At 34.3% G+C, this 121896-nt stretch overlaps 3 protein-coding genes across 3 annotated transcripts; 1 reads left to right on the top strand and 2 right to left on the bottom strand.

Annotated features, from left to right (window-relative positions):
• Window positions 1-7346: 7346 nt before the first annotated feature.
• LOC131145543 (uncharacterized) lies at window positions 7347-8447 on the top strand. The gene is made up of 2 exons (XM_058094727.1): window positions 7347-7562; window positions 7710-8447. The coding sequence occupies exons 1-2, from the start codon at window positions 7347-7349 to the stop codon at window positions 8445-8447; spliced, it is 954 nt and encodes a 317-aa protein (XP_057950710.1).
• A 3163-nt stretch (window positions 8448-11610) lies between these two features.
• Window positions 11611-55349, bottom strand: LOC131145471 (zinc finger BED domain-containing protein RICESLEEPER 2-like). The gene is made up of 7 exons (XM_058094599.1): window positions 55222-55349; window positions 14721-14941; window positions 13736-13852; window positions 13250-13460; window positions 12512-13084; window positions 11745-12322; window positions 11611-11651 (listed from the first exon to the last, which is right to left on the bottom strand). The coding sequence occupies exons 1-7, from the start codon at window positions 55347-55349 to the stop codon at window positions 11611-11613; spliced, it is 1869 nt and encodes a 622-aa protein (XP_057950582.1).
• A 17118-nt stretch (window positions 55350-72467) lies between these two features.
• Window positions 72468-91414, bottom strand: LOC131145040 (probable small nuclear ribonucleoprotein G). Its single transcript, XM_058094084.1, has 4 exons — window positions 91139-91414; window positions 91000-91022; window positions 72815-72936; window positions 72468-72676 (listed from the first exon to the last, which is right to left on the bottom strand). Exons 1-4 carry the CDS (start codon window positions 91327-91329, stop codon window positions 72617-72619), a joined length of 396 nt encoding a protein of 131 aa, XP_057950067.1. The 5' UTR covers window positions 91330-91414; the 3' UTR covers window positions 72468-72616.
• Between the last annotated feature and the right edge of the window lie 30482 nt (window positions 91415-121896).

The following is a 121896-nucleotide window of genomic DNA, read 5'->3' as shown; positions in this document are numbered from 1 at the left end:
ATGCCAACAGGAACCTCAATATGGTTGGTATTGAGATAATGGATGTAATCAAGGATAGAAAAACCACTGTAAAAAGGAGTGCAATTTCTCCTCCCTTCTCTCTTTAAATTTCTTTTATATTTTTCATATGTAATTAGCTTTAATTTGTGTATCAAATACTTCTAATTTTACTAAACCCAACTCACCCCTCCCTTTTGTGTTATCTTTGGACCAATAATTGGTATCAGAGTTAGCCCTCTTCTCCTAATTTTTTTTTTACTTAATCATCGTTAAGTGATCCATGACAATTGCTAACATTGGCTTAAGAGATTCTTCCCCATTAAACCTCCATTCTTTAATGGAGAAAATCTTTCCTACTAGAAAAATATGATGGCCATTTTCCTTAACTCCCTTAATTTTGAAATTTGGCATGTGATCCAAGATGGAAATAATCCACCATCCATTGTGGAAAATGGTGAGACTAAACCTAAGCATAGACATATGGGGAATTAAAAAAAAATGCATGCATCCAATATTTTGAAGTTATGAATATTTTGCATTGTGCATTAGATTGCGGAGAATTTAATTTCACTTGCTTCAATAGAAGAAAAGGGGGAAAATAATAAGATAGTGATGAAGAATTAGTTCTCATCACCAAAAAGTTCAAGTGATTCCTCAAAAAGTAAAAGGATGAAAGGAATGAAGAAATAATTAAACAAGAGAAGGTGACTTGTTACGAATGCAAGAATTTGAGGCACCTTCGAACCAAATACTGACATTTCGAGAAAGAAAAGAGGATGTTGACTTTTTGAGTATGATCCCTATTTGGATGCTGACAAAGCACCAATATCTTATGTGTGTTTTAAGTGATTGAACATGTTTCTATTTTGACACACACATAAGAGACAGGAAGTGGAAGCCGAGTCAAGACTTAAAGCGCATACAACTTGGCGTATTCCATGAGGTCTGAAGAGCAAAAGACAAGAAGACATATTTGATTTTATTGTATTGCATTTTGTTTTTATAATTCGGTTTGTAATAATGCATGACATGCATGATATGGATGATAAGCTCAGGATGATGGTAAATTGACCTTAGGAACCTAACCACTCACATAAAACCTTTTTCAAAATTGCCTAAATAGCATAAAGGTTTTCAAAATAAATTGAGGTCAAAAATTAGGGCTTACATAGACTTCGGTTGACTGACGTTGGATTTTTGGGGCAAAATTGAAATTTTAACGCACTCGATCGACCGACCATTCGTATACTATAAACTAATGGTCGACCGAAACACTGTTTGCCCGGGGTCAACTTGTTGACCAAGGCTTGGTCGACTGAACAAAGAAGTTGACCAAAGTTAAAGCATTGGTCAACCAAACCCAGCATGCACAAGTTGCCTCGGTTGACCGAATCGGTCATAAGTCAACATATTGACTTCGCTCAGTCGATCATTTTGAAATGAATGTGTTGTCCACGATTGACCAAATTGATATATGTCTGATCCCCAACTACTTGGTTAACTAAACTAATAGTTCAAATTGGCCACGGTCGACCGAACCACATGAACGGTCAACCAAACCTCAGCCATGGTCGACCGAACCTACGAATAGTTCAAAATCGCCTTGAGATGGTCAACCATATCTGCAATTCAAAAGTTCACGGTCGACCGAATTTAGCAATATGGTCGACCGAACCTTTAATATGGTCGACTAAACCTCTCCGGTTCGCACATTTTTAACTATGATAATTGGGGTTAAATTTTAATTAAATATTTTCAAAATTACATCTATGTCCTTAATGGTCATATTTTTTCCCAACTCTATATATACCCCCTTCATAACTCTTGATTAGCAAGTTGATTAGCCCAAAAACTCTCTCAAATTTTATACTCAATTTTTACTCTCTTTTTCATTATTTCTTTGATAAATCATTCAAAGAGAGCATAGTTTTAAACATCCTTTGGGCATTTGTTTTTTACAAATCTAAATCGTTTTTACTTTCATCTTGCATATATTTTCATATCTTATTTTGAGAGTATTACTTTGGTTTCTCCTACATATTTCATTTGATAAATATTCTTGAGAGTTAATATTATTTGCTTTTGAATCTTGCACATTTATTGAAAGATTCAAAGGCCCATTTGCTTGTGCTTGCGAAAAATTTTTTGAGCCATAAACCCTAAATTTTTTAGCACCTTATTGAGAAAAATATTTTTGGAGAAATTCTTATTTGGGCATAAAATCTTTGAGCACTCATTGTACACATCTTTATTCAAAGACTATTTTTGTAAAAAACGCATTCTCACATTGAGCTTATTTTCATATCATACGTGAGTGTATTGAGCTTATCATTGTACACGTCATCTTGTATTACAAGCATTTGTTTGTATAAAATAATTTAATTATCTGTTGTATTCCCGATGTGTGGTCTGAAGAGGGAGACTTGCCCTATGAAAAGTCTCAGATTTGCTCAGACCTGATTAAAAGAGCACCGGATTAGTTCAGATCCGGTTAGGAGAACTAGGTGCACCAGTATGGAAGGTGTTGTAAATGGTGTCACTCCACCCGCAAGTTAGCAACGTAGTGAATCCTCTTGTTTGTGAGCTTGAGGCGGGGATGTAGGCAGTATTGGCTGAACCCCGATAACATATCGTGTGTTTGTTCTTAATTTCCTGCACTTTATATTCCTACACATGCATGTTATATTTGACATATAGTGAATGTTGTGCATAATTTAATTTCTACATATTATATTTATCTGCTCAATTGGTATATGCTTAGAAAGACCTAGGTTGTATATTACTGCTACTGATTTAGTTGAACCTAGGAAGAAATTTTTAAATCCCAATTCACCCCCTCCCCCTCTTGGGAATACATCAATTCCAACAGAGGAGGTTCAATAAGAAGACTTTCAATGCCATTTAGAAAGATAGTGACTTCGACTCGGATTTTGGCGCAGAGATGACAAATATTTGCCTTATGACCATTGAAGATAATGATAAGGTAAGCTCGTTCTCCTTGAATGAAAATTTCCAAGATCAATTTATTAATACTCTTAAATTTGGTACTTAATTGGAAATGTTTTTCTTTGAAAAATGAAACTTGAGATTTTTCAAAATTTTTAAGTTTTTTTCCAAATAAATTGTTTTTGTCTAATGATTCATCTTAAATAAGGGATCAAAATTTTCTTTTAAACTTAAGTTTTTGTGTTTCCCTTAAAATGTTATATTTTGTGCATATATTTAGCTATATTTTTAAACTTGATGAAAAAACATTGAATTATAATTATTTGTGATGTTTTGATGATAAATGAATATTTTGTAAGTTTGAGCATATTGATAAATCTTTGAAATTCTCTTACGTTAAAATGCTCATTATGAAAACCTTGCTAGAATTTTTTAATATATTGATTTAAGGGGAGCATGCTTAAACTAAATATCATATCTTTTAATTTTAAAGTATGAATATCCTATCGATCATTTTGAAAATTTGAGCTTAATGAGTTGTGATGTTGTAAAAAATGGGTTTAAATGAGTACTGTGGTTGAAGTCAAATTAAGCACATTGAATATTCTTGTTGTTGATATTCATTTTCAAAATACTGAATATGTCTTGCTATGGAAATTGAACTTATAATTGAATTCAAATTGAATATCTTGTAATGATTGAAATTATTGAAATATGAAAATTTTTTGAATGATGATTTCTTGAGCACATTGAATATTTTGTTATGGATTTTGAGCTTATATGAATTTGAGCATAATGTTGAAATTATTGAACTTTTGGAATATTGAATATCTTGGTATGAATATTTAAGCATATTGAAATGTCCTTGTGAATGGTTTTATGAATTTAAAACATTTTCCTCCCTTTTAAAAATCTTTTGATATTTACCAAGGGGGAACAAGCATAACTAAAATAATTTGATTTTGTAAACTCTTGAAAGATATATATATATATATATTGAAAACAAGAGCATGGTTGGGAATATATTTGAAAAATGATTGCAAATTTTGAATGATATGACCATTATGAAAATTTTAAACTTTGGAAAATTATGGTCTTTGTTGTATAATGAAAATATGATAGAATTTATGAGTATCATGAAAATAAGAACTTATTGAAACTAGAACACCTTGGTTTAAACTTGATTTTCAAATTATGGACTAACAAAATTCATACCCCCCCCCCCTACCTAATTTTCCTTTTGATAATGACAAAAGGGGATAAATTTTCAAGCATGAAAAGTTTGTTTTTAAATTAATTGGCTCAAGTATTGTATCCAAAAATTTGAAGGTCTATGGAATAGTTTGCACTTGACAACTGCCAATACCAGACTTCGTGGATTTCTATCGAATGCCCTAAATTTCTTCGAAGAAGTTACCAATATGTATAAGTCCTAGAAGGCTAGGGAGTTGACAAGCAATGAAGATTGAGTGATGACTCTAGGAATATTTTAAGGGATATGTAATTCCTTTTGATTTCATGATAATAGAGTAATATGACCCTCGTAAGATGAAAACATCGCAAAGGCTACAAAATTGTTACAATGGACTAAGAAACATGGTTAATCATAATAAGTGTAACTGTTGTCTTGTATGTGTGTTATGTGAATCATTTATTTGCTTAATTTTTTCTTATTCATTGTGCTATTTTTCTTTTGAAAAAATGTTTAGGAAAAATTCCTTGTTTGAAGAAAAATCTACCCATTGCTCAAGATCCTTTACTCACCCAATGAAGAGTCAAAGATATGAACACACAAGAGCATTTGAATGGAGAAGGATCGATGGATAGAAGGTTTGAGGCACTATAGAAGTCTTTAGCGAACATAATAGCTTTAAAAAAAATGAAAGAGAACAATCTCCCAGCCTAGTTGGAAAATCAGTCAGAGATTTCTTCTTTATGTTTCTAGCATCACAAGAACTAGCCCCTAAGGCACCTATGGTGGATGAGTTCTCAATGAATAACTAGATGGCTACCTGCAAGAGTATTTGAGAACAATCCAAAGGATACATGACTATGGAGGGAGTAAGTTCAAGGAGTTATGTTTATTCACCGATATAACATGGCCACTAAGTTCAAGACCCTAGAATTTGAAATTTACAACATGATAGAATGTCCAAAGACCTATTACAATTGTACACAAAGAAAATGGTGATTCATGTGAAGAATCATAAACTATTAATGCATTTGTTTCATGAGAGTCTATCTAGACCGGCATTTCGGTGGTATAGTATGCTAGAAAAGAGCAAGATACAAAGATGGAAAGACCTGGCCGATGCCTTCATGTTACAGTATCAACACTGACATAGCCCCCACTCAGTCACAACTATATGGTATGGAAAATAAGAATACTAAGACATTCTGAGAAAAGGTAGTGCAAGTACAACCACCCCTTGATAAAAAAGACATGGTTGAACAATTTTTTGGCACCTTCCTTGGCATAAATATATATTATAAGTTATTAAGCCCCTGTTTGATAGATTTTGCAGAAGTAGTGGCCATGGGCGAGAAGGTGGAAGCAAGGTTGAAGACAGGAAAGCTAGTCAACTATGTCACACTGCATGCAAGAGAGTCACACTCGAAGAGAGTCCCCTAAAAAAATAAGGATGCGAAAATGAAGAAGTCAGCATGGTAGAAAGTAAGAATACGAAAGAATTACCTTATCAAGCATAGCCACCCCTTGATAACAAAGACATAGTTAAACTATATTTTGGCACCTTCCAAGGATACACTATGATAAGTTATTAAGCCTCACTTTAATCTATTTTGTAGAAGTAGTGGTTATAGGCGAGAAGATGGAAGTAGGGTTGAAGACGGGGAAGCTAGTGGGCTACATCACACTACATATAGGAGAGTCCCACTCAAAGAAAGTCCCCCATAAAAAAGACACAAAAGACAAAGAAGTTAGCATGGTAAGCAAGAGTGACAGCTATGGTGTATTCCCAAGAGGGGAGGGGGTGAATTGGGTATTAAAAATTCTTCCTAGGTTAAGTGTTTTCAATTTTAAATCGCAGCCAATATTACAGAACCTAGGGTCTTTCTGTGCAAACGCCCATACACGAGAGAGAAAGAGTAGACACAATATTTGTTATCAAGGTTTGGCCAATCCTGCCTACGTCCTCGCCTCAAGCCAACCCGCTTTAGGATTCCACTACCTTACTCACTTAACCAAGAGGAGCAACATCATCTAAAAATATCTTTATAGGTCAAAATCTCCCCAGCTCACTTACCAAGTGGAGCCAAACCGGTTCTCCTTACAAGGCGGAGTCTCCCTAACTCACTTACCGAGTGGAGCCAACTCAGCTCTCCTTATAGGGTAGAGTCCCCCTAACTTACTTATCGGATGAAGTCAAATTGTTTCTCCTTACAGGGCGGAGTCTCCTTAGCTTACTTATCGGGCAGAGCCAAATCGGTTCTACTGATATGAAAATTTTGCATACAAATAAAGTGCTTCTCAAATAAGTTGATGTACAAATTAAAGCTTTATATGCACTCTCTAATCAAATGAAGTTAAGCTCAGTAGAGTAGATATATTGCAAACTAGGGTTTTGGGTTGATATTTATAAGTATTCTCGGCATCTAAAAGATTTTTGGCCGTTAGATCATTGAAAATATTTTTAATAAAAAGGATATGTCTATTTCAACGCTGGAGCGTCATTCTACCTGACAAACTCGTCGATGAGTGGACACATTTGTCGACGAATGTCCTTTACTCGATTGTCGATGAGACCAGGGGATTCATCAACGAGTGGCCTATCTGAGATTTATATGGTCTCGGTATTTACTCGTCGACGAGGCCAAGGGACTAGTTGATGAGCACCCTATTTTTCAGCTCTATTAACCTTCTAAAATGCATATCCAACCTATAACAAATGCATATGAATATTTCATGAAAAACATGCATCCTAGGGTCAATCTATATGTCATTTTGAGCTTCGCATTATATCTTATGAGAAATGCAAATACAATCAAGACAAAATACCAATTACAACTGAAAATCTGGTTTGTCTTTCCTTTTACTCTTCTACTACCATGGATTAAGCCAAGTCGTATATGCTTCAAGTTTCTCGTGGCTTTCATAGCGTACTTACCATCTATGCATGCTAAGTCATGATTCTATTCAAAATCTCAATGCACAGGTAAAATACCACGTGATTTGTCATTATCAAAATGGGATTGAACACTAGAGTCAACATCTAGTGCCACCACCACACAAAGCTCCTAAAAAAAATAGGAAGACAACTTATAAGCCCTTCACCTCATTTGCTACACCATCAGATATGGTGCACCCTCCGCTAGCATCCCCTACTGTGCCTTAGGCAATGGATATCCTAAGCCGTCTGTGCCAAGAATTTTAGGACTTAATGTCAGAGGTGCGACATGAGTTGGCAGAGACAAGGACTGCAATCACCCTCGATTTGGGGGTCATATTTGAGGCACTCAGAGTCTGCATCCCATGTTCTTTAGAGACATTTGTCTTTCCAATATTTGGACCTCCAGCTACAACCCCTGGACCCTTAGTTTCTCTAGCTCCTCCATATTTGCCTACCCATCAGTTGCCATCTCTACATCCTTCACCAGTTGCGTAGTCTCCCGATCCTCGGTCTCCGATGCCACAACCTTCACATCCATCTCTAGCTCCATGAAATGCCCCACCGGCGAGCCCAATAGTGATGATCAATATAGACACTTCCAGTGAGAGGGAGATATAGATTCATACTGAGAAGGTTTCTGCACCAGCAACTGCATCCGAGGGCGAGGCACAGTCCCTCGCGAGTCCTCAGGATGCCCCTACTCCCGCGAGTCCTCTAGCTGCCCTTGCTAAACCACCTACCACACCAGTTGATATACCATCATCTCCAGTTACAACCACTAAGATTCTGGAGGTGGTTGCACCTATGGATGTGCCACTCACTGCTGTGCATTCTACCAAGCTAGCCGCTATTCTGTCGTCCCTGGTTGCAGCCTCAGCACCTCCAGCAGAGGAGGGTGTCCTTCCAGACCTTCCTCCAATATTTCTTATGAGAACCGCCCTCATCTTGCCTGTAGATGTCTCATTTCCTTTAGTGCCTCTTTCCATTGTTACACCTCCTATTCCTGGCCTGCGATGTGTGATGTCAAATCTGTCAATGGCCATAGTCATCAGCATGATAACCAAATCATCTGCCCCCACCACTAGGACATCCTCCATTGCTGCACCTGCAGCTCCAATCTCTCACGCACAACCTCCTGCACCCACTCCACCACCACCTGCTCCTACTGCTAGCATACCACTTGCCACTCCAGCATCACTCGAGTCACCGGCTTTGTCTAGTAGTTTTTCAGAGGATGATGTGACTGCTTTAAGCCTGCCTTCTGATGCGGCTCCCAGGTCTAATGTGAGCACCCCTTCTGATGATTCTGGGGATCTGGGGGTCAATGACTCCGATGATGACGCAGGTGGATCTACTGAGGAGGAGTACTAATTGCTCCATTGTGTCTTATGTTCTCTTCTGTTCTGAGCACTTCTTTGTATTTGTGTTGTGCTTGAGCACATTGCAGATTTTCTTCTTTTCTTTGTATTTTCTATTCATTTTGAATCACCATGACTATTATTTGGTTGTACCATTGCACATATTATATCCATTTGTCATATGTACTACCTGGTTGATTAATGCATATATGGTGATTTGCTTTTTGTCACTTGTGCTTGGTGTACTGATGTTTTAATTTCTAGTATTCAGGTTCTCTACTAGATGCATGCTTGTGCAAGTACACTTGTTTGACCTTTTTTCTCCGTGAGATGCATCCTCTTCCCTACTTCCAGGTGTTTTCTATTAATATGGGGGTTCTAGGGGCTAGGAGAGCACTACATGTCGCATTTAGGGGCACAAATGACATGATTTTTAATTTTTCAGTGAACATTGTATGTCGTATGCCATGATAACACCCTTTATGCCCTTTTCATTCTTTTATATAGCATTTGTGTTACAATTTCATGTCGTATCTTGTAAATGACTTTACTATGCTCACTAATGATGAAGTGAGTTGCTTGTCAATAGTTTCATGCGGTATAGTTAGTTTTATTGTTTAACAACTCGATGAGAGTTGATTAGGAGTTCATTCATTTTAATGTTGTTGTATAAGTGTTGGCATTCACATGGTATATTACAAGGTTAGGGCGCACTTACACATGATTTGTTTCACTTAGGTTCCGTTGTAAACACTGAGAGAACAACCATGATGACTATGACACCTTGTGAGGTTTTATTGAACTTTTCATTTTTTGTGAAAGTCATTTACATGAACTCTGAGTTCACGAAACTCAATTTTTCTCCTTCGAATATTCTTTGCATGCTAATCTCCTTATTAAGACATGAACTCTGATGTCTAGTGGGGAGATACAAATCTAGGTCTTGTACCCTACTTAAGACATGAGTATTAAGCCACCCCTAGAGATTAGTATAATTTATGAACTTCCTTTTTAAGCTCAGTTCCCTATCGGTAGCACAAAGACGACATAAGTTGTGATGATTGTCCTAGCTGACCATGAAATAAAATTATATAAAGACAAGAATAAGAAGAAAATAAAGAAAAATAGAAAATGAGAAAAGTACATAGATGTCCACTCCAAATACAAAATGGCCAAGATAGGGGCACAACACACCACATTCATGCATGTATAAAGCTTCTTTGGGTGCTCTGGTGCATATGATAGATTCACGCATTGGTTTATGAATTATCAATCCAGGGCGTTCTTGGTAGGATGTGGCCAGTAGGTGAGAAGACGCTAGGGTCAAGTACTTGACACCTCGGTAATAGGCTGGATTCCATTCTTATGAGACTAGTCCACTCCATATTCATTGTTGTTTCTTAAATGTATGTGAGATGCTTTGACCATGTGTAGAGACCTGAAGAATTATATAAATTAAATAATAAAAGAAATGAGAGAAAAGGATTTTTCAAAGAGGGTTTCAGCAAGGTCTCGTCAACGAGTGTAGAGTGCAAGTCGAAGGATAGGCTTCTTGGGCTCATCAACTTGGACTTGTGTCTTGTCAACAAGAACTTACCGAGAGGGGGTTTGATGAAGCCAAAAGTTTGTCGACAAGGATTACTAGTTCGTCGACGAATTCCCTTCACGGACTTGTTGACGAGGTGACGTGTCTCATCGACGAATCTGCCTTTTATAAATAAGCCAACCTCGAGATTTCAGTGACATTTTCATGCAAAAAATCTCTCTCTCTCTCTCTCTCTCTCTCTCTCTCTCTCTCTCTCTCTCTCTCTCTCTCTCTCTCTCTAAAATCATCTTCCCCTCCTTCTCTCTTCATTTTTGGCTTCAATTCTCGTCCATTCGAAAATCGGAAGCTGCCACATTTAGGGGTGAACAAACGGTCAATTTGGCCAAATTCAGGTAATTAACCGAATTAACCGAAAAATTCGGTTAAATAAAATCATTAACCGAACCGACCGAATTGGAGGAGGAAATCGAACTGAACCTGACCGAATTACCCGAAAGGGTAATTCGGTTAACCGACTTTAACCGAAATTATTTTAAATTGATTATTATACAAAAAATTTAAAAAACCAAATCCAACTTAATTAAATACCTTATTTATTAATTTTATTAATAAGAATGATATTTTACCATAGAACAAAGAACCCAAAACAAGAAAAACAACGACAAAATATAATAATAATAATAATAATAATAATAATAATAATAATAATAATAATAATAATAATAATAATAATAATAATAATAATAATAATGATGATGATGATAATGACGAGTATAAGCAAACTTGATTAAACTCCTTAACTTACATAAGCAAAATAGGGTTGTTCACAAGAAGCATAACCATTAACCAGTGTTCATAAAATTGCCAAACCAAATGACGAGTATAAGCACAAGTTTAGTTTCTACTAAAGGCAAATTAAGCAAGACAATCCCAGAATTCAATAGAAAAAAAAAAAAAAAGTGGGGTGGAGTGAATTGGGGGTAGGGTTACCCACCGTCAGCTGAATTAAGAAACTCTAAATTTTGAAGAATAAAAAATCTATAATGACACCATCAAAGGCTCACAACTAGTCAACTAGGTGTCTTATCCCTGCTTAGATAAAATCTAATCAATGTAAAAATAGAAGTATACATAAAATCTAATAAATGTAAAAATAAAATCATCTGCATACCAAAACAATCTAGAAAATCTTCCTAAAAAAATATAATCACAGACCAAACATGAAATTTAAAGGTCTGCAGTGTCTACTTGGATTTGAGTTCAAGAGTACAAAGTTCATAATATTATATTACAGACCAATGTAAACAGTTTGTGCAAAATAAAAATAAAAAACAAACATAAAATATAAATTGTTTCTAAAAAATTAAAATAAAAAACTAGGACTTCAATGCTTCATACATCAGCTGACAAGTGACAGCTACAATTTCATGGCTTCTTGTATTAGAAACTCCCACTTTTCAGCTTCTTACATTACAAAATACAAAATACAGTTTCTCTACTTATTTCACCTGTAAGTCTGCAACAAACCAAAATAATGATAATTGATAGCATGTTATTTATATGACAAAACACTAAAGCATAATCTCAATATGAAAGTATGAAACCAACCTTTTGTCTTTCTTTTTTTGTCTTATTCCCCAATTGTGGACTCCAATGCAACCTTTGACAACTCTAAAAAATTGTATAGAAGCAATCGTAAGTTATAATAATTTATCATTCAATGAAAAAATGAAAATTTTTGACAATATATAAATATAATATTACCTTTTTCTAGATTTTCAAGGTCATATATGTCTTCTTCAACCTTAATTGGAGTGTGTGAACCCCGCATCCAATCTTGTGTACAAATAAGATCTTGAACAATTTTAGGAGTCAAAGAACTCCTAAAGGCATCGAGAACACGCCCCCCTATGCTAAAAGCAGACTCTGAAACAACTGTAGAGATGGATACTACTAAAACATCATGAACCATATGTGAAAGGACGGGAAACCTTTGACTATTTAACCTCCACCACTCCAAAATATCAAAGCCCTCCACGTCCTTTTCACAATCCTCCCCCAAATACCTATCCAACTCTGATTTATTATCTTCACCTCCAATTTGAGTCTTGTACTTTTGATACAAAACTTTGAACTTTCGTTCTACTGCTTCACCTTGACCAGTGGAGCAAGTCGAGCTTGAAGTTTCACTTCTATTTGATTCTTCATTTTTAGATTGTGACAACTTTTTATACTCAGCAAACAATTCAAATGTTGTATCCTGAACCTTTTTCCCCACCAATAAACCTTTGTCACCTTCATACATAATAGAAAGAGCATATTGCACAAATCCCAACTTACATCTAGGGTCAAGAACAGATGCAACAAAAATCAACATATTCATTTTGTCAATGTTTCCCCAGTACTTGTTGTATTTATCCTTCATTTTCATGCTCATTAAACTAAACTCCAGGTCATCACTATTTTCCCACTCTTTTAGAAGACAATCAATCCCGCTAATTTCTTCAAAAAATGTATTACTTGTAACATACAAAGAACTTGAAACTCGTATAGTGAGTTCATAGAAGTGTTCCAAAAACATCACAAATTTTCTAACTTGTTCCCAATCAAAACTACTTGGTATGCCATCCCTAGTCTCAAGCTCAATTCTAAATGAAGGATCTTCATCCCTAAACCTTTCAAAAGCCATTTCATATCTTTGAGCTGTGTCTAGCATTAGATAAGTAGAATTCCATCGAGTGTTAACATCTAGGCATAACATCTTTTTGCATTCTACTTTTTCTACTTTTGCGCAACGCTTGAAATTTTTCAACCTAGCAGGTGAATGCCTAACATATCTGACTACGTCTCTAACACGAGCAACTGAATCCCCCATTTCTTTCAAACCATCTTGCACAACTAGGTTAATTATATGTGCAATGCACCTCATGTGCAAGAATTTGCCTCCACAAATGTCTTTTCTCCAATTTGAAACTTTTCTTTTTATGTAGGCAATTGCAACGTCATTTGAACTTGCATTATCTACAGTCATTGTAAACACATTATCAACTCCCCAGTCAAACAAACACCTCTCAATGGCCATACCTATCTCTTCACCTTTATGACTATAAATTGGACAAAAGTTAAGGATCTTTTTGTTCAATTTCCAATCATTATCTATAAAGTGTGCAGTCAAACACATATAATTGACCTTTTGCAAAGAAGTCCATGTATCAATTGTGAAACTAACCCTTTGAGAGGAGGTTTTAAAAAAAAATTTCAACTTTAACCTCTCTTCCATGTAAAGGTCATAACAATCCCTAGAAATTGTCCATCTTGATGGAATTCGAAAACGAGGGCATGCAACTTTCATAAGATGTTTGAATCCCACATTCTCTACAAATTTAAAAGGCAATTCATCAACAGTAAGCATGTAAGATAATGCCTTTCGAATTGCCTCTTGGTCAAATTTCCAATTTGTAAGAGTTGCCTTTGAGCCCTCTGCATTTTTTAAGCTGGTTGATAATTTAATTGTGTCTGTTTTGTTTCTTCAACATATGGATTTTGTCCACATCTAACCATATGATATCTAAGTGTGCTCATACCATTCTTTTTAAGATTAGCACAGTAATCAATATGACAATAATGACACTTATCCTTAATTTCACCAGACTCCGTCACAAATTTAGTGAAGTGATCCCACACTTCATATCTTAGTCTCATTCTCTTCCTAACTTTTTAATTAGATTGAGTAGGAGGATTAGTAGCACTCTCACTTGTCATACTGGGATTTGAAGGCTGATGTTGGGAATTAGCTTGCGTCATTATTGCATCCTCCAAGTTTGGCACCTCCACCTCTATAGGCAAGTCATTGCTCATTTTCCCTTTAATATCTGAAAAAAATAAAAAAGAAGGGTAAAGTCCATCATAGAAGAGTACTAATCCAAATTTTTAAAAAAAAATACTCTGATCACAACATAAAGCATTCTTACCTTAAAAACTTTTACATAAAACAATATGCTTACCTATTACATTCATATTCATAACTTAGCAAGTGGCAATCATATGCAGAAAGCTCAAAAAATGTGGTTTTGGGTTTCAATTATTAAAAATGCATGCAATGAGCATGCGTTGATCATCCCACTGAAATTTAATCGATGCATTTGTTGTGAATAGAATTTTAATGAATAAATTTGCATCACTTATTTCTAGCTAAAAGAAAATAAAATTACAATACAGCATTTTTCCACAAAATAAAATAGAAGCAGACACTTGATAATGCTTCAATGGAATATGTTCTCATTGAACTTTCAAGATTTAAAATTTTCAAGCACTAAATAATGCATTCCAATAAAACTAACCAAGAACTAGGATAAATTTTCTCCAGATTTCACCTAATTTTCATGGCTCTAAGGCGGTGTTTGGGAGCATCCATTAAATATTTTGAAGCTGAATTCATTAATACACACAAAACCAAATTTGTTGAATAATCTGAAGGTCATAACTATTTACACTGAAACTGAAATACTCATCCTAAATGCAAAATCAACTTCAAAGACAAATCATATTTTCCATTCTTAACCTTCTAATAATTTCTACCAGAAATTAAAAATGAAGCAGCAAAAATGTTGATAAATGCAAACCCAAAAAATGCACATAAATATAATAACAAAAGTGCAAGAAGAAGAAGAAGAAGAAGAAGAAGAAGAAGAAGAAGAAGAAGAGGAGGAGGAGGAGGAGGAGGAGAACAGGAAGAGTTACAGGGGTTCGAGTTTGCACGGCGAGCTGGTGGCTGAGAGTCTGAGACGCTGAGGACCGAGACGAGAGGCTGGACTCTGGAGAGCCGAGCTGCCGAAGACTCGAAGAGGCCAGAGGGGATTTGCCGACTCCGAGAGGTGGTCCAATGACTCTGATGGAGAGGCAGGAGAGCTACGGCATGCGGGCATGCGTCGTGCGGGGCAGATCGGCAGAGCGCATAAAAACTGAGAAAGTAAGAAACCCTAACTCTAATCCCCAATCCCCACTGTGAGTGTGAAGTGTGAACGAAGCCTTTTTTCCCCCCAGGCCTAGGTCCCAAGCCCCAAGCGGCCAAGCCCAAGTCGCCCGACTGCTGTTCAGTGTTCACACATCACTGCTCTGCCCAACCACCCTATTATAAATTATATTAAAAATGTAAACTATTAGTAATTCGGTTAATCGGCTAATCGATATTTTTTTAACCGTTAACCAAACCGAAATTGATTAACCAAAAGTTTGTAGAATTTTAACCGAACGGACCGAACCAATTTTTTTACTCGAACTGAACCAGCCAATTTCGGCCGGTTAATTCGGTTTTCACCGAATTATGCTCACCCCTAGCCACATTACTTCTAGGAAGATTCTCTTTAAATCTGCTGGAGTAGTTTGTTGGTTAGTCCAACTTGGGCACCATCCCAAAATCTAGTTAAGTTGGTTATTTTAGGCTTTATAAGTTATTAGGTGTTTCTGGACTAAGGAAAATGCTTTAGATAGTACAATACTGAAGTTTTGTCGGGGAAAATGCAATTTCAGGGTGTTGAGCTAAGGAACACACAAGAATAAGTTTGGAATATTTTGTGGGTTTCTCAATAAGTCAGGTAATGGGATAAATTAAGTCAGTATTTTTCATGAAATTATTTATTATTATACAACATTTATTTTTAGGAAAATATATATGATTTAGAACTATGTTTGAGAATACTACTATTGAATAGGGAAACTATTTTAACATATTTTATATGGAAATACGATTTTAGAGTAAATTATGAGTTTATAAGGCTATGCACATTTGTGTGGCATAAGTAGTACATTTTCATGAAACTATGTTATATTAAAATATTATGACTTTTCCATGATAAGTATGTTATGACAGTTTCAGGAAGACCCTAAAAATAGTACTAAAACTATAGTTTTAAAAATTATGATAAACAGTGCAAGAATTCATGATTTTTACGTTATGAATTATACCGGCATAAATTTTGTAATTTTTACGTTATGAATTATACCGGCGTAAATGTCGTGATTTGTACGTCATGAATTATACCAGCATAAATGCCGTGATTTTTACATTATGAATTATGTCAGCATTGACGCTGTGATTATGTATGATATGTAAGAAATTATGAAATATGTTTATGTTATGTTCACCCTTGTTAGATTTGGTGCAACCCCAAAAGGCGGGGGGGTGAATTGGAAATTTAAAAATTATCACCTAAGTCAATCGGTTTAACAGTAGTATTACACAAACTAGGATCAATCTAGTGCATGTAAAATAAATCAATGTAAATATACAACAGAATTTAAACTACAATAAAAATTTAACCAAGCATGCACAATAAAGCAGTAAAAGAGACGACACCCAGAAATGTTATCGAGGTTCGACAAACTGCCTACGTCCTCGCCTTGGCTAACAAGCACAAGGATTGCCACTATAGGCTCACTTAACAGGTGGAGCGGCACCTAAACAACCAGGTCAATTAGCAAAGGGCTGACCTCAACCTTTACAACCAGGTCAATTAACACAGCGCTGACCTCAACCTACACAATCCTTCCAGGCTGGATTACCGCGTCCTCAGGCCACGCCTGGAATACAACAGATTTCTCAATAAAATTTGTATACAACAAATGTGCTTCTTAACTAAGCAGATATGTATTACAATATGCACGGTATAATCAATGCACTACCAAAAGATAGGATTTGATAAGCTCAGTGTAGTCTAAGTGTCTACTATCAAATATTTATACAAATATTGCAATCAGTGTGTGAGAGTGTAAATAATATGATTTTTGTGTCAAAAAATGATTTCAATCACAATGCACAAACAAAGATCACAAGCACACCTCAAATATCTCAACAATTCTCAATATAAACCACAAGAGATATTCAAACAATGGTTTGTAAAGTATTTATTTGATCTTTGTAATAAAATGATAATCTCAATCAAAAGGTATAGCAACTAAGATTTTTTAACACTCAAGAAAATATCTCAAAATAAATTTCTCAAAGATAAGCACAAGAGATATTTTTGAAAATGATGTATAAAATATTTTAGCAATCAAAATACAATATGAACTCTTGAATATTGCAATGAAAATACAAAACTCGGAAGCTCTAAGAAGTTTTTCTATGGAAGGCTTATTTACGAAGCCCCCTACAAAAACTAGAAGCTTACATTCTATGAAAAATAAATCTTAATCAGAACAAGCAAGAGAGAGTTTAAGCTTGATGAGATAAAACACATGAATACTCTTACAAAGAAGTATTTGCAATATGAAAGAGTAAGAGGAGTAGTATATGGCTTGAATATGAGATTTTGGCTTTTTGAAAGTTAGAAGATATTTGATAATTATTATTGCTAATCTCATGCTAATTTTTGCAAATAAAGGGCTATATATAGAGTTCCCCAAAAATATAACCATTCAGGACATGTAGGGTTTTATTATGATTGTTTAAAAACATTTTAACATAATTAATCCTATTTAAAAATTTAACTGTAGTAAAAAATATTGTCCAACCCGAGAGCACCAGTCAACCGGATGCGAGGTTTGGTTGACCAAGTGACTGAGTTCGGTCGACCGGGCGAAATTTGAACTGAAAGTTTGGTTGACCAGACTAGGGGTTCCAAGGCGATTTTTCCATTCTAACACGATTCAGTCGATCAGGTGATTTTGAACTATGAAGTTCGGTCGACCAGGGCGTTGGATTTTCCCATGTGTGGGTTTGGTTGACTAGGGCGTTGCCCATTTAAATTTGGTTGGTTGACCGAGGAGTCAAATGTTGACTCGGTGGGAGTTCGGTCGACCAAGTCATATAAACTCGGTACAGTACGATCGATTGAGCTATGGTCAAAATGTTGACCGCTTGACCAATTTGATCGACCGAATAATTTACACAGTGAAAGTTCGGTCGACCGAACATGCATTTTTAATGCATTTTGGTTCCAACTCCCTTATACATTCACCCTATTCATATAAGCATATATGTTTATGCATGCATGTAGGTCCTAGGGTCATTCTAGGTCTTTTTTAGGACACCGAAAAATTCTAGCGTCGGTCGACCGATCCCTGAGATCTATCTATGGTCTTGAGCTTATCAATCCTACCATGCAGGTAAGACATTAATTATTACAAACCATTTTCATATGTTACTATTACATACCCAAAATGATAAATATAAATTACAATGAATAAACATTTCGAGTCTTCATCTTCTTTAAGCCCATGTGCGTGCAACATACGATACTTCCGATTGGTTCTGCACACAAACTCATTAACCATTAAATATCAGAGTATTTGTCATAATCAAAATGGAATATGACCAATAAGGTCAACAACCTTGAAATATGAAACTTCTATATTCAATATCATGAAATGTATTATATTTTATCACAACTTGGATAACTTAGTTTAGTTTTATGAAGAACGGTACCATAGCTATATGTTTACGTTTACGTTTATGTTAGTGCTACCACACATCTTATATAAAGTGTGGGAGATGGAAGTCGATGTGGCTTTATGAGAGTTTCGTAGTTCCCCTGGTAGTCCGGCACAGGTGGAACAGGCCCATCGTACTTACACTATAACCGATATTGACTTAGCATGGTTGGCAAGCCATTGCTAGGTCCAGCCTTCAGACCGCACAACCCTGTCATGTGGGGGGTAAGACATGACGATAGTTAACTATCTATCTATCCTGGTTAATATTTCAAGTATGATATGGTTATATAAGATGATTTTGCAGTACAGAAATTTAGTATGTTAAGCTATGTTATGATAAATCATGTTTTATTCAGATATGATACAGCTTTTTATACCAGTTATGAATTATGTACTGTTTATATGTATATCACGAAAAATACTCGTATTGCCATACACTGATATTAATTTGTCTCCTTTACTGAGAGGTGTCTCACCCTAGCATTATAAACATTTCAAGAAATCCAGGTAGGAGGGCGGATAAAGCCCCACAGCAGTAGAAGTGAACTAAGTTATCCTGTCTGTAGGGTAAGTGGATGAGCTAGGGTTAGATGGATTTTGGGGTTACGACCCTAGGATACTTTTTGGTCTATTGGGATGTATGTATATGTATGTGACGAATTATTAGAACTCCAGTATGGTTTCTAGTATTTATGGTATGTATATGATTTTATGTTTTCCACTGCTTAAGTATCAGAGTTATATGACATATATATTCCTGATACCCATGGGTCCAGGTTGATCACAATTATGACAGCTTGGCAGGATTATTATGTATGTTAATATGTGGAAAAGGAATATATATAGGGAAAAATAAGCAGGCCGTTACACCATGTATGTTTTTCCTCACATACGAGAGTGATCCCATCTACATGAGTGTTTTTTAGAGTATACGAGTGAGGCTGAGTCAAGACAATCGCTCTGTAGGTGTCTAAGGATGACCCGAGTGAGATAAATCATTCACTTTACACATGCCTTGTGGCTATGCTTGTTTATACTAAAATTTATATGATGATATTAACTCTGAATTGGAATTACTGATTGAATCTCTAAGGGTTATGATGTTTTTTATGACTATATCCTGTTGAGACATGTATGAGTGATTTGCTTCAAAGTTGTCTTTATAACGGAGTTGTTTGTAGACAAGCATGATTGCAATAATGTTATATATCTGTATGTGAAATGGCATGATTGTGTTACTTGTTGCTTCTAATTGATGTTCATTAGGATAAGTGTTTGTGGGTATCACCCTGGAAACCCGCACAAGACTATAACTTGTCCACTAGAGCCACCTAGGGGTTTAAAGTCTTGTTGCATATGGTAAATGCAATCATGTTTCCCAACAAAAAAGAGGTAGATAAGAGTTTGTTATCTTTTGTGGGTTTCTTAGTTTTGCTTTTCTCAAGGACTAGCAAAGTGTAAGTTGGGGTTGTGATTTGTTCCTAAAATGTACAAAATTAGGCCCCTATTTACCTATGTTTTGTCCTCATTTACATTGTAATTATTCCTTTTTGTCCTAATTCGAAGTTACACATGGTTTCTTCATGCTTCAGGAAATTGAAGTTTAAATTAAGGAGTTAAGCAATGCAAGAAGCCAAGGAAGAAATTTGGAAGCATAAGGCTCAACTAAGTGCTCAACCTAAGTCTCCAAGGCCTCATTCCATTTGAAGCAACACAACCTTGTTTGACTATATGGTGCAACCTTGCCATCCCAAGGGGTGATCAGGTCATAAAATAAAGACTCCAAAGTGCTAACTGAAGCAGAAATAATGAAGGCTTAGACCAAGGGCGCAACCAAGAGATCCTGAAGTTGCGACTAGGTCGAGGAAGACATCATTTAAACCCTATAAATTCCATAGCATCTCGATTAGGGCGCAGCCAGGGGAAATCAGGGGCACGTCCGGATTGACAACCTTCGAGCCCAGTAATCTGCTTCGCGAGATTTCTCCCGAAACTTTCTTGATTTGAATTTAATCCCTTGGAAACCCTTTTGGGTATAAAATCAAACTTCAAATAGGTGATTAGAGTTCCCTTTTGGCCCCTTTTTGGTTAGTGACAAACCTTATATGTCGTTGGGTGCCATTTAGATTAGGTTTACATTCATTCTTTACTTTCATGTCTAGTTCCCAATCAGTATCTTAAGAAGTTAGTGACAAGTTTTTGAGTTATGATTGGTGTCGTAGAGTAGATTTACTGCTTTCTTTCAAGTTCATGTTTGGTTTGTATTCGGATTCTTCGAAGGCCTATGACAACCTTCAAGTTATGATTGTTGCCGCATAGAGTAGTTGGTTTTCAATTGTATTCCCAAAAAGCTAGTGACATGCCTTTAAGCTTCAATTGATGCCATTTACATTGCTTTGATTTAAATTCTGAAATTTAAATACCATGTCTTTAATTTCTTGCACATTTAGTTCTCTGATTGTGATGAAACCCTAGGGGATAGGATAGCATAGCTAGGGATTCATTCACTTATACGTAATAGGGTATGGTTTCTATAGAGAGTTTCATGATCACTAGATAGGGTATACCCTGGTTCCCGATCATGCTCTGGACGATTGGTGCACCTTAGCTACCCTATGCCACTCGAGCGATTCACTTGGCCATTGAACCTAGTACAGATAGCTAACCAGAAATAGTTATCATAAATGACAGCCTTAGCTGGATTCATGACCAGAGACTCGCTTTCTAGAAGTAAATTCAATACAATTTACTTGCTTTTGTAGTTGATAGAAACACCATCAAATCCATCTTTCCATTCTTGTTTCAGCGTGGTAAACTATAATAAAATTGGTACACCGCTGCACTAGAGTCCCTGAGATCGACACCCAACTCACTCCCTGTTCTACTAAACTTGGGATTAGTTGAGTTATAAATATTATTTTTGGTAGTTAAAGACCCAAGACTTGGCGAGCCTACCAAGCTTATTCAAATTTTCCATAATGTTGTGGTCACTTATCTTGAGTCATTGTATGAATTTTACCACCTTTTCATCGTAAACCTCCTTACTTTTTTCTTTGTTGGATTCTTTCTCATCACTAATTTTATCTTCACCCTTCCTTCTTCTTTTAGCTCTTCTGGAGTATAGCATCATCCATTCTTTTTCATTCCTCCACACCAGACAAATTAGCTACATTTGCCTCATCATTTGAGTTCATTACTTCTACTTCATACTTCCACGACACATCTTGATTGAAAGAGTATGTGAATGGTGTAGGTGATTTAATGGAAATGGATTTTGTATTGGTCGAAGATGGTACATGGTATTAGATTCAAACGAGTGTATAAGTGATAGTAACAGATGATGTGGGATAGTTTAGGCCATGGACTTCAAAAACTACAAGAGCATTAATTAAAGTGTTTCGATGCTATGGTAATGGGTTGGTTTCTTATGTCTGGATTTGAAGCATCTCCAATGGGTCAAAATTTCAGAATGTTTGAATCAATTAGGTCTTGAACTTTGTGCTTGAGAGTATTCATATGATATTCACATGAAGCATTATGATTATGAAACCTCATATTCTGTCTCTACTTCAGAGGTATTGGGACAATCGTCCCTTGAGATACCAATTAATGGTATAGGTCAACCAAAGGAATTGGCTATGTAGTGAACTCTTTTTTAAGCTTTGTGGTGTAATCCCAAGAAGGGGGGGGGGGATGAATTGGAAATTTAAAAATTTTTCCTAGGTTTAGTTAAGCCAGCAGCAGTAATACACAACCTAGGCTCTACCTAAGCTCTTCCCAATATCATGGAAAAAATATTGAGCAAATATTTAAACAAATAAACCAATCTCAATAGATATTTATGAATGAAAATACAATGGGAGAAACTTTAGCTAACTCTCAAAAAGCAATATCAACCAATACAAGTATAAGAGAGTTTAAGCTTCAAAGAAATGTATACATGCCCACAAGATATGAGTGTTCACTTAATCCTCAAGTTGCAATAACTTTGCAAATGAAGATGAAGAACACAATGCACTCTTACTAAAATATGTAATCAATAGAGTATGAGAAAGATTTTTAACAATGAGCTTATGAAAATGTGGGAGTATGAAGGATTTTAGCACAATAAAAATTTCAGAGGATTTTTGCTAATGATTTTTGCTAATCTCTTCCTAATTAAGCCAAATGAGGGAGTATATATAGTCACTCCTCAAAATATGACCGTTGGGGACTCATTTGGTATTTTTGAAATTGTTTAATTATGTTTAAAGAAATTTAACCTTATTTAACTGTGATAAAAAAATTCGCCAACTCGAGAGGTTCAGTCGACCATATTCAAGGTTCATTCAACCACTTTAACAAGTTCAGTCAACCGTCTCAAGGCGATTTTGAACCCTTTGTAGGTTCAATCAACCAAGACAAAGGACGGTCACCTACTCATCTAGGTTCGGTCAACTGTGGCCAAAAAGAACTATACATTTGGTCAATCGAACAGTTGGGGTGTCAAACACTTTATGGTTCGGTCGACCAAAGTCTATCTATGGTCTTTTTATTTCCCCTATGGTCAGACTATGGCCTCTTGAGCTTATACATCTCATCATGCATGCAATACACTTATTACAAACCAAAATATAAAACCAAAATGCAGTACAATGAAACACAACATGTCTTCTTCTTCTGCTCTTCATTTTCCCATGGAGTATGCTAGGAGTATGTGCTCTTTAAGGTCTTTCTGGTATCCACTTCACTTTCATGTACGTGTTTTGAATGATTAACTTGTTCAAGTAGTTAGGCACACACATTAGTAACTTGTGGTTTGTCATTATCAAAACCAAGGATCGGACTCAAAAAGTCAACAATCTCCCCCTTTTTGATGATGAAAAACGCACTAGAGCAAAATGGGGTTTAGCCTAAAAAGGTTCCCCAAAAGAATATGCATAACTCAAAAATAAGTAATGTAGATTAAGCATATTGCAAAAGAAGACATTTCAAATAAATGCATTTAGTTTAGACATGAAAGCACAAAAGCATGATGCTTGCAGCTCAAATATTTTCCCATTAAAAAATGTTTTACCCTTTTAAATAAAATTTTCAAAGTATTTTCATTTTGCTTAGAAATTCTCCCCCTTTTGTCATCAGCAAAAGGGCTAAGTTACAAAATTATTTGAACATTAAAAAATTTTCCCTCTTTTAAGAAAAATATTTTAGAGATATAGCTTTAAAAAAATAATAATAACTCCCCCCATTTGACATTTAACCACATAAAAATTCTCCCCTTTTTCAAATAGCATTTGGCATATAACAACAATATGACTATTTTTAATAATTGAGCACACAAAACAAATAGTATAACTGGTCAATAAAAATTAGAATAACATGACAAACATGATTAGACTAGAACTATTTTCAAAACATTTTAATTCATATATATCATAAGACCCATGAAAAATTTGAGTTCAAGACACACAACATATGATCCAAAGGAAGGTTTGAGCATGATTTTAGTCAAATAAGTTTGTATGCATTTTCATGTGAAACCACTAAACCAGTTATGCAATTCAAAAATATATATGTATATAATAATAATAATAATAATAATAATAATAATAATAATAATAATAATAATAATAATAATAATAATAATAAGGCAAGAGATAAATAGTTTTAGTTTTGAAATTAGTTCTTGCCATAAAGTATTAAAATAAATTTTCCCTTTGGATATTATCAATGAAGTACTAGGGATGTGCTTGTTGAAAAAGAAACTTTAAAAATATGCAAGCAATATTTTTTCTGATATTTCATTTAAGCCCACAAAATATAACCAGAAAAACACAACCACAATGATCCTAAAAATATCAAACAATTTAAAAACAAGGATTATATGGCAAAGAAGAACCACTGTGGCTAAGTAATATATTTATGATTATGATTTTCAATAAAAACATCACTTTTACACACAAACCACAATGAATTCAAGAACTGATCTAAACAAGAATTTGTGAGCATAATATGATAGTCATTTTAATTTTTGGATGCTCCCGCTATCGATTTGAATTCCAACTTAGATACAGTGAACTGCTTATACTAGCCAAAGATTAAATTTATTTAACATGCCAAAAAGTATAAGCCTTCATTTTTAAGTCTTTTAAAATGAGTATACTTTATTAAAATTTATTCATTTTACCATGCGACCAGTATAATCATCCCTATAGGTCACAGATGCATCAGAAAATAAATATTAAGTCATACAATAATGTCCACAACCAAGAACAATCCATATCTGTTCATAAGGCTTTAAGCGTTGGATATGATATTCAAGGTTCTCAGAAGAGCCTCAGTATTCAAAGAGTGTAGTGATGCATGTTGGTCCTTTAAGTTCTTTCGATAGAGAAGGTGTTTAGCTCTCTAAATACCTAATGATTATGTAAGGATGAAATTCAAAATTTTCAGTTTTCACTCATCCTTTCAAAAAGATTTTGACATTAATTTTATCATAATCATCTATGTACAAGGTTTTATTTTGGGAAAATTTTTCAAAATTTCGGCAGCATGTCATCTATAAATTGGACACTTTTTCATAAAATCTATACATGATAAATGGTTGTTCATAAAAGATAGATCATATATAGCATGGAGCAACCTAAAATTTCTACTAGCATGCAATTCTCATCACTACATCCGTCACACAGGAGGCATTCTAGATAACGCATGCAATCAGGTAGCAAACAAAAATTTATAAAATATTATCTATCCATCAAAGAATATAAAAAGCAAAGAACAGAGGATAGTGTGAATTACGATGTTATCCAAAGAGGGGGGTGAATTGGGTATTTTCAAAAATTAAGTCCTTTAAGTTCTAATTTTGAAAACTATCAATTACAAACTTGCAATCTACTTAATACAGATCTTAATGTTTCACAATTAATCAATTTAATGTGTGTCTTTATCAAGCATATGATTTTATCCAATTACACATAAACTTATCGAATGCTCAACTCATACAAAAGAAACATATAATTTAAATGTAAGCGGAAATTAAAAGGAGTTCAGGGAAGAGAGAAGACAAACACGATTTTTACGAGGTTTGACTTACCCCAGCCTACGTCCTCGCCTTGAGCAACCCACTTAAGGATTCCACTAAAAATCCGCTCCTTTAACTAGGACGGAGCTTCCCTTACAATCTGTTGCTTACAAGAGGCGTAGCTTCCTCCTCAACCCCGGTTCACAGCTTGAACCGTGAATACAAAATAAAATTACAATTTCTACAAAAACTCAAATGCTTCTACACAAAGCTAGTGAGTACAATAGAAACTTAATACACACTCATATAATAAAATTTTAAGCTCAATGTGTGAGTATGATATTCAATGATATTTCTTGAAATAAGTGATGAATGATCGTTATTTAATATATATAGGACAAAGATGCTCCAACGATCTAATCAACTATACGATTTTCATAAAATTATTTGGATATAGTTCATAAATCTAAATCAAATTTATGATCTTCACCAAAATTTCTCGGACAATTGATTTTCAGTAAAGATAAAAAATATAGTCTTTATCAAAATACTTAGTTAATAAGGTTACTCCAGAATATTAAATCAGATATATTTTTTTTAACAATAATTATGCTAAGATGAATCTTTGAATAAATAATAAACTTGATAGTTTTTCAAAGATTTGAAACTTTAACGAAAACTTCTCTCAAATAATGATCTTTCACAAAATATATACATAATTAATAACTCAAGATCAATCTTTCAAAAAAATATTCAAGAATAAATTTGTGAGAGGAAAAATTCTTTGAGAATCAGTAAACAATTAATTTGATCACCAAACCTCAATACCCAAGTTGTTTGCACAATATTCGCTGGAACGCCTTTTGAAAATCAAAGTAACCCAAGCTCAGATTTGATGTGAATGCTTTGAAATTACAGGCAAGAGCTTAGCAGTGTGTTCAATGCTCTCAAGAAATGTGCAAAAGTTCAAGGCACCCAATAGATGTGTAAAAAGTGGTGCTCTAGGGTTTTGAGTTTAGGTTTATAAGCAATCTCGACATCTAAACAATTTCTAGCTGTTAGATTATTTAAAATATCATATTTATGTCCGTGTCTGCTCTGGAATGTTGTTCTGTGCGCGACCTTCGTTGACGAATGGGTACGTTCATCGATGAGTGTAAAACACTTGTTCGTCGACAAGGCCATGAGTTCGTGGACAAGAGCAATGTCTGAACTTTTTGGGCTCTTGGTATTTTTTTCATCGATGAGACAACACTGTTCATCACCAAGTGGCCTTCATACATTCATAGACAAGGCCGTGGGGTTCATCGACGAGGCCTCTAAAATTTGCCTCTAAAAATTTCTTCAACCTAGAACTAATGTAAATGAATCTTTCATGAAATGCATGAGTCCTAAGTTTTTACTAGGGTATATTTGAGCTTCGAATTAAATCATATGAAATATGTAAATACATTCAATTCTTAATACCCATTCCCATTGAAGATCTTGAACTTGAAGCTTGCTTCTTCTTCCTTTTATTCTTCTTGTTCCATGGATTGAACCAAATGATATGTACTTTAGGTTCCTCATGGCTTCCATATTGTTAACTCTATGGGTCACACCCTTGTTTTGATAATGACAAATACTATGGTATTTAATGGTTGCCAAGTTTGTGTGCAAGTTCTTATTGGCAAGTTTATATGATGGCATGCGGCAACCTAAAGAGAAGCAAAGACCCAACAAATTTATTGTTGTATTTTTTATCATTGGGTCTGTAATAATTTCAATTCAAATAGGTCCGTAATAATCTTTGTATGTCATGCATGTAGGAAATAAACTCAACAAATGATCATACACAAACCACAGAAAGACCTTAGGGATCACCCTTCAGTCGACTGAAGGCTGACCGACGCCAGGTTTTCGGGACTAACTCAAAGACCTTAGAAAGACCCTAGGTCCCAACACTTACACGTAAAATAGTCCCCAAGATCACATATAATATCAGGGGAATAAATTGAATAAAATCAGGACTTAAAGGTAAAAAATCAGAAGGCATTCAGGCGACTGAACTTGCCAGTTCAAATTGCCTCGATCGACCGAACCGTGGACCAGTCAACATGTTGACCTGTGTTTGGAAAACTGAACCAAATTGCACACTTCTTCCATGGTCGACCGAACATGTGTCAAGTCACTTTTTCACCAACCCGGGCACTCGAACATTACGTTCATTTTACTCCCAGGCGACCGAACTCATAAGTTCAGTTAACCGAACTTCAGATCGGGCACCCGAAATGCAGTCTTTTGGAAAATCACCTCGGTTCAGCAAACTGAGCTTATTTTCAAGAACCCGAACCATTAAAATGACTTTTTTGTGCTGTGTATGTTCGGGCACCCGAACTTAGGCTCAGGCACCCAAAACTCTCGGGGTTGTTTTATTTTTTACCACGATTAAAAGGGGTTAAATGGGATTAATTTTCTTAAACAGTTTTAAAATATTTTTAATAATTCCTATTGAGTCCCCAACAATCATAATTTTGCCTATGCCCATATATACAAGCTCATTTTCAAAATTAAGAGGTGATTAACAAATAGGATTAACTAAAAATCCTCTCAAATTTTCTAAGCCCTATTTGTTCATTCCAACCCTATACACTCATATACTTCCATTTTCTTGAGAAATCCAAACTTTGTGAGTGTTTATATATTGTTCTACAGTGCTAGAAACTCTCATTACATTTGATTGATATTTTTTCATATTGAGAGTTAAGCAAAGATTTTTCCACCGATTTAATTTGATAAATCTTGTGTGGGAAAAATCTTATAGCTAAGTGGGTCTTTGCATTGTTATTGTAAGATTCATTTGGGCTTGTATTTTTGGTGTGCAAAATATTTTTACAAGCTCTTATTTGAGTATTTCTTTGTGCTTTGTTATTTGAGAAAATAATTGTTTGAGATATTCTAAATTTCTATTGGTACAAATCTTTGAAACCCTAAACTAAGATTGTGATTTTATCATTGCTTAGTTTCAAAGATTAGCTTGTAGAACCACTCTTGTGCTTGATTGACTATAGACATAACTTTGAGTGTTGATTGCACACATAGAGCACTGAGCTTATAAATTCTTATATTATTGATGTACATTGATTGATTTGTATTGGTACATATCTACTTATCGGAGAACCATTATATTGTATACGGCTTGTATTGTAATTCGGTTATATTCCAGGCATGGCCTGAGGGGCCGGTAATCCAACCCATAAGGATTGTTAGGGCTTTCTCCGCCCCGCAAGGAGAATTTGTAAAGGTTGAGGTTAGCCCTGTGCTAATTGACCTGGTTGTATTAGGTACCGCTCCACCCGTTAAGTGGGCCTTAGTGGAATCCTTGTGCTTGTGAGCCAAGGCAAAGACATAGGTAGTATTGGCCGAACCCCAATAACATATCGTGTGTGCACTGTTTACATTTTTTGCAATTTACATTCCTGCACATGTATGTTATTCTGTGAATGCCGCGCATGATTTAATTTCCGCACATTTTATTTATCTGCTCATTTGGAATTGCATAGAAAGACCCTAGGTTGTGAAATACTGCTAACATCTGGTTTAACCTAGAAATAAGTTTTAAAATTCCAATTCACTCCCCCACTTGGGAATACATCAAAGCTAACACATATCAAGTTTACCATTCGTGCATTCTAAATCATGATCCTGTTAACAAACTCAATTGCACAGGTTAAATACCAAATTATTTGTCATTATCAAAATAAGATTGAACTCATAAAGTCAACAATCTCTCAACACACGAGCAAAAATAGGTTACGCCTAACAAGGTTCCCCCTAAGACAATGCATAATTTAGAATTCAGCAATATGGCAATATGGTTTACACACAATGAAGTTCATATACATTGTAGATTATGTAATATTTTTTCTAGTATATAGTTTTATATAGGAAACAAAATTTTGCTTTCTACTTCTCCCCCTTTTTGACAAAAGAAAAATCATTTTTTCTTACTAACTTCTCCCCCTTTTGACATCAACAAAAAGGTATAAAAAAATGTGCTGACATAATTATATCTCATATTTGCAATCAAAATACATTTCAACCTCTATGTTTCAAGATTGTACTATGGAATATATCTCCCTATGTTACTCAGTTTACTTCTCCCCCTTTCTAATGTATATTTGTGTTGTTGAATCAAATTTCAATGTGAACCTACACAGTATTGCAATATACATGGACATAGATAAGCAAATCAGTCCATTAAAGTCCAAAAGTTTATGTGAGCATCAACATGTGTCATGTACCCATAAAAATTTAACATGTAGTAACCATTTGTTAAGTTTCATACCAAATGTAAAACAAATTAGTCAAATGTGACAAAAAAAATTTTAACCAAATGTGAATTTTAATTTAAATTGCTCCCCCTTAATTATGTAGTCTAATGTAACTCTCGGCAACTTCTCAACTTTGTATCAGGCGTAATTCACGTCTAATTTGGATAAACCTATCCTCTGAAAGTCATTTCATGAATATGTTTGCCCATTGTTCATCTGTGCATACAAACTCAAATGTTATATCTCCTTTTTGCACATGGTCATGAAGAAAATGATGTCTAATTTCTATGTGCTTAGTTCATGAATGTGATATAGGATTCTTTAAGATGTTTATTGCATTCGTATTATCGCATCTTATAGGAACTGTGTCGTAGAGTAACCCAAAATCCATAAGTTATTATTTCATGTAAAGCATTTGAGCACAACAACTTCCAGCCTCTATATATTTTGCCTCGACTGTGGAAAGAGCAACTGAATTTTGCTTCTTTGAAAACCAAGATATGAAAGAATGTCCCAAGAAATGACATGTGTCGCTCATACTTTTTCTATCTACTCTGCTATCGGCAAAATCTGCATCCAAATAGCTGATAATCTCAAAGGAGGTATGCTTAGGATACCATAATCCAAGTTCAATGGTTCCAATTAGGTATCTACGTATTCTTTTGACAGCTAATAAATGGGACTCTTTAGGTGTAGTCTGAAATCTTGCACACAAGCATACGCTAAACTTTATGTCAGGCTTGCTGGCAGTCAGATATAGTAAGCTGTCAATCATCCCACGATAGAGCTTAACACCTACTAGTATGCCTTGTTCGTCTTTGTCTAATTTTAAAGAAGAGCTCATTGGTGTTCCTAGAGTTTTACCATCTTCCATATTAAACCTTTTGAGCAAGTCTCTAATATACTTCGATTGATTTATAAATATTCCATGTTTTACTTGTTTGATTTGAAGTCCTATGAAGAACTCGAGTTCTCCCATCATGCTTATCTCAAATTCATTTTGCATACAACTTGCAAACTCATTGCACAACTTTTCATTTGTTGCTCCAAAGATGATATCATCTACGTATACTTGTACTAGGAGCATGTTGTCATTCTTAGATTTGATGAAGAGTGTTGTATCTATCTTTCCTCTAATAAATTCATTATCCAGTAGAAAACCACTTATTGTTTCAAACCAAGCCCTAGGAGCTTGCTTTAAACCATACAAGGCTTTAGTTAGTCTATAAATGTGATTTGGATGCTTATGGTTTTCAAAACCTAGGGGTTGTTCTACATATACTTCTTCACTTATGTAGCCATTTAAAAATGCACTTTTAACATCCATTTGATACAACTTGAAATCCTTAAAAGCTACATAAGCTAATAGCATTCGAATAGCTTCCATTTTAGCTACAGGTACGAAGGTTTCCTTAAAATCTATTCCTTCTTCCTAGTTATATCCTTGAGCTACTAGTTTTGCCTTATTTCTAACAACTATTCCATGTTCATCTTTCTTGTTCTTATATATCCATTTTGTTGCAATAATTATCTTATCCTCAGGTCTAGGAACTAATGTCCAGACTTTATTTCTCTCAAACTGATTTAGTTCTTCTTGCGTAGATATTTCCCATGATTCATCCTCAATTGCTTCACTCACATTCTTAGGTTTTTCTTGTGATAAGAAAGCAAAATGACTAATCATATTTCTAAGTGAGGAGTGTGTAGTTACTCGATGTGATGGTTCTCCTATAATTTGATCTATAGGATGATTCTTTATGTACTTCCATTCTCTAGGTGGTTCATTAATCTCTTTTTCCACTTGATTATCTTCAGAAGATGTTTCTTTAACTTTAGTGTTCTTATCTGAATTATTTTCAATAGACAGTATTTCAAATTCCTTATTAATCTCAATTTCATCCTCATCAGTTTTTTGAGCAAATGGATTGGATTCATCAAATACAACATGAATGGATTCTACAATAGTTAATGTTTGTTTATTATATATCCTGTAGGCTTTACTATCTAAGGCATATCCTAGAAAAATGCCTTCATCAAATTTCACATCAAACTTTCCTAAATGTTCATTGTCTCTAAGTACAAAGCACTTGCAGCCAAAGACATGGAAATATGAGATGTTTGGTCTATGGCCATTCCATAATTCATATGGAGTCTTATTTAGAGATGGTATAATCAAGACTCTATTTAGAACATAACAGGCAGTATTTACTACCTCAGCCCAAAAGTACTTAGGTAGTTTATGTTCATTGAGCATAGTTTTGGCCATTTCTAGTATAGACCTATTCTTTCTCTCAACTACACCATTCTGTTGTATTGTTCTAGGAGCTAAAAAATTATGAGATATTCCTAATCAATCACTGTATTCTTCCATACCTTGATTTTTAAATTCTCTACCCCTATCACTTCTGATTTTAGTGATAGTGTATCCCTTTTCATTTTGAATTTTTTTGCACAGTTTAATAGATTGTTCACATGCTTCATCTTAGTGACCTAAAAAAAGTACCCACGTAAATCTAGAATAATCATCAACGATAACAAATGCGTATGATTTTCCTCCTAAACTCTGAATTGGGTTTGAACCAAATAAATCTAAGTGTAGCATTTGGAGTGGCCTAGTAGTGGAGATTACTTTCTTCTTCTTAAAACTAGATCTTGCTTGTTTTCCTAATTGACATGCATCATAGATTTTGTCATTCACGAATTTTGTCTTAGGCAATCCCTTAACTAAGTCTCCCTTAACTAGTTTAGTTATTAAGTCCATGTTTGCGTGTCCTAGTTTCCTATGCCAAATCGAACTAATTTCATTCATAGCAAAGAAACTTGTCACACATTGAGAAGTTAAGTTATCAAAGCTAGTGGTATATACATTTTCATGATACTCAACAGTAAATAGAATTTTGTTATCAGTTGTATGTCCAACAATGCACTTGTCATGTTCAAAAGATACTTTATAACCTTTATCACACAGTTGACTTATGCTTAATAAGTTATGTTTTAAACCATCAACCAGTAAAACATCATCTTTAAGTGTGATGAATCGTTACCCACTTTACCTACACCAACGATCCTTCCTTTTGCATTGTCCTCAAAAGTGACAAATCCTCCGTCCTTTAGTGTGATGGACCCAAATTTAGCTTTATCCCCAGTCATATGACGCAAACATCAGCTATCCATATACCATATATCTTTTGAGAAGGATGATCTCAACCACACCTGCAATAGACATTTAAGTAATTGTTTTTGGTACCCTTTTTTCTTGGGTCCACTGGGGTTACTACTTGACTCTCCTTTAACTCTCCATACCTTTTTCATTTTAACATCTTTGTTCTTAAAAGGACAATCAAATTTTATATGACCCATCCTTTTACATTTAAAGCATGTAGTATATTTATAAAAGTCTTTTAATGGAGCATAAGCTTTTGATTCTCTTACAAAATAACCCATGTAAAGATGTTTTTGTTTCAAATTTTCCTTTCCATTAAAACCAAATCCTTCTTTATATAGGAAATTTCTTTGTGCCCTAAGAAGTCTTTTAAAGTTACTCTGGCCTTCTGTGAATTTATGAATAATTTTAAAATTGTCTTTCAAATTTCTTTCCAATTCCTCAATTTCTAAATCCTTTTCTTTTTTCACAGATGCATGGGACTCATTTAGTTTTTCAAAAAGCTTTGAGAGTTCTTTTACTTTACATTTCAAATCAAAAATTTTCTTACTTTTCTTCTCAAGCATTTTAAGAGTGTACAAATATTCTTGTTGCAATTCATTATAAGAAAGCATGCTATTTTCGTTTTCAAAATCACTGGAATAATAAGAAGATGCTGAGAAAGATGATTGTACCTCAAGGTCATCATGTGCCATTTGACATAGATTTGCTACCAGATCATCACTAGACTCTGTGTCTAAACTACTTGTGATGTGCGTGTCTCAACCAAAATTTAAGAGCCTTCTTCTTTTTCTTAAAGGCTTTCATTAGTTTAGGACATTCAGATTGATGTGTCCAACCTCTCTACAATTGTAGCAAGTTGGCGAATCTTCCTTTTGTTTCCTCTTGCTAAACTCTCCTCTTTCTAATTTTGAGTTCCGAAATTTTCTATTAAACTTCTTATTCTTCTTCAAGAACTTTCCGAACTTCCTAGTTAGCAAAGGCATGTCATCTTCTGATTTTGAGTCACTTCCTTCACTAGAGTTGCTAAACGATGCCTTAAGAGCTGTAACTCTCTTTGCTTTATTCTGCTTATTTTTCCTCTTATTTATCGCTAGCTCATAAGTGATAAGCGATCTAATTAGTTCATCAACTGACATCTCTTTCAGATTCCTTCCTTCAGCTATAGCAGTAGCTTTAGCTTAACATGCTGGCAGTAGTCCCCTAAGGATTTTCCTGATCAACTCATAAGGAGGGTAAGATTTACCTATAGCATTTAATGAATTCGTGATGTATGTGAATCTAGTGTACATGGATTGAATAGACTCATCAGTAATCATTTTAAATGCCTCATATTCACTAATAAGCATATCTATCCTACTATCTTTTACTTCCTTAGTGTCTTCATATGTTACTTCTAATTTTTTCCATATCTCTATAGCAGTTTTATAGGCCATCACCCTATTAAACTCATTAACGTCTAGTGCACAGTATAGGAGGTTTATAGCAGTAGCATTTATTTGAACAAATTTCTAATCATCACCATTATACTCATCTTCAGTCTTAGGTAAATTTACTTTATCAACTACTTTCATAGGCACATGGTATCCATTAGAAATTATTCTCCACACTTTCCAATCAACATTTAAAAGATATATACTCATCATTCGTTTCCAATAGGTGTAATTTACACCGCAAAAAATTGGTGGTCTAGTGGACGAGTGTCCCTCATCGAATGGGGTTACACCGGTCTGTGCCATTGTGATCTTTTACGAAAATAACGATTAAGTCTATGTAAACCTAATCTGATACCAAATGTAAATTACAGTGTTATCCCAAGAGGCGGGTGAATTGAGTATTTTCAAAAATTAAATCTTTTAAGTTCTAATTTTGAAAACTATCAATTACAAACTTACAATCTACTTAATACCTATCTTAATGTTTCACAATTAATCAATTTAATGTGTCTCTTTATCAAGCATACAATTTTACCCAATATCAAATACTCAACTCATACACAATAAACATATAATTTAAATGTAGGCGGGAATTAAAAGGAGTTCAGGGAAGAGAGAAGACAAACACGATTTTTATGAGGTTCGGCCTACCCCAGCCTACGTCCTCGCCTTGAGCAACCCACTCAAGAATTCCACTAAAAATCCTCTTCTTTAACTGTGACGGAGCTTCCCTTACAATTTGTTGCTTACAAGAGGCGTAGCTTCCTCCTCAAACCTGATTCACAGCCCAAACCGTGAATATAAAATAAAATTACAATTTCTACAAAAACTCAAATGCTTCTACACAAAGCTAGTGGGTACAATAGAAACCTAATACATACTCATATGATAAAAGTTTAAGCTCAATGTGTGAGTATGATATTCAATGATATTTCTTGAAATAAGTGATGAATGATCATTATTTAAAATATGTAGGACAAAGATGCTCCAGCGATCTAATCAATTATACAATTTTTCTAAAATCATTTGAATTGCAAGTATAGTTAAGAAATCTAAATCAGATTTATGATCTTCACAAAAATTATTCGGACAATTGATTTTCAGTAAAGATCAAAAGTATAGCCTTTATCAAAATACTTAGTTAATAAGGTTTCTCTAGAATATTAAATCAAATATATTTTTTTAACAATAATTATGTTAAGATGAAATCTTCAAATAAATAATAAACTTGATAGTTTTTCAAAGATTTGAAACTTTAACCAAAACTTCTCTCAAATAATGATCTTTCACAAAATATATATATAATTAATAACTCAAGATCAATCTCTCAAAAAAATATTCAAGAATAAATTTGTGAGAGGAAAAAGTCTTTGAGAATCAGCAAACAATTAATTTGATCACCAAACCTCAATACCCAAGTTGTTTGCACAATATTCACTGGAATGCCTTTTGAAAATCAATGTAACCCAAGCTCATATTTGATGTGAATGCTTTGAAATTGTAGCCAAGAGCTTAGCAGTGTGTTCAATGCTCAAGAAATGTGCAAAAGTTCAAGGCTCCCAATAATGTGCAAAAAGTGGTGCTCTAGGGTTTTGAGTTTAGGTTTATAAGAAATCTCACCATCTAAACAATTTTTGGCCATTAGATCATTTAAAATATCATATTTACAACCTTGTCCATGCTGGAACATCATTTTGCACCGCGACCTTAGTCAACGAATGGTAAGTTGGAATGGCTTTCAATTTAAACTAAATATGCATAGGTCTACTTGAATTTTATGCTTTCATCTAGATTGAGACCTAGTGCAACCAACTTTAGCCATTCAACATCATTTGAAGCTCTTAAAAGATTTGATTGAAGTCTGAGAGCTTGTAGGAAAAATGAATACTCTTAAGGGTTAAATTTCTACTATGTTTAGAAGAGTATTCAGAAGTGATTATGAATGGACAAAATTCAAAATATATTCGTGGAAGAGAACATGTTCAAATAGATTGAGCAAAGAGCATTATGAGTATATGAACGTTCTTGAACGATACTCTTTGGTGATTGCAAAGTATCCTTTAGATATGATCACACTTTCGAGCAAGGATACCAAGCAAGAAGTGAAAGAAACTTTACCAGATATGTTCGTGGAGTGGTAAAGTTTTTCACTTGAGGAGGAAGATATTATCATGAATCAAAATTAGGGAATTTTATGTTTAGAGCACAAGGAATTGTTTTGATTGAACAGCAAGACATGAATCCCTTAGTGAAGGCCTCTAAAAGAAGGATGTCTATTAATAAGCATTAGAAGAACAAGGAGTTATAATCAACAGTGCATAAACCTGAAGAGATGACTAAAAATTTTATTAGGCATTTAAGGCTCCAAGATGAGTTTAGGATTAGATGATGCTTAATGTATTATTTATTTTCTAAAGCCCAGTATTACGTAATGGACAGAGTATGCTTAACATTAGATTTTCATATTTAAGTATGAGTTAAGCATTTAAAATTAAATACAAGGCAAACATGTCATGTCCATTTGGAAGTGGATTTTTATTCAAGCAGCCAATAATTTCATATTTCAACCAATGAGTATATGCATTAAGTTCGGATTGGTTATATACTTGGATTTGCATATTGGCTTGATTCTCAAATGATCTTAGTATACCAAAGGTGGAATGAATATGCTAAGATTTGACATTTTAGGGACAGACCACTTCGTAGGCAAATAGACATTACTCCCCCAAAGCCTAGAACCTACGGAAAGCATTTATGTAATTCCAATTGGAATATGTTCATCCTTAAGTCCTAAGGAGTTTGCTTTCTTGACAACCCATAGCATTTTTCTATCCTTGTGTCTTGATGGGTTAGGACTACGTGGTTCTTTGACTCTCCAGACCCGTTTGGGTTTCACATCTTTCCTTTTGAGTAGGCAATCAAATTTTATGTGCCCCTTCTTTTTACACAAAACGCATGTGGTGTGAGTATATAGACTGGAGGAGGTACTAGCATAATGTTTAGATTTTCTAACAAAGTACCCCATGTATAGTTTCTTTCTTTTCCTATTTTCAATCCCATTAAAACTTATACCTTCTTTATCTAAAGTCATCTTTTGTGAACCTAGAAGCTTGTCTAAATTTTCTTTGCCCCTAGTAAATGTATAGATAATTTTGGCTTGGTCCTTAATTTTTCTTTCTAGGCCTTGAGTTTTTGAATCTTTTAAGCCCTTTCAAACACCTTGTAGTTTTATGAATTCTTTGGATATTGTGTTTGCTTTGCACTCAAGTTTTAAAATGAGAAGATCCTTTTTGTTATAACTAGAGATTTGGGATCTTAAAACATTCAGCTCTTTCTCCAATTTTTCATTCTTGTTTACTAAATTTTTTATTTTCAAATCATTTTCCTTTTCAACAACAATTTTTTATTCAAGTTCTTTCAATGATGACTCATTCTTATTTTTCAAAACTATATAGCATTTAAGTGCTTTAACAAGAGACTTATGAGTTTTAATATATTCTTGTTTGAGTTCCTCATAAGTGGGCATGCAATCATCATCAAATTCACAACAAGATTCAGTACAGGAAGTATCATAAGATTTATTGCAAGAATCATTGCATGAATCATTTAAAGAAGTAGAAGGAGACGAATTTACCTCTTCGTCGGTTAAGGCTATAAAGCACTGATTATCTCCCCATTTTCCTTTGAGCTTGACTCGCTTGGAGTGACAACCTTTTCTTGCTTAATTTCACCATAACTCTTTTCGAGTGCCTCCCATATATCTTTAGCACTTTGACATGCCATAACTTCATGAAGAATGTTAGTATCTAAAGCATACACTAAAGTGTTCATGGCATCAAAATTTATTTGCATTAAATTCATGTCATTGTCATTCAACTCATTTTCTAATTTGGGAACTTCACCAAAATTAATGGTTTTCATAGGAACAACATTTCCCTGAGGAATAACTTTCCAACTTCTCCAATTTAATGCTTTAATATAAATAGTCATCCTAAATTTCCACTTAGTGAAATTTTCACCAAAAAACATTGGAGGGTTTGTAGATAACCTTCCCACACTAGATAGGGATACACCAACAAGAGCCATCATGATCTTTTACAAAAACGTTTAATTCTATGTGACGAGACTCTAATACCAACTGTTAACTTTGGTGTAATCCTAACACGGGGGTGGGGGGGTGAGTTGGACATTTAAAATTTCTTCCTAGGTTTAGCTAAGTCAGCAACAGTAATACACAGCCTAGGGTCTATCTAAGCTTTTCCCAATATCACAAAAAAACTACTGAGTAAATATTTAAACAAATAAACCAATCTCATTATTTCCCAAGAGATATTTATGAATGAAAATATAATGGGAGAAACTTTAGCTAACTCTCAAAAAGCAATATCAACCAATACAAGTATGAGGGAGTTTAAGCTTCAAAGAAATGTATACATGCCCACAAGATATGAGTGTTCACTCAATCCTCAAGTTTCAATAACTTTACAAATGAAGATGAAAAACACAATGCACTCTTTCTAAAATATGTAATCAATAGAGTATGAGAAAGAGTTTTAACAATGAGCTTATGAAAATGTGGGAGTATGAAAGATTTTAGCACTATAAACATTTCGGAGGATTTTTGCTAATGATGTTTGCTAATCTCTACCTAATTAAGCCAAATGAGGGAGTATATAACTCTTCAAAATATGACTGTTGGGGACTCATTTGGTATTTTTGAAAATGTTTAATAATGTTTAAAGAAATTTATCCTTCTTTAACCGCGGTAAAAAAAATTCACCAACCCAAGAGGTTCGATCGACCATATTCAAGGTTCGGTCGACCACTTTAATAAGTTCAGTCGACCGTGGCAATTTTGAACTGAAGATATGGTCGATCTTGAACCCTTCGTAGGTTTAGTCGACCAAGACAAAGTACGCTCAGTTACTCATCTAGGTTTGGTCGACCATGGCCAAAAAGAACTATACATTTGGTTGACCGGATAGTTGGGGTATCAGACACTTTATGGTTCGGTCAACAGAGGACGATACGTTCAAAACAGAACGGTCGACCAAGTGAAGTCAACATGTTGACTTTTGGCCAATTCGGTCGACCAAGACATTTAAAACATCTAGTGGTCAGTCGACCAAGGCTAGGTCAACATATTGACTTCAGCCTGGTTCGGTCGACCAAAGCGTTTATAATGCAAATCAGTCGATCGACCAAGGCTACCTAAAAATTAGCATTTATGTCCTGTTTAGCCCCTGTGCTTTTTAAATCATGGTGAACAAGTTTATGACATTTTATTTTAAGAGTTTGGTTAACCAAGGCTTTTAATTAAGCCCAAAAAACTAACGTCGGTCGACTAAAGTCTGTCTATGGTCTTTTAATTTTCCCTATGGTCAGACTATGGCCTATTGAGCTTATACATCCCATCATGCATGCAATGCACTTATTACAAACCAAAATATAAAACCAAAAGGCAATACAATGAAACTCAACATGTCTTCTTCTTTTGCTCTTCATTTTCCCATGGAATATGCTAGGAGTATGTGCTCTTTAAGGTATTTCTATCATCCACTTCACTTTCATGTGTGTGTTCTGAATGATTAACCTGTTCAAGAAACTTGTGGTTTGTCATTATCAAAACCAAGGATCAAACTCAAAAATTCAACACTATGGATTAGGATTAGTTTGGCTAAAGCTGGGGTTTGGTGGATTAGGCCAGTTATCTTGCTAACTAATGATGGGATAGGAAGTATAGGTGCAAAAAACTTGGGTTGTAGTTTGATTTTGTGCCTTGCCTTAAGATACTACACTAATTCTTCTTTCTTTCTCAAAAAAAGTCTCCCTTGTAATAACTTGTTCAACTGTCTTTAAAATAGTGTAATCAATGAGTTTCCTTAACTTAAAGCTACTTTCAATTCTTTCTCCAATAGCTACCACTATTTCAAAGTTAAATAAGCTTCATGTAATCAATTTATCACAATAATGTTCCCACAAAGGTTCTAACCATCTTTGTGTTGAATAATAGTGGATTGACTGTGCAGCAACCTCCCTCCATGTCTCTATATAATCGTTGAAGGTTTCTGAACCTTTCTTTTTCATGTTCTAAAGACTTATCCAATCTATGGCAATGTCAATATTGAATTGATATTGCTTTAGGACTAAGTATCGACATTAGGTTTTGAAAACCCTTTTTGGGTCGCCAACATATGGTGACTTGTAATAAACCAAAGTAAGTAACATAACCCTCCTTTGTTATCTTGCTTAGCCCTTTTATTTAAAATGGAGTTGTCACTTTATTTTATTTCTTGAAAAGGTAAAATAAAGGAAAACCTCTTTCTTTCAAAAGTTCCAAATCGAGAGTACCATTATGGGAAGATAGGCTTTCAAATCTCTTCAGTTTGAGATTTGGAATACCTAGCACCTTAAAACACTCATTCTAAGAATAGTTGTAGCACTTACCCTATGTGAGAGAATATGCATTTCCTTTAAAATGAGGCTTTTCAAGGAAAAAAGTTGTAAATGAGACAAAAATAGGCTTATAGCACCAGGTGGTCGACTAATTGTAGAGAACGATTGACCAACTCTTGAATTTTTAAGTCTGATCCCTAGCTTTGGTTATGACAAAAGGCATGTTTCTAATGTGTGTGCCTAGGTACTTGAACAGGTTAATCATTCAGATCACACACATGAAAGTGAAGTGGAAGCCAGAATGGACTCAAAGCACATTATCCTGGCTAATTCCATGAAAAGTCAAAAGCAAAAGAAGAAGATATTTTTTTTAATTGTATATGTATGTTTGTTTCATTATTTGGTATGTAATAATTTATGGTCTATAATATTTGCATCCCATGCATAATAAGCATTTATGCTCAACATGACCATAGATATAGGGAACCAAACGATCGTAGGGCACGCTTCAGTCGACTGACACCGGATTTTTAGGATTAACTCAAAGACCATAGACTGACGTTAGGTCCCAATACTACATGAAAAAGTCCCCCATAATCTTAGAATTAATTATCATGTGAATAATGACAACTTCATAAGAAGAATAGGACCAAAATACACAAAGTTGGCATGCTCGGTTGACCAAACCCCAACACTCTGCGCACTTCCATCGACTGAACTTTCCCAGGGTCAATGGTTTGACCCTTCGGTTGACCGACCTCAAAATAAGCAGCAATACCTTGGTCGACCGAGTTGACATGTGGGAAATCCCAATGCCCTAGTCGACCGAACCTCTAGTTCAAATTTGACCTGGTTGATCGAACCTCCGAATTCGATCAACCGAACTTGAATTGGTCGATCGAACCTTAGAAGTTCAAAATTGCCTCAAAATTTGTTGACTGAAACCACAATTCAAAAATGTCTTGGTCGACTGAACCTAGTAATATGGTCGACCGAACCTTGAATCTGGTCAATCAAACCTCTCAAGTTAGCAAAATTTTTACCATAGTAAATTAGGGTTAATTTGCTTTAAACATCATTAAATATTTTCCAAAATACCCAATAAGTCCCCAACGGTCAAAATTTGAGGGATATCTATAAATACACCCTCATTTGCCTTGATTAGCATGAGATTAGCAAAAGTCATTAACAAAAATCCTCTCAAATATTTTATACTCCTTTTGCTATATGCTCAATATTTCAAGCATATTTTTATACACTCTTTTACATATTTATTAGCAAATATCATTTTGAAAAAGAGAGTTTGTTTTTCTAGTTCTCCTAATTTGCAAATCAATTGCAAGGTATAGGAAGATTTGTTTGTAGTATTGTGCATCATTTCAAATCATTTTCTTGGCATTACTCTCACACATTCATATATATTTGAAAAACCTTTTCGAGAGTTTTCCTTGATTGTTTATTCACACAATATTTTGTATACAAATATTCGATTGCGAATAACTTGTTTTTAGCTTCCTAGTCTTTGCATTCAAATTGCAAGACTTGAGAGCTTGCATATTTTATTTGATAAATCTTTTGTAAGCTTAAACCCTAAGTGATTATATTTGATAAAATATTAGTGTGATACTTGATTAGGGTTTTTGAGGTAACCTTGAATATTCACTCGTTGAATATATTATCTTGAATTAAATTTTCAAGATCTCATTTGAGCATAAATCCTATCATATGTGAGTGCATAAATTGATTGAGCATAGTGGTACACATCTTCTTAGTGTAAGAAGCATATCTATTTGTATGAAAAATTTAATTATTTATTATATTCAAGGCGTGGGCCTGAAGAGGGAGACTAGCCCTATTGAATAGTCCCGGATTGGCTTAGACCCGGTTAGGAAAGATAGGTGCAGCATCCTGGTAAGATGTTGTTATAAGTTGAGGTCAGTCCCGTTAGTTGACCTGGTTGTATTAGGTGCCACTCCACCCGTGAAGTGAGCTTATAGTAGAATCCTTGTGCTTGTGAGCCAAGGCGAGGACGTAGGCAGTATTGGCCGAACCCTGATAACATTTTTTGTGCCTGCTTTTAATTTCTTCAATTTAAATTTCAGCACTTGAATGTTCGTGATTTACTATTGTCAATGATTGGGTTTATAATTGCATAGACAAACCCTATGTTTGTGTAATACTAATTGTTGGATGGGTTGAGCCTAGTACTAAATTTTAAATACCCAATTCACCCCTCCCCCCTCTTGGGAATACACTAATTCCAACAATTGGTATCAGAGCCTCGTGGCATTGACTTAAACATTTTTGCTAAAGATCGGGATGGCTCACATTAGTGTATCCTCATTCGGAGAGGGATAGTCACCTTCCAGCCCTCTATTGTTTTTTAGTGTTGATTATACCACCTAGAAAATTAGAATGAGCGTATTTATAAAATCAATGGATTGGATGGCCTAGCGGGTGATTGTTAATGGAATCTATATACCCTTAGATGAAAATGACATTAGGTTAATGCATGCGAATTCATATGCCATGGACATGCTATATCTTGCATTAGATTCTAATATTTTTGTTGATATTGTGGCATATAAGAGTGCATAGGAAATCTAGGATAAACTCGAAAAGAAATATGGAGAATCCCAGGAGAGGGAGACTGCCACTCTAGAGGCACCAAGTATAAAAGATCAGGTAGTGGCAAATTATATGCTTGTAATCGACGAGGAGGTATATGATTCACCTCCTATTTCAGTTTGTTATGCAGTTGATGGTTCTTATGTTGATTGTTGCAAAATATCATGTCGTGAATCATCTGTCGAACTTTGTGAAAATACTGCAGTTGTTGCATGCAATGATTCATGTGAAAATCATTGTGTTAATTCCTTTGTTGAATCATGTGCTGAATTGAACAATGAAAGCATGTTGTCATATGAAAAACTAGAAAATACTTTATTGAAAATGAATAAATTTCTAGTTAAGTTATCTAAGACAAAATCATTTTAGAAAATTTAGAATAAGGAGATAGATATACAATTAAAAGAATTAAAAGCTTATCATACTATCCTTGAGAAGAAAAAGATAGAGAAAGTTCTGAAAATTGTCTGCTTAGAGAAAGAAATAGATGATTATTCTAGAGTTACACTCAAAGGTAAATATGAAAAGAATAATCATAACAAACCCTTAAGAGCTAAAAGAAAGAAATTCTTTAAAAAGGGTCCATATTTAAAATCCCACAGTCATAAAAATTTTCATGCCTCATATGGAGAAAATGGAACAAATAAGCAAACTTCCTCACATGCATATAAAGCCTACTTATTTAGTGAAATGAAAAGGCACATCTGGTCTGCTTGTTTATGTAGAAGTGCCAAAGGCTTAGATAGCAAGATGAAGTGGGTAATTTTGACTGCAAACCTCTCAAGTCCTAAGGAAAAATGGATTCAAATTGAAATTAACAAATTATTTTTCTTTCTTAGATCTTAGGATTAAGTATAGGGGTTGTGATGATTAAAAGGCTTGGGAAGTGGTTCAGGCTTAAAATATAAAACCTTAGTATATGCATTCCCAATACACTATCTTGTTATACTAAGAATCTAAATCCACTTCCAAATGGACAAGGCACTTGTGCGTCATAAATAATTCCTAATGCTTAATTCATACGTGAATGTAAAACCTTAAGCAAAACATACCTCTTGTCCATTACTCAGGCCTGAGCCTTAGGGAATCAATCTTGCAAGATATCGTTATATATACCCTAAGCTCATTCCAGAACATAAAAGCCTGATCAAATATTAGTCATCACTCTAGGCTTAAAGCACTATTGATCATAAATGACTAATATATATTGAGTGCTCATCATAAGACATCCCTTCTACTCACTAGTTGTATCCTTACATCACATCTGAAGGATACTTTCCTTTCTCCAAAGAGCATTGTTCACAATATTCATATTCTCTTATATGTTCTCTGCCCAACCTTGGACATGATTACTAGTACGAAAATATTTTGGAAAATGTCCAGTGTCTCATAGACACTCTTCTGAACTTTATAATGATCTATCTTTTAAGAGTATTAATCTAAAATTCCTTTCATTAGCTCTCAAACTTTAAGTAAAATCAATTGGAGCTTTTGATTGGTATCAAATGGCTGATATGATTGTCTAGGTTTCAAATCTAGATGATGGAATGAAAATTCAAAGAAGCCTATGCTCGCACAATAAAATCCAAATTTATTTGAACTTGAGCCTCTTATGGATTGAGTTTCATAAGAAAAAAAGGCAAATATAAGCTTATCACCTTATCAAATATTCATTGTGACTTTTTGGTCCAATAAGCCTAAAGCATTAATGTCAAGTCTAAATCATTGAAAATCTTAATAACCTTGGCTAAAGAAAGTATATAAATCAAGAAAAAGACATAAATTGAATAAATGCATAACTCAAGGGGAGCATTTATCTTTCATGACTATTAAATTAAAATGCTCTCGTGATCATATTTTATATGTCTTAATGAATATCAACATTATACTGAATGCAAATCTATCCTCCACTCTTTACTATTTATATTCTTTGATGGATAGAATATTTTAATTTAATTGATAACTGCTACCTAATTGCGTGTTTGTATTGAAAGTCTCCTGCATGGCGGATGCAGTGATGTGTATTGCATGCTATTAGTGAATATAGGCTCTCATGTGCCTTGAACTGAACTATATTTCTTATTTGAACCTATTAGGTAGAGGTTTTATAGGAAAACGTCCAATTTACAAATGGTATGCTGCCGAAATTTTAGTAGATATTTTCCAAAGTAAAACGTTGTACAAAGATGATTATGTTAAAATAATGTTAAAATCTTTTTGAAAGGATGAGTGAAAACTAAATGAAAATTAAACTTCGTCCTAGCATAATCATCAAATATTTAGAAAGGCTAAGATCCTTCCCTATAGAAAAAGCTCAAAGAACTCATATGTATCAATTCACTTCTTAAATATTGAAGCTTTTCTGATATCCTTGAAAATTATATCCTGCACTTGAAGTTCTATGATTCGATATGGAATGTTCTTGGGTCATGAACTCTATTGTATGCCTTAGTATATATTCTTTGATGCATATATGATCTATAGGGACAATTATGCTTATCAGGTGATAATTATAGTTGACAAGTATTCAGCATAGTTGATTTAAGGAATGCAAAAATAGTTGTTAATACTACTAGGCATAATCAAATAAATCTCTTATTAGTATAAGCAGACCATTCATCTAATCCATATTCAAATTGATAGGGGGAGCACCTAGAAATTAAAATTGTATCTTGTTGTGCTCACCAAAACTTCTAGCTGAGATCTGTTTTGAATTCATCTTATGACATATGATTTAATGTAATAATGTTATTGAAAACCTTAATTTGAAAAATATTGTTTTGCCACAAGTTCGTTGGATTTGTCAAATAATCCTTACTTTACATTTACTTAATTTTTTTGGGTTTATATGGTTGCTTATGTCTCGTTATATTAAGAATGTGCTTAAATGCTTAACCAGATGATTGCTTGATTATATTAAATTAAAATTTCTTTTTCAGCAAGCGCCCCTAGTATTTCTTGAAAACATCAAAGGGAGATATATATTTATATACACATATATAATTATATATACATTTTTATTTTTTTGCAAGAAATGGTTTTACGTAAAATATATTTTATTTCTTGCTTATGTGCTTCAATGTAATATTTTTAAAACAATTTTAAATTTTTACATGCCCTTTTGCTGATACCAAAAAGGGGAGAATTGTTTGAGCAAAATGTTGCATATCTTTTATACTCAAAATTTGAATGGTCTGAGCTTAAGTGTGCCTTAATGATTAAAACTAAATGCATAATTAATTTTAAATGTCTTCTTTATTGAATATGTTTGTGTTGTACTATTTATCTTTCATCTTTGCATATTCTTAGGGGGAGCCTTTTTAGGCTAAACCCCATTTTGCTGCGATGCGTTTGTCATCATCAAAAAGGGGGAGATTGTTGACTTTTTGAGTCCGATCCCTAGTTTTGATTATGACAAACTGCATGTTAGAAATGTGTGTGCCTAAGTACTTAAACAAGTTAATCATTCAGATCACACACATGAAAGTGAAGTTGAAGTCGGAACGGACTTAAAGCACATTATCCTAGTTGATTCCATGAAAAGTCAAGAGCAAAAGAAAAAGATATTTTTTTTAATTGTATATGTATATTTGTTTCATTGTTTGGTATGTAATAATTTATGGTCTGTAATATTTGCATCTCATGCATAATAGGTATTTAGGCTCAAGATGACCATAGATTGACCATAAGGACCCAAATGACCTAGGGCACCCTTCGGTCGACCGACGCCAAATTTTTAGGGTTAGCTCAAAGACCATAGACTGACTTTAGGTCCCAATATTGCATGAAAGGTCCCCCATAATCTTAGAATTAATTATCATATGAATAGGGAAAACTTCATAAGGAGAATAGGACCGAAATGCCCAAAGTTGGCATGTTTGATCGACCGAACCCCAACACTATGTGCACTTCGATTGATCGAACCTTCCCAGGGTCAATGGTTTGACCCTTTGGTCAATCAGCCTCAAAATAAGTAGCAACACCCTGGTCAACCTAATTGACACGTGCGAAATCCCAATGCCCTAGTCGACCGAACCTCCAATTCAAATTTGACCTAGTCGACTTAACCTTCGAATTCGGTTGACCAACTTGAGCTGATCAACCGAACCTCGGAAGTTCAAAATCACCTCAAAAGTGATGGACCAAAACCTCAATTCAAAAATGTCTTGGTCGACTAAACCTAGTAATCTAGTCGACCGAACCTTGAATTTGGCCTACCGAACCTCTCGGGTTGGCGAAATTTTTACCGCAGTAAACTAGGGTTAATTTTCTTTAAACATCATTAAACATTTTTCAAAATACCCAATAAGTCCCCAACGGTCAAAATTTGAGGGATATCTATAAATACCCCCTCATTTGCCTTGATTAGCATGAGATTAGTAAAAGTCATTAGCAAAAATCCTTTCAAATATTTTATACTCCTTTTGCTATACACTCAATATTTCAAGCATATTTTTATACTCTCTTACATATTTATCAGCAAATATCTTTTTGAAAAAGAGAGTTCGTTTTTCTAGTTCTCCTAACTTGCAAATCAATTGCAAGGTATAGGAAGATTTGTTATGGTATTGTGCATCATTTCAAATCATTTTCTTGGCATTACTCTCACATATTCATATATATTTGAAAAACCTTTTTAAGAGTTTTGTTTGATTGTTTATTCGCACAATATTTCGTATACAAATATTTGATTAGGAATAACTTGTTTTTAGCTTCCTAGTCTTTGCATTCAAATTGCAAGACTTGAAAGCTTGCGTATTTTATTTAATAAATATTTTTGCAAGCTTAAACCCTAAGTGATTATATTTGATAAAATATTAGTATGATACTTGATTAGGGTTTTTGAGGTAACCTTGAATATTCACTCGTTGAATATATTATCTTAAATTAAATTTTCAAGATCTCACTTAAGCATAAATCCTATCATATGTGAATGCATAAATTTATTGAGCATAGTGGTACGCATCTTCTTAGTGTAAGAAGAATATCTATTTGTACAAAAAATTTAATTATCTGTTATATTCAAGGTGTGGGTCTGAAGAGGGAAACTAGCTGTTGAATAGTCCCGGATTGGCTTAGACCCGGTTAGGAAAGATAGGTGCACCATCCTAGTAAGATGTAGTTGTAGGTTGAGGTCAGCCCCGTTAGTTGACCTGATTGTATTAGGTGCCGCTCCACCCTTGAAGTGAGCTAATAGTGGAATCCTTGTGCTAGTGAGCGAAGGCGGGGACGTAGGCAGTATTGGTCGAACCCTGATAACATTTCTTGTGCCTGCTTTTAATTTCTGTAATTTAAATTTCAGCACTTGAATGTTTGTGATTTACTATTGTGAATGATTGGGTTTATAATTGTATAGATGGACCCTATGTTTGTGTAATACTGATTGTTGGATTAGTTGAGCCTAGGACAAAATTTTAAATACCTAATTCACCCCCCTCCCCTCTTGGGAATACACCAATTCCAACACCAACCTCTACCAATTTTGCTTTCTTCCATTCTTGAAAACTTCAAAACTCTCACCCCATTTTCCCTATTTAAGAAGACTTTTATGGAATTCAAATGGAGGCAAAAGCCCCATGGGAATTCCAATTATTATGCCTTAACAAATCATTAAAAAAATCACATAGAACATACAAAATGAAAAACAAAATTGAATAAGTGAAGAAAAACAAAGAGTTTTTTTTTTTTTTTTTTTTTTTGTGGCTAAATCGATCAAAGGAGATTACCAACATATCCTCCAATGGAGGAATCAAGTCACTTGCAGTTCCAAAAATATTTTCAAAAACAAGTTTAGAAAACATTTTTTGTTGAATTTTTTTTTTTTTTAAGAAAATCACTTGAAAACCATTGAATGTATTTGAAACCTTATTTAAAAAAAAAAAAAACATTTTATCCTTTGGTTAGAAAATACATTTTTCAATGAATCCTCTACGAAAATAGAGATTAAAATCAAGTTTGAACACTTAGAAAAAAAAAATCCACCCTTAAGCCACTTTATAGGTGATTGCTTTGAAAGAATGATCTTCATTGTAGAAACTTGAAAACTTTGTGGATTTTTTGTGGAAGAACCACAACCCTACCTTAAAATCACTTTTAGAACTTGGAGAACATCCAAAATCCACATCATGGGTGTATAATTCCAAGGAAATTTTTAAAAAAAAATTATGAAAACTTGAAGACTTCTTGAAAAGTTGAGTGAATTTGCTTTAAACATGAAAACTTTGGTTTTATATGGAAACAAAACCCACAAAACCATCATCTAATAAAATAAAAAAAAACTTAACCAAATACAATCTAATGAGTGTAGAGACTCAAAAACTTGAAAGATAGTGAAGAAATTAAGAGAAAAATCTTTAAAATACACTTTTGGGATTGCGATTGATCATTCGTAGAGAGCTAGTCGACTGTCTGGTAGCCAATGGCTACTTTTTCAAAAACACAAGGTGTAGAGACCAACAGAATTATGGTAATTAAATAATAAAAGAAAGTAGGAAGTAAAGGAAAATTTTAAGAAGGTCAGCAGGGTCTCGTCGACGTGGACACGTGTCTCGTCGACGAGAAATTACCGAGAGGGTTATTTTCTAGGCTTGAAATTCGTCGATGAGACACGTGTCCATGTCGACGATCCCGATAAGCCTGTTCGTCAATGAGACCCTGCTGACCTTCTTAAAATTTTCCTTAACTTCCTCCTTTCTTTTATTATTTAATTACCATAATTCTGCGGGTCTCTACACAAAGGTTAGTGGATCGTCTAGGCCAATCAACAACTTGAAATGCAAAAATAATATCACATGCAATTTTTTGACATTTTAGCATTTTTCTATAGGATTTGAAAGATGAACATCCTTACACTTCTAAGCCATGATCAACTACATGAAACAACATTGTAAACATAACAAATCAAAGCAAACACTTGAAAACACATCTATGTAGCATGCATGCAAAAATTCATGAATATGAATAGAATTTGAAAAGGAGGATGATTAGACACTAACCTTGTAAGAGAAGATTACACTGTAGATCAAATAAGGACCCCTCTCTCTCTCTCTAATCACAGCCCCACATTCCTCCAACAAGGATGGAAGGAAAGTAGATTTTACTCTTTCATTTTTTTTTTTAGGTAAATAAAAACCACTTTTACAATACTCTTTTCTCACTCAAAAAGCTCTTCTAGGACATGCCTAAATCTCTCCATAAGATGGTCCTTTTATATCCAATGGAAGGGAGGGAAAACCCCCTTTTAAATTTGAAATTCAAATTTTCAAATTCAAAAATAACCACCAAAAACTACGAACTACCAATGTCAAAGGTTGACATGTGGCATCAAATGGACACGTGGCATGCCCAAAATTCCCAAGCAATTAGAAGCAAACAAATCAAATTTTTAAATTTTAGTAGGACCATTTGACTGCTTGAGGAAGCCGATTGACTACCTACTAAGGCACCAAGAAAAATTGGCATTAAAAGTGGTGGTCAACTATCTAAAGTGGCTGATTGACTACCTTAGCTATTTTTTCTTCTTTTTGAATTATTTACCTTAACTTTTTTCATACATTCAAATTGGCTTTTGCTTTATAAGGTAATAAAAATGACTATCAACAGTTGTCTCTCTTTTACTAACATTTTTGGTATAAAATGTTACGAAAATATAAAGATGTCAATTTTTACCTTTCCAGAAAGAAAAATTTATAAATGTATTTAGCTAACCTTATTAGTCCCAATCATTACTTGAGTTAGAGTTTACATATATATAAAATCTTTCATCCAATGTGTTCTTTCTTGAAATTTGCATAATTTTGTAGCATATTTTGCTGAAAAAATTAAGGGTTTGATTTGGAAAGAGTTTAGAAAGAGGTGACGTGTTATCAAAGGAGAATGAAATCATTGTTAATTGCATTTTAAAATAATTTTGTGAAAATACTTTTGCTCTTCCTTATCAGAGGAAACAAGAAGTCTTGGCCTTCAAGAATACTTTTAAATAATCATTTGAATATTTTCCAAAAACTACCATAGTATTAATAATCTTATCTTAACCAAACGTTGATTGATCCAATTCTTTACTAAAAAAGTTTATCCTACCTTTAATCATCCCAATACTTTTTGTTTTCCGCAAGTTTTATTCCTTTAAACCTAGAATTGTGACTGTTTGGATTAAACCCATCATTTTATTTGATAGGTTCCTTACATACCCCTTTTTTGGGGGATCAAGTCCATCCATAGTTTAGATGCAATTCTAAAGAGTTTCTTTCCTTTTGTTCCCTTTTTTTTTCGCAAAGAAACAATGCATAAAAAAATTTAGAGAAAATAAAGAAACTTGCACTTTATTGATTAAGAATGAATATTACATTATGTCATGGGTAAAATACAAGGCTTAAGGATAGAACTTCTTAACCACATCTAAATTAGAAGGCTGATTAATCACCTCTTTGTCCATATCATCTAAGATTATTACACCTATAGAGAAAGCTTTCTTCATCACATATGGCCCTTTTTAATTCGAAGTAAACTTTCCTCTGTGATCATTTCTATTATCTGGGATTTTCTTCAACACTAAGTCTCCTTCTTTGAAGTTTCAAGGTCAAACTTTCTTACTATAAGCTCTGGCAATTCTTTGTTGATACAGTTGTCCATGGTGTTTTTCAACCTCTTTTCATTAATGAAGTTTATCTAATCCAATCTATTATGTACCCATTTGGCTTCAGTCAATTTAGATTCCATAAGGACTTTAAGAGATTGTATCTCTACTTCCATTAGAACCACTGCATCCATCTACCAATGAGTATGGAGTTGCCATTGTTGAAGTCCTGATAGCTATACGATAGGCATATAATGTGAATGACAACATCTCATGCCAATCTTTATAAGTAACTGCCATTTTCTCCAAAATCTTTTTTAACATTTTTGTTTGCAGCTTCAATAGCTCCATTCATCGAGGGACGATAAGTGGATGAATTATGATGTTGGATCTTGAATTTATTGTATGATTCCTTCATCATCTTATTTTTTAGATTCCTTGTATTATTTGAAATAATTTGTTATGCTATGCCATATCTGCAAATTATTTCTTTCTTGATGAATTTGACTACAACCTTTCTTGTTATGCTTGCATAGGATGCAGCTTCAACCCACTTCATGAAATATTCAATAGCCACTAAAATGAAGCAATGACCATTTGATACTTTGGATGAAATTGATCCAATTACATCTATGCCCCACATTGAGAATGGTCAAAGGGCCACCATGGAATGCAATAGGATAGGTGGAGTCTTTAACTTATCTATATATATTTGCAACTTGTAAAATCTTTTAACAAAGTCAATGCAATCAAATTCCAGGCACTCCAATGGTAACTAGTTCTTAGGATTCTTTTCGCTAACATGTGTCCATATGGATATGTAAAGCAAGAACCTCCATGAAATTCTTCAATAATATGAGTTGCTTTTTTAGCATCCACCCATCTTAACAAATTCATATATGATCCTCTCTTGTATAATGTATCTCCACTAAGATAGAGTCCTATAGATAACCTTAAAATTTTTTTTTTAGTCATTATCAAATGCATGTGGTAGATATTGTTGAGTTTGTAGATATTGTTTGATATCGTAGTACCATGGCTTTCCATCTACTTCTTCTTTAATAACATAAAATGATAGGGATTGCTTTGTATATCCACACCCATTGGCTAGATTATTTCTTTATCAATAATTTTTATCATAGAAACCAAAGTTGCTAATGCATCGACAAATCTATTTTCTAACCTCAATGGGTGTTCAAAGGATATGAATTTAAACTATTGTAAAATTTTCTCTATAAACTATTGATACACGACTTAACATATGATAAAACCAAAATCTCCATATACTTCAAGATCTCGGATTTCATTTCTTGTATAGCATTTAGTCCAACTATGCAAGCTTCATATTTGGTAACATTATTGGCATAGAGAAAAGTTAACTTTGTTACAATAGAAAACTATTCCCCTTTAGGTGATACCAACACTGCCCATACTCTATATCTATAGGTATTGTCTACTCCATCGAAGTGCATATTCCATTTGTTTTCTTTCTCCACAGCTAAGACATCTTCATTAGGGAAATTTAGATTAGACGTTCCCCATTTTTCTATTGCATGGTTAGCTAAATGGTCAACTACCACTTGCCTTTTGATTTCTTTAGCTAATTTGTAGAAAATGTCATACTTAGATAACATCATGCTCCACCAAGCTATTCTTCCTAACAATACCAGTTTTCAAAGATATATTTCAATATATCCATCTGAGAGATCAAGTGAGTCATATGATATAACACGTATTGTCTTAACTTGTGAGCAGAGGCACGACATGTCGTTCCATTTGTGAATATCTTGACTTACATTGATTGAATTTCTTGCTAAACTAGTAGATTGCTCTTTCCTTTTTTTTCTATCTCATCATTTTGACATAACATGCATACCATTGATTCTTATAGTATAATCAAATAAAGGATTAATGGTTTTCCACGTACTTGTGGTAATAACATTGGTAGATTCTTTATATACTCTTTGCTTTTGCCAATAGCTTGTTGACATTATTTAACCAAATGCAAGGATTTTCCTTCTTTAATAATATGAATATCAGTTCACAAGTATATGTTAGTTGAGCAATAAACTAAGCAATATAATTCAATCTTCAAAAAAACCTCATATTTGTGTGAATAGAGGTTCCAACCTCTCTATGGCTAGGATTTTAGTTGTATCTACCTCAATCCCTCGTTGAACTACTACAAATCCCAACAGTTTACCAGAAGTTGTTCCAAAAGTGCATTTAGCTAAATTTAACCTCAACTTATATTTTCTCAATATTTAAAATAATATTTTCAACACTTGTAGTCTCCTTCATTAGTATTTGACTTTACAATCAAGTCATCTTCATACACTTCAACTTCCTCATGCATCATATCAGGAAATATTATAACCATGGATTTCTTATATATGGCATTAGAATTCTTTAACCCCAAAGGCATTACTTTGTAGCAAAATGAGCCCTATTGAGTAACGAATGTGGTTTTCACTTTATCCTTTTATGTCATCTTGATTTGGTTATATCTAGAGAAATCATCCATAAATGAGAATAACCGGTGTCCACCGGTATTATTTACCAACATGTCAATGTGGGGTAATGAAAAATCATCCTTTGAGCTAGCTTTGTTTAGATCCCAATAATCAACACACATTCTAACTTTTCCATCCTTTTTGGAAACTGGAACAATATTAGCTACCATTCCAGATAGTTGCATACCTCTAAGAAACATCCATCAAACTATTTCTTGACTTCCTCTTTGATTTTCACTTGTCATTCTAGACGTGTTCTATTGAGCTTTTATTTCACAAGCTTGCAATTTAGCTATACTAGTATCTAGTAAGTTATCATATCGATATTAATCCTAGCATATCTTGGTAAGACCAAACAAATATGTCCTTATACTGATGGAGCAAATTCACTACTTCTTGTCTGATTCATGAATTCATCAAAGTGCATATTTTCACCTCCTATGAAGCCTCCTTTGTTCTCAAATTTAGCACTTCTATTCCATATACATGTGGTTTAATCTACTTTTCCTCATGCTCCAACATTCTTAAAATCTCTTCCAATGGTCCTAACGTCTTATCTCCTTCACTAGGGTTGGGCAAGGCAATTTCATTGCAATCAACTATGTTCTCAAGGCTCAAAATGGGTTTTCTATAGGGATAAAAGGAACTACTAAAAATATGAAGTAAGAATGATAACCCTATTAATAAATTATTTATCTTTTCCCATTGGTCAAACCAAAGATAGAGTTCTGTATAGCAACTTATGCATACATGGGTAGGACCTCAGTGGTTATCAAATGACCTTGATGCAGATTTAGAAACATCTAGCCAATGCTTCTCTTGATCAACCATGTTGATGTATAGTTGATCTTGGAATAGTTTTGCTAGCTCAATCTTTTCCTCAGGAACTGTTTCTAATCCATAGTCCATCACACATGATGGCTTTGGAGATGGGAAGCGAATATGAGGAATCACTAATCGAGGCTCATTGGGATTTTTTTCCTTTAATTTAGGCCAATTTTCTTTCTTTGCATTGAAAGTATGGTTTTGTCTTGTCCTTTTTTATTGGTTGGCAACCCAATCCAAATGAATCTAGATGGCTCTTCAATGTGATTGGTTATGTTATGCCTTGAATATTTTCCCTAATAATTTTCTAGGTTATATTCTTGTTTCAACATTTTCCTCGCAATCATCATGGTTACTTTGGCAAATTTGGGCTTAGGTGTCAATTCATGGTCCCCTCCAATCATAGAAGATGTAATTTAGGTCATTTTAAAAGGACAATTTTTTTCAGGCTCTAATATATAACACTATTCCAAGTTTAACTGTCTCAATGCTATCTTCACCTTCCATAGTAATCAATGGCCTCCTAAAACAAATTTTAACTTTTAATAGAGAGATGAAGGCATTGCCCTAATTGTATGGATCTATGTCCTTCCCAAGAGCATATTAAATTATCGTGCAATCTCCAATTCTTGAAATGCTACCTCAAAAGTATAAAGTCCGATTTCAATATTGAAATTTATTTCTCCTACTATCTCCCTCATGGTTCTATAAAAGGCTCTAACTATCATATCAGTTTTCTTTATGGCTGACTTGTCAATACCTCTTCCTTTTACCGTTATTTCATCATTAGTGTATGATATGTTGTTGACTATCAATATGGAGTTAACCAAATCCTTAATTTATTCAAAAGGTACATTCTGAGGCACATGATCAGCTTCATTCAAAACCTTTGTTAGTGCATTTCTAAGAACTTTGTATTTAAGAGCTAGATAAGCAATTAAGGCATTACTAGATGCATTCATATGATATTCACATGAAACATCTGGATTGTGGAACCTCATGTTTTGCCCCAGTTTCGATGATACATTGATGATGTTTCCTTCGATAAAAATTGATGCTACAAATCAACCAAAGATATTGGTAGTGTGGTGAATTCTTTTCTGGGATAAGGATTGGAGTTATTTTGGTTTGAGTTGAGGTTGGATGGAATTAGAGTATTGTTCGTCTGACTGATGATGGGTTGAGTGGTATAGGTGCAAATAGCTTGGGTAGTTTGATTATGTGTCTTTCCTTGAGATATGACACTAACTTCCCTTTCCTTATTCTCTTTCTTGATGAATGTCTTTTTCCCAGTGACTTGTTTAGTCGTTTATAGTGTGGATCGATTATCTTTCCTAATTTTAAACTGCTTTCAATTCTCTCACTGACTACCACTACTATTGCTAAGTTGGATAAGTTTTGTGTGATTAGCTTATCATGATACATTTCCTTTAATGTTCCTACAAAAGTATTCATCATCTCTACGTCGGATAATGATGGGCTCACTTATGCTACAGCCTCTTTCCATCTCTATGCATAGTCTTTTAAGGTTTTAGAATTTTTCTTTTTCATATTATGCAAACTCATCCGGTCTATAGCAACATCGGCATTAAATTGGTATTGTATCATAAATATGTTAGCTAGATCCCTCAATTTCTGAACTTTTCTTTTATCCAAAAAGGCATACCAACTTAATACAGCTCCAATCAAGCTTTCATAGAAAACATACATGAGTAACTTTTGATTCTTTGCATATGGTATCACATTTCTTGTATACTATAAATGTATCTTGGGCCAATCCATGTCATTATATTTGGCAATGTCTAGAACCTCAAACTTGTTTGCAAGTACCACATCAATGAAGAGACTAAGATCTTCAAAATCACCTATTTCTCCATCTTGTATTCCTTGAATTGATCTTTGCTGCTTCTTGACATAAGCCATGTAATCTTTATCTTCTTCTAACTTATTTTCCTTTTCCTCGGTCTTAGTTGGCTTTGCTAGCTCAATGTTGGTTCCTTGCCTAGTTATATTGATGAATATTTCCTCCTGTGCAATTTTTTGTGCAATTTGGGTTTCATAAACAAGAGATGCCTTTCTTTTGATGAGCAGGACTGTCTGCTATTGACACATATAGAATTGAATTACATAATGGTTACAACATGCTAAGTGGATCCTTGCTTAGATGAGAGATAATTTCATTTTAGTCCATTAGAATTTTAAAATACAAATTTATTCATTGAAAGGGAGAGATTTTGCCTTCTCTTCCTTGTACACATCACTAGTCTCTTTGAAAAATCTAACGTATAAGCTAATACATCATAAATATCCAAAGATTTATTTAGAAACATCCAATCCACTGCACCCTTAACCATAAGGTAAAGCTCTTGAGATGACTCGTCGACTTACTAAAACATGGGATCTTAAGGCAAGGAGCCTTTCCTACATGGTATGATAGACTAAAATAATGATTTGGAGCTTGTCCTAAGACTCCTTTCATATGCCAAAACTTGTGATAGTTGCTTCTCCTTATGCTTGATAATCAACTCAAAGTCCTACATATGCATTTGCTGAATTATCATCTTCCCTCGCTGTCCATGTATTTTCGTTGTAGTTTCCCATAGATTTCCCTAAATCTTGGTTCAAAGCTATAAGTCAATAGATTTGCCTTTCCAAGTCTTCCATCTTTGACACTTTCTCTACTAGCTCAACATTTTCTACTTCCTACTCAGTCTTATGTCTATTTAGTTCCTAGCTGACCTCGGTTAATTCGTTCATTTCATCTTGAAGCTTTCTTTTAGCTATCTTGTATTTCATATTCTTTGCTATAGCTACCTCCCAATCCTTCTCTAGACCCTCGTCTAGCATGTATTACTTGAAGATTTGAGCTCATAGAGCTCCCAATTCTTCAACTTCCTTCCTCAACGTCTTGACCATTTTCCTTTTTAGTTCTTCAATCAATTCACCTTTCCCTTCCACTCTTAATGATAGTGCTTCTGCCTAGCCTAGAACTCTTTATAGTAATTCTCAAACTCATCAAGGAGAAGCATAGGCCTATCAGGTCCCTGAACATATGGGACTTTATAGCCCTTGCCTTTATATAGTTGCCAAGTAGGGTAGCCCAATAAGGTGCAGATAGTGGTTCCTTCCTTCTATAAAATCCAAGGACTTAGCTAAGCCATTCTAGTTTGCTCGATGAGAGGCTAGCTATAGTGTCCTAGTATTAGCATTAGAACTAATGAAGTCCTATAGTCTAAGGTATGAATTAGATATGTCCAAGCTTACGTAGAGCTAAGGTAGGTGCATAACTAATGCATCCCCTAGATTTAAATAATAAGATCCAAGGCATGTCTCCACCTGTAGAAGTATGGACCAAAGCATCCATTTTTCTAGCCATTGAACTGTATTTCCTTCCTAACGCTTCAATATAGCTGCCATATCTACGTTCTAGTGCCCAATTGCACAATCAAGTAATGGGCTCCTTTATACCATAGAAGCACTTTGGAATAAATGAGGATTTACTTGATCAAGGAACCATATGTACAAGAGTTATGTGCAACAAAGTAGATCTACCTTTCCTTCCTTTTGGGAAAAGTTGAGTGATGATAAGATCTCAACAATTATGGTGGGAACTAGTGCTTACCCTTTATGCTCCACCTCTGTAAAGACCATAGTAACTCCATGATCTATGATGCGTGTAGCTAAAGGTAGAAGGACAAGTCCATACATTTCCAAGGCCAATAGTTGAAGTTTAAACTTTGAATCTGAGTCATTAAGATGTTTCTTGAAGAGCTTTTATATGTCATTCCAATTTCAACTCTCAATTTCACCTTTCTTCTGTGCCTTCTCTTCCAACTCCTTTGTTTTGCCACCCATAGCTCAGTCAATGCATGGGCCAAATTGGTATTTGGATCAAACATGAAGACTTTGTCATGAGTGGGACATCGGAATTTGTAGCAAATCTTTATATTCTACAATGAAAGGGACCATGTCGATTGGTCCAAATGTGAATCATCGGTAGATTGGATTCCAATGTTGGATTATGACATCTAGGACCTTCCAATTTACATTCACTTTAAGAACATCAATGATGCACACATATGTCATATCGAATTTATTTTGGTCATCCTCTGATAAGCAATTCCAACACCCTAATATTCCGACTACATCTTGTTTCTTCACCCAAAGGTTCATCATGCCTAGTAGTGTACTTTGAATCCAGATGGAATGGCATCCCTTTCTATGGCATGAAATCGTTTTCTATTATTTTGATTGGTTTTATCGGCATGTTCTATACCTATGCAATTCAATTCTAGGATAAGTAAAACAATATGTAATGGCATGACCTGTTAGCATGCCCTTACGGATTATGTCTATTACTCCATCTGCCTTAGCATTTTTGTTCATCTCCAAAGACCAAGTAAAAGCTTTATCCTAAAGCATGGGATAAAGTGTTCTAATTCTACATATCACAATTCTAAAGGCTCTTGGATTGTCTTCAAAGAGAACAAAATGAGTGAAGGAATTTTTACAAGGCCTATACAGGAAACAAAGCCCCCACCAAGGTCCTCACTACTTCTTCCTTCTCTTACATCCTACAAGGTATGGAGTTTGGGTATAGGACTTATGTAGTGTAGCATGTTAGACTTTATTTACTTTCCATGTATAGCATTCTTGTAAAGTTTATATATAATATACAAAACTCAAGGCCAATTCATTCAGCCATTCACAAAATATTTGTCATGGTATCAAAGCCAACTGACTGATAAGTTTTTTTTTCCCCTTCGATTTTTTGTTTTCTCGGTTTCGTGGTTGTTGGGGTTTTATTTACTCTTCTAGAATTTTTTCCCTGTTCTTTCGGTACTTCTATGGCTACGTGGTTGTTGACACAGTAGGTTTCTAGTTTGCCACTTATTTCTCTAGTTTATGTTACTGTTTGTGACTCTCGACAAGTAGGCTTGTGATTTTCAGCAAGCAAACACAGTTGGTTTCTGGTTTGCCACTTATTTCTCCAGTTTCTATTGTTGTTTGTGACTCTTGGCAAGTAGGCAAAAACTTTATGTTGGTTTCTAGTTTGCCACTTTTTAAAATGGGATATTGTGATTACTGGTTCCGATTCTACTTTACTTGCTCAACTCAAGACTCATCTCTCAGAGTCCTTTTATATGAAAGATTTTGGGTCTCTCATATATTTTCTTGGTCTTGAGATGAATCATAGTCCCTCGGGTATTTCACTCAATCAACATAAGTATGCTAGTGACTTAGTGGCCATAGCTAATGTGACGCCCCGATTTGCATACAAATTTTTTTTTCAATAATAAATAAATATTCATTCATCATAAACAACATTTACAAATGGCCACGTCAACAACCCTATTATCATTCATACAACCCGACCCACATTAGGTACTGGGTAAAAAGTCATTTTATTTATACAACCTAACAGCGGAACATAGTATGTTTATCTCATCCAGAATACAATATCCAAAGTATTAACATATATATTTACACAATACTATCTCATACCCAAAAACAATACAACCCTAGGGAATCACACCTCCCTAGTCCAAACTCACCCTGTATATCAGGGTTCCAGCTCCCTATGATCAAGAAGCCCTATCACCTGGCCTATCCCTGTTTCCTAAAAAATTTAGATAATTTGGGTGAGACACATCTCAGTAAGAATGAATAAATTATTTACAGTATGTGGTTATATAAGTTCAGTTATAACATGCTTTATTTTTCAAAACAACATTTCATCTGAGAAAATACACTGATATTCACATTCACATAATCATATAGATATACAACACAAGCTTTTATAAGCTTTAAAACCATTTCTCAAGTTTATTCATTTCCAACACACATAATTACCCACGAAGTTCTTGAGAATAGGGAAGATTGCCCGCTCATACAGGTAGCTTCCCTCTGTCCTAACATGTTATGTAGCCAGAAATGGCCACATCTGATACCTATCAGGGCACTCACCTTACTCAGTAAGCTCTCAGGCGGAGAGTTTCACTTTGCCTCAATTATTTATTTTATAAAACACACACTCTTTCATTTCTCATAATCATTTCCCATTTTAACTCATTACATATCTATGTATACATAAATTCACATTTATGTACTTTACATAATACATTAGATCACATAATTCTCATTCTCAACATATTCACAATTTCCATACTAAGCATACCTCCCCAACGGCATCAGTAGGGACTTCACAAACACACACACAGTTGTATTAATATGCATTTGTATTCTATGTGTGTTTATTTAAATTTTACAATATTTTTTTTAAAAAATTTTGTATGTCTTAATTTATGTCATATATTAAAAAGGTTAATTAAAATTCCATAAAGAAAGAAAAATTATCAAGCAACTTGTGACCCAACTATTATAAGAGCTTGATCACAAAATATGAAGTTATTACAATCCAACCAGAATGAAGTGTCTTTAATTAACAAAAGGATTAAGGCTTTGGAAAATTCAATTACAAATCTAGCCCAAATCAATTAAGGAAAGCACCATTAGTTGTTGAAGCTCAACCATCAATTGCACAACCAGTGTCATAAGAACCAATATTCATTAACATAATCGGGCAAGGAAATAGTACTGAACCTGCTAAATCCACCAAGTCTATGAAAGAGAAAAGTCAAATAGTAGGAGATAAAGATCTCAAGGCATACATTGAGGAACAACTAAGGTCAATTCAAGGAATACACGATGTTCGAGTTAGCAATTTTGAAGATTTTTGTCTCTTCATAGATGTGGTTCTGCCTAAAACGTTTATGGTTCTTGGCTTTGACAAATATAATGCTACAAGCTGTTCAAAAATCCACCTTTAGATGTATGCAAGGAAAATGGCACACCAAATGTAAAGAATTAGAAGCTACTTATGCATATATTTCATGAAATGTTGACCAGGCGAACACTTAAGTGGAATGCTTCACTAAACAAGAGTAAAGTTTATAAATGGAGGGATTTGGCAAACCTACTGTCTATACTTATTTTTTACCTTACAAAGCAAATGCCAATTTACATGTATGAAAAATTTAAGGAAACGAATGCAACAAGGAGAAAAAATAGCTAAGGTGGTCTGCCTGCCACTTTGGACGATTGACCAACCACTTTTCCCACCAATTTTGCTTGGCGCCCTAATAGGCCATCAACTAGCTCCCTCAGGTAGTTATTTGGCCTTGTCAAAATTTAAAATTTTGAGTTGTTTGCTTTCGATTGGCTAGGCATTTAAGGCATGTCATGTGTCCCTTTGATGCCACATGTCAACCTCTAACATTGGCAACTAGTAGTTGGTAGTTTTGTGGTTATTTTTGAATTTGAATTTTTGAATTTCAAATTCAAAAGAGGGCTTTCCTCCCTTCCATTAGAGGTTTATAAAAAAGACCATCCAACAGAGAGATTTGGGCACATCCAAGTGGGGGCAAGGAGAGATTTTTGAGTAAGGAAATGGTATTGCAAAAGGGGTTTTATTTACTTAGAAAGAAATGAAGGAAGAAAATATACTTTCCTTCTATCCTTGTTTGAAGAACTTGGAGTGCGATTAGAGAGATGGATACTCACTTGATCTATAGTGTAATCTTTTCTTGCGAGGTCAATGTCTAATGCTTCTACCTTTCAAATTCTATTCCTATTCGTGAATGTTTACATACTTGGTACATAGATGTGTTTTCATGTTTTCGCATAGATTTGTTATGTTTATAGTGTTGTTTAATGTAGTTGATCATGCTTTAGAAGTGTTAGGATGTTCATATTTCAATCCTATAAGGGAAAAAAAATGTTTAAAAATTGCATGTGAGTTTATTTTTACAATTCAGGAAGTTGATCAACCTATACATGCGGTTGATCAGCCCCCTATGTTTTTGAAAAAGTAGTCATTGGCTACCAAGTGGCCGACCGACCCTCTGTTAGTGATTTACCGCCAAATCTTGAGTGCATTTTTTACACTTTTCTCTTTATTTCTTTGGAGGTTTCTCAAGTTTTTGACTCTACACTCATTACAATGTGGTTGGTCGAGTTGTTATTGATTAGATAATGGTTTTTGTGTTTTTTTCCATAAAAAACTAAAATTTTCATGTTTTAAGCAAATTCACTCAAATTTTCAAAAAGTCTTAAAGTTTTAATTAAAATTTTCCAAATACACAGTAGGAACTTCACACACACACACACACAGTCTCTATACTGAGCATACCTCCCCAACTGCATCAGTGGAACTTCACATACACACACAGTCTCCATACTAAGCATACCTCCCCAACGGCATCAGTAGAACTTCACACACACACACACAGTCTCCATATTGAGCATACCTCCCCAACGGCATCAGTAGGAACTTCACACACAAACACATAGTCTCCATACTGAGCATACCTCCCCAACGGCATCAATAGGAACTTCATATACACACATAGTCTCCATACTGAGCATACCTCCCCAACGGCATCAGTAGGGACTTCACACACACACACATAGTCTCCATACTGAGCATATCTCCCCAACGGCATCAATAGGAACTTCACACACACACACACACACACAGTCTCCATACTGAGCATACCTCCCCAACGACATCAGTAGGAACTTCACACACGCACACACAGTCTCCATACTGAGCATACCTCCCCAACGGCATCAGTAGGAACTTCACATACACACATAGTTTCCATATTGAGCATACCTCTCCAACGGCATCAATAGGGACTTCACACACACACACACAGTCTTCATACTGAGCATACCTCCCCAACGGCATTAGTAGGGACTTCACATACACAGATAGTCTTCGTACTGAGCATACCTCCCCAACGGCATCAATACGGACTTCACACATAATTTCCATACTGAGCATACCTCCCCAACGACATCAGTAGGAATTTCATAACACAATTTCCATACTGAGCATCCTCCCCAACAGTATCAGTAAGAACTTCACAACATAATTTCCATACTGAGCATACCTCCTCAACGGCATCAGTAGGAACTTCATACACACAATCTCCCTACTGAGCATACCTCCCCAACAGCATCAGAAGGAGAGGAATACCACCCACCCGCAATTATTGTGTGGTATTGGCATATCATTAATCATATTTCAGTATATCTCAATTCAGTTCATTATAAATATTCTCATCATTTTTTGTGCACTTTCATTATCTCATATTAATATATATCATATTTCACGTATTTCTATATTTCTCAAAATATTCATATTAGTAATTTGTACAAACTCATTTGTCATGCAAATAATTTCTACTCACGTATAAATATCACATCAATCATTCTCGTTTCAATATTTTCTCAGAAAATACACGTCGTTATATTCCACATTTTACAAAATAAGTCACATACCACACATTTTTCATTTAATACTCACAATTTAATATTACTCACATGCCACACAATTTATCTAATATTTATATCATAATCATTTTCAGGGAAAATACCATATGCTCATTTTCACATATTAATTTAAACAGTAATTCTAAAAATACTGTTATAATTTATTCCCCTTACCTGACTTACTAAGAGTCTTGTTAACACCTAGATTCTACGCTCTTGACGCCCAAAACTCAACTCCTGCAATTTGCATTTTCCCCAGATTAATTAACCTATTTTCCCAAAATAATACTCATGTAATCTTCCCTAGGCCCTATGTACTCCAAATTAACATTTTAACTAATATTTAACACCCCCACTTAATTTTCTGAATTTTTCCTGCGGGTCCCAAAATTACACCCACGGAGCTCATCCGGGTCCTAAATTTCGAAAATTCTATTTCAACTTCAGATGCTCAACATGTTAGCATTTCTAAATTAGTCCTAATTAATTAAAAATAAGCCCCTTAATAACCTCCGTACCCCAAATTTGGGGTTGTGCCCACGACGATCCCACGAGAATTCCGTCTTACTAGACTTGTAGAAAATCATCCTTAGATTCTCGTGGTGGTGTTCGTTCGTCGATTGGGCTTATAATTTGCAAGAAATTAAAAAAAAAAATAGGAAATTGGCTTACCCCAGGAGATACGTCTACGCCGCTCCTACTACCAATCCGCTTTGGTAGAAATGACGGCAGCGGAGAATAGAGTTCAGCGGTATCTTTCAATTTTTGATCGGGCAAAAATCCGCCACAAAATTGAGAAGAGAGGGAGAGAGAATGAGAGGAGAGAGAGAGAGAGAGAGAGAGAGAGAGAGAGAGAGAGAGAGAGAGAGAGAGAGAGAACCTGTGTGCGCAGGAAAGAAGAAGAAGAAGAAGAAGAAGAAAAATATTCAAACATCCTGGATGCTAAATAAGAAGAAGAAGAAGAAGAATAAAAGAAGAAAAAATAAGAAGAAGAGAGGAAGAAGAGTAAAAGAGAGAGTACAGAAAAAAAAAAGGGGAAATTCTTGTTTTCTTTGAGAACGGGAAATTATTTTTCTTTTAGTTTTTTTACTTTTTATTGTTTTTTATTTTATATATATATACACACACACACACATATATATATATATATATATATATATATATATATATCCAAATGTATATTATATTATTATTATTATTTAATTAATAATTATTATTTAATTAACTTATTTATTTATTTATTTATTTAATAATTAATTAAGAATTTTTTATTAATTTTTTTTATTTTAAATTATTTTATTTCAAAGCCTATCACTTTCTGGGGCATTACAGCTAGCCTTTAGAAGGGTACTTTTGTTGATACTTTTATGGAATTAAATGTCAAGCTTCACAAAGAGGAGGGTGATTTACTTGTTGATCCCAATTTATACCAGAAGTTGGTGGGTAGTCTTGTCTATCTCACCACTAGTAGATTAGACATTTATTTTGTTGTACAGCAAGTCAACCAATTTCTTCAGACTCCTTGTCATCTTCATTTGGCTGTTATCCGTAAGATCATATGCTATGTTCAGGGCACTTCTGCTAGTGGTTTATTATTTCCTACAGGCAATTATACTCGTCTTACTACTTAGAGCGATGCTGATTAGGCTAGTTGTGCGGATACACGTCACTCCATCACTTGTTGGTGTGTGTTCTTTGGTAATGCATTGATCTCTTGGATGAGTAAGAAGCAAGACAAAGTTTCTAAGTCATTGACAAAATCTAAATTCCGGGCAATGTCTCTTGCTTGTTCTGAAATTATTTGGCTTCGAGGCTTGCTTGCTAAGCTAGATTTTTCTGAAATCGATCCTACACCTCTACATACCGATAATACGAGTGCTATCCAGATCACGGCCAATCCTGCCTATCATGAGCACACGAAGCATATTAAAGTCGATTGTCACTCTATCCGTGAAGCATTTGAAGCCCGCGTTATCACTCTTCCACACATTTCCACTGAATTACAAATTGTGGATATCTTCACCAAAACTCTCAATCCTCATCAACATTGCTTCCTAAGTAGCAAATTGATACTTGTTGATCAACCGGCATCAACTTGAGGGGGGCTGTCAACGAAACAGCAAAAACCAAAGCAAAAGATTTCTTTCCTTACTTCAGTCCACATTTATTTCCTTATATTTCAATTAATTAATTTGTACATTTAGCATATATTTAGTTTACATGTATAGGGATTGACAGATTATAGTTTACTTGTATAGGGCTAGAATCATGCTAGACCTTATTTACTTTCCATGTATAGCATTCTTGTAAAGCCTATATATAACATACAAAACTCAAGGCCAATTCACAAAATATTTGACAATCAAATATGACAAAAATAGGGTTTTATCAATGGATTAAACCACAGATAAGAACCACTGGTCAAATACCACCTGTCATTTTTAAATCGCTGGTAAAAACCCGCTAATGTTGAACCTAACTTTTGTAGTGAAATCCAGTAACCCTTGCCTTCATGGCTTCATGGATTTTTCCCAAACAATCACTCTGCCATCCCACTTTGCACCGCCAGAATCCCATTGATACAATTGAGCACAACAAAAATTATTAATGACGTGTTTTGGAAATATGTATTTGACACCGTACGTCTATTTCAAATTTGGAAACATGCCCTGTTTGCTTTTAATCTTGAGAAAGCGAAATGTGAATTTATTTACAATGCAGTACGGATTTGGGAATCCAGAATCATCTCTACGCATAGGAATTTCAAAATTAAATTCATTTGAAAACTCATCAACGCAATCAGTGATTCCCAGTCGAGGCTCCAAGAAGAGCCCCTCCTGCAACTCCACAACGTTGCGACGTCTTTCTCCATGCCTGAATCTTTATCAATAGTTAGGGCGCCACAATGTCTTATTTACTTTCTTATTTTTCTTGATAACCAAACATGAAAATGAGGATTACATGATATTTTTTTTAATATTTTCTGAATTCCATTGTCTAGGTAAAAATAATTTTTCTTCTTTCTCCGATCTCAGATCTCAGTCCAGTTCGAGCTGATAGGGTTTTTCTCCCGCCCTTCAATGTTTTAGCAATTTGATAATACCTTGTGAAGTTGTGGATGATGATGTTTAGATTTGCATATTTTCTTTGCAGCACTAGTTTTCCATGTTTTCTATTTTGATTAAATTATTTTTCCAGCATTCATTTCTACTTGTAATTACAAGTATTTTTCTTCATCTTCTCCATCTCTCCTTCATATATATGTTTAATTAACCAGTTCTCTGTTTTAATAGACTAATATAGATACCGATATTAACTGCATACTAAGAAATAAAATTCATTAAAAGTTAATATACATGTCATCGATAAAAATTTAATATGCTAATCAATAAAAAAAAATATATGCAATTAAATGATATACATGTCGAGTCACGTCTTTAACAATGCACCATTCTAAAACACCAAAATTCCGACTATATTTTTCATGCATTTTGAGTATTCTATGTTTTACTAAATCTACAAATATTAAATTCAACTTCATATTTTTCGGACAATTTTCAAACTCATATCAACATATGAGTGGTATAACATCGAAAGATAAATTAAGGAATGAACATATTCGTGGTAAGTTAGGTGTAGCTCCTATAGAAGATAAGATAAGGGAAGGACGACTCAGATGGTATGGACACTTGCAACGTAGGCCTTATAGTACACCTGTGAGGAAGAGTGACTTAGTTACTGTGGGGGGCAGTAGAAGGAGTAGGGGTAGACCTAAAATAACTTGGGAGGAGATAGTGAGTAAGGATTTAATATCTTTGAATCTATCAAAAGAAATGGTCCATGATCGCATAAATTGGCGGAAAAGGATTCATATAGCTGACCACACTTAGTGGGACTAAGGCTTGGTTTTGTTGTTTTGTTATATACCAACAGATAAGCATCAAAAAGCAACCATAACTTTTACAATGAATAAATAAATTACAAATGATCAAATTAAAAATATAGAAATGTCTCCTTCAATTGATGATCACTCTTCTAATTCTTTTCATTAGGTGTACTCTGTACCAACCTTTTGAAACTTCTAATATAAAGTAGCACATCCCTGAAATAGAAACAAAATCACATAATGGGCAAAAGAATTTAAAGAGAAAAAGAAAAAACTTTTAAATGTTAACACTTGTTTAATACAAGCCCATGCTATTCACAAGCTCATTATTTTGCCTTGAAAATTCTTTGAAACTCATGCCTTAGTCCATATAATTCATAATTCAGTTGAATTTTTAATGTAGTTAGTTTATTATTGACCAAAAAAAAAATTGTCATTTGAATGAGAAAATTTTTAAAAAAATAATAAACTTGCAAAGAGGATTGAATGCCTTCACATTTTTCAGAGTATGAACATGCCTTGTGCTGAAGTAAGCATCAAGCATGGCTGGTGCGCAAGGCATAGAGCCCTTTAAAGTCTCAACTTCTCAAAACACCACTGCACTAACAAGTTGAAAAAATTTCAAGAAATTTCTGAAAATTTCGCAATCAAAAGGCACAGCGACGTCAATTCTAAAGAATAATTTGCCACTTAAGTATTTTAACAACCTTCATTTAAGAAAACATGATATTCCAAAACAAAACCTTTAGTTTCATTTAAAATTTTTGCCCATGAAAATGCCTAAATGATGACATTTCAAATTGAGGATTTTTCAAAATAAGACCTTTGGCTCCATTTAACAGAGCAGAGAAAGCCAAAAAAAAATTGCAACCATATCACCAGCTTAAATTTTTAAAGAGTAAATGGATTTATATTTAGAATATAGAATAATATTAATAATAAATTGCCTTTGTTTTCCAGTTGACCATGAGGTTAGATAACAAGAAAAAAATATATATATATATAGAGACTAATCACCACTTGGACATTTTAACAAACACGTAACGAAACATGATATCGTAAAAAGTGAAACAATGCTTTTCATGTTCTTCGAAATGCCCAGTAGTCATTTCAAAATTTGAATCCTCCTCAAAACCAAACTTTTAGCTCTATGGAAAAAAGCAAAAAATTTTGTGGAACTACCATTGTTTGACTGCAATTGTGGGAAAAGGCGGGCAAAGACATTAAGTCCATGGTAAAAATGAATTTAGTAATTTTTATCTATTTTCTTAAAATTTCAGAAATCCTTTGATCTATTTTTTATGGTAATGTCTCTTTGTTCCAGACTTAATATAAGTAGACAATTAATTGTACTTAACTCCATTGAACCACAAATTTGATTTTTAGTCAGAATCAAGATTAGCTGGAATATAGTTTATCTTATTTTATTTTTTTGGCACAATTTGTCATCTGATACTCATAAATTTTCAATTCAACCGAAATGGTAAGATCACTTATTGCCTTTTTTAACAGCGCCGAATGTCTTGGTCCAAAATTGTGCTAATGTCGTTTAATTTACAAATAGAACACGTATAAACCCAAAGCTCTCGGTCTCAAATATTCAACACCACATTTTCCTAATAAAGGTTCAAACATCAACAATCAATAAGAGCATCAATGCATAGGCATTCCATACATAGAGAACACAAAACATTTTGAGGCATTTCAACAAATACTTTGTTTCATTCAAAGGAATTTTGACCAACATTTCACACCACACACAACGCCATCTCTCACATGCATACACAAAATAATTCCCATTAACATCGCTTCTCTCAGGCATTTTAACAAACACTAAACGCACCCACAAACAGCCTCATCTCATTAAGGCATCCACAACGCAGCCCCTCACAGCTCCTCTCAAGGCATTTTGGCAACTTGTTATCACACCCACACAACCCCATCCCACGCACGCACCCACAAACACAGCGCCTCTCACACTGCTGCTAAGGACAGAAAGAGAGGGACCTACTATGATGAAAACACAAAGACAACATCACAGAGACGCGGGGAAATAATTACAAAATAGGCAGTGGAGTTGCTTCAGATGAGCTTTGTTGGAGATGTCTCAAATTCTGAAAATTTTTTCTTTATTATTTCTGGTTAATGGCAGTAGTTTTTCTTGATATTATTTCAGTCATTTTTATTTTTTAGTTTCCTGCAACAGCTAGATGTTAATGGTGATATTTAAATAATCAAATATCATTATTCTGCTACAATAACCAGGGTTAGAAATTACTCTTCTATGCAACCTATGAATAGGCTACCTCTAGCTATTTTCAAAACACAACCAACACACCTCTCTTGTCTTTATTACATACTCATTCTCTCCATCATCTACCAGCAGCCTATGTCCTTTAATAGATATCTTATTACGTTTTCATCATCTTATCTTTGTTTCTTTTTCCTTATTCTATATTGGGTATTGGGTAAACAAATACTATAGCTTATAAAGCTCTAGAGCTTGTGAGTGCATACAAACCTAAGTCTAGCCGAGTAATCCTAGAGACCATGCACGCTATAACTATTTGCACTAAAAAATTTTCTCCTGTACGCGCAAAATCAGTTTTAAAGATAGTAATCCTACCACGCCTCAGCTTCTCTACAGTAATTATTTTTACTAGTTTAATTTAGTTATTATCTAATTGCATCTTAATTTCTTACAAAACTAGAACCAATACAGCCACCTTAAATCTTACATCGATGAAACAAGAAGTGAATCTCGCACATGTGGAATCTTTTAATGGGGCCAAATACAAGTGTTGGAATGCAAAAATTTATTTTGCCTTGAAACTACTATCGAGGTATGTGTTCTAGGGACTCCTCAATATCAACCATAAGTAAATAACAACCACATCATACTAAAGTGAAAGTAATATAAGCAGAGCACAAGAACTACACTCTCAATACTTTTTTAAGTTCTATGATTTTATTTTATCTATGACACTACCAAGGAAATATAAGATATTTTCAACTAAATCACGGAAGCCATTGGAACCAAGAATTTTTCACAAATGAAAAAAATAGCAGATCTCCAAATTCGAGAATTTCAAAAATTGTCACACAATATGTTGATAAAGGGAATAGAAGTGAATGATGTATTCCAAACAACTTCCTTTATTCATAAATTGTCACCATCCTGATGAGACCAAGGGAACTTTGATGCACAAGAAGGATATGAATTTAGAACAACTTATCATCTACCTGAGATAAAAGAAGCAAATAGAAAAAAAATAATGAAGCAATAGGAAAGGCAAGCTTAGTGGAAAATGCCAGACAAGAACCAGGGAAAACTTCAGAACTAGGAAACAAGGGAAGCTACATCAGAAGTTTCAACGCTAAAAGAAACGACCAAACCAACAACCATCTGCACAATCAAATCAACAACCGAGGAGACGATCCGAATGGTCACATTAAGTTACAACTCCTCCCAACATAAAAAAGACGGAAAGACAGAAGGTAACTACTACGCTTGTGCCATGAAAAGGTATTGTGAACCTTAAGCTCACCTCGAGAAAAATTCTAGAATTGACTTACACATATCATATTTCAAATATTAGAAGAAACTTAATTTCTAAATCTATCCCCAGAAAGGTCGGTATCAAACTAATTTTTAAGTCGAACAAATTGATATTGACTCGGAGCGGTGTCTTCTCAAGTAAGGGCTATTATAATAATGGATTGTCCGTGTTGATTGTTATTAATTGTATGAATAAAAATATCAGTTCAGCTTATTTAGTTGATTCTTTAAATCTTTGGCATGATAGATTAGAACAAATAAACTTTGTTTCTGTTAAAAATTTGAGAAATCTAGGTCTAATAGTAAGCTTAGACAACTTTAACAAAGAAAAATGTTAAATTTGTGTAAAAGCTAGATTTACTAGAAAACTTTCTAAATCTATGACAACTTTGTACACAAACATTAGACAAGCAAATAATTAGCTCAGAAACAACACAAACGAAATAGCAAATTACCATCAGATTCCCAGTTAATTGGAACATCTTTCAGACAATAGCAGCTATATTATCCCGAAAAATACATGCAACACATGACTAATTAACATTCATACATATCAAACCACAATCACTATGATCTACCAACTGGTTCTAGAGCTTCAACAGTCACTACACTGTTTCCTCTAATAACCTGCAGGAACCAAAGCAGTGTTAATATCAGAACACTGACCGAAATAGCAAGTCATTACTAAAATGGAAGATTTTAACTATAGAGAAATAACACTTATTGGTTAACTCAAATGTAGGAGACCAAAGATCAAGGACCCACCACCATGCCTATATCGGTTTGCTCATTGCCATTTACTTCAACTGTGTTGTCAACCACCAAGTTCATAAACTGGTCGAACCCACGGAGTGTTCCAACCACCATCCGATTAGCATTCAGCTTGACTGCAATATAGAATAACAATGCAATATAGAACTTAAGCATTGTTGATTAATATAATAGCATTAAATAGAAAAACCAATTGATGGCAAAATAAAATGCATACAAAGAATACAACGAATGCTTAATTTGGCTACTGTTACAATTTCACCCTCCATTAGTAGGGGTGTAATCGGTTTTATTGTGTTCAATTTTTTGCCCAAAACTGAACCAAACCGAATTTATCAATTTTTAATATTACAAACCAAAACCACATCAAAAACCAATAGTTTATAGAAACCAAAAACTGATTACTACCAGTTCGGTTTTGTTTTTAATCAATTTAAAAGTTAATTAAAATTTTTAATTTAAAAAGAGCCCATCCTAATTTAAAACTTTTATAGCTGAGGCCAAATGGAAAGGGCATGTTTTAAATGAGGCCTCATACACAGGCACAATAATCCAAGCCCATTAATAAAGGGCTTCAGAGAAGGCCATACGAAAAAATCAGCCTGGGCCCATCCTCCACTGGATTTAATACTACAAGGAAGCTGAGCAGTGGATTGGATATATATACAAAGGGAGGAAGGGTCTTTGCCTCTTCCCTTAGTCGATGTGAGACAAATTATTTCCACTTCCCAACCGCCACTACTCACAGTTCAAAGCAAAGGAAGCCTTGTTAAATGGTTCAATTTCGGTCCGACTTTTGGCTTTTCATTAATTTTTGTACAACCCTACCCTCCATAATCTCAAGTCTTCTGCAAGCGTGCTCATTTTTGGTTTTCTTTTTCTTCTTTATTTGTTTATTTTTTTGTGGAGGCAGAGGCTTGATGCTTAACTGGAGTGGAAGGCGTGTACACAGCAAAATTGCAGACCATAATTCTTGAGAACCTTGAAGTGTTAAAGATGATAACAATGACAACCACCAACATGCTGCTTTTGCACCCCCCAAAATACTCATCTCCATACAATTTTCAATACAGAATCAGATAAACCATGCACAATGAAAAGATTTTGCTCCACAAATCATCAAAGAGCCGTTAAGACACCAAATAGATAGGCCGAAATGGCCTATCTTTTAGGCTGCAAATAGACCACTCTGTCAATCAACAGCATGAAGCCTTTCAATCTCTTTTGAGATTGTACAGCAATAATCCCCAAAAAGGAAGAGCTCATTCAAAATCTGTTCAATCGATTAAATATGAAAACATTTAACATAATTTTTAAGGCATGTCTAATAAACAAGCATAGCCAAAACACTAAAACCCAACTCTGTTGAGCTTGCACTTACCTCAGTTTATGTTTATTCTATATTTGTTTATAGAAATATACAGGTCAATTTAACTTTAAGGAGATTCTTTAAATACAATTGATTAAATTTATTCAAACATGGTAGATAGTACATCAAATTACTTTTAAAAAGTTAAAGTAGCATAAGTTTTCTATTATCCATAAAAAAAATTGTGTTCCTTTTTCTATTATCCATAGTATGATGATCTGATTTTTTATAAATTATTTGTAATTGATCATTTCTATTTATAAATTCTCAAATTAGCTAGTATTTTAAAGGAAGATTTAAGCACATCTATTAATTAGCTATGAATTAGCAACAAATAACAAAAGTTTAGATGAACAAAGAAACAGAATCACATAACAAAACAAACAGCTAATACTAGAAAACCAGAAGAAAAAGAGCAGCTCTCAGATGCCAAGATTCAGAATCTTTTCTGCGCAGAACATGCAGCAAATTGTTGCAACCCAATTCAGGCAGTGCTCCTCCCAACTTCAAGTTCCCAAAGCAATAGGATGCAATAGGATTAGAACAACCAAAAGAAGCTCAGGAACAGTTCTCATTCACCAAGAATTCATATCCTTTTCTGTCCAGAACAAGCTAAACTAACATCATTAACAACCTAATTAGCAATTATTGCTGGATAATGGGCCTCCTTCAAAGATGAGATGATTTCAACCTTTCCAGGAGTGATAAATTGCTGCACCCTAAAACATTTTTGCTACTACTTCTAATTTTGTATTTGCCCATAGCAATAAGTCTATTCATATAACACGCTAAATATAGGATATCTGAGCGGGAAAATTCTGCTAAAACTCTCTTGGAACAGGATAAGATATCCCAATTGCTACAGAAATTGATTAGTTTGATCAAAATCGCACTTTCTGATTGTTGTTAATCAGTTTGTAATAGCCTTTTTTTTTTTTATTGTTTTGGATTTTTCCTGGCTTTGTGGATCTGGAAAGTCTTTATCTGTTTGGTTCATTTGGTTTGATACTGGGGGATTCGTGAAACATCTGAGGAGGTTTTTCAAATCCAGAGATGATATTCAGTTTTTTTATTGCATTTCTCATTTGGTGTAATCAGTTCTTGGTATTTTGGTTGTGAGGATCTAGAAGTTTTGGAGTTTTTTTCATTTTTGATACTTGGGTATTGTGCAGTGTCTATGTTCCTAATCTTGCAGAAAATTTTTCTTGGTTGTTGAATAGGTAATATGGTTTAAATGATTTTTTTATCAGTAAAAAAAAGGTATGCATTAAAGGGCATCAAGGGGAAGCCAACCTGAAGTACAAGAAGTCAATCACCGTGTAGTGTATCGTAAAAATAAAAAATTGCATTGAACTCCTTTGCCACAAGTCCACTATGCCAACTAGTAATGGCAGCAAACCACTGCTCTTTGCTGAACTGAAGCATCGAGATTGAATTTTTTTTAAAACCCTTATGTTCCTCTCTTGCAAAAGGATCTAATAGTGAAGATCCCCTTCTTGTCCAAGGACCAACCAGGAAGGTCAACAGTGTTTTGACTTTGAGGCTGGATTTTGTAAAGATGACTGTAGAAATCAGTGAGCTGGTGAAGGTCCCAAACTTCCACAATTCTATGAAAAGAGATTCCGAAAAAACCCCCTATAGAGAAGCTTGAAAGTGCTGGTTAATGCGAGCATCTCTGTCACAAGCAATGTTGTAAAGGGCTTGAAAGGAGACACTAAGGACCACTAGATAGATCCACACATCATGCCAAAAATAAATGTTGTCTCCATCATCCATGCGCCATATGGTCCTCTGCAAGCCCGAGGGGTCCACCCATTCTGCTCAAGCCCATATTTGATAGCAACAATTTTCCTTCATAGGTGATCCTTCTCAGTCATGAATCTCCAAAAAGCCATTTTCCAAGGGCTTTATTGAGGATGCAAAGGGACTTTAAACCCAAGCCTCCTAAACTAATCAGTTGTTTCACCAGGCCCCATTTCACTAGGTGGAATTTGAATTCTACCCCTAAGTTCCCCCAAAGGAACCTCCTTTGAATCCCTATCAGCCTTTTGGCAACAAAAACCAATAGAGAGAGAGACATGAAGTAAACCGGAAGGTTTGTCAAGGTGCTTTTGATAAAAGTGAGTCTCCTTCCTTTTGTCAAGAAGCTACTTTTCCAACCTGCTAGCCTTTTCTCAAACTTCTCGATAATAGGGTCCTAGACTCATCTTTAAATCTAGCTCCAAGAGGTAGCCCAAGATGGCTGAAAGGAAAGGATCCTAATTTGCACCCCAGGAGACCTGCAAGAGGAGTTCCTCCTAAACTGTCACCAATCCGAATGATTTCACTTTTTTTGAGACCGATTTTCAAACCTGAGATGACCTCAAAAGCAACTAATATGCAACGCAGGTTAAGAATATAAAGAGGGTCATCCTCATAGACAATGATGGTGTCATCAGCAAATAAAAGATCAGACCTCCAAAGATCTTCCATTACTGCCGACTCTAAGGCCTTCAGAAGCCCTTTGTCAGTGGCTTTTTATAACATGAGACTCAACACCTCCATCACCACAATGAAAAGGAAGGGAGACAAAGGATCCCCTTGTCATATACCTCTAAAGCAGCCAAAGAAGTCAAAGGAGTACCCATTGATGAGCACTAAGAAGCTTGGAATACTTACACAGTGGGTGATAACTCCTCAAAACCCAAGGAGATAAGGAGAAAGTTCCACTTGACATGATTGAAAGCTTTCTCCATATCAAGCTTACACATCACACTACTTCTCCTTCCTCTGATAGGAATCCACAACCTCATTAGCGATGAAGGATGCATCCATGATCTATTTTCCTAGAACAAACGCATGCTGGTGCTGCCCTACAACTTTTGGGACGGCTCTTTTGATCCTTTTAGCAAGGACTTTAGCAAGAATCTTATGCATACTCCCCACCAAGCTAATTGAATGAAATTCCTAGATGCTAAAAGCCTCAAATTTCTTCAGAATTAGGGTAAGAAACGTGGCATTAATGTTACGCACAAACCTACCTAATTTAAATAAGTCCTCAAAAGCGCCAATGCGGTCCTATTTGAGTGTCCTAATTAGACTAAAAAAAAAGGATGAGGAGAAACCATTAGGGTTGGGTTCTTTTTCACCATTGCAGTCTCTAATGGCTTGGAGGATTTCTTTGAAAGGTCTCTCAAGCCATTCCACAATGGAAAGGCTAAGCAATTTGAAATTGATTCCATCTGAATAGGTCTCCAGTTTTCAATTTCCGAATACAAGGTCTTGTAAAACACATGAATGCCTCTTTTGATTTGCCCTTCCTCAACCAAGGTATTCTCACCAATTTCTATGCTCGAAATGGTGTTTAGCCAACAGTAAGCATTCATAGTCCAATGGAAAAATTTAGTGTTCCAATCTCCTTCCTTGATCCATAAGGCTCTAGCTTTATGTTTCCAAATGGTCTCTTCAAGGCTGATATCTCTAACAACTCCTTCAATGCTACCCTTTTTGTCCTTCCTTCAATACCGAGCCCTTAACCCATCTATTTCTCATCAATATCCTTGATGTCATTGAGAATGGTGGTCTTTTTTGCTTGAATATTTTTGAAGGTGCTCTTATTCCGAACCTTGAGCTTTTCTTTCGACCCCTTCAATTATGAAGCTAGTACACAACTAGCATTCCCTCGACCTAAAACGAGGACCATCAATTATTTACAAGGTCTTTGAAACAGTTGCTCTTTATCCACATGTTCTCAAAGCAAAAAGGGGTTGGCCCCCATTTGACTCCTCCCATGTTGATAAGAATAGGGAAATGATCCAATGTGGGTACAAAGAAGGAATTTGCCAATCTTGGAGAGAGGATGGCTCTTTATTGTTGGACCAAGTAAACATTCCCCCTATGAGCGGAAGATCGATGAGGGCATTGGTATTAATGAAGTCCAAAAACTCCCTCATATTGCTGCTTTCCAGCGCCCCCCCCCCCCCCCCCCCCCCCCTCCATTTCTTTCATGGGGGGAAAAACACCATGTTGAAATCCCTATCAATAACCCAAGGAGCATCCAATCGGCTTCTAATTTCCAAGAGCTCTGCTAAAAGAAGATGCCAAGAGGGTCCTTCGCCTAGTCGGTAGACCCTAGTGAAAGTCCAAAGAAAATTGTTGTCCGGGTTTTTGAGCTAACACGAGACTAAAAAGGATCTAATGGAATGACCAAGCAACTCCACATTGAGATTCCACATAACAAGAATGCCTCCAACATTACCCACAACACCAAAGGAAACCCATCCACAAGTCTCCTGTCCCCAAAGATCTCTAACAAGAAAAAGATCCATATTCTCCACTTTGGTCTCTTGCAAGCAAATGATGCTACTCCAATCCTTGAGAAAGGACCTTATTACACCTCTTTTGGATTTGTCGTTCAGCCCCTCCACATTCCAAGAGATGACTTTCCTTAACATTATTTAACAAAGCACACCCAGTTGTTGCTAGCCTCCACCAATACTTCTCCAATCCTTGAGAAAGGACCTTATCACACCTCTTTTGGATTTTTCGTTCAGCCCCTCCACATTCCAAGAGATGATTTTCCTTAACATTATTTAACGAAGCAAACCCAGTTGTTGCTAGACTCCACCAAGTTTGTACAAACTCCCAACCTATCATTATTAACTGACCATTCCAAGCATTTTAGCTCCCTATTCGTGTCTGAATTCTTGTTGCTACCCATGGGTTTTTCAGAGTTGGGTAGAGACTTTGCCCTTCTCTTTTTTTCGATGTCCTCAGACAATTTCAACGCCCTAGATAATAGTTTTGTTAACCAATTTCACCTTCTGTAGCACCCAATTAGGGACTTTCTCCTTGAATTGTGTGCTCTCCAAATCAAAGTCAAACAACTCCATGAAGTTTGGGCTATCCTGCACATCAACATGGTTTGGGTTGCAATGCATAGCCTCAATGGGAGGAGTGAGGGCAGGGATTAGGGATAAATCAGCAACTGCAATCTGCAATTTCTCCTTCTCAGTGGCTCGTGGTGCCTTGAGCTAGGGGGAGGGTGGACTTGCAAGATGGAATTCCATAGATCAGCCAACCTCGCAGCCTTGGCAGGTCCTTCATGGAGGGAGAAGGATCTAAAGCATTTGTCACTAGCCGAAGAAGAAGAATTGAGAACTGGGAGACATAGGGAGTATCCCCCTTGAACACATTGTCAAAAACCATCTTCAAGCCCTTCCCGACGTCAACATAGGAGGAGAAAAGCTTGGGCCTGGCAAACTTAAGACCACAAAAACCAAAATTAGAGGGGCTCCTACTCTTCTTAAAAACATTCGCAAAGGTTTGAGAGCCATCAATCTTAAGCACAGCTTAAGGTCGCCCTTGTAACTGGTCAATTCTAGGGAGCAATTGAAAGGGTACACCACAATGGGGGCAAACATAGTGGGGGCAAGAGTGGTGAGCCAATGCACCCACCAAAGATGGCGGATCCAAAGGAGGGGCTGAAGCCTTCAAGATATCCAAGTTTAAGCTACGAGATAAGGAACTGGAAGAAAAAAACCTTGGGCTTCCAAAGGAAGGGAGGGAGCAAACACTGCCCAATGACAACAACTGCATTGAACACTTTTTTCCAACCCTTCAAACCGAAACCCTCTGGGAAGACTAGTTGTCTCCAACCACCAACCACTATTGGTCTCCATAAGGGATCTGAACCTGTCGTGCCTCTTCAATTTAAGCGAAAGAGTTTTATCCCTAATTCTCAATCTGCAAAACTAGGAGGAAGAGGTACAGCCAGCAGCCCAAAATTCTTCCCAAGTACAAAGGAACCAAGTGAACTCCTCAATGTCCAAGAAAATAAATTTGTCATGACCCCTACGATACTCCGTCAATCTAACAATGTAGGATAGCTCGCCTTCCAAAACCAAGTCAAAAGATTTCCTCTCAATCCACACAAAACACTTCACATCTGCCCTGGTGGAGCATTGAGCAAGAGACATAGGGGGGAAGGATAAAGAACTGTTGACGAGGAGATGGGATGAGACGGGGCAGTGTGTTAGGGTTGCAGTAACAAAGGTGAGAAGGTTGAGAGAGATGAGGATTAGGGCTGGGGTGAGAAGATGGCATAGTGAGAAGAAGAACAAGCTTTGATGGGAGGCTTCCAGAGGAAACTAAAATGATGTCTACTTCTAATATATGCAATGAAGCTTCATCAAGCTATCGATATTGATTCCACCAAACTATTTTCGATGTTCAAGGGAAAGAAAGAAAATCTAGTTAACAAAGTATAGATTTTAAAGTACTGACAAAAAAGACTATGGATTAAAAGGACAGATGATGGAAAAGGAAGATATAAATAGCTCGGCAAGTAAAAAGAAAGACGTGACTAAAATTGTTGAAGAAGAATTTAGCAAGGAAAATGGGGAAAACTATATGAAATTTAATTCTTTGAAGGAAAAGTCAAGAGTTGGAAGCTAACAAAAAAATTGAAGCAAAGGAGACAAGAAACATAAGCATGTCAAACACCTTTGAAGCATTAAGAGAAAAGATGATGGAAGAGGATGCAAATAGCTCAGCACTAAGTAAAGGAAAGGATGTGTTGAAGATTGATAATGAAGAAGAATTAAGCAAGGTAAATGAGGAGAAATCTGTAAAATTTATTTCCTCAAATAAATATGCAACAAATGAAGAGTTGCCTACAGAAAGCTATAACAAAAAAAGTTTCTATTAGTTCCCAATCGACAAAGGTCAAATCTATAATTTCGGAGGTAAGGGAATAAAAGGAGAAAGAAAGGGAGGCTTCCCAAGAAGCAAGTGAAACTAGAAGAAATTAAACAATCCCCTTTTAAATGAGATGCTCTGCTATTTGTTGGAATATTAGAGGTCTTAATAGCCCCCCTAAAGAAGTAAAGGTCAAAAGAAATTTCAAAGCTAATTGCATCATAATAGATTCAAATGGTTTGTATTTTGGAACCAAAAATCCAAGCTTGTAAATTTGCATAAGTAATTTTTTCTACAAGATGGAGTCAAGTTATTCTACATAATAACAATAAAAATATAGATTCTTCCTCTAGAGTATGGTTTGGTTTCAATCTAGATTTAATACAACCGGTGGAAGACACAAAGATAATCAAGTTTTATCTATCTTGATAACTATTGAGGGTATTAAGATCTGTGTGTCTATTGTATATGGTTCAAATTCTATATAAGAGAGGAAACAATTATGGAAGGTTATACTGAATACAAGTAGATATGCAGGAGAAATATCTTGGGTGGTGATGGGAGATTTCAATATAGTAAGAAATACTGATGAAAGTACAAATGAGCTTTCTGCTAGTTGTTTATTTAGTGTTTTTTAGAATTTTTTGTTCAATAGTGTTCCTGCTTTTGGGCCTTGGTATGCTTGGTTTAATAAATGAGAGGTAAGAATCTTATAGCTAGAAAATTAGACAGAGTTCTTATTACACCAAATGTAAAGGAGGTCTTTCCTAACATCAAGCTAGCATTTCTATCTCCAAAGGTATCTAATCACTGTCCAGCAGTATTAAAATTCAGTAATAGTAAGGATGTTTGTATTAAAGCTCCAGTCAAGTTCTTGAATTGTTGGACAACTCATGAATGTTTTGTCTGTTGTGGTTGATTCCTAAAACATAGTTATAAATGGGACTCCAATTTATGTTTTAACACAAAAACAAAAAAGTCTCAAAGGGAAATTAAGAAATTTTTATAAGGAGTACTAGAAGGTTGAGTAACATGGCGAGTGCTACTAGAGAAGAGATGCTAAAATCTAAGAAGGCTTAATGAAAGGAGAAGTGAATGCCTTAGATGCTAAATTGAAGATGGAGGAGTATGAGGTAACAAATGAGGGAAGAGTCTATACTTAAACAAAAAGCTAGATAGGATCTGCTAGAGGTGGGGAATAAGAATACTAAATTTTTCTCTACTATGGTTAAAACCAGGAATGCCTTCTCTGGAATGAAATGTCTGCTTAATTCGAACAAGGTGAAAATATAAACTCAAGAGGGTATTTTTTATGAGTGACTAAATTTTACATATGATTATAGGGGAAAGAGAACACTAATGTGAAACCTTACAATTGGGGGTATCTCAAGGATATAGTGAAATCCTCTTTGAGTTCTAAGCACATGAAGAGATCTTGAGTAAAACAATTACACAAGAGGAGATTAAAAGGTTGTTGTTTCCATTTTCAAATGATAAAGCTCCTGGTCCAAATGGATATAATGAAAAAATTTTCAAAAGTTGATGTCATATAATGGGTAAAGATGTTAATCACAAATATCTTGTCCTTTTCTAAAAGAAAGTAGAATGCTTAAGCAAATCATTCAACTCTGATTACATTGATCCCTAAAGTCAAAAATCCTATGTGCGCGAAAGATTTCAGGCCTATTGTCTATTGCAATAAAAAGAATCTCTAAAATAGAATCCAAAATTGCATTGGAGAGTTTGTTTATACAAACCAACTTGCATTTATTAAAGGTAGGAATTTACAGGATAATTTTTTTTTGGCTCAGGATTTGCTTAATAAATATCATTTGAATAGGAGTCCCACCAGAATTGCCTCAACTTCTTGGTTTCACCGTTGGCAAATTACCTAGAAATATCTTGGTTTGCCTCTCAGCTCAAAGAAAATTCGTGCTATAGGCTATGAGATCTTGGTAGAAAAAGTGGTTAGTAAGCTAAATAAATGGATGTATAAGCTGCTTACTTGTGCAGGAAGATTGCAACTCATAAAGACAGTACTACAGAGTATTCACACATATTGGGCTCATACTGTTTGGTCGCCTAGATCAGTTGTTAAAGAATTGGAAATAAAATTTAAGTCTTTCTTATGGGAAGGGAATGATTGGAATACAGGTTGTAAAGTTAAATGGTTTAGTGTGTGTAAACCATTTGAAGAAGGTGGACTATGCTTAAAGTTACTGTCTGAGTGAAATATTGCACCTATCATGAAGTTGATTTCGGATATCTATACCTCAAAGCAATTCCGGATTAATACATGCAAAATTAAGGATCATAACTTCTAGGAAATTAACGAAAGACCTGACGGTACTTAAAGATAAAAGATGGTATTAAAGCATAGATTGAAGGCTTATCCATAATATACAATGGACAGTGGGGAATGGTAAATCAGTGAGTATGCTGTTTGATAATATAGACATCCTAAGAGTCCCATTTTTTTTGTCTTGTGGTCCCAAAAAGAGCTAGGAACTCTAAAGATTGGAAAGCTAAATGCTTTTATTACTGGAAAACAGTGGATTTGGCCAAGGAGGAGCAGAAATGTAAATGACCTGATTAATTCAGTTGTTGTGCTTCCAAATGATGAAGAGGATGACATGATAGGCACTGTTGTAAACTTTCAAAATCTAGCAAGTTTACTCTATATTCATCCTAGGATTATATCAGGGCTAAGAACCCAATGGTTCCATGGTCTAGGGTTATTTGATTAAAAAAAGTTATACCAAAGCATTCTTTTGTATGCTGGTTAGCAATATAAAATAGAATGCCTACTCTTGAGAGAGTGGGTATATGGAAGCTAACTACTGATATTAATTGTAAGCTTTCTAGTAGTAACATTGAGACTAGCAACCATTTGTTTTTTGAATGTGGTAGTACAAAACAAATACATCAAGGGATCTTTGCAGCCTTGGAAGTTCATCACTCTACAAGAAGCTGGAAGGCAGGCATACAGTGTCTATCTGGTCTTGATAAGACTTGTTCTAATGATTTAGCAAGGCTAGCTTGGGCTTCTGCTTTCAACAATCTGTGGAAGTGGAGGAACTCTATAATTCTTGTTGGGAATCCACAAAACCTGGATCAGTTATAAAGCAAGCGGTGTTAGATGTTAAAACCAAATCTTGTATGATAGTTTAGTTTGGTCTTCTCCTTTAAGAAGGTTTTGTCTGTTTGTATAAGGCTATTAGCCTTTTTCCTTCCCTCGTTGGTAATATATGGTGCTTACATGTTTCCAAAAAAACAGTCTATTAATGTAATCTTCCCAATTCAATAAGGCCCCATGCAGTTTAAGCTTTTCATTTTCTATTAGGTAGACTTGTCCATAGATAAAGCATTCAAAAAACAGATGGTTCTCAACTCAGTAGAATCCCTACATATTTTACATTTAGCTTCACTGCATTTGCCCCAATTCATAATTTTGTCTTTGGTACTCAGCCTGTTTAACACAGCTAACCATGTGATAAAAGCACACTTTAATATGCTATTCTTCAGCCAACAACATTAGCCCACAGTACAGTGTTCTTCTTTTCTCTAATGCTTTCCCCTGCTGAATGAAAGGAAAAAGAGCCAAACTGTTAAATTCCAGCTATTTCTATCAGCAAGATTACAATTGGGAGAGAAATTCAAAAAAGCTTTGAATGCTGAAACTTTATGTGCAAGTCTTCTTGGCCATTTCCAAGAGTTTCCAGCAATAAAATCATTCGCAGTAGAAGAATTATGTATGCCCAACTCAATAGCAAAATGTCATCCATATTGCTTGATGATAGGGGTTGTGAATACACCAGTTGTCATAAAGGAGGTTCACCAATTTACCATCTCCAATTTTACATTTGACGCGTAGATAAGCATATTTCCTCACCTTAACAATTCTTCCAGATCCAAGAATTACCAGGAAACTCTTTAGCTGCCCCAAATGCTTTTTCCTTTAAGCTTATAAGTATGCACCCAAGCCACCCAAAGAAAACTCTTAGAGGAGCTTATATACCAAAGCAGCTTGACAACAGCAACTATACTCCAATCATTAAGAAGTTTAATTCTAAGACCTCCTTCATTTAGAAGCTTACAAACATCCTTCCAACTAACTCAGCAATTATAAGAACCATTATGATACCTTTCTATAATAAGGTTTTGAATATCCTTTCTAATTCCTTTAGAAAAGCTTTAGGAAGCACAAGAAACAGAAGCCCAATAGCCATAAATGCTTTGCAAAATGGACTTAATAAGTCGCAATCTTCCCAAGTAAGATAAGAATTTGTTTGCCCAAGAAAGAATTCAAACAGAGACTCTTCCAATAAGGAGCTCACAATCAACTTTGCTTATACTTTTAGTAACCAAGGGCAGTACTAAATATTTCATCAGTAATTGTCCCTTATTAAAGGGGAGCTTAGGCGCAACGGTAAGGTTGTCGCCGTGTGACCTGGAGGTCATGGGTTCAAGGCTTGGAAACAGCCTCTTGCAAAAATGCAAGGTAAGGCTGCGTACTATAGACCCATCGTAGTCCGCCCCTTCCCCGGACCCTGCATACAAGGGAGCTTTGTGCACCGGGCTGCCCTTTAATTGTCCCTCATTAATTTGAATCTTTTTAGAGACAGCATTAGCAATATCAGGCTGAATATGAGAGCTTAAAAATTCAGATTTTGCCTTATTACATTTAAGGCCAGTCATTGTGTAAAAGATATGCAAAATATTCTTGATTGCTTTACCAGATTCCAAATTATCTCTAGCCAGGATCAATAAATCATCAGCAAAACAGAGATTAAGAAGCTTTACTTTCTTGCATTTAGGGTGAAAAGAAGAAGTACCTTTGATAGTAGCATGCTGAAGAAGCTTAGTCAAAACCTCCATTATCATAACAAATAAGTATGGAGAAATTGGATCTCCTTGCCTTATGCTTTTTTCCCCTTAAAGAACCCTCAAGAGAAACATCAATCATAATTGAGAAAGAATGGGTAATAATACATTCACTAATCCATCCCACAAAATTCCTTGGAGTGCCAACACAATCAAAAGTTGAATCAAAAAGCCCCAATCAACTGAATCAAAAGCTTTCAGATCTACCTTAATGGCCATTTTGAGAATCTTCAAAGAATGATAAAATTGCATTAACCACATCTTTCTCAACAATATGCCAACATTTTTTGAAAAAATCAGCATTATATCCATCAGGGCCAGGTGATTTATCATCTGCAAAAGAGAACATTTCTGTTTCAACTTGCAAACCATCAAGTTTCTTGCTTAAAATTTCTTTTTCAGCCTCAGATCAACTGAAGTTGAGCAATTCCTTCAAAAAGTCAAGATTACAGGGCTCAACCTCCTCATCCTTCTTCCCAATAAGTTGGAATAATAATCAATCATAACATTGGTTGTTTACTTTACAGAATTAACAACCTTCCCATTGCCAACATCCATGGAACTAATTTGATTGTTAGTTCTTTTATGATAAACCATCTTCAAGAAGAATTTATTATTCCTATCACCAAGCTTTAACGAGCTTTCTTTTGCTTCTTGATGCACAATCTACTCTTTGATATTCAACAAAGCCAAATAACATTTCAGTTCACTATTAATTTCTTCAGGATTTGCTTTCTTTACAAACAGATTTGACTGAGCAACTTTCAGCTCCTGTTCAGCCTCCAACATTTTATCATTAACATTAGCAAAGTGCTTTATGTGAAATAACTTCAAGTTATTTTTCAAAATGTTCAATTTCCTATATTGAACATAGGGGATCATATTCCATGAATCAGCAAATACTGTCAGGAACTCATAAATCATGTTCATGCTCCAACAATTCAAGAATCTGTAAGGAGTTCTCCTCATCCTATTTAGGCTTTTTATCACCAAATGTAATCACAGCAGGACTACGATTAGAAATTCCAAGTAAACAAGTTCACATCTCCATCTTCTGCAGAAAACTGAAACAATTGTGAGACAAAAACCCTGTCCAATTTCCTAAGAATAAGATCATTAACACTTTTATTGGACCAAGCGAAGATTGGGCCCTCGAATGGCTATCATCCAAACCCATAGTGAAAAGGAAATCATTAAAATCATTCATACTAACCAAACCACATCCCTGAACAAGAGAACTGCTTTCTGAGAATCTTCTTACAATGTTAAAACCTCGCATGACCAACCAAGGACTATCTCCTACTTAATTTACCATATTTTTTAAATCAGTCCAAAGCTCTCTTCTCTTAGTCAAGTCATTAGAAGCATGTACAAAAGGAACCCACTTGGACATATTTTCCATATATAACTACAGAGTAATAGCTTGCTTCTTTATAAAAATCTCCTTAATATTGAAATTTTTAGGGGTAAAACACACCCATATCCTTCTTGGAGTATTGCCAGACTCATAGTAATACAGAGTAATAGCTTGCTTCTTTATAAAAATCTCCTTAATATTGAAATTTTTAGGGGTAAAACACACCCATATCCTTCTTGGAGTATTGCCAGACTCATAGTTCTGTATAAGGATCCACCCCTTTTGCAGATTATTAAGTAGCTTCATAGAATTATTAGGTTTTGATTTTTGTCTCATACAGACCTAACATGAATTTTATTTGCAAAAATAAATCTATTCACCACTCTCTGTCTAACAGGGTCATTTAACCCTCGAATATTCCAACTTCCAATAGAAATCATTTTTTACAGCAAAAATGAATTAAGCTTTCCACAGAAATAGTCAGTTTCCTTGGGTGTTTCCCCTTTTTACTTCCTTTTGTCTCTTCCAAATTTGAACTTTATTTTTAGTTTCAGAATCAATTGAAAAAGCTGAACTTTCACTACCACTATTAGAAGATTTCACAGGATCTTTAATGGCACCTACAGGTTTCTGTTGGGGAATAGATGAACAAAGTTCATTTACACCAACTAAGCTTTTATTAATCACTTTATCTTCCACTGCAACAAGATTCCTTTTCTTTACAATAGCAGCTGACTCACATTCAGAACTGTCAGGCTCTTCATTGTCATCCTTTGTACCAAATATATTCAAAATAGGTTCTTCTACAATAGTACTGAGAACTTCAGAAGCATTCTTTACTTCACCTCGGCCATCATTTCCTTTTCTTCATTGTTCTTTGAACATTCAGCTTTGTCATCCACATTTTGAAACACATTTTATCTAGAAAATCAGTTTACTGTAGCTAGTATCTTTTGAAATCCTTTTTTTAAGTACATGACATCCTCTAGTTGAATGACCAAAGATCTTGCAGTTTTCACATTTAACAGGAATCCAAGCAAATTCCAAATTAATGGTTAACAATTCATCATTAGGAATTCTAACGTCAATACACTGAGGGAGCTCATCATTTATTTCAATTTCAATGCATATTCTGGGCAAAAGACATATTCTCCATTTGCCTAGTAATAGAATCAATATATAATGACTTCCCAACTGCGCTAGCAATGTAGCTCAGATCATCCACAGTCCAATAAACAGAAGGAATATTATAGAATTTCGCCCACAGGAATTTTGTCAACCTTCAATTTATTCAATTCTCTAACAACCAATGAACCAAGGCCCATTCTCTATTATCCAATCTCTGTCCACCACTTAAATGAACTCGAATAGAAGAGACCCAAATGATAATGAAAAAATATCAAACTGCCAAATCTTCTTCCAGATCTTACCAATTACTGAACGGATGTATGTAAAAGAAGGAGCCTAAGCAATTAACTTCCCTACAATAGCATCACTCCACTTATATGAACCCATGGTTAAAACATCATTTGGGGATCTACTACAATCTTTCCATAAACACTTTGAGGCTTATGATATTTCAACTCCTTAGCAGACACCTATTTTTCCAGTTCAAATTACTAATCTTCACAAGATACTTCTTATTAAGAGAGGGATCAATTCTCTTCAAACTAGAGAAAACCTCATCCATGGCTAAACAAGTAGAAAGCTTGATTTCTGGTGACTTATTAGATCATAAGCAGAAGATTCATTTGAAAACAATTTGATCTACTTTGTATTCAACCTCGCAACTTCCACTTTCAGCTTCACAGAACTTCACTTTATTAAATTCTCCAGAAGATGACTGAAGAATTAATACGAGAGAGAGAGAGAGAGAGAGAGAGAGAGAGAGAGAGAGAGAGAGAGAGAAGAAAACTGAATTGCAGAACAGTAATCTTTTCAATTAAGCACTAAGATCAAGAAATCTTGAAAAACTTTTGAATCGATGCACAAGACATTCAAAGCTGCTGACATGTGCCCAAAGAATTCCTGCCCAGCTTCTTGCACCATTGCTTCCATAAATTAGCCAGTTCATTAAATGAAATAAACTAATGAAAAACTCAGCATGGCTTTGGGAAATGCTTTAATAAACAACCTTGAATAAGTGTATTCAAGCTCAAGTTCAATTAAGAATTTAATAAATAAGCTCGAAACAAAGTAAAGCTTGGCTTCATTTGGCTTGTCTGCAGCCCTACCTTCAAACTTAAGGGAAAAGCAGACAAAAAGATTAACAATTAAAATTCTTCAAATTAATCTATATTTCAAAATTTCAGAGCAAACTAAAACGACTCATGACTGATTGTTAAAGCTTGATGTACATTATAGGCCTAAAACCTAACAGCTTAAGCTTTTAGGTAAAGTGGTAATCTAACACCCTTAATAGAACCTAAAATCTTAAATCCTTGATAGTATCATGAAGGGGCTTAAAGGCCATGAAAGAGCTCGAAACAACCATTATAATAGGGACTCTAGCAAATGGCACTTCTTCATTTCAGGATGCAAAGAATTCAAAATGAGTAATTGATAAAATATGTTAAAAGGAGCCAGCTAATATTGTCAAAAACATGGGCTGTAACAGCTTCCACACTAGTCAAGGGATTGGTCAAATTGCCACAATAAATCAATTCAGCCTAAACCATTAGGTGTGCAATGATTCAAATATATATATATATATATCCTTCAAACTAACAAACTGCTCATATCAAGTCCGGTGGATAGACATTAAAACAAGAATAAAAATGAAAATAAAAACAGGTCCTAATTAATTAAAGACAAGAAATGACCCTTTAGATGATTCAAGTGCAAAATTTACCCAAAATTAGCCTTCTATGAACTTCGGCTTCAAATCTATATGGACTTTAAAGAAATATGCCTCTGAGGATTCATTTAAGAACACATTGTATAGTAAATGTTCATATATGAGATGCAAAAGAAAGAAATCAGAAGGATCTAGAGGGGGAAATTTCATTAAATGAAAAACAAGTATGAGAAGAAGGTGAGAATCTCTTTTTCCACAGCCAAATCAACATGCCTTATTCCATTTGAATCACTGTTTCTACTGAAGGAAAACATTTTTTAATGCTACTTACTCAGCTTGCATAAAGTTCACATAAAAAATTAATTTAGAATAAGTGATTGGTCTGTCAGCATCAGCTTCTGCTTGCATATCCAATTAAAGAAGCAACATGAACCAGAGTCACAAACTTAAGATATAAGTAATGTTAATTAGAATGCACAACAATCCAGTTCATGGATGGGACCACAGTATGACAGACGCTCTAAAACATTGAACATTAAATATAAATATTTCGGTGAAAAATAAGTAATGGCACATGTATATTTTGGAGAGGATGCTGAGGTGTTCTAATTATACCATTGATTTTCTTTTTATGAAATAGATAAACCATGAATGAAGATAGATTCACAATGTGATAATTTTCCACTTTAGCCGATAAATTAAAATTTTGAATAATTATATTTAGCATTCCAGGATGAAAATGCATCACATTTTAGAGCATTCATGCCAATTCGTGGTTTGCTAAGGTGTTAGTTGTTTTATCATAACTGTGGATGTAAGAAAGCTAATTCTAGATATTCATCATGCATGCTCAACAATACATTTTTACCCTGTTCAAAGATACAAAAATCTTTTTTTTTTTAAATCTCAGGTTTATTTTAGTATATTCCTTTTAACATTATTATAAACTTCTAAAATTCCAGAATATAGCAGTGTATGAAGAAAAGCAATCTTTAGAACATGAAATAACTCCCAAATAAAACAACAAAAAAACTAGGAACGAAAATTTTAACGCTACGATCACTGATCACGCTACTGCGTAGAAAACAACTTACTCTGAAGCTTCTTATCCATGTATCTGCACCCAAAAATAAATAAATAAATAAATTTTATAAAAAAAATAAATTTAAAAAATGGCCAAAAAAAATGGAGGATGAATGAAACCCTAGAAAATATGAAAGAGAGGGAGCTCACTTCTTGAGATCCGGTGGCTGACCTGATCTGCTCATGTTGAAGACTACGGAGAGAGAGAGAGAGAGAGAGAGAGAGAGTAGAACAACGAAATGGAGATGGGTAAAAAGAAACCACTTAGTGCGGAGGACGAACGACGAACACGGGTACAAATTAAAGAATCCACGCGAGGGGCGCCCTAGGGGACGATCCATGGCCGACGGCCCATTGGGTAGCGTGCAAGTTGGTGTAGGCGGGGGGGCTTGGCCCAGTTCTGAAAGAGAATTAATTGTACTATCGATGACCGTTTGCATGTTTATGGCTTTCTATTTTTAAATTTTTAAAAAAATTATATAAAAAATTTAAAAATTAAATAATATAAGGACATTTATATTATAAAATATGTATATTTATGTAAATGACTATTTAAATAATAGATTATAATAACCTTTGGTATGTCCATATAATAGTTCATTATGTGGTTAACCTTTGAAATGTCAATATATTTGTCTATATAAGGACATGCTTTACAACAAAATGAGTTAATAAGATGATCAATAACATCTAATTCCTGAAAAATTAGATTGTTGAATTTCTATAACTTCAAACTTTTCTATATTCCTCTTTTATTTCATTTACAACACGTTATCAATACGAACAAGTTTTTAAAGTATAGCAAGTTTCGTTAGTATTATTCTAAAGTAAGAATCTTGTTTCCTTTAACATTTGTTATTTATATAACTTTAATTTTTCGTCAAACTATATTTATATGTTAACTATATCTCTTATCTTGAGTACGTGTTCTTAAATATTTTTATGTTGAGATATATGTGAGAATAACATTTCTATTTAATATTTACCTAAGTTTAAATTTTTATTTATTTTCAATGTCAACTCTCACAAAGTTTGAATTCGTTGCCCTCGATAATTTTGGGAGAAATTATTTGTCATAGGTACTTGGTGCTGAGATTCACCTTAATATTATGAATTTTGGAAGTACAATTGAAAAAGGAAATCAAGCATCCCTGCATGATCGTGCAAAGGCAATGATTTTCATTCAACATCATTTACACGAAAAATTAAAAATTGAGAACTTTACTATTAAGGATTCATTAGTCCTTTAGAACAACTTAAAGAAGAGATATGAATACCAAAAAATGGTAATTCTTCCAAAAGTTTGATATGATTGGATACACTTATGACTGCAAGATTTTATAACTGTAAATGAATATAATTTAGTCTTATTCAAAATTAGCTTTCAATTGAAGTTATGAGGAGAAAAAATTACCGATGATGATATGTTAGAAAAAACATGTTTGACTTTTCATGTCTCGAATGTGCTCTTGCAGCAGCAATATCGAGAGTGTAGATTTACCCGTGATAATCATCCTTAAAAGTTTGAAAGTAAATGTGCTAAAAAGACTCAAAGGAAATGGGTAAAAAATAAAATAAAAAAAAGTTCTGAACAAAATAATAAAGTGCAAAATAATGACAATATTTGTTATAAGTGTGGAACAAAAGGTCATTAGTCTCGAATATGTCACACTCCTAAACACCTAGTTGGTCTTTACAAGGCATCATTAAAAGGAAAAGAGAAAAATGTTGAAGTGAATTTGTCTGAACGCATTGATGCTAAGTATGAGCCTCATTTGGATGTTGATTTTGATGTTTTCGATTTTTTTTAGGATCCTAGTGGCAAAATTGATCATTTGATTGGGGATAGAAATATCTATTATTAAACTATCTTCATGTTTATGTTATTTTGAAAAATTAACTCATGTAATTTTTTTTATTAAAAGTTTTACATATAATATGCTTGGTAATATTTTGTTATCTTTCTTAATTCTTAAATTTTACTTTTCATTTACTAGATCATTCAAAATTAACTTGATAAAATAGAGGATAACATGTGTTTGGTGGATAGTGGCACAACTCACCCAATTCTTCGTGTTAAAAAATACTTCTTGCAATTAACATTAGCTGAAATTAATGTTAATACAATATCTAACTCTGCAAATGTAATAGAGAGCTTTGGAAGAGTTCACATTATGTTTCCAAATGGGACAAAATTGTACATTGATGATGTGTTGTATTCTAGTAGATCTCGAAAAAATCTACTGAGTTTTAAAATACGTCGCAATGGATATCATCTTGAAACCAAAAATAAAGGAGATATCGAATATTCTTTATTACTTTCATAGTTTCAAACCAAAAGATCATATTAGAAAAATTTTCAACTTTTCAGTTGGCCTATATTTCACAAAAATAAGGATGGTTGAATCAAATTTTATGCACTGGAAGTGCTCCGAGCCTAGATATTTTATACTTTGGCATGATCACCTTTGTCATCCTGGTTCAACTTTGATGTGACAAATCATTGAAAATACACATGGACATCTATTAAAAAATCAGAAAGTTCTTTTACCTAATGATTATTTTTGTACTTCTTGTGCTCAAGGAAAACTACTTGTTAGACCTTATTAATCTAAATTATCTTTAGAGTCCACATCTTTTCTACAAAGAATACAAAGAGATATTTGTGGCTCAATCCATCCATCTTGCGGACCATTTCGATATTTCATGGTTTTAATTGATGCTTCTACTCGATGGTCACATGTTTGTCTACTTTCAACTCATAATGTTGCTTTTGCTAAATTTATGACTTAAATAATAAAGTTAAGATCAAGTTTTCCTGATCATCTCATTCAAACTGTCCGTTTAGATCATGCAGGTGAATTTTCTTTAAAAGCATTTTATGACTATTGCATGTTAATAGGAATAAGTGTTGAACATTCTATTACACATGTCCATACACAAAATGGTTTAGCAGAATCCTTCATTAAGCATTTACAATTTATTGCTAGACCTATGCTATGATCAAAGCTTCCTGCATCTGCTTGGGGTCATGCTATAGTGTATGTTGCGTCTTTGATTAGAATTAGACCAACTACATATCACAAGTTTTCACCTTCACAGCTTGTGTTTAACCACCAACCTAATATATCTCATCTTAAAATTTTTGGTTGTGTTGTATATGTTCCTATTGCACCTACACAACGAAGTAAGATGGGACCACAGCGTCGGCTTGGTATTTATGTTGGTTTTGATTCTCCTTCTATCATTAGATATCTCGAACCACTAACAGGTAATCTTCTTAGAGCAAGATTTCTAGATTGTCAATTTGATGAATCGGTTTTCCCATCATTAGGAGAAGGAAAATGTAAAGGATTAAAAACACAAGAAATTTGTTAGAACACACCAACTTTGTCTAATCTTGATACATGCACAAATCAATGTGAACTTGAAGTTCAAAGAATAATTTATTTGCAGAATGCTGCAAATCAATTGCCAGATGTTTTTACAGACACCAAAAGGGTCACTCAATCACATGCTCCAGCCGCAAATATTCCTGCTAGATTGATAGTTCCTGAAGAACACCCAATGGGAATACCAACTAATGAATCTAAAGTGCGCCAAAAGTGTGGTAGACCAATTGGTGCAAAGGATACTGTTCCTCGAAAGAAAAAGGAAATAAATAAAAGTGACACTCCAAAAGAATTCATTAACACTCAAGAAGAGGTTAAAAGAAATATAGATCAACAATCCCATATTTCCACAGAAGCAACACCAGAAGTGGTTCCAGTACAGGAAAATTATGAGATCTCATTCAAATTTGGAAATATACGGAAAAGAAATGAAGTTGTTGTTGACAATGTGTTTGCATATGCGATTGCTTTAGAAATTATTAATGATAATGAGCCTGAGCCTCAAACTGTAGAAGAATGTCGATATCGAAATGATTGGCCAAAATGGAAAGAAGCAATACATGCTGAGCTAGACTCATTAGCCAAACATAAGGTATTTGGATCAGTAGTTTAAACACCTGAGAATGTCAAACCTGTTGGGTATAAATGGGTTTTTGTACGTAAAAGAAATGAAATGAATGAAATTGTGAGATACAAGGCATGTCTTGCAGCACAAGGTTTCTCCCAAAGGCCTGATATAGATTATAATGAGACCTACTCCCCTGTTATGGATGCAGTTACTTTCAGATTTCAGATTAGTTTAACAGTTTCTGAAGGACTTGACATACGCCTCATGGACATAGTAATAACTTACTTGTATGGCTCATTAGATAATGACATATATATGAAAATCCCTGAAAGATTTAAAATGCCTGGAGCATATAATCCAAAACAACGAAAAATGTATTCTGTTAAATTACAAAGATCCTTGTATGAATTGAAACAATCTGGACGAATGTGGTACAATCGTCTAAGTGAGTATTTGTTGAAAATTGGATATGAAAATAATCTTATATGTCCTTGTGTTTTTATTAAGAAGATAAATTCTGAATTTGCTATAGTCATGGTTTATGTTGATGACATAAACATAGTAGGAACTCCAAAAGAGATCTCAACGACTGCTGACTACTTAATGAAAGAATTTGAGATGAAGGATCTTGGGAAACAAAATTTTGCCTTGGTTTTCAAGTTGAATATTTAATAAGTGGAATTCTTATTCATCAATCATCTTGTATAGAAAAAATCTTGAAACAATTTTATATAGATAAATCTTATCCATTAAGCTCACCGATGGTTGTTCATTCACTTGATGTGAAAAATGATCTTTTTCATTCTTAAGAAGATGATAAAAAAATCCTTGGTCTTGAAGTACCCTATCTTAGTTCGATAAGAGCACTCTTGTATCTTGCAAATTGCACTAGACCAGATATAGCTTTTGTAGTAAATTTGCTGGCAAGGTTTAGTTCTACACCAACTCAAAGACATTGGAATGGAGTAAAACATGTTCTTCGTTATCTCCATGGCACATTTGATATGGGTTTGTTTTACCCAAAGGGAGTAAAGTCTGCGTTGAAAGGATATGCTGATGTTGGATATCTTTCTGATCCTCAAAATGCTCGATCACAAACAGGCTATATTTTTACGTGTGGTGATATTGCTATCTTATGGCGATCTGTAAAGCAAACGATCACTGTTACCTCTTCAAACCATTCAAAAATATTGGTAGTTCACGTAGCAAGTTGTGAATGTGTATGGTTAAGAACTATAATCCAACACATTAAAGGAACAAGTAGATTATCACTGGAGAATGACACGCCAACACATTAATGTACGAGGACAATGCAGCATGTATTGCACAAATCAATAGTGGGTACATAAAAGGGGATAGAACTTAACATATTTCACCAAAGTTCTTTTACACTCATGAACTTCTGAAGAAAGGAAATGTTGACATTTGTAAAATTCGTTCAAGTGACAACTCAGTAAATCTATTCACAAAAGCATTGTCAACTTCAATTTTCAAGAAATACATAACATTGGAATGCGACAACTTAAGGACATTTTTTAATTGATTGTATTTTTTAAGGGAAGTATGAATATTGTACTCTTTTTCCTTCGTTAAGGTTTTGTCCCATAGGGTTTTCTTAGCGAAGGTTTTAACGAGGCATATTCATAGTGTATAGTCATCAAAGGGGAAATGTTGTAAAACATGTATATTTATGTAGATGACTATCTAGATAATATGTTACGACCTTTGGTATGCCCACATAATGGTTCATTACGTGGTTAACCTTTGAGATGTCAATTTATTTGCCTATATAAGGACATGCTTTACAACAAAATGAAATAATAAGATGATTAACAACATCTAATTTCTGAAGAACTAGACTGTTGAATTTCTATAGCTCTAGACTTTTTGTATTCTTCTTTTATTTCATTTACAACAATTTAAAGATTGATATAAATAATTATAGGAGTCTTTTAAAATAATTATGAGTAGTTATATGAATAAATTTGAAATAATTATAAGAGTATTTTGAGATAGTTGTGAGTAGTTAAATGAGTATTTTGGAACAATCATTGGTAATTATAGGGATAAATTTGATATTTTTGAAAGATGACACCAAGTAGAGGAATCTCTTTTACAGTAGTATATAAACTAATTTTAGTTTTGTTAAAAATTATACAATATTCATTTTAATTTTAGGTGAACAAGTAAATGTGTCATGCAAGATTACATTTGCATAATATTTTTTTCAAATCTTTAAAAATTTAGATATTATTTTAAAATAATTTAATAATGTTGTGTAAAATTTAATTTATAAATATTAAAATATAGATACTAAAAATTATTTATAAAATTTTTTATTTTATTTAAAACTATTATCATAACACATAGATATACATATAAAAGATATTAAAAATATTAGATATGATATGATAAGATACGAATAACATAATTAAATTATAGAAATATAATTTTTATTATTATTTATATATCACTATAAACTAAAAAAAAAACCTTAATATGTACATATACATTTATTTAAAATAAATAAAAATAAAGGAAAAAAAAAACACACACACACACACACATACACACACACACACACACACACACACACACATTTATTAAACAAATTTAGTGCGCTGTATATTCATTTCAATTATTTTCTTAAAATAAATATAAAATTTTAGCAAAATCATAGGATAGGCACGGAGTGTAGTCCATGCACACGGCTACTTAGTATAAAACAAATTATAATGAAAAACTTATGAATATAACAACAAATAGACATGGAATAATTATTTCTTAATTTCATCATATGAATATTCATTTCTTTCGTACTCCATGTTGGATGGAATAAGATAAAATGTTGCATGAGTGACATCCAACAAGGAGTGGGAAAGGAATAAGATAAAAGGTTGCATGTGTAATGCCTGACAATAAAATAAAATATTTTTCCCTAGTTTTAGATCCAATCATTAACCTAAACAACGGAAGGCTAATCATATAAAATAAATTCACACATATTACAATACCAAAGTGACAAATCAACCCACGACATACAATCATCACTGTTCTCTCAAAACTATCCTTACTAATACCAAGGGATTACAAAAACAAGTCACCCAAAAATACTCACTCTCAAAAAGAGCAGTACAACAACTCCTCTCCCTGTGAGCCTGCTCCGCTCGCCTAGCTGGTTCACCTGAAAAACAATTCAACACTGGGATGAGCCAACGCTCAGTAAGATGAAACTTGTTGTTACTAGTGTGTGGCTACTGAGTTATATTTCTGTATTAATAATCTGATTTAAAAATAATATCATGGATAACTGAAATTGTAAATGCTGGTATAAATAACATATATTAAAACTATATAAATTTACTTATCATACTACTACTATTTCTAGAAATCTACATATACTTGTAATATTTGAGAAAATTTCCCTAGATGGCTATATGACATGATTTAACCCCTCATGACAGGGTTGTGCGGCCCGAAAGCGAGACCTATCTTGGCTGGCCGACTAGGGTAAGTCAACTGAACTCCGACAGTCTGATCGGCCCCCTCAATTCATATCTGATGGAGAGTCTGTCCCAATGTGGGCACGATCGACCTCATACCACTTACTATTTGAGTAAAGTGGGTGCACCTTGAACTGAATATTTGTAGCTATGGTACCGTGCTCTACTATCTGATCCATCAGGGTCTGATATTATATAGGTAACTAATATCTGTAATGTACTGTTTTTACTGTGGTTTCTAAAATAACCATAATCCCATAGAATTTATCTGAAATTCTAAATAAACTGACTGAAAATCTGATTTCTGTATAATTGAATTGCTATCTGAATATCTGTATATCGGGGCGTTATGATACTGATAAACATGTTATTCTGAAATTACTGAAAATGCATATTTCTGAGTATATTATACACTAAAAAATTCGTCATTCTATAAACATGCAAATATCATGGTATTTCTGTTAATAACTATAAACATGGTATTCACAAATTCTATAAATATAGTATTGTTTAGTTATCAACTCAAGCCACACAAATAAATATTAATATTATCAGGTTTTGGAAACTATAAATATATATATATATATATTCTGAATAATAATTTAATAAAAACATATAGTTCGTACTGAAATCGTACAAGGGTTTCCTAGAATATCATATTTCCCTTACCTGACTACTGAAAAGCCCTTACTGAATATCTGTTCTACATCTACAGGGTTTCCCACTCAACTCTCTGAAAACAATATTCACCAAAACAAAACATCTTTATTTCTCTGTCTACTTCATTTCCTACAACTGTTGGAAAGTCTAATTCCGAATAAAAGGCCTTACCCTGATTTTGGGGAGAAATTTGACTCGATCCCACCAACGATCCACCCTAGCAGACTTGAAAAGAACTCCGCCATGAGCATCGTGGTGGCCTCAAATCGTTAATCCGACGAACGACGGGGCCAAAATTGAAGAGAGATGGAGGAGAGACCATAGAGAGAGAGAGAGAGAGAGAAAGAGAGAAAGTTTCTATTGAAAATTCTGTGTAAAAATTAGAGGTTTACACTATTTATACTATAGCCTTCGTTGACGAGTCACGTCATCTCGTCAACGAGTCTAAGAAGCAATTCATCGACGAGCTCTCCCCTTCGTCGACGAAATTCAAAATCACCCAAAACATCCTCTTGGTATCTTCTCATCGACAAAACATGCTCTCGTCGACAAGACCCTCTTGTACCCTCATCGACGAATCCCCGGTATTCGTCGATGAGGCCATGAGAAAATTCCTTGGGTTATTATATCCAAAGTGCAATGTCATCGACGAACACTTCGCGTTCGTCGACAAAGTCGGCTACCTCCTTTTGTTACTGTTTCCATTTCCCTCCCTCTTCATTATTTAAATATCATTATTCTCCTAGTCGTTACAGCATGAGTTACATCTTTCTAAATTATTACATTTATCTACAATGTTTATTACATTCTCATTGTATTCCCAACTTCTCGAATGAACAAAATGATAATGTCTTTGCAAGATAGGGTGATCTTACTATCAGACAAAAGATTTTTTTAGAAATTGATCCTAAAAATACATTTTCCTTATGCTTGGAAGAGATTTTAGATTTAGATTTGTGTGGATTTGAACAAAATATAATACAAACTTGCACTGAATTTTGTCCAAATCTACCAATTTCAATCTAAGACTTGAAACTCATACTCATAGAAAGCAGTGTTAAGATAATTTAAGCTAAACACTTCTTAAAGTAACTTTAATAGAGCTCTAAAAAATAATAAAGGTGAAAATTTTAGGGAGTAAAGCCTAGCCACTAAAGTTGTGTTTCTTTTGTAGAAGTACTTATTCCTTGGAATAACATTAAATTCATCATTTTTCATAAATTCTAACTGAGAACATCCAACTATATGAAAAAACCACAATAACGTACATTTATGCATACATGAATGACATGCAAACATGAAATTCAAAAGAGAAAGACAAGGAAGACTAACCTGAATTATGGAATTTTATATTTACTAGTGAGGAAAAACATTCAAAAAAGAAAGAACACAAAAGGTAGGAAACGAAGAATAGAGAGAATGTATGACATCTCTCTCTAAAACAAAATACAAATCTCCTCCCAAAAAATGCACTAATTGCAATGTTTCTCTTGTAGCAAATTCCCTCTTTTCTCCCTTTAAGGTGTGCCCAAAATGATCCTATGCATGGTCTATTTATTGACCATGCAAAAGAGAGTGAAAGAAAGAGATTTTGAATTTTAAATTCAAATTTTCATTTTCCAAAACTACTAACAAACAACTATCACTGTCCTAACTCATTGTTTGACATATGGTAATGATTAGGACACAAGACACACCAAAATCTATCAGCTAATGAAAAGAAAAAATTTAAAACTGAATTTTAAGAAGATCAATTGAATGCCCTATAGGGACTGGTCAATCACTAAAAGGTTGGTACCAATCCCTTTGCATTGATGGTCGACCACCTTTAAAGTAGTCAGTCGACTGCCCCTCTATTTGTTTTAACATGATTTCAAATTGTTTAGCTAAGGCATGATTGTTTGGTCAAAAAATGACTATCAACATTAGTCCCCTTAGAGCTGCGAGCATGCAAGGGTGTAGTGCTAACCAATGTTTATAATGAAAATAAAATATTGTTTCCAAACTTAAAGAACTATAGTTCACTATGATTCTACAATCTCTATAACTTGATCTTCAAGAGGTGAAGGAGCAAATTGCCATTCACCATTGGTAATGCATTGCTGCCTTCTAGCTTGAAATGGGGAATGTTGGTTACAATAAGATATTGAATCCTATGCTTTAGAGTTATGCAATATTCACTAAAATGACATAGGATGTCCATGTGGTATTGTAGAAAGATTCAATGTTAGGCTGTTGAGCATGAGAGCCAAGCTTTGTAAGGACTAGCTCTAGTGTACCTTGTGCTCCCAAATGTTTGAATAAGTTGGCCATGCATAGTGATGTATAGCAGGGTAAATCAAACGAGGGTGATATACATTCCTGCTTAAACTAGTGGCGGGAACTTTCATATGGGTCGCTTTATAAGGCTTTATGGATTTAAAGGAATTGACAAAGTTGCCCTAAGATGCCTGGAAGTGACATAGGTGAGACTAGAATTAATATTGTCAAACAAAGGTTGGACATGTTGGGAATAAGTGATGCTATGAGGGTAGTGTTGTTGGGGGTATATAAGCTAAAGATAAGTAGGATGTTCAGAGTGTATCTCTGCTTTTTTTTTTTTTTTTTGTGGCTAGTGTATGTAGGCTGGTCATGAGTGAAGCATATGACATTCCATTCCTTTTCCTCTTGGGGTTGAAGTTTGTTGTGTTAACTTCTTTTCCTATGTTCTATTGCTGCATAATTAATGCTTTTTCATGTTTTTAGACCATTTTATCTTTCTTCTGATTGCAGTGACATTTGAAAAATTGGTATTCTCCTGTAGAGCTAATTTATCAAAATATACACCTTGAAGAGTGTCAGAAAATATTCTCACCATTTCTTCATCAATTAACGGGAGTTGAACTTGGGTAGCAACTTCCCTCCTATTGATTTTTTGAGTCTGATCTCTATTTTGATGCTAACAAAACACTGTGAACTTATGTATGTATTTACCATGTGAACAAGTCCATATTTGAGATCACACATAAGGGACAAGGAAAATGGAGGCCAAGACGGATCTTAGTACACATAAACCTGGCGTACTCCACGAAGTGAAGAGCAAGAGATCAAGAAGAAGACATTTTTTTGTATTGCATTTAGTTTATAATTTGTTGGTCTATAATAATGGTCTGTAATATTTGCATATCATGCATGATGGGGTTTATATGCTCAAGAGGCCTTAGAATGACCATAGGAACCATCACCCATATAACTTAAATGTCTTATGCTTATTCACACTGAGTTGATGTAGCATAGAGACCAAAACAAGACTTAAAAGAACAAAACCAGTGGTCTCGGTCGACTGAACCCTTGGCAGTATAGATGCCTCAGTCGACCAAATTGGCCAAAAGTCAACATGTTGACTTCGCTCAGTCGATCATTCTGTTTTGAACGTATAGTCCTAGGTCAACCGAACAAAAAGGTGTTAGACTCCCCAACAATTTGGTCGACCAAATGTGTAGCTCAAATTAGCTTGGGTTGACCGAACCTAAATGAGTAGCCGACCGACCTTTGTCTTGGTCGACCGAACCCACGAAGGGTTCAAAATCACCCTGAGACAGTCGACCAAACCTATAATTAAAAATTGCCATGGTTGACCGAACTTATAAAAGTGGTCGACTGAACCTTGACCATGGTCAATCGAACCTCTCGGGTTGGCAAAATTTTTACCGCAGTTAAACAGGGTTAATTTTTATTAAACATAATTAAAAAAATCCCAAAATGCCTTTGATGTCCCCAACGGTTATATTTTTGATAAAAACTATATATACCTTCTCATTTGCTAAGATTAGTGTGAGATTAGCATATCGACTAGCAAATTTTTCTCTAAAAATTTTATTAGGCTATACTATCACGCCCCGAACCCACAAATGGGTCCTAGGTGTGATTTTAGTAACCTAACATGTCTCTGTATCATTTAAAACATACATGATACTATATTAAATGAGGGTTCGATCCCGTGGGTTACATGTAAACCCTATACACAATCACATACATGTCCATACACATCAAATACGCAACAGAAATGTTATTTCTATATATACATCATACCACACAACGTACCATACCAGAGTCTATACATAACTAGGATCTACATTCCAAAATACCATACATACCTCGAGTGTCTACAAAACCTAATGATGACAACCCGGTTACAACATCTGTACTTACACAAGTACTCTACGTAGCTAATTGACACCCACGCTTCCGGACGCTAGGATGCTAGTTTCGGCTACCCGAAGGACCTGAAAAATATTTTTGTATTCGAGGTGAGACACTTCTCAGTAAGGAAAAAAGCGGGTTATATCAGTGTGGCATACGAGGGTTATTTCAACATAAAACATAACACAATACAATTCCACTATTTTCACAATTCAGTTCCAGTACATACGATACTAAACATACGGTCAGTGTCATCACACTCAAGCACTTGATACCCTGCAATAACCGAAGCCTCACAACAATATCGTTGCTAGTACAATGTCCACTCACACCCATCGGTGACCAACCGGAACAAATAGGCAATACTTCACACCCTCGGATATAGAGCCGGACACTCTCGCCTACGGTAATTAGACGAGACATGACATCAACGTACGGTAATTAGCCGCCCCTAGTTGATTTACAAAACCTGGAACAATTTTGGAACTCATGTCCCTATACTCACCAACGTACAGTAATTAGCGACCCCTAGCTGTTTTACAAAACCTTGGAACATTTTACATATAACATTTCATTCCACACTTATTTGAGTATACAACAAATCATATCGTTTCAATTTGAGAAATACAGTTTAATACAAATACAACATACGATTTTCCAACAGAAATAGAGATGATACCCGAAACCCCCAAATTTTTCCAAAAACTATAACCCGAAAATCATGCTTTTTCACCCGATAGATTTTCCCAAATAAGTAACCAAAACATACGTATAATCGTAAACTACACGTTTACCGATTTCGATTTCAAAAATAATTAATATAAACAGAATCCCCTTACGTTTTCCCGAGTACCACAAACCTAAACTCTATGGCTCCAAAACTACGAACCGAGTTCCCAAAACCTCGGTTTTGGGTCAAAACCCAAAAATCCTCGAAACAATTTTCCGATCCGCTAAAAACATAGAGATTCCTCCCTTGATCCACGCGGTAATGTCGGATTGTTGAATCAGGCAACAAACAGCAAAGAATTGAAGACAGAAAGAGAGATTTCGCTGGTTCTAGAGAGAGAGAGAGAGAGAGAGAGAGAGAGTTTTAGCTTTCTTAATAACTAAGCAATGAAGGAGGATATTTATAGTTCCTTTGACCCGGCCAACCTCGTCGATGAAACAGCGCCTTCGTTGACGAATCATCCACACATTTTGTCGACGAATCGACTCCTTCGGCTACGAACCCTATTAAGATATTTTACAACACGTTCGGTATCTCTTCGTCGACAAAAAGTATGAGGGCCTTCGTCGACGAGAACAATGGCTTAGTCGACGAAGCCTGCAAAATTTACCTTTTTACCCTTTTGTTATTTATTCAATCTACATATCTCGAGTCGGGTTCTTACACATACTCCCACCTTTTACAAGCATATTGCTAAAATCTCTTTCTTATACACATTTAATTACATATTTTTGAGGGAGATGATTTTGTTTTTCACATTCATTTTGCAAGCTAACAACTCTCTCAGACTTGCATTGTTTGATATTGTCTTTTAAGAGTTAGCTAAAGTTTTCCCATTGTATTTCATTCATAAATATATCTTGGGAAAGCTCTACATTTACTTAAGAACTTGCACCCTTATTGCAAGTTTCATAAGCTTACTTTGTGTTTTGATAAAAATATTTTTAGCCAGCTTAGGGTTGTAGAGACTCTATGACTATTTCATATTGTGAATATATTGACTTGGATCAAAGGTCTCACTCACTCACACATATACATATAGATACACATATTGTTGTGAGTTGATATACTGATTAAATAAGATCTCACTTGAGCTTGATATCCCATCATACATGAGTGTATTGAAAATACTGTTGTACATCATTTGCATAGTTTAGAATTACATTTGTTTGTACACAAAAATTATTTGATTGTCTGTTGTATTCCCGATGGGTTGTCAGAAGAGAGAGACTAGCCCTGTGAATAGTCTTGAATTACTCAGACTCAGTTAGGTGCGCACCGGACTGGTTCAAACCCGGTTAAGAAAACTAGGTGCACCATCCTGGTAAGGTGTTGTAAACGGTGTTGCTCCACTCGTAAATGAGCAACTAGTAGAATCCTCTTGCTTGTAAGCTTGAGGAGGGGACGTAGGCAGTATTGGCTGAACCCTAATAACATATTTTGTGTCAGCTCTCTATTTAATTTCTACACTTTCAATTCCGCACATGTATGCTAGTACTTGAACTGCTGTGAATGTTTTAATTGCTTTAAATATTTGCATACATATTTATTTGGGGAATGCTGAGCTTGCTATATTTGTCTTGATCATTTGCTCAGTTTTATGTTAGTGGGTAATTGACATTTGCTTAGGAAGACCCTAGGTTGCTAAATACTGGTTGAAGATCTAACCTAGGAAGAAATTTTTAATTCACCCCCCTCTTGGGAATACACAAATTCCAACACCTCCACCTATAAATGTATTTCCCAAAGGTTTCAAAGTCCTTTTTCCCACGCTCTGTAAGGCAAGATGATTAGTGGGATACATGCACTTCCTCATGAACCTATCTACGAGATTTGTCCACTTTCTAAGATGTGACTTTTCTAGCAAAGCATACCAACACGAGGTTGAATTGGCAAGGCTTTCAAGGAATACATAGATAAGTAATTTCTAGTTCTCGGCATATTGAGTCATCTTTATGGGGTATATTTGCAGGTGGATTTTGGGACACCCAATTCAACCGTACTTGTTGAAATCTAGGGCTTTAAACTCAGAAGGAATCACCAAGACAATTAATAAAACAATATTCAAAATTATTGGTCCCTTGAATTCCTTGGATGGATTGAAGTTCGTCTTTAGTAAATGAAATTCGATCACGATTATACATCACCACCTCTTCATGTTCTTTTTCTATTTTAGTGGATTGTTGGGATGGATCTTAGTTAAACATGTGATCAAGTTTTTGTGGCCTCATGATCAACTTTGAATCATCTGGCAAAGCTTTTCCTTTAATGTGGTGTAGTATACTAACTAGGTTTTCTCAGACGCTTCCATCCTTTCATCAACATCAGATGATCCAATCAAGGGACTATCAAGGTTATCCATGCATGCATTTTGCTCTTATCGCAATGGTGTCCTAGAAAAAGGACTTAATTCAACTCCATTTCAAAAAGACTTCTCTATTTTTTTATTATTAAATCACTATTAGCATGAAAAAATGATGTAGTTGAAACTCAAAATGAAGGGGGTATTTTTTTTTTATAAGCAAATAATTAATTGTACAACAAAACAAATTTTTTTTTTGTTTATTTTTAAACTTTATGTTTTCCAATATAAACTCAAATTAACTAAAAAGGAGGGATGGGGTAGGATCTACAACAAAAAATGAAAATGGTATAAAATGAGTTTAAAGAGAGGGTGATGGGAGTGACTCAAAATGTTGTTTTATGAAATTGGAGACATAAAAGGTAAATTAGAAGAGTTATTGATAGAATGATGAGACGAAAGTGGTGGAACCAAAACATTGGGTTCAATTTTGCGAGATTAACTCCTAAAACCACACTTATTCTAAAACTAGTACGAAAGTGATGAGAAGGACAAAATTGATTGTTACATAAAGGGAGGAAGATCAAGTTATTAGGAAAAGTTTACCTAAAAAACCTAAACGATCTAGGCAGAGAACAACGAAGACAAGCATACAAATGAAATAAGTGCCTTAGTTCAATGAAAGACTTAATTATACAACGATGATGTTCACAAGGTTGTTGCATTCATTGGGATTGCACAATAACTTTGTAGCCCATATAGGACCTTTCACCCCATGGGGGACACATTACTTTGTTTCAGGTGTAAGATATGGGTTGGGGATACACTTCAAGAATTCACTACTTCGAGCTATTAGGCAATCTTAGGATATAATGACCTTAACCTCTTTATTTGGTCAATAAAATATGCTCCTTGGTATACTAACAGTACATATTTTACAAAGTGGTATTATCAATGATGTTCAAGAACTACTAATGCAACATTTTGGCTCTATCTGAGGTTCTACAAGTTCCCCTAGACTATCCTCATTGTCACCAACTCAAGCTAGTATGACCCCCAATCCTTTCCCATTATAAGTTTTAAGTAGAAAGGATTTAATCTAAGTGAAGGGATTTTCATAAGGCTTATACGAAGGATGGTACTCCATAGAGGTCTCACAACGTCTCCTCTTCTCAGAATCCTAATATTAAGAGTTTGGGTGTAGAACTTGTGCATTGTTAGTATACAATGTGTGTAAGAGCAAATGAATGACAATTGAAACAATTTGTGTAAGAGTGAATGAATAAGAAATTGAAAATAAATGAATGATACACAAGCAAATAATCACCTTAGAAGACTAGGAAATATCTATTTATATACACAAGCAAATAATCACCTTAGAAGACTAGGAAATATCTATTTATCCAAGAAAAGCATTGAAATAAGCAAATAATCATAGTCATCATTAAGACATGAAAAATAAACAAATGCAGCATGTAGATCAAGCAAGCAAAATAAAGTCATCCTATAAGGTATGATAATTAAAGAAACAAACATAAACCCAATAAGGCAATGCACACAAACGACTTGACTCTCTAAGTGTCCGTAGTGGAGTTGCCAAGTTGTCGATACTAGATTCTATATGGGGGTTTTGATGGATGAGATTTTTGGCATGACAATTCCCAAATGAGTAAACTAAAAAAAAGGGGTTATCAAAGATGCAAACACAAAAACACATAAGACATTGCGTCACCACCTTATTTTTTTAAAAGAAAGGAAAAACAAAGAAAAACTCTAAATATATGAAAATTAGAGATCGAGTCTAGGAGTATTTTTGTGCAAAGGGAAGGTGATTGACTAACTATCTCTATGATGGTTGCCAACAAACACCCATATCAGCATCTGTTTATGAAATGGTTACTACAATTACATATGTATGTGCCTTTTGAAAGGAAAGAGATGGCAATTAAAGGAAAAGACTCCCTTTTGGTCCTTTAATATTGACGTTACTATCCAAGATCTCTCCAACATAGCTTCGAAAAGCCTAGAATATTTCTCTTAAAGAGGTTTTCCTTAGAACCATAATTTTTGAAACAAGATGATGATGAAGAAAAAAGTTGGCTTGAAAACATTGGGTGTATTACCAATTTGAAAATAGGTGTTTAAAAGAGAGCACCAAGTTATATTATTGGCTTTAAAGATGTGTTGAGAAAATGAGTTTTGTTGACTTTGGTGCAATCCCAATACGGGAGTGAATTGGTATTTTAAAAATTAATCCTCTAGGTCAATCAACCAGCAGTAATATTACACAAACCTAAGGTCAATCTAGTGCGGATAAAATGAATCAATGTATATTCACCGAAAATTAAACTGCACAAGTAATCTAATTAAGCATGCACAATAAAGTTGTAAGGAGAGATGACACCAGATATGTTATCGAGGTTCGGTAAACTGCCTACGTTCCTACCTTGACTCACCAGCATAAGGATTACACTTAAGCTCACTAAATGGGTGAAGCGGCATCTGAATACAACCAGGTCAATTAGCACAAGGCTGACCTCAACCTTTACAATCAATCCTTCCGAGTTGGATTACCGCCCCTTCAAGCCATGTCTAGAATACAACCAATATTCAAAACAAGATGCGTATAAATATTATGCTTCTCAATCAAGCAGATTTGCACCAGTAATAATCAAAGCACACCAATAATGTATGAATAATAAGCTCAATGGTGTATATGTGCAATCAATACTCAAAGTAAAGATTATCTCAAATTTAAGCACAAGAGTGTATCTACAAGCTAATCTTGGAAACTATGTTTAGATAAAAATCTCAATCACAGTTTTAGGATTTCAAAGATTTGTACCAAGAGTAATATGAATATCTTAAAAAATATTTTCTCAAAATCAAAGCACAGGGAGATATTCAAATCTGAGCTTGTAAAACGATTTTTGCACACACAAAAATATAAGCTAAGGTATCTTGCAATATGAGTGCAAAGACCCACAAGCTCTAAGTTTTCCCACTCAAAAGATTTATTAAATTAAATCTAGAGGGAAAACAAAGCTCAACCCTCAATCCAAAAATCAACAATGTAATGAAAAAATGAGGGTTTCTAGAAATAGCACACAATGAATAACATACTCACAAAACTAGATTTCTCAAAGGAATGATAGTATATGAGTGTATAGGGCTTGTATGAGAAGATAAGGCTTAGGAAATTTCAGAGGATTTTTTGCTTAATCAATGTGCTAATTAGCTGCTAATCCAAGCAAATGAACCCCTATATATAGAGAAGGTTAAAATTATAATTGTTGGAGATACACAAGAAATTATTCAATTTGTTTTAAAAACGTTTAAGAAAATTAACCCTGTTTAACTTAAAATAACCACGATAAAAATTATGACAACTCGAGAGTTTCGGGCGCTTGACCTGTGGTTCAGTCGTCTGAACAGACACAACAAGAAAAGTGATTTTTTAAAGTTCGGGTGCTTGAATAAAGTTTCGGTTTGCTGAGCTGGGGAGATTTTCCAAAAGACCGCGATTCGGTCGCCCAGTATCTAGTTCGGTTTGTTGAACTTACATATTCGGTAGGCCGAGGCAGTTTTGAAAGTGAAGGTTTGAGCTGTCGAGTTGGTGAAAAAGTGAGCGTACGAGTTCGGTGGACCGAGGACGGTGAAGTCTTTTTTGGTTTGGTCGTCCGAAGTCAAGTTAACTATTTGACCTTTCAACGATTCGGTCGATCAAGGTGTTTTGAACACCAAGGTTCGGTCGCCCAAAACGTATTCTTTTAGCCCTTTAAGTCTTGTTTTTATTTAATTGATTCCCCTGATATTATATGTGATTTTGGGGACTATTTTACGTGCTAGTGCAAGGACCTAGGGTATTTTCTAAGGTTTTAGGCATTTTAACTTAGCCTAAAAAACCTGGCGTCGGTCGACCTGTCTAAGGTCTCTTGATTTTCAAGTGATGTGTAGGGACCTAGGGTCGTTCTAAGGCCTTTGGGCTTATTAATTCCTACATGTATGATATTCAATAATTATTACAGACCTTTCCTATATTACTATTACAGACCCGAAATGAACATAATATAAAATTACAACAAGTGAATCTTCTGGGTCTTCTTTTGCTTCAAGATAACATGTGTCATTATATGATCTTCGTAATATGAACCTGCATACAAACTTGATAGACATTAAATACCTGAGTATTTGTCATAATCAAAACTGGGTATGACCTATAAGGTCAACATTCTCCCCCTTTTTGATGATAACAAATACATCATACAAAAGTGGGTACAACCTATAAAGGTTTCCCTTAACAATATGCACAATGAGAAGTTTAAAAATTTAAAGTTCAAAAACATTCAAAAAAGTACCCAATTTTACCCCTTCTCCCCCTTTTGGCAACAACAAAAAGGCTATGTAAAATAAAATTGGTTTTTGAAAAAAAAAAAAAAAAGAGGCAATTGAGCACACAAACAGTATAACTCGTCATTCAAATTTAAAATGGCATAACAAACATGATTAGACAAGAATTATCCACAAACCATAGCATTTTAAGTTATATCATAAGACTCGTAAAAGATTTGATTTTAAAACATACGACATATGATAACAGGTAAAAGGTTTGACCATAAAATAGTCTAACTAGTTCATATGCATTTTCATGTGTAGTTATCAAACTAGTTATGCAATTTAATATATATATATATATATATATATATATATGTATGTAATAATAAGGCAAGATATGAAGAGTTTAGTTTTGAAAAAAGTTCTTGTCATAAAGCAAAAAAAATATTCCCCCTTGATATTTGCAAAAAGTACTGGGGGTGCATGCTGAAAAAGAAACTTTAATTTGAAATAAGCAAGCAGCAATATTCTGGTTTATCATTTAAGCATAAAACATCGCATGACCAGAAAAATACAACCATATGAAACTTAAAGCTATATTTGAAGATAAAAACAAGATCATATGGCAAAAACGAATGACCGTGGCAAAACTACATATTTCACCTTAAGATTTTTTATATAATCATTGTATTTAAGCAAAAGGCGCAGAGAATTCATAATAAATCTAAGCTAAAAATATTTGCGAGAAAAAAAAAAGAATTTATGTTTAGATGCTCCCCCTTTCAATTTGAATTATAGTTTAGATGAAATAAACTGTTTATACCAGTTAAAGACTAATTTCATTATGCTAAGTAGTATAAGTCTTCATTTTAAATCTTTTAAAAAAAATATGTCAAGAAAGATTAATTTACACTTTTATACAACCAGTATAGTTATCCCTGTGGATTACACATGCATCAAAAAAGATATATTAAGGCATGATTTTGTGTTCATAACCAAGAACAATCCATATCTAAATATATAGTTTTAAGAGCTGGATATGATGTTTAGGGTTCTTAGAAGAGTCTCAATATTCAAAAAATCAAAGCATAATGCATATGAGTTCTTTATGTTTTTTCTCTAGGGATGGAACTGAGTTTCTCTAAATATTCTATGATTATGTTAGGATGAAATTTAATTATTCAATTGATTTTCACTCATCCTTTCAAAAATATTTTAACTTTGATTTTATTATAATCATCTTTGGACAAAATTTTACTTGGGAAAATTCTAACAAAAAATCAACAGCATGCCGTTTGTAAATCGGACATTTTCTCATAAAGCCTATACTTGATAGGTTCAAATAAGTAATTTATAATTTAGTTTAAGGCACACGAGAACCTATATCCACTACCATCATGCAATACACATCACTGCATTCGTCATGTAGGAGGCTTTTAATACAAGCATGCAATCTAGTAGTAATTATCAATAAAAAAAATCCATCAAATAATATAAAGAGTAAGGAGCAATGGATAGGTTTGCATTCAGTGCAGTATAGTTATTTATTAAGGCACGTGAAGTATGATCATGAGTGCATTTTAATTTTATAGTCATGAAAGATAAATGCTCCCCCTGAGTTATGCACACAACCAAATCATGCATTTTCTATTTTTCAAATTCTTTAGTCAAGTGTTTTAAGATTTTCAGTGATTCAGACTCGGCTTCACATGATTAGGCTTAGAGGACCAAAAAGTCACAATGAAAATTTCTTCAAATGAACTAAGCCTATAATGTCTCTTCTCTTATGAATCTCAATACATGTGAGAGGCATAAGATGGAATGACTTTCGATTTGAAATGCATGTGCATAGGTCTACTTGAACTTTGTGCACTCATCTAGATTAAGACCAACTGCAACCAACTTAGCCATTCAGCTCATCGCGAAGGATATGAAGCTTTAATGGATTTGATTTAATGTTTGATAGCTTATGAAGCAAAGAAGAATAAATACTCTTAACAATTAAATTATCATTAAGTTCAGAAGAGTATTTAGAATGAGTGGACATGATTCAAGATATTTGCATGGAATAGAATGACTAAAAATTTATCAGGCTTTTAAGGCTCCAAGATGAGTTTAAGATTAAACAATGCTTAATATATGGTTCATTTTCTAAAGCTCAGTCTTATGCAATGGACACCAATTGCTTAGCTTAAGATGTTTATCTTTAAGCATGAGTTAAGCATTTAGAATTATTTATCTGACAAAGATGTCATGTCCATTTTGAAGTGGATTTTCATTCAAGTATACTACAACCAATGTCTTCATATTTTGTCCAATCATCATGATATTTCTTCATTAAGGGATTAGATTGGGTATTTTACTTGACTTTTCATATTGCTTAATTATCTAGGATTCTAAGTATTCAATATAGTGTTTAGTGAATGCATCTACTAAGAATTTTCATTTTAAACACCAACCACATCCCAAGCCTATAGTCATCACTACCCCCAATAGCTAATCCTAAATGCTAAGGAAGAATTGTGTGATCATCTAATTCCTATTTGAGTAAATTCTTCCTTGAATTTCAAGGGGTTTGCTTTCTTAACAATTCATACCATTTTTCTGTCTTTGATTCTCGATGGGTTAGGAGTCAGTAATTCTTTGACTTTCCATACTCGTTTGGGTTTCACACATTTTATTTTAAATGGACAATCAAATTTTATGTGCCCTTTCTTTTTACACAGGACACATATGGTGTGAGTGTATGGACTGGAGAAGGTACTAGCATAATGTTTAGATTCTCTTACAAAGTACCCCATGTATAGGTTCTTCCTTTTCCTATTTTCAATCCCATTAAAACCTATACCTTCTTTATCTAAGGTTATATTTTGTGAACCTAAGAGCTTGTCAAAGTTTTCTTTACCTCTAGTGAATGTATGGATGATCTTAGCTTGGTCCTCAATTTTTCTTTCTAGATCCTGAATTTTTAGGTCTTTCAAACCTTTGCAAACACCTTATAGTTTTATAAATTCTTTAGACATTGTGTTTGCTTTACACTCAAGTTCTGAAATAAGACGATCCTTTTCATTATCACTAGAGATTTGGGATCTTAAGACATTTAGCTCCTTTCCTAATTTTTTATTCTTATTTACTTAATTTTTTTATTTTCAAATCATTTTCCTTTTCATCAAGAATTTTTGATTCAAGTTCTTTCAATGATGCCTCATTCTTGTTTTTCAAAATAGTATAGCGTTTAAGTGCTTTAACAAGAGACTTATGAGTTTTAATATATTCATGTTTGAGTTCCTCATAAGTTGGCATGCTATCATCATTAGATTCACTACAATATTCACTACTAGAAGTATCATTAGATTTAACACAATCATTGCATGAATCATTTAATGAGGTGGAAGGAGACGAATTTACCTCTTTGTCGGTTAAAATTATAAAGCACCGATTTTCTCCACCATGATCCTTTGAGCTTGACTCACTAGGAGTAATAGCCTTTTTTGACTTAGTTTCCGCATACCTCTTTTCGAGTTCCTCCCATATTTCTTTAGCATTTTGACATGCCCTTTGCTTCATGAAAGATATTAGTGTCTAAAGAATAAATTAGAATGTTCATGGCATCGAAATTTACTTGCATTAAATTCAGATCATTCTCATTCAGCTCAATTTCTAATTTTGGAATTTTAACATTATTGACGATTTTTCATAGGCACGATATCCCCTTGAGCAATAACTCTCAAACTTCTTCAATTCAGGATTTGATAAAAATAGTTATTTCAAGTTTCCAATCGGCAAAATTTTCACCAGAGAACATTGGAGGGTTTGTAGAGAACCTACCCTCACAAGAAGGGGATACACCAACACGAGCCATCATGATCTTTTACAAAATAACGTTTAAGTCTAAGTAACAAGGCTCTGATACCAATTGTTGACTTTGGTGCAATCCCAAGAGGGGGGTGAATTGATATTTTAAAAATTAATCCCCTAGGTCAATCAACCAACAGTAGTATTACACAAACCTAAGGTCAATCTAGTGTGGATAAAATGAATCAATGTATATTCAGCGGAAATTAAGCTGTATAATCTAATTAAGCATGCACAATAAAGTTGTCAGGAGAGATGACACCAGATATGTTATCGAGGTTCGGTAAAATGCCTACGTTCCTACCTTGGCTCACCAGTATAAGGATTACACTAAAGCTCACTAAATGGGTGAAGCGGCATCTGAATACAACCAGGTCAATTAGCACAAGGCTGACCTCAACCTTTACAATCAATCCTTCCGAGTTGGATTACCGCCCCCTCAAGCCATGTCTAGAATACAACCAATATTCAAAACAAGATGCGTATAAATATTATGCTTCTCAATCAAGCAGATTTGCACCAGTAATAATCAAAGCACACCAATAATGTATGAATAATAAGCTCAATGGTGTATATGTGCAATCAATACTCAAAGTAAAGATTATCTCAAATTTAAGCACAAGAGTGTATCTACAAGCTAATCTTTGAAACTATGTTTAGATAAAAATCTCAATCACAGTTTTAGGATTTCAAAGATTTGTACCAAGAGTAATATGAATATCTCAAAAAATATTTTCTCAAAATCAAAGCACAGGGAGATATTCAAATATGAGCTTGTAAAACGATTTTTGCACACACAAAAATATGAGCTAAGGTGTCTTGCAATATGAGTGCAAAGACCCACAAGCTCTAAGTTTTCCCACTCAAAAGATTTATTAAATTAAATCTAGAGGGAAAACAAAGCTAAACCCTAAATCCAAAAATCAACAATGTAATGAAAAAATGAGGGTTTCTAGCAATAGCACACAATGAATAACACACTCACAAAGCTAAATTTCTCAAAGGAATGATAGTATATGAATGTATAGGGCTTGTATGAGAAAATAGGGCTTAGGGAAATTTCAGAGGATTTTTTGCTTAATTAATGTGCTAATTAGCTGCTAATCCAAGCAAATGAACTCCTACATATAGAGAAGGTTAAAATTATAACCGTTGGGGATACAAAGGGAATTATTAAATTTGTTTCAAAAACGTTTAAGAAAATTAACTCTCTTTAACTTAAAATAACCACGGTAAAAATTAGGACAATCTGAGAGTTTCGGGCGCCTGACATGTGGTTCGGTCACCCGAACAGACACAATAGTAAAAGTAATTTTTCAAAGTTCAGGTGCTTGAATAAAGGTTCGGTTTGCTGAGCTGAGGCGATTTTCCAAAAGACCGTGGTTTGGTCACCCGGTATCCTATTTGGTTTGCCTAACTTACATATTTGGTAGCCTGAGGCAGTTTTGAATGTGAAGGTTTGGGCTGTCGAGTTGGTGAAAAAGGTGAGCGTACGAATTTGGTTGACTAAGGACGGTGAAGTCCTTTTTGGTTTGGTCACCCGAAGTCAAGTAAACTATTTGACCTTTCAACGGTTCGGTCGACCGAGGTGTTTTGAAGACCAAGGTTTGGTCGCCTGAAACCTATTCTTTTAGCCCTTTAAGTTCTGTATTAATTTAATTGATTCCCCTGATATTATATGTGATTTTGGAGACTATTTTATGTGTTAGTGCAAGGACCTTGGGTCTTTTCTAAGGTTTTAGGCATTTTAACTTAGCCTAAAAAACCTGGCATCGGTCGACCTGTCTAAGGTCTCTTGATTTTCAAGTGATGTGTAGGGACCTAGGGTCGTTCTAAGGCCTTTGGGCTTATTAATTCCTACATGTATGATATTCAATAATTATTATAGACCTTTCCTATATTACTATTACAGACCCGAAATGAACATAATATAAAATTACAATAAGTGAATCTTCTAGGTCTTCTTTTGCTTCAAGATAACATGTGTCATCATACGATCTTACTAATATGAACTTGCACACAAACTTAATAGACAATAAATACCGGAGTATTTGTCATAATCAAAATCGGGTATGACCTATAAGGTCAATAAGTTTACATGATGATATCGGGTTGTATTATTGATTTGAAAATGATTTGAAAGATACAAAAGTTTGATTAAAAGTCTAGGGCTTCATATTGACCATTTTTTTCAAAATCAAGAAGACCTTTGCAAATGAATTTTCTAATTTTGAAAACATTTTTATAGGTGGATTCCCCAAATTAGTAAGCCTAGGAAACTAGTGCTCAATTAGGCATTCTTTGGTTCATTCAATTTAATCCCCTATGTTTAAACCATAATCTCCCTCAATCATACGATCTTAGGGAATTAAAAATATCCTTCATGCCTTGGGACAAGGGGAAGAAGACAATATATAGTAAAATCTTTCTCTTGTCTCATCATAAGGCAAGAGTAGATTTTGGGAACCAAAGTCAAGCATATTGAGTTATGGATAGAGAAATTGTGCATCCAGATTAAGAATTCCACAACTTAAAGATACAAATAAGGCACCAAGATAATGAGACACTTACACATATTTTGGATTTTCTTGGGAAATTTGCTTTTATTTTTTTTAAATGAATTAAGAAAGGATTATTGGCAATTATTCAAGTGTTGAAAACTACTATGACACATTTTTAAAAATAATTTTAAAAAAATATATATCATTGATTTCCTCACATTTTTATAAGGATTTAGTTTTTTTTTTTTTTTTGGATTTTGGGATTATTTTAGTATTTTTTTATATGTTAAGAAACATAAAAAATACAGAAAATGAAAGTTAGGAATTAAGAGAAAAGTAAACACATAATAAATTGTTTGGTCTTTTTTTTTAGCACGCACAAATTTTCTAGGAAATTTTGGATATTGTTAATATTTTAATAAAATTTTAAAGGAAAAACATATAAGAATGTTTAAAAAAGAGAAAATGGCTCACAAAATAATAAAAAAGCAATATAGCTTGTAAAAGAAGATTAACATTTTTCTAAAAAATTTTTAGAAAAATAAAAATCTAGATAGGTCATAAAAATCTCTGATTCCATAAAATTTCATAAATAGAAAAATTACTTAGAAATCTAAAAAATTGTAGAAAAATTCATAAAAATCTATAAAATTTCTATAAAAATTCTATAATATTTTGAACCCTGAAGCTCCTTTTCACTGTATTTTAGATTGTGTGTGTGTGTGTGTGTTTTTTTTTTTTTTTCTCTTTTTCATGTGTTTTCATAGTTTTATATGACATTTTCCATTTATTGCTCTCTTGCATATGTTTTTGCTTGTTTTGCTTCTTTTTCATATTTCATATCTCACCTATATTTGTAATTAATTCGATGACAGACCTTGGGATTATGTCTTGTGCATATCTCTGAGGATCTAGAGGTGAGGGCATTCTTTGTCTTGGGTAGGCTTTCCCAATATTAAAAAGGCAAGTTAACAAATAAAATGGAAAACAATTGATAAAATTAATTTGACAATGGACCTTAAGGTTATGACTTGTGCATGCCTCTGAGGATCTAGAGGTGAGGAAAGTCTTTGTCTTGTGTAGGATGGATCAATATTAATAAATCATGTAATTGAATAAAATTTAAGAATATGAGTCTTGATCGGTTGTTTTAGAAGGAAATTTTAGGTTGATTGGCACCTGTTTGCTGGATGAGTGTGTAAGAGGTGCTAGTACCTTATCATTCGTTGATTGGGTTGCCAACATTTGGTGACTAGTATGATAACAAGTAATATAACCTTTCTTTGTTATTTCACTCATTTATTTATATTAAATACGAATTCACCAGTTTATTGTTTTTTAGAAAATGTTAAAATAACGAAAAAACTTTTTTTTTGAAATCCAATTCGAGAGTATTGTTGTGAATAGGAAAGGTACGTTTTCAAATCTCTTCCATTTGAGATTTGGAAACCTTAGTACCCTAAAACACATATTCCAAGAATGGTTGTTGCACTTACCTCATGTGCGTGTATGTATCCCCTTTTAAACTTAAAGATATTTTAAGAAAATAGCAAAAACAACATGAATTTGTACTTGTAGCATCAGGCGGTCGACCGATCTATGCTGCACTTGATTTTCAATTTTGCAAAAACTTGAACTTTCTCTTATCCCTTCTCCATTCGAAAGGGCTTTCATAGGACTCATATAAAGCAGTAACCTTATGAGAATTTCACTACTTTTTGCCCACTCAAATCCTTAAATGAAGACAAAAAAAAAAAAAAAAATCAAGTGAAAAGAGAAAACAACCTAAAAGAGAAAATAAAGAGTTTTTTGGGTTGTGGCTGAATCTACCAAGGTAGATTGTCTACATATCCTTCATGGATGAATCAAACACTTTAGTTTCAAAATTGTTTTCAAAACAAGTTTTTGGAAAACATTTCTAGTGAATATATTTATAAAAAATTCCTTGAAAACACTTGAGAACTTCTTAATTCACTTGAAACCTTCATTAAGAAATCCTCCACTCTTTGATTAGAAAACTGATTTCTCAATGGATCCTCTATTGAAATAGAGATTAAAAACACATTTTACACTTAAAAAAAAATCATTTCTCCACAAAATGATTTTAATTATAAAAATTTCAAAGTTCTGTGGATTTTTGGTGGGAGAACCACAAAACCACATTGAAATCTTTGATAGAACTTGAAGAACACCCAAAAGCCACATCATGGGTGTATGACTTCAAGTATTTTGAAAAAAACCTTTTGAAAAACTGGAAAACTTCACAAAAACAAGAATGAATTTATTTGAATCATGAGAAGACTTGTTTTTTTTTTATTATTATTTTTTTATAGAAAAAAATCACAAACCTTTAGAATATTAGTAGAAGACTTGACCAACTACACTTTGATGAGTGTAGAGACTAAAAAAACACGTAAAATCTTGGAAGAAAACACAAAAGAAGTGCAAAAATGCACCTCTTGAGATTTGTGGTTGATTGCTTTTAGAGGGTTGGTCAACCGTCTAATAGCCAATGACTATTTTTTCAAAGAGAAGAAGACTTTTCTCTTGAAAATGTCATTGGTCATTTTCTACATGTTTTCTGTCACGAATTTGAAATATAAACATCCTAAAATTTCTATAACATGAATTACAACATATAAATACAATGAAAACATGGTAGATCACATAAAAATAATGAAAATACATCCAAGCACTATGTATACAAAATTCATGAAAACATACAAAACTTGAAAGAGAGAAGGGTTAGACATTGACTTTATGAAGAAAAATGATTTTGTAGATCAAGTGAGGACCCTCTCTTTTGAAAGCACGCCCCAAAATCTTCTTGTAAAATGAAGGAAAGAGATTTCCTTCTTTTTCTTTTCCAAAATAAAAAAAATCCCTTTTTGATATCCTTATTTCCTTAAAAAAAAAAAAACACATAATCTTGCCCTCACTTGGATGCACCTCAAAGTCTCCCACAAGAAGACTTTTTATAGATTTCCCATGGAATGGAGGGAAACCACTTTGAATTTAAATCTCAAAACTTCAAATTCAAAAATAACTACCAAAAACTACCCATTACCAATTGCAATTGTTGAAATTTGATAAGTGGCATCAAGCACGTGGAACCCCAAAAATCCCCATCCAATTAGAGGAAAACAACTCAAAATTTTGAATTTTGGCGAGACCAATGGGTTGCTTATAGGGGCCTATCAACCACCTATGAGTGGTGCCAAGCATTGAACGTAAAGGGAAGGCTAGTCGATCACCTAAAGTGGTCGGTCGACTGCCTTAAGTGTTTTTCAACCTCTTTACTTTATTTGCCTTAACTTTTCATACATTCAATTTGATCTTCATTTGTGAGGTAAAAAATGACCGACAACCATGACCATTGGTTTCCCTTGGACTTAAGTGTTGTTTAGAGATTAACCAACTGGTAATAAATAGAGTTTGGTGTTCTAACCACACCTCTGATAAATCCGTTAGTGGCAACTTTGTTGACACATATTTTGACTCATTCTTAATCCCATCTCATATAATATTATACACGATTCGTATTGAGGCATTTTAGGGTCATTCGCCTCCAAAAGGGAGATTACCCCATAGGACATGGCAATAGTTTGGTGATTCTGTTAGGGACATTAGAGATTCGAGCCAACTATTACACTTTGATTACTTTGAAGTTAACCAATCAAGACTCATCGATCCTTGATTTTATAACTGTTGTATTGTAGTGCATGAATAAACAACTAAATGCTATGTGTTTATGTTTGCCTATTATGAAGGAGGGATTTTGGATTTCTCTTAAGCCTTTTCATATGTGCGCGGGACTACACCCTTTCTAGGTTAGATTCAAATACAGTAGTGTTAACCTTTAGGAGACATAAATCCCCTAATGGGTGCATAAAGCATTCCACTTAGTATGCTCTCTGTCCACTTAATGCTTGTAATGGTCAAGAGCAAGGGCTCAACTATTGTGTGAGTAAACATAAACAAACTAGGTGCATGTGTCATTGGAGAATTAGAGCTTAACTTCACATATTAGGCCTTAAAAGTCTTGACCCTAGGATACGGCTATAAAGTTTGTCCCCTTATGCTTAGGAACTCACCATTCTGGGAGAGAGGCTTCTACCAATTTATTGGCTTGTGAATTTATTTAATTGTGCTTAATTTGGTGATTTGTTTAATTCCTTTAGGTAGTGTTGACACCCATTTTTCTTTAGGCTAATTCGAACCTTAATTTTATAATTTTTAGGAATTTATATATTTGCTGAGCCTTAAAGGCCCATATTAGGTTAATTTTGGGCTAAGCTTCAATACCTTATGGTGAATGTGGTAAAAAAATTACGCTAGGTTCATTCTTTTGGTGATTTAGTGAAAAGACCACATTTTAAGGAAAATTTGGGAAGGCCAAGTCTCTTTTTGGTTTAAAACCCTAACCCTAACTCTTTATAAAGGAGCAAAGGAAGGCCAAGGGGTAGATTCACATTTAACACTTTGGAAGGAGGGCTTTCACATTCAAAAATTTTAGGGGTACACGTTTAAGAAGGGATTCAATTCATTGGAGACACGTTGAATTCATCAGGTGGAGACCTCACATTAAAAGAATAAAGGGATTTTTGTTCAATCTAAGGAACTTGGTAATTCATACATTCAAGGAGGAGAAGGCTTGAGGAGCTTGTTTTTTTTCTTGATGTTTTTGGTATTCTTAGTGATCTTAGGAGAATTTTCAAGGTATAAAGTAATCCCAATCTCCCTAGTACATGATGAATATGAATCTATTTCATGTGCTAGTGGGAACTACGAGAATTTTTTTATATTGATTTCTAGGGTTTAAACATTAAAAATTGATATTTTAATAGTATAATGACATGCTTCATGGATCACCATCATCT

The sequence above is a fragment of the Malania oleifera genome, chromosome 1 (assembly GCF_029873635.1).
Source record: "Malania oleifera isolate guangnan ecotype guangnan chromosome 1, ASM2987363v1, whole genome shotgun sequence".
Lineage (NCBI taxonomy): Eukaryota > Viridiplantae > Streptophyta > Magnoliopsida > Santalales > Ximeniaceae > Malania > Malania oleifera.
This window is presented reverse-complemented; position numbering and strand designations above follow the sequence as displayed.

Excerpts from the sequence above, each read along its gene's own strand:
- LOC131145040 (XM_058094084.1), bottom strand. The coding sequence starts at position 91,329 with ATGGATCGTCCCCTAGGGCGCCCCTCGCGTGGATTCTTTAATTTGTAC. Across the intron at positions 91,023-91,138 it reads CAGCCACCGGATCTCAAGAA|ATACATGGATAAGAAGCTTC; the intron begins GTGAGCTCCCTC and ends TTTTGGGTGCAG. Across the intron at positions 72,937-90,999 it reads CATGGATAAGAAGCTTCAGA|TCAAGCTGAATGCTAATCGG; the intron begins GTAAGTTGTTTT and ends TCTATATTGCAG.
- LOC131145471 (XM_058094599.1), bottom strand. The coding sequence starts at position 55,349 with ATGGACTATGGATTAGAAACAGTTCCTGAGGAAAAGATTGAGCTAGCA. Across the intron at positions 13,853-14,720 it reads CCGTGCAAACTCGAACCCCT|ATATTAAAGGGAAAATGAGC; the intron begins GTAACTCTTCCT and ends TATTTTTTTCAG. Across the intron at positions 13,085-13,249 it reads GACCTTTACATGGAAGAGAG|TCATAAAGGTGAAGAGATAG; the intron begins GTTAAAGTTGAA and ends TCCAATTTATAG.
- LOC131145543 (XM_058094727.1), top strand. The coding sequence starts at position 7,347 with ATGTCAGAGGTGCGACATGAGTTGGCAGAGACAAGGACTGCAATCACC. Across the intron at positions 7,563-7,709 it reads CATCTCTACATCCTTCACCA|GTTTCTGCACCAGCAACTGC; the intron begins GTTGCGTAGTCT and ends CATACTGAGAAG.